Source organism: Hydractinia symbiolongicarpus, chromosome 2, assembly GCF_029227915.1.
Source record: "Hydractinia symbiolongicarpus strain clone_291-10 chromosome 2, HSymV2.1, whole genome shotgun sequence".
Lineage (NCBI taxonomy): Eukaryota > Metazoa > Cnidaria > Hydrozoa > Anthoathecata > Hydractiniidae > Hydractinia > Hydractinia symbiolongicarpus.
In genome coordinates, this window is record NC_079876.1 from 12,191,473 (window position 1) to 12,305,069 (window position 113,597).

General features: G+C 32.8%; 5 protein-coding genes, 1 long non-coding RNA gene and 1 other non-coding gene across 14 annotated transcripts; 6 read left to right on the top strand and 1 right to left on the bottom strand.

Moving 5' to 3' along the window:
* The first annotated feature begins 4,200 nt into the window (after positions 1-4,200).
* LOC130629452 (uncharacterized) lies at positions 4,201-24,181 on the top strand. The gene is made up of 6 exons (XM_057442655.1): positions 4,201-4,338; positions 5,714-5,956; positions 15,039-15,346; positions 15,418-15,587; positions 15,676-15,859; positions 23,949-24,181. The coding sequence occupies exons 1-6, from the start codon at positions 4,278-4,280 to the stop codon at positions 24,009-24,011; spliced, it is 1,029 nt and encodes a 342-aa protein (XP_057298638.1). The 5' UTR covers positions 4,201-4,277; the 3' UTR covers positions 24,012-24,181.
* LOC130629451 (uncharacterized) lies at positions 23,828-42,373 on the top strand. Its single transcript, XM_057442654.1, has 11 exons — positions 23,828-24,256; positions 24,328-24,497; positions 24,586-24,769; positions 27,231-27,420; positions 29,985-30,341; positions 31,213-31,291; positions 32,759-32,805; positions 36,048-36,299; positions 39,636-39,688; positions 40,822-40,852; positions 41,677-42,373. The coding sequence occupies exons 2-11, from the start codon at positions 24,376-24,378 to the stop codon at positions 41,790-41,792; spliced, it is 1,431 nt and encodes a 476-aa protein (XP_057298637.1). The 5' UTR covers positions 23,828-24,256; positions 24,328-24,375; the 3' UTR covers positions 41,793-42,373.
* Positions 42,374-47,113: 4,740 nt separating this feature from the next.
* Positions 47,114-65,729, top strand: LOC130629450 (centrosomal protein of 78 kDa-like). 2 transcript variants are annotated; one of them, XM_057442653.1, is made up of 14 exons: positions 47,114-47,366; positions 54,529-54,779; positions 55,558-55,636; positions 56,745-56,841; positions 60,666-60,738; positions 60,819-60,922; positions 61,800-61,971; positions 62,078-62,191; positions 62,628-62,692; positions 63,105-63,217; positions 63,542-64,193; positions 64,466-64,499; positions 64,580-64,679; positions 65,414-65,729. In XM_057442653.1, exons 1-14 carry the CDS (start codon positions 47,314-47,316, stop codon positions 65,475-65,477), a joined length of 1,971 nt encoding a protein of 656 aa, XP_057298636.1. In that variant the 5' UTR covers positions 47,114-47,313; the 3' UTR covers positions 65,478-65,729. The 2 variants fall into 2 exon arrangements, with proteins under 2 accessions (XP_057298636.1, XP_057298635.1); XM_057442652.1 differs by lacking the exon at positions 47,114-47,366 and adding an exon at positions 52,642-52,715.
* A 1,323-nt stretch (positions 65,730-67,052) lies between these two features.
* LOC130630748 (U5 spliceosomal RNA) lies at positions 67,053-67,172 on the top strand. The gene has a single exon (XR_008982118.1). It is a non-coding gene; the product is annotated as a U5 spliceosomal RNA (small nuclear RNA).
* A 3,912-nt stretch (positions 67,173-71,084) lies between these two features.
* LOC130629455 (uncharacterized) lies at positions 71,085-73,130 on the bottom strand. Its single transcript, XM_057442663.1, has 3 exons — positions 72,202-73,130; positions 71,943-71,999; positions 71,085-71,816 (listed from the first exon to the last, which is right to left on the bottom strand). The coding sequence occupies exons 1-3, from the start codon at positions 72,783-72,785 to the stop codon at positions 71,207-71,209; spliced, it is 1,251 nt and encodes a 416-aa protein (XP_057298646.1). The 5' UTR covers positions 72,786-73,130; the 3' UTR covers positions 71,085-71,206.
* Positions 73,131-74,510: 1,380 nt separating this feature from the next.
* LOC130629456 (uncharacterized) lies at positions 74,511-79,362 on the top strand. The gene is made up of 2 exons (XR_008981960.1): positions 74,511-75,552; positions 77,081-79,362. It is a non-coding gene; the product is annotated as an uncharacterized LOC130629456 (long non-coding RNA).
* Positions 79,363-82,576: 3,214 nt separating this feature from the next.
* On the top strand, positions 82,577-108,948 carry LOC130629453 (uncharacterized). Of its 7 annotated transcripts, none has more exons than XM_057442657.1 (13): positions 82,577-82,884; positions 86,733-86,865; positions 93,655-93,948; positions 94,363-94,635; positions 95,913-95,933; positions 96,699-96,720; positions 98,446-98,672; positions 99,268-101,737; positions 101,876-102,142; positions 102,660-102,691; positions 106,757-107,238; positions 108,022-108,089; positions 108,219-108,948. In XM_057442657.1, exons 2-12 carry the CDS (start codon positions 86,856-86,858, stop codon positions 108,034-108,036), a joined length of 4,113 nt encoding a protein of 1,370 aa, XP_057298640.1. In that variant the 5' UTR covers positions 82,577-82,884; positions 86,733-86,855; the 3' UTR covers positions 108,037-108,089; positions 108,219-108,948. The 7 variants fall into 7 exon arrangements, with proteins under 7 accessions (XP_057298640.1, XP_057298641.1, XP_057298639.1 ...); XM_057442658.1 differs by having other exon boundaries at positions 82,577-82,879; XM_057442656.1 differs by having other exon boundaries at positions 82,577-86,865.
* The last annotated feature ends 4,649 nt before the right edge of the window (positions 108,949-113,597 follow it).

Here is a 113,597-nt window from a genome sequence, read left to right on the forward strand (position 1 = left end):
GTACTTTACTTTTCTTTCATTCAAGAGACACTAACTTGGATGAAATAAATGTAACTTCAATTCAACCAAAAAAAGATAGCCATGTTAAACTAATACAAAGACACCGAAACTCAACCTTAATAGCCTATACCAATACATAATCTTACTCTCTTCTTTTGACGAGTTCAATAAAGTTATACTATTTGACATCGAGTGAAACCAGGCTACAAGGTAATAAACATCAACTCAACTACGTTTCAATAAAGGGCTATGAGTCAGTATTCGTGAACAGGAAAGGACAGCGAGGAGGTGGTGTCGGTTTCTATATTAGAGAAAATCTCAGCTTTAAAGCAAGATTTGATCTTAAAAGGAATTATTCACTTAAGACATTATGCGTTGTGTTCCGTGAACGAAATAAAAATACACCCTTTCTCATTTTAACTGTATAGCAGCCATGTTCCAGAGAAGATGAAAAGCTTAAATGACTTCTCGAATTCAAAGGACTCCTTGCAGAAATTATGACGAAGTGGACCGGTATCATATTTGCGACGGGTGATATGAACATTGATCTCCGTGCTGATAGAAAGAATTCTCTAGAGGATGTAAAGATATTCTTTCGTGATATAACTTATTTTAACTTATGAAATACCCAACAAGGAAGATAAAAAGGCTCATTGACCATATAATAACAAATATACAAAATAGAGTAATTCATATAGATGTTCAGCCAAAAAATTAGCAAACATGATACACCATATATATTGACCAATATTGAAAAAGAACAATTCGAACCAAGATTTGAGTTTACACATGACGAAAAAAAATGAATGACTTCAACTTGGATTTTTTACATTTTGGTCTTTGCGTTTCGTGAACCAGAAAATGAACTATACATCTTGTATAGATTTGTCTTGAGCACCACGCACCACTCAACCGTGTTAAACTTACCAGACGCATACCGCCGTGGATTAAAGATTCTGTTATCATTAAGGCTGTGAATAAACTGAACTGTCTTTGCAAATAATCCCTAGTTCAAATGATCAGTGTTGGTACAAACTATATCAAGATTATAAAAAAAAAATATAAGAACAAAATCAAAAAGACAAAAAGAACTCGCTCCTGAAGAAACTCTTTTTGACAAGTAACACAAAAACGAATACGACATCACTCTTCAGATATGAATGATTACTTTGTATATTAAGCAGTAAGGAACTTCAACTTAAAATCTTTGTTTCGATCGAAATAACTTTAAAATGATCGGAAAAAGAGAAGGTTAAACTTCTTGGATTTCTATTCGGTGACAATCTAAAATGGAATGGAGGAGTTAGCAATATCATCAAGTTCGCCTATGAAACCCTTTTGCGCACTACAAAAATGCGGGAGATTTACTCCCTTATCACGTGAGAAAGTCTTTGGCAGAAGCTTTAATTTTATCGAAATTGAACTATAAAAGTGTAGTATTTGCTTCAATGGCTACAAAAGAGTATAACTGCTGGGTACGTGGGTCATGTCACGTGACATAGATTTACATTCTCTCCCCCAGAGCCCTTTGAGGGTTTATATCAAAGAGCTTTGAGAACGAGAATGATATATTTATAATGCACATTATATAGGCGATTATTGTTTTTGTTTTTCTATGGAGATTTCTGCCTTACAACTGGAATTAGCAAATCCGTCTGTCCGTCTGTGACAAGTAACATAAATGCGCTGTTTTTTCGAAAAAAGAGCCTCGGTGACCAACCTTTTCAGCAGCTTTTCTACGCTTATAATATTTTGACAGGAGACGCCCCATCACTTCTGTTAGAACAACATAGGCGTAGAAGAGCCCTGAAAACGAGGTTGCCTCCTTAATTTAATCTTTTTCTTATATTCGTCTAATAAGAGGATTTAATTACAAGCCATGCGGCTAGTAATGCGCTAACCATATCAACCAGGTTTGGGTTGATAACTTGCGGTTAATTTGGAATATAGGTATACCCCAATCGGGGTAGTAGTTGAGATAATTCTGGTAATCGAAGCGTTTATTTTGTTACTATAAATTCCAGATATAATTCAACCTTTTGTTTTTCCCCAGGATTACCAGGAGTTTTTGTGTTTAAGTTAGACTAAGAATTTTATGATTTTTTGCTATGCCTTTTGGTTTTAGTCCAGGTGTGAGAAGTTTTACTAGGATACTCAAAGTTTTTTATTTCCTAAGATTTAAGGTATACCTCTATATGTTGTATATATAGACGTTCTTTTTTCGTTGAGCGAATAATACTCAACTTCCTAGGTGATTAGAAATGTTGCAGTTAACCTCTTGCTTAGCCTAGCGTTTATAGTCCATCAAACAAACTCAGTCTTAAACCAATCCAAGATCAAACCATCCTTTGTTTCGTGTTTTTGGTCGATATGATAATTGCATGAACACATAAACGCATATCTCCATTGAGGAACTCACGTGAGCTCCTATTGGTTGCATCCTCACCAACCGTCCGTTTCTGTACTAGAGTGATTAAGACTATCACTGCATCTTTTTCAGCTGTTACCTTGGGAGCCTTACATTACATACTTCTGGAACATGATAACATTTTTGGCTTAAGATCTGCTTATGACAATTTTGATGCCAAAAAGTAACTTTTCTTGCACTCAAAATTGGTTATTGAATGGTGGTTAGATGTACCTTCCAGGTCGGTATAGTGCAGTGCTTAGATGCGAGTCTTTGGGAACGGGGTGGGAAATATGGAGTAACCCAAATAAGAGGACGTTGAAATACGGAAGACATGCCACAACACATAAAAGGCTGCTATTTTAGTACTAAAATTATTTTGTAAGGATAAGCGACCATTCTGGCTGCCCATTAGTAGATTTGTTTGATACACGCGCAAATGCAAAGTGTGATGAATATTTTGTAAGCCTGACCAAAAAGCAATTGCAATGGATACCTTTTCTCAATGTGGAAAAAAAATTTATATGCTTTTCCACCATTAAATTAAACAACATTAAAGGCATTGGCAACTGAATTCTTGCTAATATCATCAAGGCTTTTTTGGAGGACTGGAACCCAAAACCAATACCCAACTCTAGTGCAACGATGGATCCAGTATTCTTCTCAATCCCTATTCAGTGTCTGTTGTCCAGGTATTACAATACCTGCATTCATACAGGGTTGTAATATTTACTACGGAAAGCATCTTGGCATGCACAATCACGACACCAGGCTTTAGCAGTCTCTAAGACCAACTTTTAAAAGTGGATCTAACACGAGTGTGATTAATTTCTCATCTAAAAAAGAGAAAGGGACATTAATAGCAATAATAACAGTTTACTTCCGAATTAATGTTTTCTCAAAGCAAGGTTTTCTGGCTAAAAAACATAGCGCTGTTTTTGTTTACCACTGCAGCATCCCGCATCACACCTTTAAAATCTCTTGCATATTGTGTGAACACAGAAAGAAAATAAAAATAAAAGATTAATCGAATTTTACCAAGCACGATGGTTAATCGAGATTGTATTTCCAAATCTTTTGCTTGTGCAATGTGTGTACCCGGTTATTTGCGAGGCAGTTTCTAACCCTTTTCTCAAGCAGCCTTGGCGGAGCTTGTTGACTCTTTTTTTGGCTGTGCAAGATACTCGGTGCAGGTCTGTGAAATAGGATTTCGTAGTCGCGAGCCTACCTATTCTAAAGTACTTTTACTCGTGAAAGCTATTGTTCGCGAAAGTTTTTTGCTCGCGAAAGTTTCTGCTGGCGAAAGTGTTTGCTACTAAAGTAAGTATATGCAAAAAGTCACTAAGTTTCATCAGTTAACCCTTTCTTATTCAAACGTTGGTTAGAAAGCACAGCAATAAAATGTTTCTTTTTTCAAAACTCGACTTTTGTCTTGCTAAGCATGATTAATCATCTTCAGTGGACTGCGTTCGGTTTGGGACTGTTGACGAGGTTGCTTGCTTTTTTTTATAAAACATTTAAGAACGTGGGTCAAGTATGCTGCTGTGACACTTAACATGCTATGGATTCCACTTCTCGTAAAAGTTGACTTTCGATACAAAAAAGAGAAAATCCTGGGATCGAAGTTGTCATGACTAGAAAGAGTCAATCAAAAATGAAGGTTATTATTAGTGATTTGATATTAATTTATTTTTAAATTATTTAACTATTTTATATTTTTGTATCATGGTCGGAAGAAAAAAACCCTATTCATTTTAGTTGTGGCCATTCAATTTAAGTGAAAAATTAAAAAAAAATTAAATATGCATACAGTTTATTTACTGTTTAACGGGCGATCTGGCTGGTGTGGAAAATTAATTTTAAAGAAAAAATGAGAATTTCTGCGCCGTTTTTTGTTCAACTACTTTTAAAAATCATTCATGAAGCGCGTGGTAAGTTTTTTGGTTTTTAAGTATAAAAAGAATCTCACTACATTTACACTGTATGTACACTATAAATGTTTCTAACCTTTTTTGTGTCATTCCCGTAAATATTACTTTTGAAATTTAGTTAGAATTCATTCAAAAGACTTTCTCATACATTTTCACTTTATAAATCTTCCTTTTTCTACCGAAACAGTTTTACAATTCCATTTAAGCTTTAAATTTATGTTTATTCTTATTCTGTGAAGTAACTCGATTTAAATTTTTTCTTAACTATCGTAAAATTGACTTTTAAAAAATGAAAGAAAATAAGCGAATTTGGTGACAACGTAGCTATAAATACAGCAAAAATTTTCACAAAATTCGCGATTTGACGTATATACATAAATTTATTTCCAGTTAATTACGTAAGTGCTTAATTCGCAAAAATAAATTTTCAGGCGCATTTTTGAACGTCTTATACGCGAAATTAAAAAAAATTAAGCAGTTTTTGTTACACTTCATCGTTTTAAAACCTAACTTCTATCTTCGCATTTTGCTTCGAATATTGAATAATTCGAATTTCACATTTGAGTTGCTTAATCCAACACATTTCATCCAACATAACGTATGCAAGTATTTCACAGTTCACAAATGGTTTTCAGCTGTTTCTTTCTCTTATCAGCTTTTTTTCTGGCGTTGTTTTCAAAATTTTCTCTTTGTTGATAAGAATCATCTTCTGAATCACTTAATCTGTTAGCTTGGTTCCTTTTTTTCACTGTTTTTAAATGCTGTTCCTTAGTGCAGATTTGTTTACAAAGTTTTCGTAAAAAACATTCCCTTGTTAAAATGACGTTCGAAAAAGTATTTGAAAAGTTGAAAGTTATGTAAAACACTGTGAAAATGACGAGAAATGTTGGATGAAATGTTGGATATATTTCCGCCTTTAGTGACGTGAAAAGATATATTCCAAAAAATAAATAAAAGCAGTCGATTCACAGAAATAAAATAATCGAAATTCACCTTTGTCCTCAGGGTTTTTTGTCATATGAAGAAGGCAAAAACTCTGGAGACAAAGGTGAATCGAAATCCTTTAAATTTAAACATGATTTGTTCCATAAAAGTTTCTGATCGCTATCTCTTTTTTTTGGCATTTTTGTGAACACTTGATTAAAATTAAAACAAATGTTACTTTCCGAATAGTATTCAAAAATAACTTGTCAACTTTTAGAAAAATTCAAGTTTAAACTTTTCATATGAATATCATTCTACCTCGATGTTATTTTTTGAATAAATTAACTATCGCTAAGCAGTTACAACGAAACAGTCTAAAATTATCGCTGTAATTAAATTCCTTAAAAACGCAAAGTAGCCTGGAAACAAAGTTTTACTTTCTACTGCCTAGGTGACGTCCAGCTTTATTTAAGTTATACCAATGGCAAGCAAAGTTACTCCGATACGGCTGGTCTTTCCACAAGTGGTTTCGCAGATCGCAGAGCTTGTGCAGTTCTTTGTTATAAAGAAAAAATTCTTAAACAATGGATGATAACCTCCGTTAGTTTTCAAACGGGAGGTTATTGCTACTGCAGCAAGGATAAAATAACAAGTTTTGTTGCTGATACATCTTACCAAGGTTCACACTACAACTGTAAGTAAATACCACTGTTGTTTTTTTGCTCAAATCGATCGACCTCGATTGGCAAAAGTAAAAATCACTCCTGCTATTGCATCAATCGATGTCAATCGATTTTTTATCGCCTAAAAGAAAAATTGCCTTAATTTCACGAGATTCGTGGTGGCGGTCAAAAAAGCACTGTTATTAAGCATTTCGTTGAACCAAAGTACTTTACAACTATCGACTTCTCCTTCCATAGCTGTTTGTACAAACTTTGTGCCCTTATATTCCGGTCTACTTTTATATTTGTTTTTTTAATTCATATTTTTAGTTTACAAACTTAAATACATTTTAATTTTTTAGTGGGCAAAAAAAATCCCTCCATTTTCAATATTTTCCCTACTTCTGTTATAAAAACAAAGGAATACTTTACGGGCTTTGTGGTAAACAGAGTTGGGATAGATCAAACATGGCATCAGGGGAGTCACAATTTGCAAGTTAAGGTTAAAATTGCTTTAGTGATCAGATACTTAAAATTATGATGAAGCTTTCAATATGTTAGAGAAACATTTAACATATTTTAATTATATTACGTGTATTAAAAATGTAATATGAGTTAAGTTTTTCTAAATGTTCTATATATACAAGTAATAAATAAAAGGTCAAGTTCAATAAAAACAGTAAGTGTTAAATATAATAGCTAAAAAACAGATACACATATAAATAGTTGAAGAATATCACAATAAGAAAACTGAGTAGATATATTGAACGAATAAGGCCATAAGAGACGCTATTGAGGCCGAAAAAGTCGAAATCACACAGAAATTTGCAAGAAATTGGAAAAGTTACTTCAATCGACACCACTAACAACGTTATCGAGACCTTGGTCCCCGATATTCTCATATTGTCTGATGGAACTCTTTTAGACAGAGTAGTAAGGCACGAGTTATTTCCATTGAAAGGCGAATTCTAAGCCACGTTATTACAGTTCCATAATTTTCATTGTTTTTTCCGACAATTTTTTCGCTAGCATAGATAGAAACTTGCTCCACTCGTTTCCAACACCTCCATGGGTACCAACTACCAATGGTGTAAAACTTCTGACATTGCTGTATAAATTATAACTGATAACCAAATGCATTTCCTACTACTTTTCAGAAATAGAGAAGAAGATTGAACTCGTCTCAGGGAGCAATAAAATGCTATTCAAATTGTTATTGTTCCAGCATCATTTAATATCCATGTGCGATTGGCATTACACTGGATTTTTATATGTAAAAACGTGATTTTTAGACAAAGTATGTCTACTTTGTAGATGGTGTGTTGCTTTTCTCTCTCAGGGGAAAAGTGATTTGTTATAACAGCTTTTAATTATGTTCGTTATTTAAAAAATAAGCTTTTTATAAACCAGTTTTCCAACCTTCTGTATAAAGCAGAATATGCTTAAAGATTTACTAAAATTTAAATTTAGTCAAAAATGGAAAAAACTTTAGGAGTTAAGAGTTTTTTTTTTTTTTTTTTCAAATAGTGTAATTTCATTGAATTTCCGCGCCCGAAGGCGTAGGAAATTCTTTAAAACCGTCGTTTTTTCTTTCGGAGCATTTTTTGAGAAAAAATCGACCCTGGGATTTCACGTTGGTCCGTCAAAGATGTAAACTTCGTACTCAAGCTCCTTAACTACTGAGAAGTCTAGTATTGATGCTTCAGGCCAAAATTGGTATTTGTTTTCGACAAAATTTGACACAGTTAACAAAAAAAGTATGCTGAACATAATGGTGACATAATAATTTTGATTTTTGTCACCTAAATGTCATTTTAGGCCAAAATTGGTCCAAAAATTAGAACTACTTTTTATTTTCAACAAAATTTGGCACAGTAAACAAATAAAGTATGCTGAACATGATGGTGACATCAAAATTTTGATTTCTTGTTACCTAAATGTTATTTTAGGCCAAAATTGGTCTTAAAATTAAAACTACTTTATTTTTGACAAATTTTGGCACAGTTAACAAAAAAAGTATGCTGAACATGATGGTGACATCAAAATTTTGATTTCTTCTTACCTAAATGTCATTTCAGGCCAAAATTGGTCCAAAAATTAAAACTACTTTATTTTTAACAAAATTTGGCACAGTAAACAAATAAAGTATGCTAAACATGATGGTGACATTAAAATTTTGATTTCTTGTTACCTAATTGTCATTTTAGGCCAAAATTGGTCCAAAAATTAAAACTACTTCATTTTCAACAAAAATTGGCAAAGTTAACAAAAAAAGTATGCTGAACATAATGGTGACATAATAATTTTGATTTTTGTCACCTAAATGTCATTTTAGGCCAAAATTGGTCCAAAAATTAGAACTACTTTTTATTTTCAACAAAATTTGGCACAGTAAACAAATAAAGTATGCTGAACATGATGGTGACATCAAAATTTTGATTTCTTGTTACCTAAATGTTATTTTAGGCCAAAATTGGTCTTAAAATTAAAACTACTTTATTTTTGACAAATTTTGGCACAATTAACAAAAAAAGTATGCTGAACATGATGGTGACATCAAAATTTTGATTTCTTCTTACCTAAATGTCATTTCAGGCCAAAATTGGTCCAAAAATTAAAACTACTTTATTTTTAACAAAATTTGGCACAGTAAACAAATAAAGTATGCTAAACATGATGGTGACATTAAAATTTTGATTTCTTGTTACCCAAATGTCATTTTAGGCCAAAATTGGTCCAAAAATTAAAACTACTTCATTTTCAACAAAAATTGGCAAAGTTAACAAAAAAAGTATGCTGAACATAATGGTGACATTAAAATTTTGATTTTTGTCACCTAAATGTCATTTTAGGCCAAAATTGGTCCAAAAATTAGAACTACTTTATTTTCAACAAAATTTGGCACAGTAAACAAATAAAGTATGCTGAACATGATGGTGACATCAAAATTTTGATTTCTTGTTACCTAAATGTTATTTTAGGCCAAAATTGGTCTTAAAATTAAAACTACTTTATTTTTGACAAATTTTGGCACAATTAACAAAAAAAGTATGCTGAACATGATGATGACATCAAAATTTTGATTTCTTCTTACCTAAATGTCATTTTAGGCCAAAATTGGTCCAAAAATTAAAACTACTTTATTTTTAACAAAATTTGGCACAGTATACAAATAAAGTATGCTAAACATGATGGTGACATCAAAACTTTGATTTCTTGTTACCTAAATGTCATTTTAGGGCAAAATTGGTCCAAAAATTAAAACTACTTTATTTTCAACAAAAATTGGCAAAGTTAACAAAAAAGTATGCTGAACATAATGGTGACATCAAAATTTTGATTTTTGTCACCTACATGCTATTTTAGGCTAAAATTGGTCCAAAAATTAAAACCACTTCATTTTCGGCTAAATCTGGCACAGTTAACAAATAAAGTATGCTGAAAATGATGATGGTACAAAAGTTTGGTTTTTGTCACCTAAATGTCATTTCAGGCTAAAATTTATCCTAAAATTAAAACTGCTTTATTTTCGACAAAAATTGACACAGTTAATAAAAAAAGTATGCTGAAAATGATGGTCACATCAAAATTTTGATTTTTTGTCAACTAATGCCGTTTAAGACCATAAACGTTTCAATCGCAAGACTTTCAACCATGAATGATAGGCTGTATTTTTTGTTAGCAATTTCTTTTAAAATGTGAGTTTATTATGACATGTTTCGTTTTGTTTGCGTTTGTTCTAAGATATAATGTCACTGATGGGCTTTATCTTCAGAGGTTCATGCACCAAACCCCTTTGAATGTTTGGCACAATAACACAACGAATTAGCAGGTTTTCATCAAATATTTTGGTAGCGCTCGGTAATTCTTAGAGCCCCCAGGGCTTCTTGTTAATAGATGCAAAAGATAATAGAATTTTCTTTGATCTCTATTTCTTTTACTTTGATTTTGCTGACACACAAAAGGCATATCACCCATTTTAAGATAAACTATTGTTTGACCCGCTAATCAATTACGTAATGTTATAACTTATTAACATTCGATTGTTTTCTTGACCAATGAAATTTACTGAAACTGACACGTGTAAGAATTTAAAAAGACAACATGAATAGTTCATCCAACGGGCCCGCACATTGTGCCATCTCCCCAATTTTTATCAAATGGCTTTGGTTATCCCGGAGCTATGGTAACATTCACTCACCCATATTGAATCGCCGACACTGGGAATCGAACCCCGGGCTCCTGCACAAAGTACGAGAGTTATAAACACTAAACTTCAGGGCTACGAATAGAAACAAAAGAGTTCAATATCTATCTTTTTTTCTATCTCCATGTTGAAAAGTAATAGGAAATGCATTTAAAACATTCAACAGCAAATCGAACGCGCATTGGTGGTGGCTTCATCTTCATTCACGATTCTTTACTTTTTTTATCTTCACTCACAAAGTTAATATCAATTTGTTCAATACGTTCAGTAGTTAGTATAAAATAATAAAACAAGAAGTCCAATGGCTTGAAGATTTCCGCCATCAGCAGAGATGATAGGTCTGGGATTAAAATATGTCATATAGTGTGAGATTATCCTCAGAGAACAAAAACGCGATGCATGTTATCTGCAACCAAAGTTTAACAAGTTTAAAAACAAAGAAAAAACAAAGTAAGCCCCAGCGTAAATATGTTAGTATATTAGAACATAACTCTCAAAGTTTAAGAACATGTTAAAATTATTGTAAGGCTGTGTGAACCTTGACTACAAATTTTTTTAATAAAAATATAAAAAAATCCAAGTGCTACACTCTGTAGCGATAATAACCAAATTATGGCAATACCATGAATTATAGAATAACCGCCCCCTGCTGAATAAGCACTACTACTTAATTAATCGCCCTGGTATACATGGCAAGACTTTCGTTTGGAAATGGTTATTCTAATATAAAAATACAAAAAAACAGAAAAAACTATCACATTTATATAAAAATCCTCTCTTTTTCATCTTCTTTTTTCTAAAATGACAGATAATAACTTATCTTTACTATATATTTTATATATATATATACAAATTCTTTTATGTAACAATTTTCAGTGCAGTTAGATAGTATGGTCAAACTCTTATAAAATTTAAAAACTTTAAGTTACAATAAATCCTGTTCTAATAATCTTTTGGTATTGTAAATTTTTTTATGTTATATCATTTTTGCTGATAAATCCAAATATGCCAAATTGATAATGTTAACCCGGACCGAGAATATGTGGTTTGGATTTTCAGCTTACGGAGAAACATAAATGTCCCAGTTATAATACAGATGTAAAAAACGATTAAAACATGGATATAAGTGAGTAATATACAAATCTTGGAAATAACATTCGAAATAAAATAGTCTATAGCTTATTGCTTGCATTTTTTAGCCTGTCAATTTGTGTTTGGTGTCTGGAAATATGAACACCATTGTGTCACGATGAAACATGTCTAGCTAGTTAGCTACTATATGATAGGGTTACCTGTAGCTAGGCACAAGTGATTTTACAAAATTTAAGTATAATTTTATCCAATGAAAGTCTAAAAAAATATTTTTTAAATGCGTCTGGACGCATCTGATTGGTTAGGGAATTTACCAAGCAAGTATAAATAAAATCAGATAGATAAAGATAACTTCGGCAACTTTAAGATAAATCTTAAAGTTACCGAAATAGTTAATTAAAACCCTTGTAAAACTAAAGAATAAGGGAGTACCTACGTCCAGTTGGCTGACTATTAACCCAACTAAAAATTTTGATTTTCTGGTAGCCAGCTAGCTTTAACTATTCTAAAGTTAGCTAGCTTGGTGACTACACAAAAGGCATGTGCAGATCAGCTAAAAGACACCAGCCAGCTAATCAAAATACAATAATTCTTACTTTATATCAAGTATACTATAATATAAATTACTCTGGAGTTTTCACCAGTAAGCGAACCTTAAAAGAAATTCCCCACAGGCACAGCCAAAGGACACGATTCGTACAACCAGAATTCAAACTACTTTTGGTAATAGTCCAAAGCTTTGGCCAAGGAATGTAGCATGCTAGAAGATCGCGAAAATCATATTATTTACAATCTGTATTCTTATTAGTTGTAAACGAAACGAAGTTTTCTTATTGGCTTCTCAGGTTAAAGCAATGACAGGGTCTGTGCAAATATTTTAGCCTGAAGCCTAAATATCAAAAACCCGTGCACCCAGCCTAGCTGTGCTGTCCCTCTCTGTATCCCTCAAGGCAATTTTAAAAATCCCCCCTTGCGTAGCGGTCGGTGGAAATCAAATATGCTCGTCACATGTTGTTCAACGTTTTTGCTATTTTGATCTTTAATTTTTGCCTGTTTCTAAATGTTGTGCGTATTGACCCGTGACCATCACAATAACGGGAAATATATGCCATTATTTTTTAATTTAACCACCCGTTGGAAAATGTGTAAAAATACTGAATTATAAATAACTCAGCAAAACTGGTATTTTTAACAGATTTATATTTTGCGTCTCTAGCCGTTCTGCAAAGTTTTCATTTTTATGTGAAAAACATCAAATTTTTATTATTCTACGAATATATTTAATATTAAAATATATATTCAAAATCTTTTTTTTTTATGGTGATGGCTGTAACATGTAAATTGATTTACTTTGAAGCAGACCAAGCCATTCGGTTTGGTCTTCAAAATCAACAATCATCATGAACTTATATTCAGCAACCGTGCCGTGCGCAGTTCCCCGCTTCTTTAATGTTGGTGTTAAGACGAATTAAACCTGACCATTTAGGCTAGTTTGAGCTATGCAACAATTTTTTGACAAAATAAAAGTGTGTCAACATTAAACTCGTCAATTGAGTGGGGTAGGAACATACCGTCTTGCAGCGCCCAATAAAAAGTGATTTACATAGGACAAAAATCGATGTTACGTTACATTTTCATATATTTGCTGCATAGGTAAGTTTATGGTTTCATCTGGAAGTGAAAATGAAATATTAAAATGTAAAATGACCATTTGCGCCAACACTAATAAGAATAGATCTATAACCATATACATCTGTCTGTCTTTAAAGCAAAATGATAGCAAGATGCACCCAATTGCGGTCAGTCAGGGAAATCCTCTTAATTAAGCTGTACAGCTTAATTTGGATGTCAGCTTAATTAGGATGTATCATACAGCTTAATTAGGTGACATACATCTAAATTAGGAGGTAGAAAAAGTTTTTCCCCGATTTCTCGAAAAATGTAAATTTTAGCAGAATCACCGCTGCAGCTCTTTCATCATCAGTTTGATCACTACGTTATAAAAAAGAATGGTATCTCCAGAACCCCGGGTTCAAAAGATATGGATAAAGAATGCTAGAAATCGCAAGCCCGGCGTCAAATAACGCGCCGGTCATGTAGTTTCATTTTAACTTGTTCGAATTCATAATGGCAGCAAACCAAGTCCAGTGTAAATTGAAACAACGGTTCATCGTAGCGATAGTCTATTTAAGGTACTGCATCCTAGTTAGGATGGACGTCACGTGATACGGCCTATTTAAGCGGACATTTTTAAAACTTCTAGAGCATCTCCGGGGTGCTACGAAAAAACTAATGTATTGGAGATGTTTGTATGCACGTAAATATTGGTTTTATTGAGTTAGATAGATGCTAAAATTCAGTTAAATGTGTGTTTTCGACGATCAAAGTTTTGTACATCTTAATTAAGTTGTAAAACGCCCAATTAGACTGTATGATACATTCTAATTAAGCTGACATCCAAATTAAGCTGTACAGCTTAATTAAGAGGATTTCCCTGACTGGCGGTATAAAAAGGGCGGGCACACCCGTGGATTTCAAATGTGGACAATATTCTTTTTCCTTTAAGATACCAAAAACAGAAGAAAAACAGCAATGAAAATTTTTTTTTTGCTTAAAGTGCATTTAAATGCAGAATCCAGGCTCTTTTTTGCAACCAACCGCAAAATTAACTGTATAGCCACGCTTATAGAAACAATTAGCATAGTTCCTCTTACCACTACACACTTCCGGAGATGTTAGCATTTTACGACTCTATGTATAGGAATATTAAGTATAAAAACAGGTAACTAAAGGCCGGGCTCTGTGGCGTGCCCTAAAATGTGAAATTGTCAGAGCTTACCTGTCCGTTTTCTAGATTTAAGACTTGCGTACAGCTGTACGATATTCCAAAGCACCCCTGTACAGGGGTGCTTTGGAATATCACACTTCATCAATCGCTTCAGAAGGCGTCAAATCCGAGAAAGAAAATTAAAATTGCGTTTTACTTTGTATAATGACGCGCACAAAATATCATCCAACCAGCCATGCTTTATATTCCTTTCTTATACTGAAGATAATTATGTTTTTATTGGTTTCTTTACCTTTACTTTTGTTGTATTATATTTTGTATAGAGCATTCTGCGGAACTGTATATTCGTACGCACTTTAATATGACATAAAATGCGTATTAATAGTAAGTAGCGCTATTCATACGTAGAAAAAAGGAAAAAGAATCCTAACCCTAACCCTAACCCTAAAGCACTTTACGTACGAATAGCGGATGAACATATACATACGCAAAAATGGGCAAAAGTGTGTACGAATATACACTACGGCATTCTGCAGAGGATGCTGTTTTATGCTCTATTTTTTATCCGTAAAATAACGCTTCAGAATACCTCACGCAACGTCTAAAAAACACTCGAAAACCGAGAAGCCTCTGCAACACGTTTGAAGTCTACCCATTTTTTTGGATTTTCTAAGCAGCGCGAACGTTTATGAAATTACATTATACCTAGAAGTTGTTACTTTTTTTAAGCGAAAGGTTTTTTTTGGTAAAATTGGACCTAAGGTCTAAGCGAAATTGAAAAGTAAAGAAAAAATTCCTGTAGCGATCGATTTTGAGTTGGTTACTATAACGTTGTCTACCGAAAAGCCTTTGCGTGCAATAATTTTAATTTTTCGAGGAAAGTAGAAAAGGTAAAATGCAAATGGTAAACAAATAAACGAACAAATAAGCAAACAAACAAACAAACAAACAAACAACAACAACAACAATAATAACAACAACAACCATAACAAACTAGCAAATGTATTATTCTTTTTTAATAATTTAGTCATTCCTGTTCAATTTGAATATAAAGATTTCACAGTTGGTGGATTTTATAACGCAAAAGTGAACTTCATTCTACACAAACGAGGCAATGATAAGACAATATTCTACGCTTTTGAAGATCTCAATCAGCCATTAAGTGCCTCAGGAGCAATCAACATATTTCATCTATATGAGTTTACAGACAACATCAAACCTTCGACTACACGACAATTGATTCTTCACCCCGTCACGAAATTGAATTATAAGCTTACAGAGTGGCTTGGAGAAGATGAAGAAATATTAAGTCCACAATTATCTATACACTTCGGTGTAAGTATAAACGCAATACACCGTTCAATGTAATCATTCTACAAAATAAACCTTTTCTTTCCTACTTTCAGCTAAGTGATTATGTTGACAACCAGAGTAGCAATTCGTTGTGGTTCACTATGATACAGGAGAACGACGCTATGGTCATTGTGGATATCTCCAAGAGAATGAACATAACGCGTCCATCATTATCTTGTACGTTGCATTGGAAGGATCACACCATATTTTTTCCAGACCTACAGTATGATAATTATATATAGATATAAATTTGTTTTTATCTTGTGTTCAAGGCCTTTGATTTTTTTAACTTTTTGTTTTTCTTTAACCAGGCATTTCGAAGTTTATTTTGAAATACGGACAATACATGCAGCTTGTAACAAGAACATTGAAAATTTAACTGTAGTGCTGTATCATGAATCCTATCTTGAGGCGTATTATGTTTCTGGAAGACCAAATCACGTATGTCTGGAAGAAACTGATATAACAATAGAAAGAAATAAGATTGTAATTAAGGTATGAAGTCATACCTTTATTACATACCTTTACTATTATTCATATTCATTAATATGTTCAAATTATTTCATCCAGGATGAACTTTTTGCTAATATTTTATAAGTAGAATCCCTTTTAAAAAATCATTTAAAATAATTCTAATTGGCACCCCACATTATGTCCTATCTTCGTTTCCTTCTAAAGGACAATTATCTGTCTAAAGGCGGTGATACACAATCCGATTAATCGAATTCGATTTATCAAAATTATATTGAGCATTAAAATAAAATCGAAACTTGACAGGTAACAAGGTGATGATACACGATCCAATTAATCGAATTCGACTCATCGAAATTATATTAAACATTCATATAAATTGAACAGATTTTTGATAACTTCATATCGATAAAATGTCTTTAGAGAGTGAAGACAGAGTTGAACTCGCTGCTTTTACAGTTATTATTAAAACAACTAAAAATTTAAGAAAACGTAAGAAACGGAGTGTGTTATTTGTTACTAAACAAGTTTCGGTCAGAGCGAGAAGATTATTTTAATTTTCTTTTTTGATAAAAATCTTGTTAAATTCTTTTTTACCTTTTTTGTTTTTAAACGTCCTCTAGTAATGTTTATTTTTGTCATGAAACCCACATTTTTCTGAACGCACATTTGATGTACAGATTTTAAGCCTTTTAATTGGCTAAAAACCTTTCGATTAATCGAAAAAGTTGAACCGGTCCGACTTTTTAAAAATAGAGTTCGACAAGTCTGAGCATGCCGAAACCATACGATTTTTACATGAAACACGATCCAATTAATCGAATCCGACTAATCGAATTCGATTAATCGGATCGTAAATCACCGCCTTAACGCGACCAGCAACCGCTATTTTTTATCACTAGACAAAATAATAACTGTTTAATGCGACCATATCTTTTTATGTTTGGCGTTCAACATTCCAAACATTCCCCAACTTTTCTATCGTAAAATGAATGTATGGCTAAGTATGATGGCCCCTATGGCTCACTTCTCTTCCAAATCAAACAAAAAAAGTATGCTGAACATGATGGTGACATCAAAATTTTGATTTCTTCTTACCTAAATGTCATTTCAGGCCAAAATTGGTCCAAAAATTAAAACTACTTTATTTTTAACAAAATTTGGCACAGTAAACAAATAAAGTATGCTAAACATGATGGTGACATTAAAATTTTGATTTCTTGTTACCTAATTGTCATTTTAGGCCAAAATTGGTCCAAAAATTAAAACTACTTCATTTTCAACAAAAATTGGCAAAGTTAACAAAAAAAGTATGCTGAACATAATGGTGACATAATAATTTTGATTTTTGTCACCTAAATGTCATTTTAGGCCAAAATTGGTCCAAAAATTAGAACTACTTTTTATTTTCAACAAAATTTGGCACAGTAAACAAATAAAGTATGCTGAACATGATGGTGACATCAAAATTTTGATTTCTTGTTACCTAAATGTTATTTTAGGCCAAAATTGGTCTTAAAATTAAAACTACTTTATTTTTGACAAATTTTGGCACAATTAACAAAAAAAGTATGCTGAACATGATGGTGACATCAAAATTTTGATTTCTTCTTACCTAAATGTCATTTCAGGCCAAAATTGGTCCAAAAATTAAAACTACTTTATTTTTAACAAAATTTGGCACAGTAAACAAATAAAGTATGCTAAACATGATGGTGACATTAAAATTTTGATTTCTTGTTACCCAAATGTCATTTTAGGCCAAAATTGGTCCAAAAATTAAAACTACTTCATTTTCAACAAAAATTGGCAAAGTTAACAAAAAAAGTATGCTGAACATAATGGTGACATTAAAATTTTGATTTTTGTCACCTAAATGTCATTTTAGGCCAAAATTGGTCCAAAAATTAGAACTACTTTATTTTCAACAAAATTTGGCACAGTAAACAAATAAAGTATGCTGAACATGATGGTGACATCAAAATTTTGATTTCTTGTTACCTAAATGTTATTTTAGGCCAAAATTGGTCTTAAAATTAAAACTACTTTATTTTTGACAAATTTTGGCACAATTAACAAAAAAAGTATGCTGAACATGATGATGACATCAAAATTTTGATTTCTTCTTACCTAAATGTCATTTTAGGCCAAAATTGGTCCAAAAATTAAAACTACTTTATTTTTAACAAAATTTGGCACAGTATACAAATAAAGTATGCTAAACATGATGGTGACATCAAAACTTTGATTTCTTCTTACCTAAATGTCATTTTAGGGCAAAATTGGTCCAAAAATTAAAACTACTTTATTTTCAACAAAAATTGGCAAAGTTAACAAAAAAGTATGCTGAACATAATGGTGACATCAAAATTTTGATTTTTGTCACCTACATGCTATTTTAGGCTAAAATTGGTCCAAAAATTAAAACCACTTCATTTTCGGCTAAATCTGGCACAGTTAACAAATAAAGTATGCTGAAAATGATGATGGTACAAAAGTTTGGTTTTTGTCACCTAAATGTCATTTCAGGCTAAAATTTATCCTAAAATTAAAACTGCTTTATTTTCGACAAAAATTGACACAGTTAATAAAAAAAGTATGCTGAAAATGATGGTCACATCAAAATTTTGATTTTTTGTCAACTAATGCCGTTTAAGACCATAAACGTTTCAATCACAAGACTTTCAACCATGAATGATAGGCTGTATTTTTTGTTAGCAATTTCTTTTAAAATGTGAGTTTATTATGACATGTTTCGTTTTGTTTGCGTTTGTTCTAAGATATAATGTCACTGATGGGCTTTATCTTCAGAGGTTCATGCACCAAACCCCTTTGAATGTTTGGCACAATAACACAACGAATTAGCAGGTTTTCATCAAATATTTTGGTAGCGCTCGGAAATTCTTAGAGCCCCCAGGGCTTCTTGTTAATAGATTCAAAAGATAATAGAATTTTCTTTGATCTCTATTTCTTTTACTTTGATTTTGCTGACACACAAAAGGCATATCACCCATTTTAAGATAAACTATTGTTTGACCCGCTAATCAATTACGTAATGTTATAACTTATTAACATTCGATTGTTTTCTTGACCAATGAAATTTACTGAAACTGACACGTGTAAGAATTTAAAAAGACAACATGAATAGTTCATCCAACGGGCCCGCACATTGTGCCATCTCCCCAATTTTTATCAAATGGCTTTGGTTATCCCGGAGCTATGGTAACATTCACTCACCCATATTGAATCGCCGACACTGGGAATCGAACCCCGGGCTCCTGCACAAAGTACGAGAGTTATAAACACTAAACTTCAGGGCTACGAATAGAAACAAAAGAGTTCAATATCTATCTTTTTTTCTATCTCCATGTTGAAAAGTAGTAGGAAATGCATTTGAAACATTCAACAGCAAATCGAACGCGCATTGGTGGTGGCTTCATCTTCATTCACGATTCTTTACTTTTTTTATCTTCACTCACAAAGTTAATATCAATTTGTTCAATACGTTCAGTAGTTAGTATAAAATAATAAAACAAGAAGCCCAATGGCTTGAAGATTTCCGCCATCAGTAGAGATAATAGGTCTGGGATTAAAATATGTCATATAGTGTGAGATTATACAAAGTAAGCCCCAGCGTAAATATGTTAGTATATTAGAACATAACTCTCAAAGTTTAAGAACATGTTAAAATTATTGTAAGGCTGTGTGAACCTTGACTACAAATTTTTTTAATAAAAATATAAAAAAATCCAAGTGCTACACTCTGTAGCGATAATAACCAAATTATGGCAATACCATGAATTATAGAATAACCGCCCCCTGCTGAATAAGCACTACTACTTAATTAATCGCCCTGGTATACATGGCAAGACTTTCGTTTGGAAATGGTTATTCTAATATAAAAATACAAAAAAACAGAAAAAACTATAACATTTATATAAAAATCCTCTCTTTTTCATCTTCTTTTTTCTAAAATGACAGATAATAACTTATCTTTACTATATATTTTATATATATATATACAAATTCTTTTATGTAACAATTTTCAGTGCAGTTAGATAGTATGGTCAAACTCTTATAAAATTTAAAAACTTTAAGTTACAATAAATCCTGTTCTAATAATCTTTTGGTATTGTAAATTTTTTTATGTTATATCATTTTTGCTGATAAATCCAAATATGCCAAATTGATAATGTTAACCCGGACCGAGTATATGTGGTTTGGATTTTCAACTTACGGAAAAACATAAATGTCCCAGTTATAATATAGATGTAAAAAACGATTAAAACATGGATATAAGTGAGTAATATACAAATCTTGGAAATAACATTCGAAATAAAATAGTCTGTAGCTTATTGCTTGCATTTTTTAGCCTGTCAATTTGTGTTTGGTGTCTGGAAATATGAACACCATTGTGTCACGATGAAACATGTCTAGCTAGTTAGCTACTATATGATAGGGTTACCTGTAGCTAGGCACAAGTGATTTTACAAAATTTAAGTATAATTTTATCCAATCAAAGTCTGAAAAAATATTTTTTAAATGCGTCTGGACGCATCTGATTGGTTAGGGAATTTACCAAGCAAGTATAAATAAAATCAGATAGATAAAGATAACTATAGATAGTTTTACAAGGGTTTTAATTAACTATTTCGGTAACTTTAAGATTTATCTTAAAGTTACCGAAATAGTTAAATAAAACCCTTGTAAAACTAAAGAATAAGGGAGTACCTACGTCCAGTTGGCTGACTATTAACCCAACTAAAAATTTTGATTTTCTGGTAGCCAGCTAGCTTTAACTATTCTAAAGTTAGCTAGCTTGGTGACTACACAAAAGGCATGTGCAGATCAGCTAAAAGACACCAGCCAGCTAATCAAAATACAATAATTCTTACTTTATATCAAGTATACTATAATATAAATTACTCTGGAGTTTTCACCAGTAAGCGAACCTTAAAAGAAATTCCCCACAGGCACAGCCAAAGGACACGATTCGTACAACCAGAATTCAAACTACTTTTGGTAATAGTCCAAAGCTTTGGCCAAGGAATGTAGCATGCTAGAAGATCGCGAAAATCATATTATTTACAATCTGTATTCTTATTAGTTGTAAACAAAACGAAGTTTTCTTATTGGCTTCTCAGGTTAAAGCAATGACAGGGTTTGTGCAAATATTTTAGCCTGAAGCCTAAATATCACAAACCCGTGCACCCAGCCTAGCTGTGCTGTCCCTCTCTGTATCCCTCAAGGCGATTTTAAAAATCCCCCCTTGCGTAGCGGTCGGTGGAAATCAAATATGCTCGTCACATGTTGTTCAACGTTTTTGCTATTTTGATCTTTAATTTTTGCCTGTTTCTAAATGTTGTGCGTATTGACCCGTGACCATCACAATAACGGGAAATATATGCCATTATTTTTTAATTTAACCACCCGTTGGAAAATGTGTAAAAATACTGAATTATAAATAACTCAGCAAAACTGGTATTTTTAACAGATTTATATTTTGCGTCTCTAGCCGTTCTGCAAAGTTTTCATTTTTATGTGAAAAACATCAAATTTTTATTATTCTACGAATATATTTAATATTAAAATATATATTCAAAATCTTTTTTTTTATGGGGATGGCTGTAACATGTAAATTGATTTACTTTGAAGCAGACCAAGCCATTCGGTTTGGTCTTCAAAATCAACAATCATCATGAACTTATATTCAGCAACCGTGCCGTGCGCAGTTCCCCGCTTCTTTAATGTTGGTGTTAAGACGAATTAAACCTGACCATTTAGGCTAGTTTGAGCTATGCAACAATTTTTTGACAAAATAAAAGTGTGTCAACATTAAACTCGTCAATTGAGTGGGGTAGGAACATACCGTCTTGCAGCGCCCAATAAAAAGTGATTTACATAGGACAAAAATCGATGTTACGTTACATTTTCATATATTTGCTGCATAGGTAAGTTTATGGTTTCATCTGGAAGTGAAAATGAAATATTAAAATGTAAAATGACCATTTGCGCCAACACTAATAAGAATAGATCTATAACCATATACATCTGTCTGTCTTTAAAGCAAAATGATAGCAAGATGCACCCAATTGCGGTCAGTCAGGGAAATCCTCTTAATTAAGCTGTACAGCTTAATTTGGATGTCAGCTTAATTAGGATGTATCATACAGCTTAATTAGGTGACATACATCTAAATTAGGAGGTAGAAAAAGTTTTTCCCCGATTTCTCGAAAAATGTAAATTTTAGCAGAATCACCGCTGCAGCTCTTTCATCATCAGTTTGATCACTACGTTATAAAAAAGAATGGTATCTCCAGAACCCCGGGTTCAAAAGATATGGATAAAGAATGCTAGAAATCGCAAGCCCGGCGTCAAATAACGCGCCGGTCATGTAGTTTCATTTTAACTTGTTCGAATTCATAATGGCAGCAAACCAAGTCCAGTGTAAATTGAAACAACGGTTCATCGTAGCGATAGTCTATTTAAGGTACTGCATCCTAGTTAGGATGGACGTCACGTGATACGGCCTATTTAAGCGGACATTTTTAAAACTTCTAGAGCATCTCCGGGGTGCTACGAAAAAACTAATGTATTGGAGATGTTTGTATGCACGTAAATATTGGTTTTATTGAGTTAGATAGATGCTAAAATTCAGTTAAATGTGTGTTTTCGACGATCAAAGTTTTGTACATCTTAATTAAGTTGTAAAACGCCCAATTAGACTGTATGATACATTCTAATTAAGCTGACATCCAAATTAAGCTGTACAGCTTAATTAAGAGGATTTCCCTGACTGGCGGTATAAAAAGGACGGGCACACCCGTGGATTTCAAATGTGGACAATATTCTTTTTCCTTTAAGATACCAAAAACAGAAGAAAAACAGCAATGAAAATTTTTTTTTTGCTTAAAGTGCATTTAAATGCAGAATCCAGGCTCTTTTTTGCAACCAACCGCAAAATTAACTGTATAGCCACGCTTATAGAAACAATTAGCATAGTTCCTCTTACCACTACACACTTCCGGAGATGTTAGCATTTTACGACTCTATGTATAGGAATATTAAGTATAAAAACAGGTAACTAAAGGCCGGGCTCTGTGGCGTGCCCTAAAATGTGAAATTGTCAGAGCTTACCTGTCCGTTTTCTAGATTTAAGACTTGCGTACAGCTGTACGATATTCCAAAGCACCCCTGTACAGGGGTGCTTTGGAATATCACACTTCATCAATCGCTTCAGAAGGCGTCAAATCCGAGAAAGAAAATTAAAATTGCGTTTTACTTTGTATAATGACGCGCACAAAATATCATCCAACCACCCATGCTTTATATTCCTTTCTTATACTGAAGATAATTATGTTTTTATTGGTTTCTTTACCTTTACTTTTGTTGTATTATATTTTGTATAGAGCATTCTGCGGAACTGTATATTCGTACGCACTTTAATATGACATAAAATGCGTATTAATAGTAAGTAGCGCTATTCATACGTAGAAAAAAGGAAAAAGAATCCTAACCCTAACCCTAACCCTAAAGCACTTTACGTACGAATAGCGGATGAACATATACATACGCAAAAATGGGCAAAAGTGTGTACGAATATACACTACGGCATTCTGCAGAGGATGCTGTTTTATGCTCTATTTTTTATCCGTAAAATAACGCTTCAGAATACCTCACGCAACGTCTAAAAAACACTCGAAAACCGAGAAGCCTCTGCAACACGTTTGAAGTCTACCCATTTTTTTGGATTTTCTAAGCAGCGCGAACGTTTATGAAATTACATTATACCTAGAAGTTGTTACTTTTTTTAAGCGAAAGGTTTTTTTTGGTAAAATTGGACCTAAGGTCTAAGCGAAATTGAAAAGTAAAGAAAAAATTCCTGTAGCGATCGATTTTGAGTTGGTTACTATAACGTTGTCTACCGAAAAGCCTTTGCGTGCAATAATTTTAATTTTTCGAGGAAAGTAGAAAAGGTAAAATGCAAATGGTAAACAAATAAACGAACAAATAAGCAAACAAACAAACAAACAAACAAACAACAACAACAACAATAATAACAACAACAACCATAACAAACTAGCAAATGTATTATTCTTTTTTAATAATTTAGTCATTCCTGTTCAATTTGAATATAAAGATTTCACAGTTGGTGGATTTTATAACGCAAAAGTGAACTTCATTCTACACAAACGAGGCAATGATAAGACAATATTCTACGCTTTTGAAGATCTCAATCAGCCATTAAGTGCCTCAGGAGCAATCAACATATTTCATCTATATGAGTTTACAGACAACATCAAACCTTCGACTACACGACAATTGATTCTTCACCCCGTCACGAAATTGAATTATAAGCTTACAGAGTGGCTTGGAGAAGATGAAGAAATATTAAGTCCACAATTATCTATACACTTCGGTGTAAGTATAAACGCAATACACCGTTCAATGTAATCATTCTACAAAATAAACCTTTTCTTTCCTACTTTCAGCTAAGTGATTATGTTGACAACCAGAGTAGCAATTCGTTGTGGTTCACTATGATACAGGAGAACGACGCTATGGTCATTGTGGATATCTCCAAGAGAATGAACATAACGCGTCCATCATTATCTTGTACGTTGCATTGGAAGGATCACACCATATTTTTTCCAGACCTACAGTATGATAATTATATATAGATATAAATTTGTTTTTATCTTGTGTTCAAGGCCTTTGTTTTTTTTAACTTTTTGTTTTTCTTTAACCAGGCATTTCGAAGTTTATTTTGAAATACGGACAATACATGCAGCTTGTAACAAGAACATTGAAAATTTAACTGTAGTGCTGTATCATGAATCCTATCTTGAGGCGTATTATGTTTCTGGAAGACCAAATCACGTATGTCTGGAAGAAACTGATATAACAATAGAAAGAAATAAGATTGTAATTAAGGTATGAAGTCATACCTTTATTACATACCTTTACTATTATTCATATTCATTAATATGTTCAAATTATTTCATCCAGGATGAACTTTTTGCTAATATTTTATAAGTAGAATCCCTTTTAAAAAATCATTTAAAATAATTCTAATTGGCACCCCACATTATGTCCTATCTTCGTTTCCTTCTAAAGGACAATTATCTGTCTAAAGGCGGTGATACACAATCCGATTAATCGAATTCGATTTATCAAAATTATATTGAGCATTAAAATAAAATCGAAACTTGACAGGTAACAAGGTGATGATACACGATCCAATTAATCGAATTCGACTCATCGAAATTATATTAAACATTCATATAAATTGAACAGATTTTTGATAACTTCATATCGATAAAATGTCTTTAGAGAGTGAAGACAGAGTTGAACTCGCTGCTTTTACAGTTATTATTAAAACAACTAAAAATTTAAGAAAACGTAAGAAACGGAGTGTGTTATTTGTTACTAAACAAGTTTCGGTCAGAGCGAGAAGATTATTTTAATTTTCTTTTTTGATAAAAATCTTGTTAAATTCTTTTTTACCTTTTTTGTTTTTAAACGTCCTCTAGTAATGTTTATTTTTGTCATGAAACCCACATTTTTCTGAACGCACATTTGATGTACAGATTTTAAGCCTTTTAATTGGCTAAAAACCTTTCGATTAATCGAAAAAGTTGAACCGGTCCGACTTTTTAAAAATAGAGTTCGACAAGTCTGAGCATGCCGAAACCATACGATTTTTACATGAAACACGATCCAATTAATCGAATCCGACTAATCGAATTCGATTAATCGGATCGTAAATCACCGCCTTAACGCGACCAGCAACCGCTATTTTTTATCACTAGACAAAATAATAACTGTTTAATGCGACCATATCTTTTTATGTTTGGCGTTCAACATTCCAAACATTCCCCAACTTTTCTATCGTAAAATGAATGTGTGGCTAAGTATGATGGCCCCTATGGCTCACTTCTCTTCCAAATCAAAAACACTTCTCTTTTATATAACGAAACACTTCTCTTCTGTATTTTGACACTTTTCTTCAGTATTTTGACACTTCCCTTCTGCACTTAACACTTTTCTGCATGTGGCTCTTTACAACTTGATTTCTAAAATTTGGCCCGCAATTTTACATCATTGGTCCGTAGTTTTAACCTTTTGTGAGGTTTATTACACGGGACCAGTCCCCTCGCCATGTGACATATTTTTTCAACAAGAATAAGGTCTGATGATTGTACTGAAAACTGTATTTAGGAAGCTGTTCAGTTTGCATTAAGATCTCAGCATAATGACGAATATGCTGGCACTGGCAGTTTTATTGTTGGTTCATCAACAGCTAAACAAAGAATCGAATCTTTTTGGTCACAACTTTCAAAAGACAGACCAAGTTGGTGGAGGTTATTTTTTAGAAAACTTGCAGATTTCGGATTTTTAAATGCTGGTGATGCACTCATTGCTGAATGTGTACGCTACTGCTTTATGGATTTGATCAGAAAGGACCTTAATGAATTTGCGATTAGTTGGAATCAACATCTGTTAGCACCAACGGACATCACAATCAATGTTTATTCCCGGATAAAGTAGGGTCAATTGTAAGCCGTAAAACGTTCTAGTTTCGCCGAATTGCGAAAAGTTCAAAGTTAGTGGAAACTAGATAAAAAAAGCAATCTCGTATTACGTTTCTGAGACCGTATAAGAATATAGCTTGAAATTTCGCAAAGTTTTTCCCGCGAAAAATCTAATTTTGTAGAAACGTTAATATGCCCCCGTAGGAATTTATGCAAACTTTTCTGGGTCCAAAATTTCCTATGCGCAGGGCCCGGGGTGTGCCATTTATTCATAAACAAGATCTGGATAAATACATATATTAAGGACCAGATTCAGTCTGGGAAATTTTCGAGCTTATGGAAGAGAAGTGTTTTGCACTTGGAAGAGAAGTGTTTCGAACGGAAGAGAACTTTGGGTATCAAAGTACAGATGTTTTTTATACAAAAGAGAAGTGTTGTTATACAGAAGAGAAGTGTTTTGACTAAGAAGAGAAGTGTGATCACCACGCTCGCATAATTTCAAATGGTTTCCTGTATTTTACAAGTTGTAGTGAAAACTAAAAGAAAAAAAAAACATTCATCGTCTCACATATTTTGTAAGACGATCACCTGCCTATCTCAAAATGGCTGCCTGCAGCTACAATCCAAGTTTCCCGATGCGGTGTTAATTATCGTCACTGCGTTTAGCTAGAGGGGGGGGGGGGGGGGGGCTCTAGCTAAACGGTGCTCTTTGGAAATTAGTAACACCTTATGGAAAAATTTTGCCAACAATAGGTGATGAAATTTAGTTAATGTGACAAGAGGTGCTTGTTACCTTTCTTGGAACTTTTTATGCTATGGTATATTAGCACTAATTACAATAAATTGATTTATTTATTTAGTATTCAACATTGTACATATTCAGTGTTGTTTGTATAAAGGTGAATTATCGGTATAGTGGTGTGAGATTCCAGGGTGGTTACAAGAAAGTTGCAGTCCAAGCTGACTTCTTTCGAACTGAATTTAAAAACAACGTTGCAGTTATTAAACACGACTCGAGAGTATATCATACCTACGTTTCGAATGTTCCGGGTGAGAGTATATTTTATTTTATTCCTTTCCTATAATAATAACAAACGTTGTTAGTCTGTTAACCAAAATTAAGTCATGATAAATCACTCACAAAATCTTCAAGCAACGATAAACTGTTCGATAAACTGTTTGACAAAAGATTGGTTAAAAATCGGTTGTTGTTCAAATGTAAACCTCGCTCAGACTTCGGTTTAAGTCAAGGAAAAAGTTAAAGGAAAGGCGAACCAAAAAAATATTTTATGCCAGCCAAAAAATGATTTTTAAGCGAGGAGCAAAAATTATAGATTTCTAAATCCTAAAATCTACTAAGATAACTATTATTATAACAAATAAATAACTATTTCACAACTATCTATATATATGCCTAACAAAAATTTTACAGAATTTCAATGGCTGTATGGGGTGAAAATATGTAAATTTTAGATTTACTTGCTATGGTGGTAACAATATTTTATAACCTTCGTTTAAATCTTTTTGAAGTTAAGTAATAGCTATCATGATGACCAACAACAATATTTTTTCATGTTTTGAGACTTTTTTCCACAACATACTACTAGCTTTGAACGATGAAGTTTGTTATGTGATGGCGCCAAATTAAATAAATATACAGACCGGAAACACTTGACAACAAATAGAACGCCTAATAGAGAGACTTCACTTTAATTTTAAAATCTTATTTTTTTAATTTTTTTTTTACTCAGTAGTGTATAATAAAACTATGTTCCTCACATGTTGTTTAACATTTTTGCTAGTTTGATCATCAACACGTTAAATTATTTTGTACGTACAGACCCATGACCATCACAATGAGGAGAAAATATATCCCATTGTTTTTTAATTTAGCCACTCAATTTGGCAAATGTGAATTTTAATTAATTCAGCACTCACAAGTAAACATAAAAAATATTTTATACAGTATTCTCTCCAATTAACGAAAACTCTAAAAGGCGGACAGCTCTGATTAGCGGACACTTTGTCCATGCACCGGACATTTTCTGGCCAAAGTCTCATAAAAAACTTTCTAATTAGCGGACACTCAATTAGCGGACACTCTGATTAGTGGACAAATTTTATTGCACCAAATGGCAACTATAGGCTTTTTTTTCTCTCCAATTAGCGGACAGTCCAAAAAGTAGTGAGCAGCATACAAAAATTATGAAAAATTAAATAATTTTAACATATTCATTTTGCACACTTTGAAACTATACAAGAAATGTCGGCTTTTACAGCCTCAATTTTCTTCGCAAGCCAGTCAATCAACTTTTCTTGTCCATAAAATTATATATTACTGGTATTTGCAGACCATATCCACCTCCACGATTAACCCTCTTTCCACAAAATTCAGCTGTAATCAAAGGGCTGAAGACTTTCAAGAACATGAAACAATTTTAGGTATGTTTTGTGGCATGTGTGCAACAATGCTTTTGTTTTGAATGAGTTGCATTTCACATCATTTCACATCTATTGCATTTCCGTCCACCTCGTTAGATGGTTCATGCAAGCATTGTGTTGAAACGTGCAGTTCACTGTCTGCAATCAACAATGATGAAGTAGATTGGAGAGTGAGTTCAGTAGAAAACTGTGTGATGCGTAAAGAATCTTGAGTTGGTATAGAAAAGGTTTCATCTAATGAGAGAGATAACGATTTTGAAAATGATGACGTTGAAGAGAAGATCACCATGCATGAAGCGCTGACCATGGTTGATAGATTATTAAACTTCAAAGATATCAAAATAGAAGGGAGAACTTCTTTATCCTCACTTAAAGATAGACTTGAAATTATTCGTCAGGAACTAAAAACAATAACCTATTAAAAAACTTTTCTCCATGTAAAGTTTTTTTAAAAAATCTTTTCGTTATTGATATTATGATGTTGATATTTGTTTGTCATTTTTTAAAAAATTATATGACGTTCAATTTAGTTGTTTTCTTCTTTTTTTGTGTCTAAGTCCAGCACGGTACCCGCTATTTTTTTAAGTTACACATTTCGTATACAAAATCGCATTTTTTTCAAATTTTGAGCTTACATTGCAAAACTTTCCAAAATGCGGACACCTGTAATTAGAGGACATTTTGTTTGTGCACCAACGGTGTCCACTAATTAGAGAGAATACTGTTTTTTGGGCCTAGTTTATTGTCGTTCTGTTATTATTCTAACTCTACGAATATTTACAATATCAAAACATTCTTGGTCTTTGTTTCAGATTTTTTTTGTTGCTATTATGGCTGTAACATATGAATTGATTTATTATGGAGCAAGACCTTTCCAAATTACGTGTGCAAAAACATATTAAACCACTTGTCACGTGAGCCGAAAACTGCAAAAAAATAAAATATGGAAGCAGCAGTTCACATTACTTTCGTCGGTAAAAATTTTCGTCATTATTTTTGCGGTAAAAATTTCTTCACTATAATTAGTCACTATAACTGACAGATTTTTCACCGACAAGAGAAGTTGTGCAGAAAGAGATTTCAAAAAGATGTTGAATTCTTTCCACAAAATGTTTTTGGCACAAAAAAAAGTTAATAAATATTACTCAATGTTACACTTAATTTCTTTTCAGGGTTTTACATTTATGATACTGATTCAAAATATTGCGTAAGGCAACTTCCGACGGCGCCAATGGAGATGCATATCGGATACTATTGTACCCTCTTTACAGACATTCCCCACAACCTATTGTCATTGTATGGCTTCTGCGCTAATAAAACATCGAGTACAGAAATTACAAATGACGTCTGTGGAAAAAAGAAAAGATTGACTAATAAACCATCTTCAGCGCGCTGGGAAGACGATAAAACGTATCTTCAGGTTCCTCTAGATGCAGCGAAGCCGGGCTCATCACAAGAGAATGTTAAATTTCAAAGAAAATACAAGAAGAGTTTTGGACTGAAAGCTACACCAAGTACACCGGCAGCTGGTACGAAATGCTTTTTCACTTTCCAATTCTTGTTTTTCTCTGATTACCTCTGATTCCATGAAATTAACGAGGCACAAAATTAACTAAATTGCTTCTGACGAAATATCCAGGACGTTAAAAAAATTGTTTGTTGATATAAAAGCTGCAAATAAAGTTTAAAACTATATATTTGTTTACCAATTTTAATACAAATCTTAACAACCATGTCTGCTTTGTGTTCTTTTGTTTAATTGGCGGCAAAATAATCAATATCGTCCTGTTATGGTCTACTCACCCAATGTGATACTGCAAGCTGCAGTATATCTGATACTGTATTGTATTGTTTTGTAAGTAAATCGGTTGAGCTAAATCAAGTTAATGAAATTTTTTTATAAGTTCGCGTTAATTTTTTCCTTCCTTGTTGCGTGTTATTTTACTATCCCCCACGTTATTTTTATAGCTCGTTAATTTCCTGGAAGAAGTTACTCATTAGTTTTGTACTGCTATTTGTCAAAGTTGTTTTAGTAAAGCAAGCTCCAAGCTCATTCAAACGAATACAATGCGTATAAGCGAAGTTTACGATTTATGTATCTCTTGAAATGTTTAAAGGGTATCGATATATACTCCCCTAGACCGGTTAACATAAAGAGAAAAAGATATCTTTATGAAAAATCTTATAAATTTCATACATTCTCATCTTAGAATAAACAAAGCCGGTAGTTGTATGATCTTTCTTAAGCCTCGTCAGTGTTAGTGTGATCTGGATAATATTTTTTGCTTAAATGTACTGTGATGTTCTTTGTACTATGGTCTTCAAACTTTATAAAAACAAAATATAAATTTTTTTTAATGGAACGCTATTGCGCATATTAACTGTTCATTTCTGCTTTAGATAGAAATATGAAAATTGATGAAGTCACTATATTGCTGTATGACGGTGCATTCACAGCATGTAATTACCACAACGATAGGTACCATTATTTTGTCGGAACACATTCTCAACCTCACAGCTCTTTTAGAGGTTTTAATCTCAAAAAACTCTGGGGACGAGAATGGGCAAAACATTTATTCAGCCGAATCGTAATTTTTGGGAAGGTTTTTAACAATGGCCAGTGTAAAATCGTCACATTTTAGTCTTTTACTGCTCGAAGGCTCGACTTAAGCACACCACTTTAACACTGTTCATACTTTTTTTTTGTATTGAATATCATGAGAGAATTGAGGATGTCGGTGGAGTTAACCACCTGAAGTTACTTTTGAATGTTGTGGAAACGGGGAAGTAATACAGCACAAATAGAATTGAATAGTGGAAATAAAGGTTTGTTGACGTCAGCAATTTTTATAGCCTCGGTACCCGGCGTCAAAAAAAAAAATTTGATTCCAGAAAAACAATAAAAATTGCTCATATAGCCTGGGGACCTGCCGTGAAACGCCGGGTTAAGCCACAAGTAAAACTGTTAGCCAGCGTTGAACACCCAGTGTAGCAATTAATAAGAACGGTAAACTGTGCCACTCATTCATGGAGCGCGATAGTACAGGTACGCAGTATGTCGTAAATCAAGTGAAGCGCATATAACATGGTGTTTCCCGTATAATATATTATTTACAAACAAAACTTTCCTGCAGATATAGCTGAAGAGAAAACACAGTTTAAAATCCGTTGTAATCCTGGCATAACAAAATAGTTAAAAAAAAAACAGTATTTTTCGAAAAATGTTCCGGTGGAAGTTCAGAAACGAATGTTATTCCGGACTGAGAGCTTAATGCAGGTAAACAGAGGCGCCCATCCATGTAGGTATAAAAAAATACCTTTTTTCAAAATAACTTTACTGCAACTTTCATTTAGAAATTTAGGAAACAGTCTGTCGTAACACTGGGCTAAGCGAATAGTACAGGTAGACTGTCTTGCACATCCGTATAGACATATTACCTTGTTCCAAAAAACTAAATCCTAACTTCAGGTTGAATGACCATAACACTTTTTATTAATGAATAACAATAAATAGCATACTAACATAAAACAAAATGAAATACTAGTTTTTCAAGGACTTAACAAGATCATAGAATTCGCCCCTACCATTTTGCCTGACAAAAAGACAGACGTATACGACACAGACTAGTCGGTTACCCTTTGAAAAATCCACGGAGCTGCCCGTCTTTTATATATGGCATGGCTATTATTAAAGAGACGGCTATTATTATAGAGAGAATAAAAATTGCAAGGATTTTTCCCTTTTGTAATAAAAAATGACTTGTAAACATATACCGAGTTGAAAAGTAGATGCCAAAGTAGAAGAAATTAGTGCCATAGTTTAAAAGATAGCCTAATGCTTACTTAGCTCAAGTCTATATCAAAGAGTTTGTTTGCATTCTGTTGTTGTTTATTTTTTATTTTTTTCCCAACTTCTATCCTGAAATCAAATATCAATTCATTTTAGGGAATACAGTTGTGTCATTTACAACAAGAAAGTCAAACGCCTCACACGTAAGTAAAGTATATAAGAGACAGTTAAAATTATATATGACTAGTTGGTCGCCTGTTGATAAGTAAAGTATAGGAGAGACAGTTAAAATTATGTGTGATTATGTTATATTTCCAGCGTGAACTTTACCAAATAAAACAAAATTTTATTTTTGATCGCTTTTTTAGAAAGAAGTTATGTAAACTATTAGTAGGTTAACCGGGGTTGTGGTCAAGACATAGATTTTTTTACTATTTCTAAAAGATGTCTATGGGTTGGAGATAATATGTGTTTATATATAGCGATGAAGGTCTTATTATGCTGATATCAGCTTAGAACACACAGAGCATGCGTTGCATTGTCAACGTAATATAACTTTGTGCATCTGAATATATTTGTGATAACTAAAAAAGCTTTAAATTTTGAAATATTTTTGACATATTTTTGTTAGGTCACAGCAACCAGCTTTTTACAAACTTTTAAAGGGGAAGTCCGGTCATTTTTCAAAATTTGTGTGTTGAATAAACACCATCGTTTGAATATTTTCTGCAATTTTTTTTTAAAAATTCGTATTAAAAATGATATAAATGTCTATCAAAGTTTAGGATTGTCACTGTTTTTTTTTAAAAGACGCCATTTTTTTGTTGTTATCATCAAGGTCTGGGCTCTAATATTTATCGTGACGTATTTTATGACAACAGCTTTCTGCACGCCGGAATACTTCAGTTGTCGATCTCACCACTTCAAACAAGTCATAAATATACCATTGATTTTACTGTTGTCATGGTTACTTGTCCGAATGCTTTTAACGCGATCTCAAGGTATTTCTTGCACTTCTTAAATTTTTCTTGACTTCTTTCACATTATTTCTTTTGTAAATAAGCTTGTTGCGAAACTTTATTCACCTTCAATAATTTCTGAACACCTGTCTTTGGATCTTTTTGTCCATGAATAACCAAGGGGTAAAAATACATTTTTAAATTTTAATATTTAGGCGGAGCTCTGTGGCTCTGTGAGAAAGTTTAAATTATTACCAAACGCTATTCCATCGGTATTTTCATTCTCGAAACCGCCACCTGCAAAGCGTTCTGCATCCATCGCAAAAAACGAAAGAAAAACAAATTGCCGGGTAACCCAGCAGGCCAATCATGGTTAAACATATTTGTATATTTCGTTCAAGATTTACCTAAAGGTAACCCCCTTGGTTTATAAATGATATATAGCATTACATCAAGAAACGCTTATTTTACAATTCCGGGGGACATTTGTTATATTTTAAAAACATATTGTAAAAATTTCATTCATCATCTTTACAATTATACATGTTCTTATATATTTTTATTGTCCTATTCCATTCCTGATTCTGTGTATGGCACGTATACGCCATCGGACTGCGGGTATTCATTACGGATTACCCACACAACACATGATGGTATAGACTTTCGATAACCTATGCCCAGTCTTCCATACACCCACCATATGTATTTTTTATAAGCAGCAAACCGCTATGATCTTTTGCAAAGTTCATGACGAATCCCTCTCATGTTGTAAATAGCACCTAGTGCTGTCCGTAACACAGGTTCCGGCAAACAAACCATTTTGAATTCATCCGAATTTGTAACACGTATGACCTAAGCGTAAAAAGAAAAAAATATCTTTAAAAAGGCGTACCCCCGTGTGTAAATAAACACCGTTTAGCTTTCTCTTCTTTCTTTCTTTCTCTTCACTTTGTTGTGACAGAACAGAAAGTGATTGATGTAGCAAACAAGGAGGCACGATAAGAAGATGTTTTAACAAAAACCTTGAAAATGACCGTCCGGAATATCATTATTATCACGACAACATAAACTTTCCGTTTCAGTGACCATAGTTTTACACTTTTTGCACTGGCACCACTAAACATTTCCAACATGATTTCCAGCTTCAACATTGCAGTTTTCTGCACCAACGTTGTTTTGAGAACCTTTTAAAGCTGCAGCCACTTCACTTTGACTCCGTTCCGGTTCGAACATGAAAGGAGATAAACCAAATTCTTCATCTTCATTAAATTCAACATCGCTTACATCAGAAGAGGAAGATGACATAACTACTTCAAGATAAGTTTACTACTGCAAGAAAGTAACGCGCCGAATGTTGTTGTCACGAATGACGTCAGAAGAATATTAGTGTCCAGACTACTCGTTACGGAAATATATCATGAAGTCAAAGTAGAAATGATATGAGGCAAAATTGCTTTTTTTATGACTTTTAGCTTAAAATTTTTTTTGGCTGTTATACAAACATGTAATATTATGATTTTAAAAATTTTGCAAATTTACCGGACTTCCCCTTAAGGTTTTTTTGCTGAAATTTTTAAAATACAAAAATAGAATTACCATGTCCGCAAGAGCGCTATAATGCATCAAATATACTAGTTTTTTATAAGGAATTGACTGGCAAAATTTCCTTGCTAGAAGTTGCTAATTGAACTCATTGCCTTAAAACCACTAGAAGAGAAAAATTTTAGTAAATCTGTTGAGGAAATTTGTAAAATATCACTTTTGTATTGTATTTTAGATGTTTGTCAATTCGTTATGAATTTATTATTCAGATAAACTGGCTTGCACAATCTACTTTATCGAGCACTTTTAAATTTCAGTTTATGATAAAAAATATCGTTTTAAAGTAATAATAACTCTTCATATAACAACGGCAAGAGCTCGTTGAAAAATCTTCTTATAGACGATGGAAATGGAAACAAAGGTTTGTTGTTAAATCTATAAAAAATTAATTCATTTAAATTAAATAGTTAATAACAAATTGAAACAAGAAAAAGAAAGAATAAAAAATCATCTGAATTTAGTATTGCTTCTGTTACAGCGGAAAAAGAGGTTTTAAAAAAATGAATTGGGCAACAAGTTGTTAAAAGTTTAAATGTACACGGTCGTTATAATTGGTTAATTAAGGGAATCAGTCGGCCCGATTCCATTCCGCTGCATTTTCCACCATAGTTCAAATGGTTAACGCATGCGCATTAAACCTCTAATTTTCTAGTTTTTACAATAGTTTGAACAACAAATTTTATTACATGTTCTGTTTTAAGCCAATCAAAAAAGTGAATGAAACAGTTTTACAAGGGGGATATTTATAGGCGTGTTTGAAAACAACTTGCAGAACATATAATCGGTATTATCTTTTACAGAATTCTCACACAAACAAACAAACAAAAACATACACATACACACAGACACAGCGTTTCAATAATGTGTATGGTTTGCTCCACCAGGATTGCCCCCGATGTTTGCCAATGTCCTTGGTTACAACATAGCAACTGACACAACAATTTGTAAAGACAACAAAGATCGCTACATGGGATACCGGCCGAAAGGAAAGCGCAGAGTTTTTTACATTTCAGAGAACATGTGGCTTAAATTAAAGCGCAAAGGCAGTACCATACTGTCTAAAGTGTACAATCGAACGATTTTAGCTGAAAACAATGCTGAAAATGAGTTTCAATTGGGAAGTGATTTCTTTACAGGTAAGTGGTTTCCCCCGATTCGTATTTAAACTGTAATCACAGTATACGCCTGTTAATTTAATAATTCACTTTGATTTTCTGTATTTTCCGCTTGTGTGTTCCTATTTTTTGTCTCATGTTGAAAATTAATTAAAAAAAAGAAATATTGTTTTCTTTTCTAAAATTCTCAAAATAATTGTGGATTAGGGGCCTGCTAATTATTATGACAACGTGGCATTTCGAATATCACAAAACCCTCGGTGGCCCGCGGTGCAGTATGGTCACAAAATCAGTTGCTTTATTAATTGCGCCCCACCGAAGGGGCGCACATTTAGTGGACCGCGGGTATATAGTGTTTGTGTTGTGTATGGCAAAAAATTTTTCCACTCTTTACTTCGCGGGGGACTTCTGCTCGGTCATCCAACCCGGATCTGATATAACACAACCAGTGTGTTTGGTACCACCAAGACAAAAAAAACACCCATCGAGCAAAACTTTTTTTGTCTTGGTGTCCTTGTTGTCTCTAAAGATTTGAATGCGATAAAAAATGTTAATCGAGATTCTTTTGTTATGTTAATATGAAGCTTTGTAATATGGAGCTTTGTTTGTCTCGTTTAATGTGCTTAAATGTCGCTGCAGCCCACGTGAATTTAGCTTCAAGAAAAGATTCGTTTTTGTGTGAGCTACGTTGTTTCCAAACCTGTTAACAGTAAGTAAGTAGAAGGATTATACTTATGTCTTATATGAAATTAAACTCAGAACGGATCCTGGCGTTGATCCAAAGGCCGCATTTTATGAATGCATCACAATTTAAAGTCAATCAAGAACAGAACATTCCGTGTATGGCCATGACTAAAACTGCTTGCATTTTGTTGGTCTTCCCTTCCCGATGGTCTGGCTTGTCGTAATAGCTTTAATGATGTAGCTAGGGAGCTAAATACTTATTTTTAAATTCTTGCATTTTATAAGTTAATAGTCGTAAAACTACTCTCACTTGTACTACAGCTATCAAGCTAGAACTGCACAAAATAGTGCTTTCATTAGAGTCCCTTTTTTCAGAAGCAACAAAAAACTTTTATCCTGCCCTGTGTAATTTTATCAACAAGGGTGCTGATAAGCCACATACACCGTAAAAAGTATAGGCGTTTTGGGTGAGTAAAATAACTTCTAAAGGAACCTTTGTGAGGCTGCTATCATGTATTCTTGCGGTCAGAATGTTCTCCTTCGTTGCTATCCGATGGAGAACAAAGTGGACTTTTCACGGTCAAACCTTCAAAGTAGCAACCTTACTTAAACAGAATTTACAAGTAAAACGTCGTTAAAATGTCGCAAAATGGCAAAAATTAAGCAGTATCTAAAACATATTAAAGATTTGACTAAAAAAAAAAGAATTCCTTGAAAAATCCAGTATTGTATTTATGAAGATTTCACCACAAAAACATTAATTACAGCATTTGTACCCCATTTCATAATGGCTGCCCGTGATTGGTTGACACGAATCCGACCGCAAGAATATATATAAAAAGATATTTGTTGAATCATGAAAAAATATTGTTGTTCATTGCACGGAACAGTCAAGTTGAACTGATAAATTAACCAATAACATAACATAGTTAGCCCTTGCAGTACAACTAGACGCTACCCACAGTATGTTACAGGTTTCTTTGTTTTCTTCCCTTTTTTATGTTTTTTCTTGAAATTATAAATGATGTTGTTGATTTATCAAATCTGACAAATTTATTAATGAGTGTCTACCCTTTTTTGTATCAACTTGTTCAATTCAATTCGAAAACAATGACCAATCAATTTCCTCGATAATAAACAATCAAATTTGTAAAATTCAATAAATCGATTTCAACAAAATAAGTCCTGTATTGTCCACAGGTTTGAAAATCTTGTATCGCCTGCTTAATATTATACTTGTTTAACAATGATATCAAAGCCAGCTTGACTAAATTTATATATATATATTTATTTATATAGTATACCTTTTGTGTATCACATGGCATTGATTTGTATCTTTTTAATAAATTCTAACTTTAAATCAGATAAGTAGACAATAATTAAACAACCTAGTATTAATTCAGTTCTGGTAAAATTGTATTCTTCTTTCTCAATTTTAAATATACTTTCTTTTTCAGATCATTTGTTATGAAACCATGCACCATCAGCAGTTTCGAAAAATCTTCAACGAGAGAAATTTTTAAGGATTTTATTGGTAACTTAACAGAGTAATAATTCATTGAAATTGAAATTGTTCAGAAGTTATTATATATATTCGAATCGTGAAGTTCATACATAGTAATCCTGCATCCTGGAATTTTCGAGATCAGTTATAAAAAAATCCAGTTAAAGTTTTAACCATTGTTTTAGAATATATACTATATATATGTAAAAAAAAAATTATTTTTTATTTATCAAGTTGTATTTTACGCAATAATAATTGAGAATTAGGATACTTATGATGTGTTTATATACCCCATTGTTCTCCGTTTTAAAGTCTACTTCAAATTTCAGAATCTTTTAGGCTAATGACGGAAATCTTCAAGTCGCAGGGCTTCTTATTTAAAAATTTTCCCCTGGGCAATAAGCTTATTCACAAGCCTCCATGCAATTCCGTACTGCATTTCTATCATATTCGTCATATTTGGCGGAAAATGTTTCAGCAGAATAGCTTTCAGACACAATTTGTTATTACAGCACAAGAATTTTTGGAGATTTGATAAGTCAAAAATGTATGCGTAAGTCTTTTGAACGAATTTTAACCAAAAATCAAAAGCAATGATTACGTGAAATTACACAACAAGAAGGCTAGAGGCGTTTAAAGTGTACATATATTTAATCAAGATCTAACTTTATAGATAGAGCCTTAGCCAAATGTGAAAATAACGAAAATAATAAGTTCTAACACTGCAGTTTTTATAGATTTCAAACGTCCACCATTTTCCATTTTAATTTTAAATCCCGTTCTAAATTTGAATGTTTAAAATCGTTATTAGTAATTCGGGGCGCATTAGTGGTAACTATGGCTAGTTATTAGTTGAAGTACAGTTGATTTCAGAGACTGGAGTCCATTACGTTTAAAAAATGTTTCAATGTGTTTAGGTCTTATGTAATTGATTTAATGCAATTTTCTTTAAAACAACTTGTGAGCTTAGAACAAGTCACGAAGTACTGTCACATCTACACAACATGCGATAAAAGTGTATACGATTGTGTAGAATTTATCGTGCCCAATATATTCAGCAGTAAGCACTCTTAATTTTATTACTTAAGTAGTGACAAGCTTTGTGAAGTATATGGTGTTCGTATGTTTAATACCAAAGATAATTAAATCTTTAATAAACTCTTTTACAGTGACACCACTTGGTTTGTACGACATGACTGGTGAAACACATATTATTTTATGGGTATGAATTTTGTAGATTTGTATGTCCTTTTTTCGTTAGGGAAAGGGAATGGAGGGAGGGAGGGAGAATTTTGAGGTTTTAATCTCTTAGCACAAACTCTGTTAGTAATAAGCATGATCAACAAAAGGTTTATTTGTGGTAGGGACGGGAGATGTTGGGGGATAGGGTGGCAGCTCTTTAGGCTACTAAGCCCTGAAGTGTGTAATATTTTGTTGCTGCTTTCCAGAGATGACTGTGCATATTTCCATTAATGTCATCTACATTTCTGAAATGATTAAAGCTCTGCTGTATTTCTTTAGTTTTTGTGATATCAAGTTGTTCGTGAATGCGATACTCCTACACTAGCAATAAAAATATAAGGAAAGTGTACCAAACAGAAAGACAATGCGATGCGCAAAACTAGCGATTTTATCTTTTTAAAAAATAGGAAGAAATTATTTTAATTAAGATCCATATTTGATTATTCGTAGGAAATCATGTTTATATGCAACAGTAGGAAAACGAAAAGACACATCACGTTTAGCTTTCGTATTATATGTAGAAAGACACTAACAATACGCATCTATAGAACTTTTCCTGAATTTCCGAATTATGTCAAACTGAACTAAAGAGGTTGATATATCAAAAATGATTCTTATTCCTAAGTTCCTTAGCAAAAGGTAGAATAAATTTACCTAATTTCGTAAATATTTCTGTTCAAGTGCCCTAATTGTGAACTGAAATTTACGGTCAAACCCTCTATGTAGCTGATCTTTTTAAGAATACCCTCGTTTTCAAAATTATTGTGTTTTTTTTTAATCTAAATAAAACCCAACCAAAACATTATATTGTCATGACAATTTCAAATTCTATTTGAATATCTTTATTTAAAGAGCATAGAACTATTATACAATTTTGGACACGTCATAATTATTATACTTTAAGAAATTCGGGAAAGGTGTTTTTACTTAAAACTAGAAAATTTTGAATGCTTGTATTTTGCTGAATATACATAATTCTTTTCTATGCGATTAATAATGTTGTTTTCTGTCTCTGAACGAAAAGTTACATAAAAATATTTTCCAAACCTCTGTTCCCTTTTTTAAGCTGTGCATCTAACTTGCATTTTTAATTGTATCTTGTTTTTATTTTAGTTCGTTGATCATGATAATTGCGCCACAGTAGGTAGGTGGTACGCTTTAACTTTTTTATGCTACTAAACTGATACAACTATGTTGAAATATATAACTAGTTGATAGGCTGAAAGGATTTGCCCGTCCTGTTTTTACAGCATTTGGTATGCTCCGGTTACCATTTTGCGTGACAGACAGACGTATACGTTATATTATATAAACATTATATATTATATAAACTAGTCGATGGCCCATGGAAAAATCCTTGGGTTTGTCCACCCTTTTCTACCGCATTGCATGCATATTTGTGATACTACTTTGCGTGACAAACAGACGTATACAAGTATTATGATGTAGATTAGTCAGTATCCCGTTGATAAATCCGCGGGTTCGCCGGTCCCTTATTTACCGCCTTTCGTGTTTCCGTATCACGACTTTTCTCGCGTACAAACGGAATAAGGCTATTATTAAAGAGACTAGTCGTTAACCCGTGGAAATATCCGCAGGGTGGACCGTCTTTAAATTACACGCTATTTTGTATGCCCACAGCACAATGTATTTCTTGTAGACAGTATTATAACGATGAACGTTATAACTCATGTTAATATTAAACTTGGAGACTTAGAGGCGCAGAAATATTTTTAATAGTTATATTGTTTTCTATAAAAAATGTTTCTCTGTTGTAAAGATTTTCTTTCCCAGCTGATTGAGTAACAATCAACCTCGTCCCCAGGACTCTTTTTCTCTTTCTGACAATCTCGGATGGCCTGAGATAGTCGGAAAAAGAAAAGCAGCCCTGGGGAGGAGGTTGGATAAATAGAAGAATGTCTCCCTGCATAAAAATGTTTATTAGTACTCTTACATATATATTTTTAGTTGGCTCATCAGAACGTTTGGCGTTTCCGAATTGTCAAGAAATTAAGAAGTACTGTAAGGCCGCTACGTCTGGAACATATTGGATCGGAACAACGGAAACAAATTGCGTTTTTTAGAGGCTATTTGATCGTATGAAACGATGATTGGTAATTGTTTGTTAACTGTTTAGTCGATCTAACAAGAAAGCTTAGACTGGAAATATAGATGGGAAGGTCATGACGTATATACCAAACGCAGTTGAAGTCTGCGAAGAACTTTTAAAAAAAGCATATTTATTTTGTTTCCTTGAATTAAAGTTTTCTGAGATATAAAAAAGGAGACGTACTTTTAGCACTCACATATTTCGATAGTAAACAATAAAAACTTTGTTTTTTTATTTTTTAACTTTGAATTTACAATTTTCGACTTTTAAATTTTGAAATTCATTTTTTCAGTCTAGTTTTTATTTTCTAGTCTGTTATATATATTTAATCTTAATTTGGACTTTGATATTTGAAAATAAATATAAATTGTAAATAGAATAAATCTACACGCACTTTAGATCGATTGTGTAAGTATCTCGGCAACCTAATCAAGCTTTGCACAGTTCAATTCAATGTGGGTCCTGCGTTCTGAATGTATACATTGAGTATAAACTGGCATTGCCTACCCAATTTCCCTCACATGGCATGGGTTGACGCATAGTTGTAGCAAAGGCACTTGCTAAACATGCCGCGCTGTGGATTGAACCGCGTACCTTGTGATTACGAAGCGTACTCCATAACCACAATGCCACACGCCACAAAATCTGTATGGATTCAGTTGAACTACACTCAAATGAATGCCACCTATAGTACATAAATATAATCCGACACTTTATCTTTGGTTTTTTCACTTCTTCTCTATTGTTAGTAACCAGACTTGCTCCTGATTATTTATGGTATATAAACTTGTGGTATAAAAATAGTCTATAGTCTATACGATTAATACATAAATATATATGATTATTTGCTTGGAAAACTTACTTAGGCAGAACAACTATAAAGAATACCATTTATAACGCCAGCAGAACTTATATGATAATCAAAATAATGTATAAGATCGTGTAATTTTACAGAGTAGTTAAATGTTGTTACTAAAAGGTGGTGCATTCTTAGCGGAACAACCAGATGCTACAATACTGTGCATTTCCCATCTGCAGAACCAACTTTTCGAAAATCTTTAAGGATAACACCGAACTGAATAAGGGTCCGTGTGTCAAGTAGAAACGGTGGACAGATAGACTTATTTTAGTCATTGTTCCAGTTCGCGGTTCTCCATCATCACCAGTACCACTTAGACGAACTAAAATGGCACCGGAATCTATTCCTTAATTGCAACATAAGTGGTGTGTCTACACGGGTAAGGGGGCAAGTAGAAAATCCACATAGAAGGAAATTAGAGAGCCCCTGTAAGCATGATTGGGTCTCTGTGTACGTGACGAGGCCGAACTTTAGGTGTTTTATGTGATGATAGTCTGCAGGAATTATAGCAGTAGTTAGCTAAAGGGTAGAATGTTTCCCGTTTTTACACATAGTCTAACTCAAACAGGATGTGGTCAAAATGGACAGGATCAGCTGAGGTGATACTGTCAACCGCAATGGAACCAGTTTCATCATGGCCAGTGTGTAGACGTCAGTAAGCACAACTGGATTTATGTTTAACCGTTCTCCTCCGTCCTTGTTCCAAAAAAATATCTACATTTCTATGTTTCAAACTTGCACAGTTCTTACTTTGACTTTTCTGTCGGTAGAAATAAATACCAGTTTTGGAAGAGTGTTTGCAAAGCACATAATTTTTAACTTTAATAAGACAGTCTCTTATCATTATACTTACATCAAGCTCTGACTATTGCTTTCCGTTCCATTTATCTTCTGCAATACCGGAAATAGGAACGTCCTTTGCAATGAAATTCGTCAAATTATCTGGGTTTCCACAGGTACCATGAAAAACTTAATCGAGCATCTACATGTAGAAGCAATTCGTTTTATTCTGGCAAAAAAGAGCACACATTTTCACCACCACATTGCTTGATTGAAAGTAAGTCCGAAGAACGAACACTGACTGCAACTGAATAAGAGCCAGTTTCCTTATGGAGGTAACCATCTTTACCTCAGACCGAGTTATGACGTTGGGATCGTTCTCAAGAGATTTATCATGACAATGAAAAAAATGCTGCGTGATTTCTGCAGAGTATAGCTGGCAGGAAAAACATTCCAGGTTTTCTCTGATGATCCACTTAAAGTTGCAAGTCTTTTTTTTAGGAGCTGAAAAGGGCAACGTTTCTACATCAACATTATTTTGAAATGTTTGGAGTGTAACCGCAACTGCTGGCTCGATGTCCCCAGTAGAAAATTTCATTCATCTAAAGGATGGTATCAATTGAAAGCATTTTGCCCAAATCAAATTTTAAAACAACATGAAAGTGTGTTTTTTTAACCTTTTTCTTATTAGTCAAGAATGTTGTTTTATCTATAAATATACAAAAGGAAAAACATTTAAAATTACAATAGTGCCACAATTGAGTATCAATCAGTATCACAATTGAGTATGATTTTCTACTTTTCATTGTATTTTCTAAAAAAAGATAAATTATCTTTCAGTATTCTCTTCTGGTAGTAAAGAAATATACATTCAACATCTTTCGCCAGTAAATTTGATTTAAAAGCAAATTGAGTAGTTATGTAAAATAAATCATGGATATCAAATATTTCTGTGATTTTTAATTACATTTCGGCGTCAATATGATATCCAAGATCATTTAAGATGTTATTTTCGTCCTCTTTTGGGCCTAAACACTTTCCCCGCCATAAGTTAGAATTTCGTGTAACTCACTAAAGTTAAAAATCAACAGCTCGTTTCGTAGCTCCTTTAACATTTTCTGTCCTTTTGAGTATAATCTGTTTTTCAAGGCGTATTCTCACGAAGCGCTGGCCAAAAAATATATCTGAGCATGCGCAAAATTACGCTTAAAAGGTGAGATATATTTGATATATTTGATATGTTGATTTTCTCTTATAGCATCTATTACATTTTAATCTCTTTTAAAAAAAACAAAGGCTTCGCATGGAAGAGTGCTGTTGTGCCAAAGCCATTATTTTTATCAGAAAACGATTTTTGGGTATTACATTTAAAGGTAAAAACTTGAGCTTAAAGATTGAAATAAATCAAAAATTTTGTGAAAAATAATAATTGGACTCATGCCTCCTTACTTTCAAGAAATACGAGGGCGTTTCTACAAGATTTATTTATTTTGAAAGAGAACTACTTTGTTCATTACTAACATACTGCCTGGCAGAGAGCGGGATTCGATCCGCGGTCCCCAGAACTGGGAGCCGCAGACGAACCCACTACACTACGTGCGGCATATGTTAGTGATGAACTCAGATAGTTTATCCGGATGGTGTGTATACATAGGTGAATATTTATCATAGCACATCCGTATTTCATTCATTCAACAAAGTAGTTCTCTTTCAATATGACTTACACGCATTATACTCGCCCGTCATGATCAGAGGTCTGATCGGTGTGAAGCATTCTCTGTTGAGAACTACAGCAAAAGTATCTTGAATATAATTGGGTACGTAAAAATCGCCAAATTAGTGTCTGGAATGTTTTTTGGCAACACGTCATGTTTGACAGAACCAATTCTAGCTCAGCATCAAAGGGACTTGGACTAGGTATATAATTTACACATCCAATTAAACGTCTTTACTTGTTTTTTCCAACGATGTGCAGTGGACATTATGGAACACAATAGAAGTCATCAACAACAGCCACAGTGTCACTTCTAAATTTTTAGGTAAATAAATTAAAAGCTTGAGATAAAAAATGAGTTGGATCTATCAAAAAAATGAAGTGCAACTCTTCATAATCTCTAAAAGTATTCGATCGATGAATCATACAATATTCTGGTAATTTTCGGACTAATTCTAACCTGTTTTAGACTGCAGTTTTGACTATCATTCAAGTTTCAGTTACTTTTCCAACTGACTGATACAACCTGGACAATAGAATCTATTAAATAAAAAAATTATTTACACATCGCTGTAGTTAAAATAAGGAAACACAAAAAAACACACAGAAAGTCACAATTCTGAAAATAATGGACAGGGTATATCCCTCATTTTTATAGATGAGTTGCGTCCAGCGTGACGAAAGGCGTGACGTTGTGTTTTGATTTTGCTTAGAGAACAACAGACAGCCACGATCAAAAACATTAAGTAAAAACAAGAACTAATGTTAAAATAAAAGAAGATTTAGTGTCATTCTCCAAAAGTTAGATAACCCAAGAAAATTACTTTTTTTTGAAGTTATAAAAGTGGAAAAACTGATGTTAGTTATGCTTGCTACAAATACTGTTAGCGAACGATGTTTTCCAGCTTTGAACCGCATAAAAACTTACCATCGAGCTACAACTAGATACACGGATAATCTGATGGTATTACATATTCACAACTCATAAACTGATAATATGAAGTAGCAAACAAATTTATTAAAAAGAAAGAAAGTTGTTCAGGAATATTCGGATCCTTCCCATAGATCACTATTATAAAAATCACTGAATGTTTTAAGGAGACTTGCAGCACATTTTAAAAAGTCCAAATGCAAGGTAAATTATCTGAAAAAAGTGGCAGCATCCTTAAAATTTCTAGTGTTCTTATCATTTTTTATATTATTGTAGATATGTATCTCTTTCTACCCTTTGGTTTCTGATGGAAATTTTTATCTAAATTTTGAAGCCAATTAAACAAAGCAGTTTTTCTAAATTACTAAAATATCGAAACATTCATCTTGATTTTTACCATTGAACCATGAGATCGTTGACGTCTGGAAGGGTATTTTCCGCCAATCTATAGATGTAAAATTTGAAATTTTACTTCTCGGGGGCTTCTTGGGTAGCCACTATACAACGCGAAATTCATATATGTAATTTTTCTATATAGCCCCCCTCCCTCCCCCTCCCCCCCCAATATTGAAATTGTGGTTACGGCACTGTACAGTGGAATCTCTCTAAAACGGACATCATTGGTGCAAAAAAAGTGCTCGTCTTATAGAGGTGTCCGCTTTATGGAAATTGTATCCAAAAATCACTTTCAGAGCAAAATTTTGCCGAAACCATGGCTTTTTTTGTTTAATTACGTTTTTCTTTGTTCTATTCCTTTTAAATCAAGGAAATGAGACTTTTAATTTGATGAATGTGAACTTATATTAATCATACGCTCCACTGTTATAAAAATAGAAACAAATACATTGTATTTTATAATCTACTCAAAGAAATCTCGGATTGAAGTTTGGTTTATATTTGATATTTGGAGCTCCTCCACTTATTTCTTAACTGATAACAGCATGTCACGACTTTCGTCGTCTTAGGACTGTGACAAGTTTTTTTTTTTTTCGTGCGCCCGCTTTGCACAGAGCTTTTTTAGGGGAAAATGTCATTTAGTGCGATAAAAGTGTCTGCTTTATAAAGTGTCCGCCTTATAACTATGTAGAGGTGTCCATTCCACTGTATATTTCGTCCTTCCGCCGTTGCAAAACGGGAAGATCCCAGGGAACGAAAGTGGGAACAGCGACGTCAAAATCGGATTTAATCCGAAATAAGTTTAAACAACAAACATGCCAACATGGCGGAAGAGAAGTGACAAGTTGCCAATGTGCTTAGTTTGCAAGTATGGCTTGTTATTATTTGCATGCAGAACAAATACTTTTCTGTTTATTTCAAATATATTTGTTAAGGTTTGAAGCGGGCTGCAATACCCATGTGGTATATGTTTCAAGTCTGTTAATTCCAATCACAAAGCTGTACAATGTTACTTACTTAACCGTGACAACTGCAAATTAAATTATTTCTCCTAAATAAGCTAGTAGCTAAATTAGGAGATTTTTAATAGCTTAACTTGGAGAGAATAGTCTATTTAGGAGATGGAAAATTTTAATCGACGATATCTTCGCAATCTTTGTTGGTTGCACTACTATTTTTCCTGTACTACTTGCTGACTGTGCTCTTTTAGGTCAAATTTTATAGAATTTGCATTGCGGATATAAAAGTTATACATGCAAACTTCCCCACCAACCAAACTCGTTTCCAATCGACTAGAACAAGGTCCTGGGCAAGATTGTCCAAATAGCTTATTTTGTCTATGATAGCCTAATTAGGACATCATAGTCTAACCATCCGCCATCTTTTTTTAAATCAACATATTGTTTTTAGGCAGTTTTTTAAAACATGCTGGAAAAAGCGTTGTGCGCATGTGGATTAGCGGCAAAACAAACTAAAAGCAAATTTTCAAATCATACCATGACATTTACGAAAATAATAACCTTAAATATCGGTGTGATCACATACCAGAAGGCTGTAATAAGCAAATTTAATGTTAATAGCCTAGTTAGGAGATAAATTTTGCCTAATCTGTCTATCATGGCCTATTTAGGCGGAATAGTCTAATTTGCAGTTGTCCCTAACTGTTAACTTATGTTAACTTTTGAAGTTGTAGCTTCACAAACGGGTCCATATATTCACTGTAGTGACCTCACTAATATTGATTATACCGTCCTATGAAATTCCAATGATGTTTGCACTGTAATGAATGTCGCAAAGAAATCTTCCCTCTGCTACAAAGTGATTCCCCTTCTTGTGAATGATAATGAGAGCTTCTCCCCTGTCTTAATGAATTTATTGAGATCCTTTTTGTTGCAATTAAATTCCTTTTCACCTGAAATTTGTAATCAGTCTATCTTAGTATAGTAGTATAGTATAGTGTATTCTGACAATAATTTCAGGTTACAACAACCTCTAGGGTCAGCTCAAAATAAATAGATAAAAAAAAAAAACCTGGACAAGAATGGAAGCTCGGTAAAGAACATGGATAAGATTTGAATAAACCTTATAGCAGCTACCTAAAAGCAATTGAACAAGGAGACTTCTCAGTCAATTTGAGTAAATACATTTATACTGCGATATCGAATACATCTGTGTACCAGGCATGAAATACTATGATTTTAAATTTTTAATACTTTTTAAAATGTAATTGGTAAAATATTTAACTTTGCTTTAGATTATAAATAAAATTTGAAAAAAAGGCAATTAAAAAAAAAATAATAATAATGATCGCAAAACAATCAAACAAACACAAACAAACAAGAAAAGAGTATGATAATAACGAAATTAGTGAGGTTAAGCTCAAAAAAAAAAAAAAACCCAATTCACAAAGACACTCCTCCCTATCTAATATATGAAATTAGTAATATCCAGATCATAATAATATAATTGGTCCTTATCAGACCATAATTTGTCTAGCTTCATTTTAAATTGATTCACTGTGTTACATGACACTGTGTCCTCCTCAGGTAAAGAATTCCATAAAGTCACTACACGATTCGTGAATGAGAACTTTCGCAAATCCAAGTTACAGCTTCCTTTAAAAAGTGCTTTATCGTGTCCTCTGGTGGTAGACAATTTTGGCAATAACAAGTTCTCAGTAACAGCTTCGTCATAAACATTATTAGTTATCTTGAATGTCTCAATCATATCTGCTCGATATCTTCTGTAGAATAATGAGGGAGTTTCAGTAACCTGAGCCTTTCATCATATGTTAAATCCTTCATACCTGGGAGCATTTTCGTAGCTCTACGTTGTATGTTTTCCACAATCAACATGTCCTTTTTCAAGAATGTACACCATACTGTGTTAGCATACTCAATATGTGGTCTGACAAGGGATGTGAACAACAAGACAAAGTTTTCATTATCCATATAGTCAAATGTCCTTCGATTCAAGCCCATAATCTGATTTGCTTTTTTAACCTTTGATGAAATGTGGTTTGAAAATGTTAGATGGTTATCTATTAATCCAAGATCTTCTTCACAACTTGTATTTCTAAGGGTGGAACCATTCATAACGTAATTGCATGGACTTGATAGTCTATTTTTTGTAGTTATTCTCATTGCAACACATTTATCTGGATGAAATTTCAACAGGGTATTATTAGACCACTGCACTATACTATTTAGATCTTCTTGTAGTTTGCGATAGTCCTCACTCGAAAATATTTCACGAAATAATTTATTATCATCAGCAAATAAGAATATATCCGAGTATTGAATTTCCTGTATTGTGGTATTGATGTAAATCACAAACAAAATTGGTCCTAACACAGATCCCTGTTGAACCCCGCTAATCACTTCAGCCCAGTCTGACTCTTCACCATTTATTACCACGCGTTGGAATCGGTTTGATAGAAAGTCCTTGACCCACGATATAATGGAACAATCGACTTGATAAAACTGAAGTATTGCTATCAACCTATTGTGTGGTACTTTATCAAAGGCTTTCATAAAATCACAATAAATTACATCTACTGCTCCCCCTTTATCAAGAATCTCAGTCCACTTATCCAAAACTTTGATTAGCTGTAGTACTGTGGATCTTCCAGATATAAACCCATATTGCTTATTAGACAACAAACCATTATCTACCAAAAATTTCACGAGTGCATCTTTAATAAATGATTCAAGTTTGTTGGTAAGTTCTTGTCTCCTTTTTTGAATATAGCACTAATATTAGCATACTTCCAATTCTCAGGTACAGTTGCAGATCTCAAGGAATTGTTAAAAATTTCAGTTATTGCTGGCGTTAATACATCTGCAAGCTCTTTCAATACACGTGGATGCATATTGTCGGGTCCAGGGGACTTAGAAATATTGAGGTTACATAACTTGTCATACACCATTTTTTCTGTCATCTTGAGGAAGTGAAGGTCCTAATAAGCCAACTTGGATTTGACTTCAGTGCCATTGGTAATGCTGAGACTAAGATCTCCACCTAAAATGTTTCTGAAAATCTCTTCCTAAATAAATATTTATTTGAACATACCCATTCTAATTCTAATAATGGCGACGTACTTTTATATATAAATCCATACAAAGTCTGTTTTGTATGATATTTTTTTTGGTGAAAAAGCCTTGTCAGGCCGTTTCTCATAGTATTTTTTAAAGTTTGTTTTATCTATATTATTGAATTTTTTTGATTTTTATATTTCATTATTTCTTGCAATGCACAGAAAATTCTTTGTCTTTGGAATAATAATGGAATTAGCCGTAACAACAGAATCACTATATAGGGATCGTCTCAAAATGTTTGTATTTTTTTTCCTATAATTATACGAACTCTACAAAGTACTTCATTTTGTGAAACGAATGTCATACGAAGTGTTTCGTTTCATCATCATTCATCATCATCATTCTCGGCTTAACGTCCGTTTTCCATGCTAGCATAGGTTGGACGGGGTATATTAATCACCCTCTTCCAATCTGATCTAGACTTTGTTAGATCTAAACTCAACTTCCTCTGTATCAAGTCTGTCCTTATAACCTCCTGCAAAGTCTTTCTTGGTCTGCCTCTGGGCTTTGCCCCAGGAACTATCAAGTCTCTACACTTTCTTACCCAATTAATCTCCTCCATTTTTTCCAAGTGCGTTTAAAATTAAAAATGTAAACAAAGTTTATACAAACTTATTTAACATATGATACGAAGTTAAACAAAGTTTTTTTTTATCATATAAAATGGAATGATACGAACTTTGAACGAAGTAAATTGCTATACGATCTTGTAAATTGCTTTAAGATCTGCATCAAACAGAACAAAAACCCCATTGAACATTATTGTAATTAGTTATACTGTCTAAACACGAACAGTAGGTTAACAATCTTTCCTACTTTTCTTCAACCTTGATGTACACTATTTACACATCACCAACTTGAGATTCATGGAGCCCACCACGCTGAAAGGTTCTCAATAGTCCATCAGCAGGTGCTCCTCTTTTCGTCAGACAATTTGCAATTTGTTTCTTGCTATCAATCCACTTTACATCTGTTATTTCACTTCTGTCAATCTTCTTTAAGTAGAGACAAATCTATCCGTAGTCGCTTATTCACACCAAAAAAAATTGTAAGATAATTGTAACAATTTACGTTATAATGTCTTGTAGTAACAAGACGAAATATCCGTTAAATTAAAATAAAAACAATGTCATCATCAATTAAACTTCACGTACTTATTTTTATTATCCACAGCAGATTTGATCAAATGAACTGCTTCAAATAGTTGTTGACTGTCTGTGTAACATATAATGGAATTTAAAACATTACGACCACATACTTCAGTCAGTAAATTTGATAACCAGAATGCTGCTTCTGCAGCTTCAACTTGAATCAGAGTTTCTGCAGCCATTGTACTCTTTACTACTCTTTGCAGGCGCTTTGACTGCCACACAATGGGTGATAGATTTCTACAGTCGTCTTTCAGAAATATTATATACAGATCCTCCGTTTCTAAGGTTTGCAAAAGATACGTCATTGTAGACTTCAAGAGTCAAATTTTTCATAGTACCTTTAAACTGTAAAATCACATTTTCGTTTTTGGCTTTTATCAGAACTTTGTTGCCTTTCAATAAATCATCTATTGTGGCTTCCGTTACTGATGCTCCTAATTAACAGACTTCAAACATGATATCGGGTCTGGCCTGTCCACTTAACCAGCACAGCCGTCCTATTAAGTCTCTGAATTCCCTGATCTCATTTTCATTCAGTGGATAATTCTTCTTCCCCTTTCTTTCTTTTTCTATTTTAATAGGTTTAATTTCCTAAACATATGCATTTTGGTTGATTTGAATGGTAAAATCACTGTGCTGGTTCAAGCTAAATCCAAGATAACGAAATACAGTTGAACATTCAGATGCAACAAGAAACACTCTCTGAAATGGTTCTATGACATTTTCGATGAAATCCTTATTCCTGCCCCAACAAAAATCATCAACATGTGTGGCCATTACTCCTGATAATTGTTGACCATGATGCCAGTAAAATTTTGCAGGATCACTCTTGCTCACCGAAACATTAAGATTCATGAGCTTTACTTTTACACGCAAATACCAACAGCGAGATGCATCCACCAAACCATAAATGCATTTCTTAAGCTTCCACAAAGAATTTCCATTATCAGCTTCTTCTGGAGGTTTCAGGTAAACAGTTCTTTCAATTTCCTTTCCTTATAAATTGCAGATTTGATATCAATAGAATTGCATCTCCAAAAATTGTAAGCAATGAGGGTGAGTATCAAACGCAAACTTTCCTTCGAGCAAGTTAGGAAGTCTTTTAAATGTCATTTTCTATCTCCTCGAAGCCCCGTGCAACTAATCTGGCTTTCATCATTTTCATAAACCTTGTTCTTTTTCCATTTTTCCAATTTGTCAATTTTAGCATTCAAGACGTCTGAATCTGCAAATTTTAGTTGCGAAAGAAGTACCTCTTTTGTGTTTGTTGGCTGCCAACTTTCAATTTCCTCCCAATCAACACATGACAATGAATTACTATCTACATCTTGTATATTCAAATAGGATTTTTATTTTCCAGTTGCTTTACCACCTCTTGATATAATTTCCACATCTTTAACTGTATCACAGTCCTTGAACTTACACTTTACAAATGACTTAGCTTTGGGTTTAACGGAACCATCAAACCACTTTTGGTCTTGTGTGTCACTGTTTGTTACATCTAAGGACAGTCGACTTATGCTACTGGTTAGATTATTTATATCATTAATTTCATCTGATGCAACTTGTCTCTCCTTTCTAATGGCATCCCTTCTTTCTGGTTCATCACTTTGAAAGTTCTGCAAATCAATATCAGAATTTTCCGTACTGTCATCACTATCTCCATCACCTACTACTTCTTCATTCACATGATTATCGGTGTTGGTTAAAGATGTTATTGGTTTATTTCTGCAACTTTCTATGGGAGTAGCATCAATCAGAGAAAAACCTGTGTCTCTTTGGATACGACAAGGTTGCACACAGACACACAAACTGCCATGTTTTATTAAAACCTGTTTGCCATCCTGTCCTATGACACTACATGGGCCTTTCCAAGCATTGCTTGTGTTTCTTTTATAAAATACCTTGTCCCCAGTTTCAAATTTATCATCACCTGACGTTCTTGTTTGAAGCCTTAATGCTCTTCTAACCTTTTCCACTGATTCACTTTGTATGAATGCCTTTCGTGCAGTGTTCATAGCATTTAGATTTGTTGCAACAATCTCACTGGAAGTCTTTCCTTCCAAAGCTGGTAACTTCACATTTTCGTAGTTCGGAAGATTTGGGTTGAATCCAAAAACAAGTTGGTTCGGATTGTAGCCATATTGACATTTTTCAGGGAATTTTTGGCGCTCACTGACCAGGCTACCAAATCGACTGTGACTTTATCCTCCATCATCTTGCTAACTGACTTGGGTTTAACACAACAATCATTAAACACAACAGCAACACAACAGCGACGCAACGTTGTACCAATGTAACAGATCTGCACCAAACAAAACAAAAACCTCATCCAACATTATTGTAATTAGTTATACTGTCTAAACACGAACAGTGGGTTAACATTCAAACCACACAAAAAATTCTGAATAGGGATTTGCAATTAAAAAAAAGTAATCAAAAAAGGATCTTATTAATGTTTCTGTAGACTTGTTATAGGTCCATGGATAATTTTACTTAGACAGAAAAACTACGAAAAAGGTTCTATCATTTGGATTTTGGTCATCACATGAATACGTATATTTGATATATACCATATTTGTTTACCTTTCGGTCAATGTAGTGAGGAACTTCTGGCTTGCTTTTTGACTATATAAGACATATATAGCAAAAGTTTGTAAAGTATACTGATTTACTTGTTTTCATATTTGATAATATTTGTTAAACCTAATAGTTTAAACTCACATTATGCACTTACATATTACCTGAAACTGTTTTCTATATATAAATAAAACATATTTAGACAAATAATGAATGGAACAGCAAGAACTCCAAAATCAAAACACCATTTTGAAACGGAATACAACCGTCTATGCTTGATACAGAATACTTGTCCATTATCTTACATCAAAGCAAATTTAAAAGATAATTTTTTGGACTTTAATGCTGATAGAGTTGATGTTACAGAATGGGATCCTATATTAGGTGGCGTCAAAAGCGATAATTCCTTACGTTACATTGCTGTGAGAAGTTTATGGCAACCATCTGATGTAGGTATGTAGTTTATTATAGCCATCTATATATTTCAAAGTGTGCTGTTATTTTACAGCTTTAAAGGGGAAATATGCAATGGGTATTTAAATATTTCTTTCAAAAAAATCATTTTATTGTCTCATTTTTCCGCTCGTTTTGCTGTTCTGGAAAGTCGTATTGGTGTTGATAAATTGGTGTTGACTTAAGGGAACCCAAGGTATTATAGAGCTTAAAAAGTCTTTTTAAATTTTTTGAAAGCTATTTTTGTTCTCACGATATTTACATTTAAAGCATTTCAGATTTAATTATGCTGCATAAATTATGATGTCATATTTAAGCAATAGCAAATTTTAACATTTTCTTTCATTAGTAATTTTAGACCTGTTAAGGGACGTGCATTCAAACTTTATCAATGCATAGATGTTATAAAGATGAGTTAAATCATTTTTCTGACCAAAATGACACTTGTTTACTTGTCGCAGGCCAGGAATTATTCCTTTTAATGCCACCTATAATATAAAATCTGTAACTTGGTTTGCAATAAAATATTGTGGGTGAGCTTGTATAAGTCCTATAGGTTTACTCACAAAATTTGATTGCAAACCGACATGCAGATGCAAAGTTACTTGGTCATCAGCAAAAAAATGTGGAGACCATTGTGTTTTTCAAGGTTGCTGAAAGAAAAGGTTTGAAAATATTATGTGTTTTGATATTGCTTGTGTACTATATGTTTTGTTCTTTTTGTTGTTGTTGTTGTTTTTGTTGTTGTTTAAAGAACTAAACATGACAACCTATTTAGATAAGGGCAAAAAAGAAACTTCTGGTAAAAAGAAGATTCCAGCTATTCGTTTCAAAGATATGACATTGAAACTTGCTAGGTTTGTTGAGCAACTTTGTTCGCAGAGAAAAGGCAGCATTTGTATCTTGAAAATTTTTTTAATTTAGTATCCAAACAGGAACAACTATTTTCATTTTATATTTTTTTCTCTTACTTTTTTTATTATTTTATTATTATTTTGCATCAGCATAGTATATATATCAAAAATGTTCTATTAAACAACTGTAACATTTAAGAAAAAATAAGAAAAAATTAAATTCGTTTAAAATTATATATTTAATGCTAAATATCACCATACTGTTGTTTTCATTATCAACAATAACATATTTTACACATCCATTTGAGTAATTACCACCTTAAATTGTTTTTTCTTAATAAAATATGAAAATACTTGAAAATTTCAGATATATAACAGTTTAAATTGACTTGAAAAATTTCAGACATTTTTTTCCAACAATATCTGAAATTTTGATTTTTTTTTAATATCCAAGGCTCTTTAATTGCCCAAAAAATATAAAATCTGCGTTTTTTTTCTTCTTTTTTTTCTTAATTAAAAAAAAACACAATTGGTAACATGTTTTTTATTTGAGGTTTGTTTTCATTATCATTATCAAGAAATCTTCTATTTCTTCTCCCTTCGTCTTCTTTAACATCAAACAGTTCAACTCTAGAAACTAAGCATCTTGTATTCAAGTAGAATTTTGTTAAATAGTGGTGTTTTATTTTAATTCCATCATTAAAGTAATATTTTTGAAGCTTTAAATTTGCCGGAAATTTGTCAGTGCGAAAATTAATGTCCAAAAATTTAAGTCTGAAATCTTTTGATCTAAACTTTTTCAAAGTTAATGTCTCCGCAAACAATATGTTGATTTCTGTCAACAGCAAGCAAAGAACTCGCAACTTTTTAAAAGTTGAAACTGAAGTTGTCCTGAAAATATGTCATCTTGACAAAGACTGAAAATTTTCATGAAAATTCCTCATATCTTCTCACTTTTTCACAAGGTGTATTTTAGGAATGGTATTAGACGTTAATACAGAAATAAAGCCACAGAGAAAATTTAAGGATGGTCTAAACAAATATATTTTTATCTTTGTTTTTTTATATTTTATATATATATTATATTTATATAACATTTCTCTTTTTATAGGTCTTTAAAGGACTGTTTATCAACTAGTACTTGCATAGAATGTCTCATCCTTCAGAACTTACCATTTCATGAACAAGATGTTGTTCATCTAGCAAAGGTTTGTGTATCTTCTACTGCAGCACTAAAGTAAACAATGTTAAAATATTGAACAGTAATTTAATTAAAAAGGCCCTGGAAATCTGGAAGTTGCTCTTTTTGAAATCAAGGAATTGCTTTTTATCTGTACCATAGTTGCCCAATTGTTAATTTGTCCCTTAACCTGACAGAAGCTAAGGTTTGTGAAGCATTTACAAATGGAATAAGCTTTTGCGAATTTAAAAAAATTAAATATTATTTAATATTATTATGGTAAAAAATTGTTTAAGCAGTTAGCGAAATATTGTGTGTGATTTTTCTGGTGAAGGGTTATTAGGCTCAATAATGATAATAATTCCCGTGAAAAAATCCACTGAATCTGTCATTAAACCGATGTAAGGGATACCAAACAAAAACATACAACACAGTAATTTGAATTTTTAAAACTCAATTCCAACCTCATCCCCGGGCTCTTTGTCTTTTTTATAACGGAATGGCAAAAAGAGTAAAAAGCTGTTGGTTCGAGGTTGCTTACAATCTGCAATTATTCTATATTTATAACCGCTGAAACAAAAAACGTGCAAAAAAAAATGAAAAAAAATGGAAAATGCCATTCCGAAAAGTACACCAGGGGAAAAAGTATACCAAACATTAAAAAAAAATCAAACATTTTTGTTAATTCATACAAAATCAGCTATTCAGTCTATTGTATACGGCAACCCTTCCAAAGTTATACTAAAAATATAGGAAATTAATAGTTGATAACAAATAAAAGAGAAATATAAGAACTTGAATGCTTTGGTATATTGTATATCTACCAAAATATTTCCATCCAAAATATTAAAAGAGCAGTTTGCCTTACAGACCCAAACCTTAACCAAGAAAATCACGCATATAGTCAAAGAAGATAACAATGCAGCGTTTTCCAATTTAAGAATGATTTTAGGTTTATTATAACGACAACAACACTGAATCACACAGTTTAAAACAGTTACAACGGAAAAATTACTTTTTACAGTTTATATAAATTCTTCTCTAGGATATACACGCTAAGAATAGTGTGTTTTCGTTTCACCCTTAATGTTCTTCACTTTTTTGACAAATGCTATCCTCATTATTCTTAATATGTTCTTAGCATGACTATGGCCTGAAAAGATATAATGCCTTCATAAAATAAAGCCTGCTATAACTCGCTATAGCTATTGGCAAATTCTTTTTATATTTACTTAGAACAAACAATCGAGGTTGGACATATACTTAGGATATTCTTAACTTCTGACCCATTTTTCAGATGACATTTTTAAAGAAAGTGCTTAAAGGAAATATGTTCAAGCTCAAGACACAACAAGAAACTTAATATTTAAGGGAATGCTTGGGTCTGAAAGTTAAAACGGCTAGAAAATTGTTAGCTAGCTAAACACCTGAATTCATTTTTGTACAACATGTCTAGCTAAACAACACACCTGCTTTTTTTGGATTTCTTAGTATAGGTGGCTAGCTAGCTAGGGTTCTCTGAATAAAAGTCCAATCAGTTTTTTACTTTGATTACTAAACTTCACTTCATCCCAAAGAGAACAAATTGAAAATGTATAGCTACAATTGTCTGAATTATTTCCAATCAATTCTTTTTGTAATGTTGTATCATCGTGCATTTTTCTTCGTTTTAAAAAATATTTCTGCCAACAACATTAACTTCGTTTGACAACAACAGTTTGTTTTTTACATTTTAGATTCGAATTACATTCATATTCGAATGTGATAGTTTTTTATAAAAGGAAGCAACCTTAGTCCCAAAACACAAAAATGGAAAATACAGAAAAACAAATAACCTTTTAAGCTAACCTCATGACGAGTAAACGTTAGCATGCTTTGTTTGAAATAACTTTTTTCAAAATTAATTTGAAAAAGAGACAACCTTCTTTGCCTCGGTTTTCTTTTTTCAGTTGATAAACAACTTGTTTTAGTGAGATATGGCATGCACATGGTAAACCCGGGGTAAAATTAAATTATTTCAACCATAACAACTGAGAACGGCGCTGTATAATAAATGACAAATGGACCCCTTGTTTTCTTGTTTGGCGGCTTACTTATTTTTTTAGTAAATTTTAGCGTAAGGCCGCGTCGTGGAGTGTCATGTTAGTTACTCATGCAAAGGAATTAACATATAAGATGATACAAAAATGTCGTTTTAAACATATATTAATTTAAAAATGGAAACTTAGTTATTTACATTATTCTTTTTTTGTTCTTTTATTATATTTTATTGATTTGTTTTAACTACTGGCAAAAGACTACAAATCCAATAAAACACTATGCTTTTTCTAAAACTGTGTGCCATTGTTGTTTATAAGCCCAAGATAAAAATATTATTTGTCGTTTTATCAAAAGTATATATAACATATATAAGTATATAAAACAAAATGTTTATAACTAAAACATGAATCTAAATCATTTCTCAAAATTGAGAAGCAACAGTCTTCTCGCTTTTATGTCAAATTGGTGCAACATACTTATGCTGCACATAACACATTTGAGTTGTACACTGTTGACCATGTATCCTTTTTAATGTAAGGCTATATTAGAGACAGGTGGTACATCTATATGACTGAAGGGATATACATGGCTTTACATGAGATGATTAAAAATGTTACGCAGGGTCAACCATTTTGTGGGATAAATTGATGACCAAAATATGTTTACAGGGTAGACATGAAGCAGTTTCCTCACCTTTTAACTACTATATAGTAGAAGAATATAGCTAGTATTGGTTAATAGGTGTTCCATGCATCCTTAAACTATTGCTAATTTTTTTAATTTGAAGTTAAAGCTGTTTCAAACAACAAATATTAGAAAAGATTAAAATCTTGATATATGTATTCGATATATTTCCTCAAAAAATTACTTTTTCTTTGAAAAGGAAAGGCAATTGTTTGGCTATTATCAATAAGTATGAACTGATTATCCGACCTTGTGGCAATGCTTGAAATAAACAGTAATAAAATCTAGCAGTTTAAGAAATTAAGTATTCTTATTTTTCTAGCAACCAAGTTCTCTCACCTATGCTTGCATAACAACAAAGTGAGAGTAGGTATATTGTGGCAGTGGCAGTGGGTAGTTAGGCAGTAACAAAGTTAAAAATCGTAATTCTTTTCTTCCATAAAATCCATTTCATTTTTTGTTTAACATGTGGATGTGGATGCCTTTGGGTATTAATTTTTACTATAGAAAATTAAAGTACAAGTACAAGATTTTATTAAAAAAATAACAGAATATTATTTCCTTGTCTATTTTTAAAAACCCTCGATTTTGGACTCAGTATTAAAAATATGCCAGCTGGTGGGTGCATGTTAGGAATATTCTAATTGGTTGCTTGAAATAGTGTGAGATATTATCAAGGAAAATCTAGGGTCAAAGTATTGACAAAACTGTGATCAAAAAAGACTTTCTCCTGATGATATATTTGCATGAGATTAGTTAGCATTGTCAGCATGTGTAAATGTATATACACAAGCAATTGTATATAATCGTAAAAAAAGTGTTGTAGCCCATCTGCTTCCTTGTAGCCCCATTCAATATTGTCCTAAATTTTTTAAATATCTAAAGGGCTAGAGATGAGAGAAGATTTTCAGGGCAATAGTAGGAACTCGCTAATTCAATGCCATATAGAGTTTATACAAGCTTACCCCAAAAATTTTGTTGTGAACCAAGTTGCAAGTCTCGAGTTATTGGGTCGTCAGCAAAAAATTTGGAATTTAATTAACATGGTATGTACTCTCGAATGGTATATTATCAGCTCTTATAGATAATTTTACAACTATACAAAATTTATTGTCACTGTTTAATTAGGGCATCAATGTTGCATTGAGTTTGAAGTATCTATCATTTGAACATTCAAGGCTCGGGGATAAATTTTTTAAAGGTAAGCTAATTTTTGGTGGAATAGTCATAGTCTTACAAGTATTTATGATTTTGTGAGAATGTGATACTTTTCTCCTCCAGTTTTATGTCCTGCTATGAGAAAGTCAACAACGTTGATTTCTGTAAATTTCACTGGATGTGGCTTAAGTTGGAAGTCGATGGAAGAGATTGCTGAGATAATAAAAGTACGTGTGTAAGTTAGTGTTGAATGTCTTGTCACTGGTATTTTAAAGTTACTTTTTCTGGTGTGATTTTTAATAAATTCAATGAATAAACAAAAATAATAGTCAAAAATTCCCCTTATGTGTCATGCTATGCCACTATTTCTGGATAAAGTGATGTGTTATGTCATTGATTAAAGTCATAGTAAAGTTACTTTTTGACACTGTTAACAAGATACCACTGTATTCTGCGTTATAAAAATTATTATATTGTACATTTTACTACTTTTTCCACATGTAACATCCAAACACCATTGATATTTTCAATATTGTCCATTCACACAAAGTTCTTGCATGTTTTTTACGAAAGAAATGTTTTGTCGTTAGCTTGATTATCCGTTGCTTACTCTATAATTTTTTTTACTTTATATTTTTGTCAAAATAATGCACTGGATTGATTGCAAAACAATCAAAATAATGTGAATGAGAAATTGTCTATTTACATAAAATGATTTTTTATAAGATCTAATTTTGTTTCCTCAGAAAATTATTTTTTATTTATTTATGCACAAAATGTGTGGACTTTTCTATAAACTCCCAGGTATGTTTGTTTTAAAAACATTGACAACACACTGATGCAAAATATGCAGATTATTTAAACACTTTTAAATATTTAAAAGCACCCATACACTATGTAGCATGAAATGTTATACATGGTGCCTAATGCCAATGAGCTATATGACGTATATGAGTGACAAGTAAATGTAATAATATAATAATAAAAAAATGTGCTTTTATTTCGGTAAATTTTGCCTCAAAAAATATGTGATTTCCATTTCACTTAGGGAGAAGCAACCCTTATTGTAAGTCACCCTAAAATTTTTCATTATTTTTCCGACAGTATCAAGCAACACGACGACATGGCGAGGCGTGGAAAGATAGTCTGCGTTATAGAAGACCAGACTTAGATCAAATGGAAGGACTTCGCCGCATAACATTATGTGAAAACAATATTGGAGACTATGGAGCACGAATTCTTGCTGATGCTTTAAAAGATGACCTCTGGTTAAAAGGTTAAATTCATTTCAGTTCATAGCTCTATGCGATGTGGCACAACCCAAAGCAGACCTAAAAACATTTCCTTTACATCATGATTTTTTATAATTTTTTTCTTCACAGCACTTGATCTGCAGCATTGTGGTATCTCCACGGATGGTGCTTCCATTTTGAAAGATTCGCTTACTTTTAACAAAGCTATGCTGGTTTTAGATGTTAGAAGAAACCCCCATATAGGTAAATTATTAGCATAGCATTGTAAACTTGGATACACGAATTTATATTTTAACAACTTGTTTATAAACAGCTGAACTGATATGAAGTCGTATTATATATACCAACATAAATACAAGAAGCACAGGAAATCTTGCTTGTTTGTTGTGAAAAAGAATCGCTTTAAAAACAAAAGAAAGAACACTGCAGTAACGTTTTTCTGCCACACTATTTTTAAAAACTTTCTTTTACTAAAAAATATGATCTTTTTCTGCTTTTGCCTTCTTTTATGCGAAAATTAGAATTTGAATAAAATTGAGCAACAGTAAGCAACATCAGCTCTAGATCTTGACTAAAATATAAGCAACTTTTCATATGACTAAAATTCCAAATTGTTTTTTTGTAAAATCGTGTTGGTGCTTATAATAAATAAATGTAATTCAAATAAATATGGATTTAGATTATGAACTCCTCCGGTCCATCATCGAGCAAGTCATGATCAACGCAGGAGGAGAACACCCTGAGGTATAATGTTTTGTACACAACCTTTGCTGCACATCAGATGAAAATTTTTTAGTGCAATACCCGTAGTGTAAGCATGCTTGGTTTCCTTTTCTTCTGTGATATTTTATTCTAAAACAACTACTATTCTGTGACACTACTAATAGTTATAATGCTGTCGTGTTTATAGATTTTATCATACAAAAGTTTGTTTTTCTGTCATTGTAACAACAAAATATTTGCAATAAGGACTCACGAAAAAAAATCCACAAAAATAATTTAACATATCACCTTAATGCGTTAGACTGCACCTTTGTCTCTTCCCCAGAAGTTGTTAATTCCATGATATTAGACACCGTTCATTTTAACAAAATATTTTCTTGTCGTTTTTACAAGATACGATTTCACATAAGAATCTCTGTCACAATTTTTTTAGTATCCTTGGCAGTCGGGTAAAGACAAAGAAGAGAAAAGTAGACCAACTCAGAGGAGACCACGTTTTAATGTTTGTAAAAAGACGCAGAGTAAAATTGGGAGATCAAGGCGAAGGTATGCTAAAGGGTATTTATTCATCCTAATATTTGAACACTTACATAATATACGCTCTCGATAACTTAAAATTGTGTTTATGTGTTAAAGATCTTTAAGATAAGTTTACACAGCGTCTGCTACTAACAAAAATAAAGCGCTTATTGCGTTAATATTCTTTAAAGTTTTAATTATGACTCTTCAAGCGCCTGTATTTTCGTAGCCGAACTTCTAAACGCTACTAAGAACCGGTAATTTAAAAAATCAAAGGTAACAGTGTTATTTAAAGATATAAAAGTTTGTTGGTAGTAAGAAATAATTAATTTTGTTCGGGACATTTGATAGAAGCAGTTTGGATACTGGTGCAGAGCACTATCCTTGGCGCACAGCCGAACGGATCAAATCAAATCGATATCGTCGTAAGAACCCGTTGAATGGAAGTGTTAGCGAACCATTTACAGCGATGCAAGCTTTACGAAAGAAAAAGACATCGCGAAACAATAATGACGTTCAAAACGGAGACGTGACGAGGTTTTGTAGTAGCCGACGAATGGATAAAGTAATGAAGCAAAGTGGTTTAGCCATTAAGGACTATGATAGCGATGATTTTACAACAAAGCGGGGTCGTAATCCACCAAACGCAAAATTTGTTAATACACAAGACGCTCCTGGATGCAGTGATAAAGCGAAGCATATATCACGAACGCGAAACGATAACGTTTTTGAACGAACGCGACACGATAATGTTTTTGAACGAACGCGACACGGTAATCTTTTTGAACGAACGCAACACGATAACGAGGGAAGTCTACACAACGATATGAAAAAAGATACCTATTTAAACCTTATAAACGAACTCCGAATGGAAGTCGATTTATATCGAGAGAAACTCGAAAAAGAAAAGTTGTTGCGTTTAATTGCCGAAGAAAAAGTGAATAAGTTAGAAACAGAGAAGGAAAAACTTCTGCGAGGAATGAACAATAGAAATACATCAAAGGTAATTATTTTTGTTGCTTCTCTTGAAGTGGGAATAACAAATTGACCATTTTTTAAGGAATTAAATTTAGGTTATGTCAGGGTTAACTGTGGGACCGGTAGTAAAATATAATTGTTGCTCTTGTTGTTGGTGTTGTTTTTGTTTTGTTGATTTTTGTCCAATAGAATGCGAGTTAGACAAATCAGAATATTATGGAAAGTCATCACCGTTTTTTTAAAATTGTAACACCATGCCGATATTAAATCACCTTGTGTTTTTTGTTTTCGTTACAGGCAGAAAGAGCAGTTGATAAAACGAGCATGCGTAGTGAGTGTTGATAAATTCAATTCTAATTAAGGTTATTTTTTCAAAAATCATTTTATTTTATTTCGTGTCGTTGTTTTCAGATGGTAGTAACAACGTACTTGAAGATGACAATATTTTAGACAGCATCGAATCTTCATTTGAACAGTTTCAACAGTTTCTTGATATGTTGAAAGATTTAGGGTAAGTAAATTTTGAGTTTATCGTACCCCGTATCCTATCGATGCGTTTTTCGGTAGTTAAAAAATTTAGTAGTATCTCTTAGCTCTTAAAAGTATCATAGAGTAGAAGTTATTCCCAATCCCCTTTGTATTACTTGGCTCATTTAAATATAGACTTTGAAGGAAGAAAGTTATTTAAGGAATTAATTTTGCAAATACCTAAAATTCAGTAATGTTGGTAAATCAATATTCTGCCTAACATGGCTTCCATAAAGTTTTTTTCAAACAACAAGACTCGGAGTCTTAGGTGATACAGGAAATTTAAGTATGAACAACTGAAATGTTTTACGGTAGGAATTGTTACGGGTATAAAAACTGGAAAATCTTTCCGCAAGAAATTTTCGCAGATAGTCTTTTTTAAAAAATTTTGCAGAATATTTTGCTAAACTGGATCAATTTTTTACAAACGAATTCAGCAAAAACAGTTTCACAAACATAATTTGCGCAAAAAAGAAAACGTTTTCTTACCAAAAGAGGCGAAAATTAACTTTCAGACGAGTGAGAAAAATGATAGATATTTAAATATGCTAGGGGAAGGAAAGTTATAAGTAAATTTTTTCGCAGCTAAATCCAAAGTTGCTAAAATATCAACTTACCCATCGTGACCAAAAAAAGTTCTAATACGCATGATCAGATACTAATTGATGGGAGTTTCGACCAAAAAATACCCTATTGGAAAGTGCTCTTATTTTCTAGATTGGGAGATCTTTATACTCAAATGCAACAGAAACAACTCGACCACAAAAAGCAAACACCATGATCGATAAATATTTGTGTGTTGTACATATATGTCCGGATTGAGGTTTTAGTCCGGATATATATCTAGATGGACGAGAAAGTTCGTTGTCAAACAAAAGCCGGTCAAATTATTTTGATCCGTATTTTTGTATTTACTCGTTGTAGATATTTTTCTATCCAGTGACTTGTGATATTGTTAAATTGGATACACTTAATTTATTTCTTTAATGTCGAAATATTATTTTAACGCTTAAATTTTTGAGTCGCTAAATTATTTGAACTCTTTGTTATTTACCATCCGTTGTTTATCGCCCCTGTTAAATGTGCTGATTTTTCGGTACTAACGAATGCGCGCTAGTGTTAAGTTGTGCTAAATGTGGACAGTTTTACAGAATTTCATGACTGGGGGTGACAGGGGTGGGGGAAGCAATTTCATATATACTGCTGCAAAAATAAAAAAATACATCAACTGAACATCAACAATATATGAAAATAAATATTACATTATTTAACATATAATCATCACAGGCTTTTGTAAATTCCACGATATCCAAATGATGCAAAGTCAGCATAAATTTGTGAACTATATGTTATTATATAACAAAAGCTAACAAATTTTGTGCAGAATCAAGAAATAATATTTTGTTGGATGTATAGTTACCATGTATTGCTACCATCGTCAAAAATATTCTATTTTACCAATGTACTATTTATATGTATGGACGGTAAAAAATCGGAAATTTTATGCACCCAGACAAATCACATTAGACTGACCTCCATCAGGTGCCGGATTTCATTGGTCTATCGAAAGTTTCACCTAAACTGTGTCAAGCTTCTTTCTGGCTAGTATAAATAAAACATTTCGTTGATGTTTTTTCATTGGATAAAAGTTTTCTAATTTCCATTTTTCAAAAAATGAAGTAGCGACTTTACACAATGTGGAAGGCAGCCGTCGTCTTAAGGCTGGTTTTCCACTAGGCGGATAAAAACAGACAAAGCGGAGCGGCTATTTATGTATAATTACGAATAAAGTTTCAAATAAGACCAGTGTTTAATGGTAACGGAAAAACCAGAAATCCAGAACATCAAAAATGCAAAATGCCCTTGGAATGAGGCTGGAAATAACAATTTTTAATATTGAGTTTTATATCAATTTTAAACAACTCGTGCAAAAACGAAAAATAATGTCAGTTTGCTCATCCATGCCACCAATAATGAAAAATAATTATACAAATATACGTAAATCATCCATTCTACTTACGGCGCTGTGGCTTAGCGGTTAAAGCGCCTGTCTAGTAAACAGGAGATCCCCGGTTCAAATCCGGGCAGTGCCTTATTGACTTTTTTTTCGACATTGTGTGTATAGTATTTGTTAAGATTTCCTCGCCAGCAAAAATAATAAAAATAAAAGCAATGAAGAATACAGTTTTATTAAATAAAAGAATAATGATTTTTGATACATGTTACACACAGGCCCAGGCTGGTAAAAATCAGAATTTTCTAAGTGACTTCACTGCCGCGAATGCTTATAAATTATTCAAGCCACAAGTAATCACAAAACGCAACTAGTTGGTCAAACGTTATTAACATGCCACAGCTACTCTGGGCTTTCTTCATACACGCACAAATCTTTCGCCTTTTACTAAAGATTTCCGTGGAGAAGGTCGTTGTGATGAGTATGTAGTCGATTTTTCAACAGTCCTGCTTTGGCGGGACGACATTTTAATAAACGAATGTGACACATTTAAAAAAACTCAAGGAGTTGAAACATCTGTTGACTGTAAAATTCGAGATTCTGCCTCAATGTTCTTCATGACGATATCCTGAGCACCTCTTGACACCAAGGGAAAGTGCAATGAAAAAAGTAATACTTGGACGAAAATTAGATTTTTTGGAATATCACGGAAAGAAAGTTACCAAGATTTGCTACACCACATGGTATCATAAGTTTTGCAGTATAATTAAACCCAAAAATCATTTTAATGCAAGGGCGGCGCCACTAAGGGGGGCTTCAGCCTCCCCCCTCGCCCCACTTTTTTGCTAAGTAATATTTTTTTATTTTCCATACGACTGCATTTTCCGCTCGAGCGTAATAAAGGCGGGGGCAAAACAATCCAACATTTCATCCAACATGCAATTTTTGTGATGTTGGATAAAATGTAGGACTGGTTTGAGTCATTTCAAAATTTTAAAAAATTTTAAAATTTTCAAAGGAGAAGAAAAAAATCGTGTTGGACGATGTTGGATGGTTTGATCGCCGTCAAACATTTCATCAACATTTTCGGCTCAAGATCAAAAGAATTCTTTATCTGAGTTGCATAAATTTTCATGTTGGATTGGTTTGGTGGTACTTTTCATCCAACATATAAATATCCCGCGAATTTCGAACGTTGAATTTTTTAATGGAATGATTTTAATTTGATGCGTTTTAATAAAAACATTACGAAGAGTAAGGGCGAGTCTTTCTTCTGCCAAGATCGGTCTGTGGCCACCACAGTTGCTCATCTGACCCGGTGATACCAGATAGGATATTTCATTAAGGAGGAAATATCGAAATACCCCACGTCCATCCGAAACATTTCCCTAAATCCGAATCTGTCTTCGATCTTCAATTTTTATTGATATTACTAAAATATTTATTTTGTTCCCTTCTCTTTATCCACTCTCCCTTTTTTTCCGCGGGTTGGTTCTTCATCGTCTGAATCGAAGAGTTCATTCAGCAAAATAAGCAGCACTGCAGAATTCCTTCCGTCCGCCATTTTGTTTTTCATAAATGAATGAACTCTTTATCGTTCGAGTGTTATTATTTATTGTTAGTTTACAAATTTAACTACCAACTCTCAAAATCTCCCACTATGCCTAAGCCCCCCCCCCCCAATTTGGAAATTGTGGCGCCGCCCCTGTAATGCAAATTATTTTAGAAGAAAAAGTAGAGATTCTTATATATTAAGGGAACTTGGTAAACAGCCTTAATAGCTCTATAACAAGCGTATAAGCGTCAGGGAGCACATATTTTCTTTTTAATATGAGAACTACTTTTTAGATCGATAAAATCATTGCGAAAAATTTCAACCTGAGATTAATAAATGGCTAAAAACCTGGTATCCTGATTTAAAATAAAAAATGAAAAGTGTGCCGCGACCCGGGATTGAACCAGGGACCTTCAGATCTTCAGTCTGACGCTCTCCCAACTGAGCTATCACGGCTAATAAATTATGCCGTTAAATTCTTTATATTGAATAGCCATATTTTTTATTTAAATACTTTTATTTCTACAAAGTCATTGAGGTCCTTCAACATAGAGTTGATGTGTCCGGATTCAACAATCTTCATTTGAACGTTCATGGAAATGTGGGAAACAGCCAATGTCCGCCGAATCAATACACTGGGAAAGCCATTGGCATGGAGTACCTGTTCCAACAAATGGATATTAACTTCACTGTTGATTACGTCGAACGTAATTTGGAAGACAGGATGGAGAAAAACGTGGAGGAGGGATGTGTACAAAACAGACCTTGAGTTGCGAAGATCTAGTTAAATTTAAGCAAATGATTAAAAAATGGAATGGCTCTCACTGTTCATGCACAGAGTGTCGGCAATTGATTCCATAACTTACCGTGGCCGATAAGTGCATAAAAAAAATCTTTGTTGCGTAAATTTTAAAAATGCGTAAAAATAATGTTATATGCATAAAAATAATGTTAAATGCATAAAAATAATGTTAAATGCGTAAAAATAATGTTAAATGCGTAAAAATAATGTTAAATGTGTAAAAATAATGTTATATGCATAAAAATAATGTTAAATGCGTAAAAATAATGCTTGGCAACCACTTCTCAAAATTGCGAGTGGCTACGTCTGAAGCGGCGGGACGTACTGCAACCTCGTCCCCAGGACTTGACTATTTTTTAATAATGAATCAAGACCCGCACAAAGACAAGAATTCAAAACTTTTCAAGCGAAAAGACGCTGATACACATGCTCCTTGTTTTAATTTTTTTTAAACGTGTACAGAAACATTGACGAAAGTTGATAGACCAATAAGAACTCGGTGCAGTGGTCTATGGCTTGGTTCCGAAACAAAGAAGACGTGCGTTTACAAACGTTCAATGGAGACAAATGAAGAGTGTACGACTAAGCGACAGGCAAATTACCAGCACATTTTTACCCTTAAATGCGGTTGCCGGCTGCTGACAAAAAGAAGCGCGAGGACGCGTGAATAGTGTCACTTTTTAAAAGGAATAAAAATACACATTTATTGATAAGACATATTATCTCTTCTATTTAAAAAACTTCCAACATGCGCAAGAAGTTAGTTTTCGCGATGTTGAAGTCGGTACACTTAAGTTCAATTTAGAAAAAAGGTAATAGAAGTATTCAAAATAAACGCTTCCCTGTTCATTTTTGTTTTCTACACCGTATTCTGTCAAGTAATCTTTGATTACGGCTACATCGTCTTCCGCAACTGTGATACCGTGATCGGTGAAATTCTCTTTCGGAAATAAATATAAATGATCAGGCCTCCCGTATACTTCACTAGACTCTGATTTCCGAATGTAATGGCAGTTCCATTGCTCCTTGCAGCTTTCTAGCTCGGCTTGAATAAGCGGTCCGAAACAGAATTGACAACACGCTTTCTGTAACTCATCATCGCAATTGTAAAGACCTGAATTGACTAAGTCTTTGAACATGTCAATCATGAAATTAGTCTTAAGCCGTCGCAATTGCGACCACCAAGCTTCGATTCTTTGATTGTGGTGAGATGATCCGTACATGTGCGGCACACTAGTATCATGATCACGTGAAAAGTAACATTGAGAGGCAGCTAATATACCATTCTCTGTTCCACAATATGTTCGTACACATTTAGGAAAAAAACCCAACTGTTCTATTTTTTCTAAATATACCGTAGCTATTGAAACTGGGTCGTTATTTGATTTAAGTACACGAAGCCATAAAATTTTCCGGCTGAAACCATCGATGCAGCCATGTATAGGAAATCCAAACGGCTTCAACTTATCATACCCATCAACGTGCCATAAATAATTGGGCCTATTTGATTTATAGTGCCTTCTTTTCAACCTCTTTGCTTTCCGCGCGGATGAGCCTTGCGGATCAAGATCTCTCATAGTTTTCATGACTAAATCACGCGGCGCATTGATTCCTTTTTCGTGGCTCAATTTATGCCACATAGTTCTGTAGCCAATAGAACCTGAATTTTCGTCGATTTCATGCCTAACGGCATCAACAACACCTGCGAGATGTTCCTCATCAAAAGATTTTCTTTTAAGGTCAAATGACTTGATTTTTTTCTTTAGAGTTCGTACACACATTTTCACGCCATGCTGTTGTCTTAAAAAGTCCAAAATTTCATTGTAGGTAAATCCTTTTCTGAAGTATTGTGTGACAACAGTCTCAAAAGTAGATGCAGGTACTTTCTTACCACACCTTGAACAGTACTTATTTGTTGTTTTTAAATTACAACTCAAACATTCCATTATTTTCTAAAAACATAACGCAGAACATGTATTCATGGAACAGGTTAGAATCTATTTCATAACCACACATCAGAAAATTTATTCATCGATTACCTTAGAGCAATAAGAAAGCTACGAAAGTTTCTCGCGAAAAAACTTCGACATAATTCGATCCATTTTTCAATATTCCAGTCAAATTTTCATCGATAAAAAAAACTTAGTCGTTTACAGCTTCGTAGTTGACAGTTTGATGAGAAAAAGTTAAAACAAAACTTTACAGTTTGAAGAGAAAGTTTAAAAAAACTTTTATTAACATAACTTTAATATATATAAAAAATATACATCTAAAAAAAAACTCTATATATGTATATGCGGTTCTACTCATATCATGTCTGATGGAAGGAACTTTTTCTGAGAAACCAATCATGTGGGAGTTGCTAAGTTCATTAAAAACTGTACACATTACATCCTTAGTGACTCCTTGCCCAATCCCTGACTCTTTTTGGCCTCTAGCATCAATAACAGTGAAATTTAGCTCTTGAAAGTCCATTATCGATGAATCACTAAATAATTTCATCAATTCCTCTCGCAAGTGCAATCGATGTACCTCCAAGTTCTTAACCAGAACAACTTCATCAGTGCTATCATTAAATCGTTCTAATCTTGCTCGGCGAATAGATGCTGGAGACAATTGAGGTTCATCATGGGAGAATGCATCATGGGCAACAGTATTGCTAGTAACAGTTGATGACCCTGTACTGCGAAGTGAAGATGAGTCGATGGCAAGTGAAGCCTGATATTCCTTGTTTTGGGAACAAATTAAACATTTTCCATTTAATTTTGATGTACAAAAGCACACTTGACAAATACGGGAATCAACATAACTAGAAGTAAGCAAAATGTGGACCAATTAAAAATAAAAAATAAAATGCACTACGACAAAAAGGTCAGCACATGGTTAAATAAAGAACATCTGGTATTCAGAGAGATACAAAATGTTTTTACCATACCTATGATCATACAGCACACTTGCACTGGAAATGACAGGATCAGAAGATATAGCAGAACTGAAATCATAAAACACAGCAGTTGTGATAATAGGTCTTAATAGGTCTCAATAAAAAACTACTTATGCAGTAAATTATAGAAACCTCAGATTTTCAGAAAGATACAAAATTATGTTATTAACGTGCCTGTTATCAAACAGCACTGAAAGTGACAGGATCAGTGGACACAGCCAAACTGAAAACATAAAATCGTATTACGTACCTTTCATTATAAATATCTAACATATTTGGCAAGTCATTATCATCACAGTCTTCTATATTATCCTCTGAGTCTGTTGAAACCATATATTCCATCAAATAGACAACAATAGAGTGGTAACCAACACCTAAGTCTTCTTTGTATTTTTTAACACTAAACTCAGTTTTAGTTCCTGGTATATATTTTATAACTTCGCCACTCTTGTATACCAGTTTGAAGTCACTAATCTTGTTATGATGGAAATTCCTGTGATAACGCTGAAACTTTTCAAAAACAGCTTGTTTCAATGGGTACGGTCCCCAATCAGTGTTTACCTTAATTGGTAGTCTACTGCCTTTTTCTTGTTTTAAATTATCGCCTTCGTCCCTACGTAGTATAGAAGCAAATATCGTGCTTTCTTTCACTTCACGTATGTCAATTTTTCGTTTTTGGGGAAGCGTTGTCGTTCTTGACTTACTTCGTTCTTTTAAAAAATCATTAAAAGTCTTAACCTTTCCAGAATCATCCTCTTTATTCACACTACTGTCCTTTCCACACTCTCCACAATACTTCCCAGTAATCTCTTTACCACAAAATCTGCAAAACATATTGACGTCAACAGAGAAGAGAGGGAAAGAACTTCATCAAAGTTTTCCCGCACATTATAAGCAAATATGGCGGGTCATTTTATTTATTTATTTTAATAACAAGGTCACGGCAGACGAAAACTGGATATAAGATTTTTTTTACGGAATATGAGATTATTTTTACGTATATAACATTTTTTTTACGCATGTAAGATTTTTTTTACGTATATAACATTTTTTTTACGCATGTAAGATTTTTTTTACGTATATAACATTTTTTTTACGCATGTAAGATTTTTTTTACGTATATAACATTTTTTTTACGCATATAATAACATTATTTTTACGCATTTTTAAAATTTACGCAACAAAGATTTTTTTTATGCACTTGTCGGCCACGGTAATAACTTGCGTAATCAATACGAAAATGGGAGAGGGGGAATGTTTATCTTTTATTTATTATTTATTTATTATTTATTTATTATAGTTTTCATCTTAATTGTAAATATATAAAAATATTTGGTCGGTTTTGATTAGTTTTTTGCAAAATATTATTTTTTTAAAGAACTATCTATATAAATAATACGCCAGTTCCGTGTGTCTGTAACAGGCAAAGTTGATATGCTTATTTTTCTTTGATGTCGCTGAAAAATGCATGTCTAATATGTTAAATTTTTTGACGTTACGGCGTGACGTCAATAACATTACTTTAACGTCAATATCCTATATTAAATTAATGAAGCCATTACAGTGCACCTAAAAATTTGAGGCCAAATAACTTGGAAACGAGGTAGTGACGTCAATGATTTTTTCACTGCGTGGGTAACTAGGGACCACCTAGGACCAATTTGGGTAAGTTTCCCAAACCTGGATCCCCAAATCCGTTTCGGAATGGACGGGTTGATGACGTCATCAAAAGACCTTCAAACCTTAATATCTCTGCAACCGTTTCTCAAAAGTATATAATCCTATACATTTTCTTGATCAGCGTTTCAAGATCTATACCATGAAGGCAGCAGATATACAAATTTCTAAAAAAAACATTTTTTGGTTTTGACGGCGCCATTGCTGACATCAGCAAATATTTTAAACCCTTATATCTTATTAACCGCTGATCAATAGCACATGATCATATATATTTTCTTGGTCAGCGCTTTAAGCTCTCCACAATAAAGGCGGCGTGAAAACAAAATCCTAAATTTTTTTTAGTGGATATGGGTTACTGACGTCATTAAAATTTCTGTCCTGCCTCAGTGGATTTTTCCACTGGCTTTATCGCTGTCTGTCTGTGTGTCCGCGAAAGCCGTGTCCCGTAACGGAAACACGAAATTTTTAAAATGCGCATCAATACCAAATGCGATATATTTCTGTCCACTTTGTTGCAACGGGTTAATTTAAAGGACGGGCGACCCCGTGGATTTTTCCACGGGCTAACGACTAGTCTATATAATAATACGCCAGTTCCGTGTCTCTGTGACAGGCAAAGTGGATGTGCTCATTTTCCTTTGATGTTGCCGAAAAATGCATATCTAATATGTTAAAATTTTTGACGTTACGGCGCGACGTCAATAACACTACTTTAACGTCAATATGCTATATTAAATTAATGAAGCCATTACAGTGCACCTAAAATTTGAGGCCAAATAACTTGGAAACGAGGTGGCGACGTCAATGATTTTTCACCGCGTAGGTAACTAGGGACCACCTAGAGGACCAATTTGGGTAATTTATCAAAACCTGGTCTATATAATAATACGCCAGTTCCGTGTGTCTGTCTGTCACTTTTGCAAAGTGGATTACATTCTTCAAAATTTTCTTTAACAAATTCTATAAAACATCGCCTATAAAATTGTTCTGTAATTTACCAAACTTTACCGATAAAATAGTATTGACGTCAAAGGAAAGTTAATTAAGATTAGTGAAGCCATTACAATGCACTTAAAACTTTGAGGCCAAATAACTTGGAAACGAGGTGGTGACGTCAATGTTTTTTCACCGCGTGGGTAACTAGGGACAACCTGGGACCAATTTGGGTAAGTTTTCCAAACCTGGGTCCCCGAATCCGTTTCGGAATGGACGGTTTGATGACGTCATCAAAAAACCTTTAAACCTTGATATCTCTGCAGCCGTTTGTCAAAGATACATGATCATATACATTTTCTTGATCAGCATTTCAAGATCTATACGATGAAGGCAACAGATATACAAATTTCTAAAAAATCATATTTATTTTGTATTTGCACTGCTGACGTCAGCAAAAAACTAAAACAACCTATTTTTCCATTGTCCTTCTGCCTAAGTGGATTACTCCACGGGATTTATCGACTAGTCTCTATAATAATACGCTAATTCCGTGTGTTTGTCTGTCACTTTTGCAAAGTGGATTACATTCTTCAAAATTTTCTTTAACAAATTCTATACAACATCGCCTATAAAATTGTTTTGTAATTTACCAAACTTTACCGATAAAATAGTATTGACGTCAAAGGAAAGTTAATTAAGATTAGTGAAGCCATTACAATGCACTTAAAACTTTGAGGCCAAATAACTTGGAAACGAGGTGGTGACGTCAATGTTTTTTCACCGCGTGGGTAACTAGGGACAACCTGGGACCAATTTGTGTGAGTTTTCAAAACCTGGGTCCCCGAATCCGTTTCGGAATGGACGGTTGAATGACTTCATCAAAAAACCTTTAAACCTTGATATCTCTGCAACCGTTTGTCAAAGATACATGATCATATACATTTTCTTGATCAGCATTTCAAGATCTATACGATGAAGGCAACAGGTATACTTATTTCTAAAAAATTTTTTTTGGGTTTTCACAGGTCTCTGCTGATGTCTGCAAAATTTAAATGATGGTTGTTTTTCTCTGTTATCCTGCCTAAGTGGATTTTTCCACGGGCCTTATCGACTAGTCTATATAATAATACGCCAGTTCTGTCTGTGACTTTTGCAAAGTGGATAAAATTTCTTTGAAAAAGTCTATAAAACATCGCCTATAAATTTGTTCTGTAAATTAGCAAACTTTGATGTTAGAGCAATATTGACGTCAAAGAAAAGTATATTAAGATTAGCGAAGCCATTGCATTGCACTTTTAAATTTAAGGCTAAATAACTTGGAAACAGGTAGAAATAACTGACGTCATCTCCTGCGTGGGTAACTAGGAACTACCTGGGACCAATTTGGGTAAGTTTTCCAAACCTGGGTCACCGAATCCGTTTCGGAATGGACGGGTTAATGACGTCATAAAAAAACCTTTAAACCGTAATATCTCTGCATCAGTTTGTCACAAGTACACGATCCTATACATTGAAAACAGTACATTTCCTTTGACGGTGGAAGTACAAACTACAAAACAATCATCTGTGGAGTTCCACAAGGTTCCATATTAGGACCACTCTTATTCCTTATATATGTAAATGATTTAAACAAAGCTTCGAATATTTTACATTCAATTTTATTTGCAGATGATACAAATCTGTTTTATGCACATAAAGATGTAAAAACATTATTTCGCACAGTCAATTATGAACTCTCTAAGCTGGCAGAATGGTTTAAGGCAAACAGACTGTCCCTAAATATTTCTAAAACAAAGTACACACTTTTTCACAGGCACAATAAAAAAGATGATATGCCATTGAAGCTTCCTGATTTATCTATTAATAATATAAGTATAAAAAGAGCACAATCCATGAAATTTTTAGGAGTTATTCTTGATGAAAATGTTACTTGGAGAGAACATATAAATATTTTAGAAGAAAAGGTCGCAAAGAATATTGGCATCCTATTTAAAGCAAAATTTGTTCTAGATCAGAATTGTTTAAAAAACATATATTCTTCTTTCATTCACTGCTATCTAAATTATGCAAATATTGCGTGGTGCAGCACCAACGCTACAAAATTGACAAAATTACAAAATAAACAAAAACATGCAATCAGAATTATTTTAAATGTTGACAGGTACACTCACTCCAGAGAGTTATTCAAAAAGATCAGTGTACTGAATTTATACCAACTAAATATTTATCAAACTCTTATTTTTATGTTTAAGCTTTAGAACAATATGTTACCAAGAGTATTTAATGATATGTTTCAGAAGATACAACATAAATATCCATCCAGATTTTCAATTAACAGTTTTTTTCAACCTAGAACTAATTATACAATCACAAAGTTCTCTATAACTAGCAGAGGACCTAAATTGTGGAATACATTTCTTGATAACGACATGAAAACTATTACATCACTTAACGAATTTAAACATAAACTAAAACATAAACTATTGACTACTGACAATCTATGTTTATTTTAGAACACACGACAGTTACAACGTACGACACATATAACACAACTCCTCATCATCTTCAATGCTAACCTTTTATATAGGTTGGGGGCTTGGTGATAAGGCTATTATAGCCTTCTTCTCGCTCCTGCCATTTTTTACCTCTCTAGCTGATATTTTTAGCATATGCAATCCTATCTTTAGATTACACGATATAATAGCTTAAGATTTGTATTTTATTCTTACGGAAAACTGTAAATTCTTCAACGGCAAAATAAATTAAAAAAAAAAAAAAAAAAAAAAAAAAAATTCTTGATCAGCGTTTCAAGATCTATACAATGACGGCAACAGGCATACAAATTTCTGAAAAAAAATTTTGTGTTCTGACAGCTGTCTGCTGACGCCAGCAAAATTTAAATGACGGTTGTTTTTCTCTGGCATCCTGCCTAAGTGGATTTTTCCACGGGCCTTATCGACTAGTTGTATATAATAACCCACGGTAAATAAATTAAATCAATCAATCAATCAGACCTAAATCTAGTTGAAGGTGCAATGCTTTCGAAGAACAATTGATTTTAGGTCTAACTATGTGTAGCATTGAACATTTCAAGGAAGATATAAATCATGTAAAAAAGGATCAGTTGACCTTTCCGTAGATTTTTTAAAATTTTTTTTCGTTACTTGTATCAAACTTTGTTGTTTACCGAAAACCTCTCCGGGGGAGAAATTATAGTTAAATATAGTTATTTATTTAAAGAATGTTGACGTAAATCTCTGTGGTCTTGTGGTGAGAATTTTTATAGATGACGCATGTAAAGGATTTTGTGATCAAAATGAATGGCTCTACGAAAGTGATAGTGCCAATGACACTCAAGAAAATAAAACAAAACAACGCAAAAAGAATTAGTGATATTACTAGAACACGGGTTCGTCACAAACTCCACGGCATATCGGAAAAGTGGGATGCAGCATGCAAAAAATCCACCGAAAAAAATACTGACCATGCCGTTACCGAACATCGCGTAGACATTAAAATAAACTACGCCTGAATACAACAGTTAGAAATGCATGACTTGATTTTTTTTTCGCTTGGTGAACTTAATGAGATACTGTTGACATTAAACTTTTAATTTCTTTAGCGAGATTGAGATAACAAGCAACAAATGTAAATGCCTACGATCTGAAAAATTAGTGTTTTGGAGCTATACACTCTGAAAAGAGATTGGAATAGTTGATATTGCAGACACCAGTCTATGTGTGAGTGTTTATTTCATTGAGTAGGAAAAAAGAAAATTTTCGTGAATATGAATTGCCCTTTTTCTTTTTATTAAAAATGTCCTGGAAGAATTTTTAATAATTGTGAATCCAAACACATTTCCTAAATTTACCGTGGCCGATAGGTGACATGCTTAGAATATATTTTATTTCTCCTAAAAGTGATATCAATGCATATGTCGCCGCATATTATAACTGACAACTCGACACTTATAACTGTCGCCGCATGTTATAACTGTGGAGTCGTCCCAAACTCTTTTTTAATCCAATGAGAGAGAAGTTCAAAGTCACGTGTCTTCAATGTTTACCTACGGTTTTTACTGAATGGTGTGGAAATCCTGAATGCTGGTATTGTGTGAAGTATAACGTGTGAGTGATGTTATTCTTGTTCCCAGAGCTCTTTGAGATAAAAACTCCGAAGTACTTTTGAGATTTATCTCATAAAGCTTTTGGAACAAGAACAGATACTTTAGGAGTACTAATTTTCGCGGGTACATTTTTCGCGAATTTTGCGTTTTTTGACCATTTTCGGGAAATTAAATTCCCGCGAAATATTTCGCGATGGTAAATTCGCGAAAATTAATAACCGCGAATTTCTTTTTCAATTGAAATTTGCGAAAATTAATACCCGTGAAAAAAGCTAAATTTATCAGGTAAAGATGATAAACAAGACAACCTTAAAAATATAAATTACCGGATTTTATACAGCTCGTTGAATTATATAATCATATGTCCGCCGATGATGGGGGGAAAGAAATTGTTGCCAATGATTGGAAAAAAGCAGGCAACTGCGACGCTATCAAAATGTTGTTAAAACAAAGGGCGGATGAGCAAAGCCATTTGACTATTATTGCAAACAATAGCTCGCCCTGTCCCATAAACAATCTGACAGTCTGACTAAAACTAGCTGGGTAGCTAGCAAGGTAAAACCGCAATGTTATTGATGATAATCAACACTTTGACGGTTTATACAAAATTTTTTTTACAGAAAAACTCGATAATTACACGCTTTTTTATAAGAATAGTGTTATTTCATTTCAGCCTCAGTATTTTTAAGTTTTTGACAAATCTCAGCCTCAAATATTCTTAAATATATTCTTAACATAGCTACAGTTTAAAAGCATGTAATTATCCTTAATATACCTAAAGATGATACTGTTGAGGTCATTTTGCTTATTGACGAACGAACTACTAATTTAAAACATCAAAATAAATAAGAAATAAGGAAATAAATTACAACTCATTTCACACAAACTTTTCATATCTAAAACAAAAGGTCGAGTCTGGGTATATTCTTAGGATATTCCTAATTTTTAATTTCTCGGCCTCGATTTTCTTATACAGTATATTCTTATAAAAAAAATATCAACTTGCTGAAGAGAAATATAGACAAGTATAGAATAGTATGTATTGACACTTTTCTGAATATTTCCAACTACTTTTGCCTCACGAAAACACATTTTCAATATATTTTACAGGGAACATCGGGATCTTCAAAATACGCCAAAAATCTGTCCCCACAAGCTCTTCACTAGTATCCAGACAGCGCTTTATGAAATCTGGTAATGTAATGTCACATCTTCATACTCAAGTGGTGGATTAATTTGTAGCCATACGCAATCAGTTCATAATTACACAAATCAAAAGTCTATTTCAATCTTCAAGTTTCTTATGACAAGTGGAGTGTCATTAAATTGGCAGGCCAGCTTTTTAATATAAGTTGTTTTTGTTAATATATTAGGGACCTTACGCAATTTGCAACATCATCCAATTAGGTGTTCGTTAAGGGCACGTAACCACTACGTTACTGCTTAAACTCGGGAGGGAGTATAAGAAGACCTCATCCTAGCCCCAAGGGTTTGTTGCTCCAGGGCCGCTTACTTGACGGCCGCCCGCCACGATGTCAAAAAGGCAAAAAACTCTAGGGACGAAGTTGAGAAGACCTGTGAAGTTAAATAATAAATTTTCAGCTTAACCCCGGAAATAAAATACCGCAAAAAAAAAAATTCAGGGTCACCGCGAAATTTAAATGCACTGAATAATCGGTTTATTACGAATCACAAAAATACTTAAAACTTTTTAATATTCCCTTTTTTAATGAATTCGTCACATTAACCTAGCTAATCCAATATGAGTGCTGGCGTCTGTCGCGCAAGCCACATACCAAAAGGCTTAAGCCGATTCTTTTATAGTTTTGACATAGGCATAAAATTCGATCTAATCCTCAGTATCTATGGTGTAGACAAGAAAATAATAGGGAAATACATCAACTGGAGTGTGCTTGTAGTAATATGACTATTTTCTGTAACGCATGACGAAGGAGTCAAGCAATCGCCGGGGAGAGGAAAGTCTGTAAAGACTGCAAACTTGTATTCCTTTTAGTGTTTTTATAAATTTTTGTTAAAAATATAATGTCATATACTTTCATTTCCGAATTCTACTGAAAATTTTTCTCAATCTAGATAAATAAGGAAAACTTCTGAAATGGCTATGAGGATTCTCGTCCCCAAACCTCGAAAGAAAAATACATTAACACATTGAGACTAGTCGATAAGGCCCGTGGAAAAATCCACTTAGGCAGAAGGACAATGGAAAAATAGGTTGTTTTAGATTTTTTGCTGACGTCAGCAGTGCAATTACAAAAATGTTTGGCGAAATTTAGTTTATTCGTTGCCTGTACTGTGCCGAGGTTTAAACGCTGACCAAGAAAATGTATATGATCATGTCTTTTTGATAAGCGGTTAATGAGATATAAAGGTTTTAAATTTTTGCTGACGTCAGCAATGGCCAGTCAAACCCACAAAAAATTTTTTTAGAAATTTGTATACCTGCTACCTTCATTGTATAGGTCTTGAAACGCTGATCAAGAAAATGTATAGGATTCCGTATTTTTGACAAACGGTTGCAGAGATATTAGGGTTTAAAGGTTTTTTGATGACGTCATCAACCCGTCCATTCAGAAACGGATTCGGTGACCCAGGTTTGAAAAAGTTACCCAAATTGGTCCTAGGTAGTCCCTAGCTACAAACGCAGGAGATGACGTCAGTTATTTCCGCCCGTTTCCAAGTTATTTAGCCTTAAATTTATAAGTGCACTGCAATGGCTTCACTAATCTTAATATACTTACTTTCCTTTGACGTCAATATTGCTCTAACGTCAAAGTTTGCTAATTTACAGAACAAATTTGTAGGCGATGTTTTATAGACTTTACCAAAGAAATTTTATCCACTTTGCAAAAGTCACAGACAGAAGCTCTGTATTATTATATAGACTAGTCGATAAAGCCCGTGGAAAAATCCACTTAGGCAGGATAATAGAGAAAAACAACCGTCATTTAAATTTTGCTGACGTCAGCAGAGACATGTCAGAACACAAAACTTTTTTTTTCAGAAATGTGTATGCCTGTTGCCTTCATCGTATAGATCTTGAAACGCTGATCAAGAAAATGTATAGGATCGTGTATTTTTGACAAACGGTTGCAGAGCGGGTTTGAAAGTTTTTTGATGACGTCATCAACCCGTCCATTTCCGAAACGGATTCAGGGACCCAGGTTTGGAAAACTTACCCAAATTGGTCAAAGGTGGTCCCTAGTTACCTACGCAGGAGATGACGTCAGGTATTTCCACCCGTTTCCAAGTTATTTAGCCTTAAATTTAAAAGTGCAATGCAATGGCTTCACTAATCTTAATATACTTTCCTTTGACGTCAATATTGCTTTAACGTCAAAGTTTGGTAATTTACAGAACAAATTTATAGACGATGTTTTATAGACTTTATCAAAGAAATTTTATCCACTTTGCAAAAGTCACAGACAGACAGAACTGGCGTATTATTATATAGACGAGAGTAGAGCTTTCCCTTTATTTTCTCACAGTTATTTCGAAATGTGTGGTTGAAAATACACACAATTACTCTTTGTAGTGTAATCAACTCCTCATACAAAGTTTTTTTTATTTTATTTTTTTTATCTTGGATAATTTACAATACTCTAAGAATACGTCTGTTTGAACGCCATTTAAATTCATAATAAATTCTTTATACTTTAAGTCTTAAGCCAATACAAAATTCACGTAAATTTACCAGGTGAAACTTCCGCAAGAAATTCATCTTTAGCTTCTCGCAGCTACCATTTATGTTGTGTAGACAAATAATGATAGAAGCAATTTTGTGACGTTAGTAACGACTTGCCAAGACGGATTTTTTTTAACTTTTCTATTCTTCTATCAATTTTTTAACTGTTGTTGTATGGCGGGAATAAAATAGGGCGTTACTGTAATTGACGCTTACATGTTTTTTTTTTTAAGTTAAATTGAACTTACTGATTTTATTTTAGTCTAAAGGTTTAAGATATAATCTAATTTCTCTCACGGAACTTTTGTGCCAACATAATATAAACAAAGAGAACTTATTGCGCATGCGCACAAGCACATGAACTGTCGCAATGCTACCGCGCATGCCTACTTAACTACAACGCCTATTTTAAAGCCTATGGCGCATGCGCAGTTTTGACAAAACCTAGATGAAAAACTCATGCAAAACACGGCCTCCTGAAAGGTAATGTAAGTAAACAAAATATTTTTGTTACTCTCTACTGTACCACTCTATAAAAGAAACGAAAAAAGGTTTGATGTTAAGAAAATAGAACTTTTCCCCTTTCAAAGAAATACGCGACGTTTTGTTATTACACGCTTTTTTCTTGTGTAAGAACTATACTTTATATCTCAAATGTAAATATTCTAAATAATTTTAAGTGTGCTTCAGTTCAATGTTGAAATACTTTTAGTTTAGTACATTAGTTGACTGAAAAACCATGTTTATTGTAATGTTCACAACTTGTGCAAACCACATACAATGATGCATTGTCATAAAATAGACAGGCTGCAGCATATACCATTTAAAAAAAAGTTTACAAAAAGTTTTGTTTTTGTGAAATGTCTTACCGCCTTGTGTTTTTCAGGCCTTTTTACTTTGTCTTTTCTTTCTTCAACCAAGACGACTTTGATCATGGTTATATAGGATGAAATAAAAACAGCACAAAAGGAGATAAAACATAAAGAACAAGACCACAAGTTTTGAAATAAACTTTTTCTTTGATTTGCTTAGCAACTGAATTGCAATTTTTTTTTGAATAGCATATGATTTTAACCTTTAACATTGAAATAAATATTACACATTTAGTGCGTGTTTCACATACATAGTTTTAGACCTGCTGGACATCTAAATATTTCAGAACTTTGTTTTGCTAATTTCTTTTAATTTAATTTTAAATGCCATGGTGATTCAATTATCCAGCTTATTTTGACCTCACTGTAATTTTTTCTTCAGGAGTCATGTTTGATTCAGTTCTTATAAAACTCATTGATTAGCCTTCAAATTTTATACGAACAAGGAGGCTGAAAATGGCTAAAACAACAACGAAAAAGGAACAATATCAAATTTAAACTGTTTTTATTCCTTTTTTCTGGTAAAAAAATCCAACGTGGTGATTCCTGCTTTTGTAATGTATTTTTTTGATTTTTTCAAGGACGAAGTAGTTATGAATAATATGTTGTTGCGGCATGAAATGTTTAGAAAATGGATGTGAATTGTATATTCTTTAAGTCAGAATGTCATCAAATTGAGGGAAAACATTAACCTAAACATATTGTGACTTTTACTTAAAGATGTTATTGCATTGTTTGACCACAGGGCTAGTTTTCTCCTCGCAATGCACTAACCATTGGCTAAAACCCAAATCAAATGACTGTCTGACCTAGAATATGTTAGAAAAGCAAACTATATATGAAAGTGCAAAGTCCAGAACTCCTGTCATATTTGTCTTATGATGTGCTTAACATTAAGTAAAACCAATCAGTGGAGCTTACGGGTACCACTTGATTATTTCATTGTGCATTTCTATTGTTCGTCATTGTATTTATCCGCCCTAATCAAGTCTTTGTAAAACATAAAACAGGATACCGGTCTCTTTTTTCTGCTCTCACGCTTTGATGTCTGTCCTGCTTATCAAAAATGGAAAAATGATGAGTTTAGACTAGGTGAAACAAGAAATAAGAGGTAAGTCAATAAAGGTAGAACTTACTGCACCTTAACGTTTCACCCCTTGTGATAGCTGTTCATCACATAGTCTATGAGAATATGCTAAATATATTACCACGTTTTCTAGCCATGTATAAACTTAACAAACCAATTTTAATATTTTACCTAGGAAGGTAGATTTCTTATTCAATAATTTTTTTGATGCTAGTTATTTGCTTTGGGTTCCAGAATAACAACACAAATTGATAGAAACAATGTATTTCCTTTTGCTGGAATGAGTATGTACAACACATTCAGTATATGTAGACTAGTATTTATGGAAATTTTTTGGGGAATGGGCGCTTCGTCAAATGCACAAATATATAATGCATAATCTGAGTGTCAGGATAATAATGATTACACTAGAGATGCCCTGAGCGTCTGGTGCATCAACATGTCCTGAGAAATGTGACTAATAACCCTGGCAATCTTTAAGATTAGCTCTATAGGTAGAAACCATCCCCAATGTGCCAGGCTTTACATGACATGTTCAATGACTAAGGTAAACCTAATGTATATTACCCACAATGCTAAAGAGCTGTACTTCTGTCACCACAATTAACATGAGCAAAACTTGCAGTTTAGCTCCATCTAAGTGTAGTGAGGTAACTACATATTTTATTACTGTCTTGTAAACATTATTCCGCAAAGTATATTTTGTTAGCTAGACAGAGTAACCATGGGCTGTTTCCTGTTTTTTTATTTAAACTGTTGTGATATAATCTAAATTAAATTAATCATGTGTGACACGGTTTACCTGTTTTAAACGTTCAACCTGGTGTTAACAACGGGTTGTTTTGTGTGTTTTTTTTTAAGTTATGAAAAAAAATTTTAGGAAAAGGCTATTACGCCTATGTATGACACAGTTTACCTGTAGTAAATGCTCATTCCATTTTCACAATTAAGTTATTACCGTTTACCTGAAACTTATTCTGCAAAATTAAAAAATATAGACTACTGTAAAGAAAGAAACTTTCGCTGGTAGAAAGTTTGTGGTTTGGAGGAACAGCGAAAATTTTGCATTTTGCGGGAAAAAACTTTCGCGGATGAGCATTGTGGAAATTTTTTACAGGCAAAAAACTTTTGAGGACCGAAAATAAAGTATTAAAAACAATAGAAAACAAAGGATATGAATGTAATTATTTTATCACAAAAAAACAAGAAATCTTCCGAAAAATTTCATCAGCTTTTTGAATGAAAATTTTTTTTCGTTGACAAAAATTACAAAAATTATAGTTTTGCTTCCTTATCACCTAAACAATACTTGTTTTTTGCTTTTACTGAGTAGTTAAATACAAATAACATAAAAAGCCTGCACTGGGAACTAAATTTACAATTTATTTTAAATTTATTTTAAACCCTTCTATGAGGTTAGCTCTTAATCTGCTCGATTCTGCAGACACTACATTGCTAAAGTCTTCCTTGGTATGGTAGATGATCATACTAGCAGTACCAAATATAGCTTGTTATGTAGCTATAAATAATGCTCTAAAAAATGGCACCACATCACAGTTAGTAAATTGATATCCTGATGGTGTGAGGAACACACGGAAACGTTCCTTTAACAAAGAACCCAATACCTATGACCATACTTCACTTCCGTACTTTATTTTTTTCTCTCAATAACAATTTCATCACTCTTTCTAAAACACGATTCTTTTGTGTTGAATGTTATTTTAATCTATTTATATCTTTACAATCACATTGAGCATATTGAAATTATTTGGTATCATTTTTAAGTGTTGTTAACATGTATTTCACAATCTAGTGCCCAGGACTAAATTGATCAATGCTGTTAAAAGACAGTAAAGAAATTAACAATTAAGTTTCAATGATATTCATTCATTCTTTCTTTTCTTTTTTATATTCACTACTTTTAAACAACGGGTGACCACAGGAAATGTGGAAACAAAATTAAAAATACAATTAATAAGACAACTAAACTTTGTCCTCTCCATTAATGCCGCTTATTTTATTATGCACACTATGATTGGTAAGATTAAAATGGATAGTATGAGAAAAAATCTTCTGTACTTCGTTGTTACAGATGATCTGTAATAATTCATTATTTTGTTTCTTTTTATGCATTTTAACTACGCAGTTTTCTATGTATATGAAAAAGATTTAAGTTAACGATAAGGGTTGTAAAGCCTTCTTAAATCAAATTTGCATGGGTGATTAATTGCACGCCTAAACAGCTCTATGCGATAGCACACTCACAAAATGGTCTGACTGGAGAGAATGTTTTGTGTGTTTTTTGTCAGACCCAGCATTCTTACCCCTTTTTCACAAAATATACCTTTACATCAGGCTTTTAAATGTTTCTTTATAGGAATATACAGCAATTAAATCCTTTCTACAAAAACAAGGGACTAAACACATTCCTGGACAAGCTTGTTTTACTGTATCAAAGCTCATCAGCTGGGCTAGTGTTGGGTCCTAACCACGATATATAATGGATTATGGTAAGTAGTATAACTTTGTTTTCTAACCATACAGCTTTGTTTTCTAGCCATATTTTGAGGTAATGAATTTGATTTATGTATGCATTTAATTACTTATAGTTTTAATAGCTATAAGAGCATATCTCTTATAATAATACGGAGCTTCCCTGTCTGTGTCTGTCTTTCACTTTTGCAAAGTTGATTATATTCTTCAAAATTTTCTTCAATAAAGCCTATAAAACATCACCTATAAAATTGTTATGTAATTTACCAAATCTTGACGTTAAAACAATATTGACGTCAAAGGAAAGTATATTAACAATAGTGAAGCGATTACAATGCACTTAAAAGTTTGAGGTTAAATATCCTTGATTTAGACTGTTTATACTACGAGGTGCTTTATAAAGGCATTTTTGACTGTAGAGCCTTTTTGTTCATTTTTATTTTGCTGCAACATCTGTATTTTTTGAACTTTGCAAGTTAAAAGTCAACATAAAAAAATTTAATAGACTGCAGCCTTTCATCAGAAATAGAAAAATTTTTTTTGATTAAAAGGATTAAAAAAAATCTATTTACAGTATATACAAAATTATGCTATTATAGAAATTAATTTTGAAATTGAAAGCTTCAATGAAAATTTTTTTTTGTGAGTTTAGAATTCTTCTCTAGAAAACTTCCTAAAGTACAGTCAAGACTGTCAAGACAGTCTTGTAGGGCAGAGGAAAAAAATGGCTGTCTTCGATTAAAACAAATATTTTTTGCATACCGTAAAGTTTAGAGTTGCACCTTTATTTTTTATTGGTACTTAATAATACGGTAACCAGGACTATTAATAAAAAATTGATCAGCGTGATAAATGGCATGCTCTTATCTTAGGTTATTTGGTTTGTGCTAGTGGTCCCTAAATATAAAAAATATGAAAAATGTAGAAAATATAAAATAACAAAATGTAGACTGCACAGGGGTTGAGGTTGTGGCATGGGTAAGAAGTGTAATACAAGTTCTAGAAATATTAACAGCAGGGAATTTCAACCGAGATATAAAAAAGTTGTAAGTCAGGTCATTAATTAAATACTTGCGAAACAAACAGTATTTATATGACTACTTGTGTAACAAACAATATTATATGTATATTTAATTTTTGATTTTATTTTTTCACTTTTTCCGAAAGACGACCATACCAGTGCTTTAAATAACATTTTCAAGCCTGACGTTTGTCAGATTGTTACTTAATCCTGAGAATTTTACTTTCCTAAGAAACGCAATGTTTACGCACCTCGCATCCTTTATTTGTGTGGAGGTGAACACTGATAAGACACGGATGAAATAAGTCTCCATAATTGCAGTTACAAGAGAAACAGACAATATATTGTTTGCATCATTGAATTTCCGCGCCCGAATTCTCTAATTCTCTAAAACCGTTGTTTTTTTCTTTTGCAGCATTTTTTGAGGAAAATCGACCCTGGGATTTCACGTTCCTCTGAGAGGAGGATAATATTGGTTTCCAACTGCTAACTAACTAACTAACCCTGCCCCAAATGGTCAATTGCAACGTCACAAATTTAAACTTCGTACCCAAACTCCCTAAGTACTTAAAAGTCATCTAAATTACGTTTCAGGCCAAAATTGGTATTTGTTTTCGACCAAATTCGGCACAGTTAACAAAGAAAGTATGCTGAACATAATGATGACATTATAATTTTGATTTTGTCACCTAAATGTCATTTTAGGCCAAAAATGGTCCAAAAATTAAAACTACTTTATTTTCGACAAAATTTGGCACAGTTAACAAAAAAGGGCATGCTGAACAAGATGGTGACATCAAAATTTTAAATTTCTGCCACCTTAAATGTCATTTTAGGCCAAAATTGGTCCAAAATTTAAAACCACTTCATTTTCGGCCAAATTTGGCACAGTTAACAAATTAAGTATGCTGAACATAATAGTGGCATTAAAATTTTGATATTTTTCCGCCTTAAATGTCATTTAAGACCATAAACGTTTCAATCGCAAACATGAATGATATGCTGTATTTTTTGTTAGCAATTTCTTTTAAAATGTGAGTTTATTATGACACGTTTCGTTTCGTTTTGTTTGCGTTTGTTGTACGATATAATGTCACTGGTGTGCTTTATCTTCAAAGCTTCATGCACCAAACTGCTTCGAATGTTTGGCACGATAACACAACGAATTAGCAGGTTCTCATCAAATATTTTGGTAGCGAGCGGAAATTCTTAGAGCCGCCAGGACTTCTTGTTTCATTTACAACTATTTTTTATTTCGAAACTAAAATATGTTCCATGGTAATCTAAATGAAAAAAAAAATTATTAGAAAAACAAATTCAAAGTACCAAGTTCAAGCTAGCCAAACGTGTTGTGGCATTAAAGGAGCAGTTAATGGCCCAGCTATTTCTCCATTTATTTGAATTGGGCTTGTTTTAGCCTGGGTAACCCCTTTTGACACACATTCAGTTATCTGAAATTTTTTCAAATCACAAGAAAATTATGTTTTCGAAAATATATGTGTTCTAAAATTAACAATTTAGTTTTTGTTTGCTTATTCATAAATTATTGTACTTTGGAGCCTAAAAAGAAGAGGTTATATCAAGCAAAAATTATTTTTAGGATATCAAGATTTTGAAATTCAATTTGGCTAAAAAAAGAAAAAAATTGGTTGTTATTTTATGTTTTTCCTTTTTTTTATTTTTTTTACTGTTATTTTTTTTTTGTGTTTTTCAATGAAAAATCCACAAAATTAACAATTTGGATTTGTTTTGAAAATATAAATATTTGTTTATGATTTAAAATATATAATCTTGAATATTAATTCCCTTGCGTGAATAACTAATGTGAGTCCACAACACGCAAATCACGGGTCACATTTTTATGACCTGACCGTACGCTAAAATTACTAAAAAATAAGTAAGCTACCAAATGAGAAAACAGGGGGTCCATTTGTCATTCTTGTCGTTCGTCGTTACGGTTAAGATAATTTAATTTTACCCCAGGCTTACCATGTGCGCGCCGTATCTCACAGAAACAAGTTGGTTATCAACTGAAAAAAGAGAACCCTGTCTTGTCTTGAGCCAAAAAATATTTTCTTTAAGCACTTTTTTTGTAAGAATATACTCTGAAAAATGGGTCAGAAGTTCAGAATATCCTAAGAATATGTCTAAGCTTGATGGTTTGTTTTAAATACATTGTATGACGCACAAAATTGATTAGAAGTTTACTATTTTATTGTATATCAAACGAACTGAACTTTTTTGTGTCCAATCAATGGGCCGTGTATTTTCAGGCCATAGTCATGCGAAGAACATATTCAGAATAACGAGGATAGCATTTGTCAAAGAGGCTGAAACTGAAACACAATATTCTTATAAAAAGTGTATATCCCAGAGAAAAATTTACATAAACTGTAAAAAGTAATTTTTCCGTTGTAACTGTATTTAACACTACAGATTGTGTGTGTGATAAACCTAAAACCTAAACTTAAATCAATATTTACATCTGTTACGTTACGATTGTTTGAAATATATTATAAATTCGAAAACGCTGCATTGTTATCTTTTTTGATTTTATGCATGATTTTCTTGATTAAAAGCTTGGGTCTATAAGGCAAACTGTTCTTTTAATATTTTAGAGTGAAATGTTTTGGTAGATATACAATATACCAAATGATTTAATTTTTATATTTCTCTTTTATCTGTTTTCAACTATTAATTTCTTATATTTTGAGTATAACTTTGGAAGGTTTGTTGTATACATTAGACTGAATAGCTGATTTTGTATGAATTAACAAAAATGTTTGATTTTTTTTTAATGCTTTGTATCCTTTTTTTCCCTGGTGTACTTCTGGAATGGCAACGCAAGTATGTAGTTTTAGTGTATTTCGCTTTTTACGTAACGGTTGTTAGACACCTTTGATTTTTTTGGACATTTTTCGTTTTTATTTTATAATAATTTTTTTGTTGTTGTTGTTGCACATGCTTATAAATTTCAGACGTTTTGTTTCAGCAGTTATAAACATAGATTAATGCAGATTGTGAGCAACCTCGATCTCAGGGCTTTTTTCTCTTTTTGACATCCCATTATAAAAGAGACAAAGAGCCCGACGTCGGTGTTGTATGTTTTTGTTTGGTATCCCTTACATCGGTTTAATGAAATATTCAATGGATTCTTCCACGGGAATTCAGCTAGTATATAATTCAGGGTCGGATCCAGGATTTTTATGTAACTAAGCAAAAAAAATTTGTGGGAGATTACCGCCCAGAATGGGCGTTAAAACACGCCAAATGGGCGGACCCAATAGTAACAAAATTTATCACCTTGTTCAGGCTTTTTCCAGCGTTAAAAGTACAATAAGTAACAGTATACATAAAAAAATATACAGCTAAAATATATAAAACAAAACTATATGTATAAATCAATCAGCAAGTATATGTATTTCAAAAAGCCTTTATTATGTTTTATTATGTTCAGCAAACTCATCTATCACTTCATCAGAGATCACAGTGATTGACCTGTTAAACATGATAACTGCTAGGCTGCTTAACCTTTCTCCGACATCATGTTTCGCATCTGAGTCTTTAAACGCCTTAGTCCAGAGATACTTTTCTCACAAGTGCATGAGGTTACAGGAATTGTAGCCAAAATTCTAAAGATTCATGGATTGATGGAAATATGTACCTATTTGTGGTTTTAAGTAAAGAGGTGATATCTGTTGGTAGAGCACCTTGATAGTTTTTCCAAAATATCCCCCACAAATATGTTACTAAGGGCCGGAATATCACTCGCAAACAATTGCAGAAATTCTTTAAACTTAACCTTCTAGTTAAATCAAAATATCTTCACAGAAACACCAGCAACACCTCTCCTGGGCTCTCCCTAGGATGCTACAAAATTAAAAAATATATAGTGACACAAATTTTAAAGGTACTGCCTGCATCACATATAGTTTACTCCTGTCAGGAATCGAACCTGTGTTCGGAATGGTATGATATTTATGTATCATAAATATCATACCATTTGATCACAGGAGTTTAGACATTTAGTAAAAAATTATTATACCTCAACAACAGTAAAAATTGACAAAACGCACATAAATGATGACCAAATGAAGGATTTTGAAACACATCTTGCTTACTCAATTATGACCAGTTCTCTTGACTTGGTCTTTGTATACACATCACAACCATCCGATAAACATTGCACAAAAATATTGTCAAGCGGTTGATCAAAATTCTCAAAAGCCAGGGTTTCGTCACGAATAAGCAACACAGAAATAGATCTGTAAAGAGAGTTACCATCTCCTCTGACGCTGCATAACAAAAAAATACATCAGATAAAAAGGCAGTTATGAAATAAAAATATTAGTAAGATTGGTAAGATTTTTTCTATCCATATTGTTATAGCTATATAACATATGTCAAAGAGGTCTTGGCAGAGAGCACCACTACAATGACTTGGCTTGAAAATTGATGGATATGTTTTCCATCCTTAATACAGCTCTGTTTCCACTCATCATACTGGCTCAATTTTCTCTTAAAAAATCTTGCTAGGTATAAAATAACAAATGAAGCACCACATGAACACTTCAGAATTATTTTGAGTGTATTTTTCTTTTAATTTATTTATTTGTGTGGTGGGGAGGTTTGAGTATAACACATAAGACAAAGCAGTAGCTACAAACTCATTTTGTTGAAAAAATATAGCACCAGAAGTTTTATACAGAACAGGATCAGTGAAAGAACTTAGTGTACACACATTCTCATTCACTATAGTGAATAATAAAGAAGTATCTCACTCACTATACCTATATATATATATAGATATTTTTGCAGAGAGAAACCTTTTAAAATAATCTTCTCAAGGCAAAAAAAAATCTGATATTTTAGCTTAGGGAATAAACTATACATACTACTACACACTGGGTACTTGAGATTTATAAGAAATAGTAAAAAAGACATCCAGAAACCTAAAAGTATCACACTAGTGTCCATCTTTGGTTGATTGGTTATAAACACGAAGAACGTGGCCTGTTTGCAATCATTTTGTTACGGTTGAGAAATTCTGTCTACCTTGCCTTTTTTTTGCTTATTTGCTTATACGCGATAGCAAAGTAGTTTTTCATCTCTGCATTCTCTCCATGCAAAAAAGCAAATATATCAACTTTGACACGCTTACTTGCTTATTCATAAATAAGCGAGAAAGCAAAGTTGCTTTTCGTTTCGCTTGCTCAGAGGAGTTTCTATCTACTTTGTTTGGGAAAGTAAATAAGCGCAATAAGCAAAAACACAACTTCCTTACCAGACTTCCTAAAAAATACAAGGAAAATTACACACACGAAACGAGTGCAGGCTTTTTCTCTACGTTTTTAAAAGTAAGCGCGCGCTTATCTTGCTTATACCTCCATCCGACCCTGTAATTAGTTTCCTTAACTTTAACTAATGTAAATTATTCATGGAGAAAAAAACAAAAAATTATTTTCGCTGTAATATGTAAAATTAATAACTCTACAAAATTCTCCTGAACAGCTTCTTGCCTTAAATTACTTCAGAACATGTGATTAGAAAATTTAAAGCATATATATTTTAATTCAATAATTGAAAACACAGCCCCTTAATTAATTCAGGTATTAAGCTGCAAACACACTGTAGGATAATAATACTAATAAGATATAAGATATAATATGTAATATATAATAATATAACAATAATAATACGACTGATTAATATTAGTAAAAAAGATTAAATAATTAATATTTTGAATACATTCAGACATCAATGTTCATGAATTAATTCTTTTTAGAACGATTGCTACTTGCATACAAGCTCTCTGTGGAATTTAAAGAAAAGAGAGAAGATGGGGAATTATTTTGTCAGTGGGTGCTTAATGATGATAATAAACCTCTTGAAATATTTGCTAAAACCTCAAGAACTGAAGATCCAGTAATAGAATGTGTATGTGAATGGTTTTTAAAAAAAAAGAAAAATATTTCTATTGCCGAAATTATTAAAGAAGTCAACAAATGTCTGAAAAAATGTGGTAGAGGCCTGGAGATAACCGAAGATGACTTGAAACACAGTTTTCAAGATACTGAAGGTATAATATACCTAAAATATAAAATAACTTTTACTTTATTACATAATATTGTTATGCGGTTTAGTACACATTACCCACAGATTATGTCTGCTACCACTAACTATGGGAACTGTTTTTGGATATGGTAACCTCCTGAGATACATAATAAGTATATTTGAAATATCTCCTTTGCGGTTGATAGTAGCGCCATCAAATATAACATACGTCCTCTGTGTATTATGTAGTTGTTGAAAATTATATTAAAAACTTGTGAGATAATTGTAACAATTTACGTTGATAATGTCTTGTAGTAACAAGACGAAATATCCGTTAAAAATTAAAATGCTGGATGATTTTTGAAATTACAGATCCCGTTTTATCATAAGGTGCTTTGACTAGATCGCCCTCTTGACTGATATTGTATATATGTTTTAGTTAGACATGATCATCCTTCAATTTCATTTGAGATGGAAGACAAAATTTATCGATACCTATTAGAAAAAATCTCACCATGGGACATTCGTTACTTTGCGCATTTTCTAATCCCTTACAATGAAGTAAGCAAAATATTTGCAGACAACGTCGGAAATATTGAAAGGGTGATAACGTTAGTACTTGAAAGATGCAAAAAAAAATCTACTTCATGGCATCAACTAAAATCTGTTTTAAATTTTTTAAAAATGGACGATCTCGTAAATGACATCCAAGGTAAGAAAATTACACTTTCAAAATGTTTGCTTTGTTTTCACACAATTTTGATATTATCACACTTAGTTCCATATTTATTTCGTTGTAAATAAAATAAAATCATGCATTATTTAACACTTTTAAAAGTGCTTGACACAAAAAAAATATATTATGGATAATTTAGTGGTAAAGAATTTATTGTCTGTTGATTTAAAAATGTTAAATACTAAGGCTAAATATGAACTTTAGAAAAATGTGTCTTTTTAGCCTAATAGGGTTAAAAGCCAAAACAACTTTGTTAATTGTAAACAATAATTTTAACAAAATGACCAATGATTGTTTCTGTTTCTTTTACCAATTATTACTCAACTTTTGACTATGCTAAGAGCATAAATTTTGGTGAATTGGTGGAAATAATCACAGTAAACAAAACATTTTAATCTAGTTGTATTTAATTCTGCACATAGCAAAAAAATCAATTTTGTCAGGAAATTAATTTCCTGAGTGATGAAAGTAGTCTTATTTGTTGTATTTTTTTTATAAATATGCCAATCCGGTCAAATTTTCTTTCCCTTATTTTCAATAAAACTGAACCATCACAAAGTATTTGAGAATGAAGGCGGTGATACACGATTCAATTAATCGAACTCGATTTGTCGAATGCGACAAATTGGATTGTGTATCATGTAAAAATCGTATGCTTTTGGCATGTTCAGACTTGTCAAATTCGATTTTTAAACAGTCAGAGCGGTTTATTCTTTTCGATTAATCGAAGGGTTTTTAACCAATCAGAATGCTTAAAATTTGTCATCAAATGTCATTCACAAAAATGTGAGTTTCTATATTATAAAAAGCGCTCTAGAGCGTATTAGCAGAAGACATCCAAAGAAAATTAAAATAATCTTCTTGCTCTAACCAAAATTCGTTTAGAAACATATCGCATACTCCTAAACAAGATCTTTTCTGCAGCCATTCTTTCGTCCACATACAAGGTTTCTGACATTTTCTTAAATAAATAAATAATAAAAGCAGTGAGTTCAACTTTATCTTCGCTCTCTGAAGACATTTTAATCAAAAGAAAAATATCAAAAGTTTGTTCTCGTGTATCACCTGTCAAGTTTTGATTTTATTTTAATGCCCAATATAATTTTAACAAACCAAATTCGATTAATTTCACCGTGTATCACCGCCTTAAATTAAGTAAAACGCGAATTACTTCAATTAATTCAATTCATGCTAAAGATTCAATTTTACGGATCTCTGAATGTATGTTTCAAAATTGATCTTTTTTTTTCTAGGTGGCATTCAAGATGAATTTGGTAAGTCCAATGCATTAAAGAGTGTTTAAGTGGCATTGTTAAGTAAACTATTCATGCCTTTATCATCTGCCAAAACTTTTCTTTGCCTAAATCACATCAAACATGCTTTCATCACAAAACTTTAGGAAAATTCACAAGGTCATAATAACAATTGAAAAGTTTATTAAATTTATTGAAAGTTTAAATTCATATCAGAAAACCGTTTTTACAGATTGTAAGGGTTTTAAAGAAATTTTGCTGTTTAGTCATCTTTTTAATAACTCGATTTAGCATGTTCTTATTCTTAACACTTGTGCGTATTCCCACAATATACTCTTTTCATAAGGATAGCTTTTCCTGAATATGTTGAAATTAGTGTTATGGCCGTCTTTCAAATTTTAATAGATGAAATGCATTTTGCAATCTCCTGTAGGTCTTTTTTTGTCTTTACACAACCACAAATGTTGAAAGAAGTAGTGTTAAAAAAAATGAGACTTTTCTTTTATCAAATTAATACATACACATTGTATGTATTGTACTTTGAAGAACTTTTTCTTTTTTAATAATTGCTTTGTAATAAAAAGTTCAGATTTTTTATTTCAAATAAATACTAACTTGACTGTTTAGCTTTCCAACGGTGTAAAAAACAAAGTTTAGCATATATCCTTAAGCAAAAGGGAATCACTCAATTTCTTACACAAAAACTTGGTTTGTAATATTTTGCACTGATATGTCAACCATTTCACCACTACTTTTCCCTATTATATATCATTAATTTGTTTTTAGCCAACAACACAACTTCTCCAAGGTATGTGATTTCTTATTTACTTTTATTTTTTATGTTTTTTTGTTTGTTTTTTTTGCTTTGTTGAACTTGTGGTTCGGGTTTTATTTCCGGATATTTTTTATAACAATGTTTTAAATATTAGTAACTTGAAAAAATAAAACTACCAATTTGTTCTATAGCACTCGAAGCTGCAACTACCATTTTTTAAGAGCTTTTGATTGTTCTGAATAGTCAATAACTGTGCTTTTCCCCAAAAGCATTCTTTCCACATACACATCTGTCCTATGAGAAGCAATAGAACATAGCTTGCATTAGTCAAAAGCAAAACTTGAAATTATAGGCCTTTAAAAACTCCTAAAAAATTAAACACAAAACTGAGAATGTATATTCCTTATTTATTAAGTCAGAAGTTACGTACGTAACAATCAGGAAAAAGTCGAATAAGCTGATATGATTGTTTATCATTTCTGATTTTGCTAAGAATTTGAAAAAACTGTCAGAGAAAGAATCAGAGCAATGTTTGTGTCTTTTTAGAAAATTATCATAATAATCTTACTGCAAAAATTAAAGTTAACTCCAAGAAATCAAAATAGTTAGAGTAAACCCGAGGTGTAAAATGATATTGGACTTATATTATAGAGCCTAAAATGTTGGTTATCAAGGCTCTTTTCGTTTTCAAGATATTCACAAGAATTTCATATTTAATTATGTTGCTTAAATTATGATGTCATATTTAAGCAATAGCAAATTTTGACATTTTCTGTCGTCTGTATTTTTAGACCTGTTAAGGAATGTGCATTCAAACTAAATCAATGTATAGAATTGAATACCATAAATTTTTTTGCCAAAATTACACTTGTTTGCTCGTCCCAGGCCCAAGCTCACACAGAAAATTTTATTGCAAACCAAGGTGTCTATCCCGTGTCATTGGTAAAAATTACGCTAGGTCTCAAATGACTTCTCTGTGGTCAGAATACTGACGGTGCTTTCTGATTGGTTAATTCTATATTCACATCAATATCATGAAATCTCTTGTTTTAAGTGTAAATGGCCTCATTGACCCAAACAAATAAGAATAATTCTTCTTTCATTTAGAGGGTAAGATGTGACCATGCCAACTTTTTCCTTAATAGTTGATTGACCATGCCAACTTTGCTTAATAGTTGATTGTAATTCGGGATTTGCTATGAGGTGGATTTGAATTTATTGATTTGCTATGACATTTAAGCTTTCTTTTGGGAGATACTGAATTTGATATCCTCAAAGAATACTCTGTTAACTAGGCTAATACCTTCCCTGATAAATCAAACTGCCGAAGAATAAAGATCAATTCGAATTTCAAAAACGATTTTTTCAAGAACTGGTCAACAGTTACCGGGGTCTTTCGAACATACTATTCATAGGATTGCTCAAATTGAATGAAACTTGGCACACTTATAGTACGTCATAAAAGGAACAAAATGGCGGCAATAAATTTTTGCTTCCGTCAGCACATTTCTGTGACGTCATCAGAAGCTTGAACATTGTTAAAAATGCCACTATCTGCTTAAAATATAATTACTTTTGTTCTAAAGCGAATTTTTACATTCTGTTTGAAGTTTCTGAAAGCTAAATAAAATTTTTTTAACATATCTTCCGGTTTTACATGGATCGGATAAAAAATTGCCCGAAAATCCGGTTTTTTCTATTCCGTCCGGAATCCGTTACTGGAGTTACTGTATGTTTTTATGTTACCTCATATTTTAGTTATATGTTGATCAAGAATTGCAATGGAAACCTTGTTGTGCAAATTGAAGACAACTCATTCTGGTCTATTCAAAGTGTGAAAAGTGTGAATGTTGAAATTGACTACATTGTTGAAAGGAAAGAAGGAAAACTTATGCTGCTCATTCATAGCCAAACTCCAGACTCTACCAACTTATCAATCACGTTGGTTGACAATGAAAGAAAAATTCAATTGATTACAATTCAAGGTCTGTTGTGTTAATGATATATTATTTAAATATATTCAATATATCAATTAAAAGTACAAATTTATGTTGTAGTGTCGAATTATGTTCTTAAGATTTGGAAAGGAATCACTATAGCATAATTCACCATTTAATATAGAAATAAAAAAATAACATTTTTGTTTAACAATTATGTAAAATGTATGTCTCTGTCTAATGAAACACGAAAACAGTTACTTTCATTTTGTTTATTGTGCTTCCAGCGTGTAATCCAAAAATTAAAAATACGGGCTGGTAAATCCTAAATAAGAATTCATCATGGTAGTTTGAGGGATTTAAGGAAAACGTATCCCTTTACAACTTGGATGAAATGGGTTTATAAGTCCCATACTCTCTGGGACATAATTGTAGAGTATATGAATTAAATATTCTAGCCGTCTTGATAACTTTTTTCAATAATAACAGTAAAGAAAGCTTTTCCTTCTTATTGGATCATAACGTGCTACTTTTTAAACATTGCATGCTAATTTAAATTTATCCTTCGAATTCTTAGCAATTCTGCAAAAGATACGTAAAGAATACTATATTAAGTTTGTGACAATTTCTTTTTTTTTGATAGGTAACAATCTGGCACACCAATGTACAACAACTAACCATTTGATTATTATTACTCACAACAGTTGTAAAATATGCAATGATATTGAGTCTATTGTAAACACGCCAACAGAAGAAACAGTTGTTGAATTTTTTTGTGGGGGGAATCTACAAAGAATGACAGAAGCAGACTATGAAAAAATTGAAAAAGGCTATATTTATGAATATTTTACACGTGATGAGAAATCTATGGAAGAAGCACTCCAATTTCCACCTCCAATGCTAGATCTAAAGTGCTCTGTGTTTGCCCAAAGAATTAAAGCTGTTATGGTTAAGTCAAAGCATCGGTTATTTACTGTATTAACACATTACGATGCCAAGAAGCACATGGAATTTTTAAAACTTCACAAAGTATTTCCTGTGAAGTCATTTTCTGATGAAAACAGAATCTTATTTGTGTTCCTTAACACCATTATAAACATGAGGTACACAGAAACAACCAATGCAATGATTATACAGAAGGAAATTTTAGCAGGCGAGGAGAACTTAAGAGAGCTCTGTATTGTCTATAAAAAATATTTAAAAAACAGTAACTTGAGAATAATTAATGTTGTGGCTGCACCTAATTTCGAAGACAAGCAGGACACTGCAATTTGTGTTGATTGCAAAATAATCTTTAGGAACACTTGGTCTGAAGATAAAGCTATTATGAAGTTCTTTTTAAACATATTACAGGGAGAAAGCAATATATGTAACAAGAAAGAGCAATATATCAACATAGTCAGCAAAATCTTTTGCTTTATGGCTACTCGAACAGCACTCTATTCAGTCCCTTCACTCAGTGATAACACCCACGAAAAGATAACTTCACTGCTACTAACTTGTCAACAACAGCGTATTTTGTATGACAAGTCGAAAAAAAAAATTATAACTGGTTCCTTGGGTAGTGGTAAAACTGTATTAGCCTTGTCACATTTAGAACGTGCTTATCAAATATCTGAAACGAATTCTGTTATATACTACGTTATATGGGATGATAAAACGCTACTGAAACAAGATGTTGCCAGTCATGCTAATAAATTCAACAACAAAGCCAATGTTACAGTTCTCGTTAGAGAAGTTGTGGAACTAGCTAAGGACTTAAAGATGACAAACGTACCAGCACCATCGCTGTTGTTGATATCGTTGGTTGAAAAACATACTAACGAAAACTTACATGTGATAATTGACGAATTAAATGGTGAAGTATTGGATAAGGAAGAATCGTCATCGCTGAAACACTGCCTGGAGACTGAAAGTAGGTTGCAAGATTCTCTTGTAATTATCTTTCCTCAATCTGTTGAGAAACATAGAACGTTTATTTCAGACGAATCTATCACTAATCATTACAAATATAATTATAAGGACACAGGAATGAAATTATTTAAACTAACCAGAGGAATGAGAGCATCAAGAGCCATTTTTAACTTTTTAAAAGCCTTCGAGCAAAAAGCAGCCAAGGAAAGGACGGTCATTAAACTTCCTGTTAGACAATCTCATCTAAAAAATGATGCAGTAATATCACCAGGTAATATTGATATCAGGAATAATTCAAGAGAACAAGAACAGCCTATAGTTGAAGAACAATTACCGCAAGTTGTTCCCCATACTACAGCCTCTGCAGAAGAGAAAGAAGAAGAAAGTTTTAAAATACCTGTTGATATTGATGTCATTGCAGCCTCTATGAATGATACAGAGCTTTCAGAACATTGTAGAACGGAAATCGAGCTAACATTTAACTCAGCAGATAATATAGGTCATAATATAAAAGGTACAAAGCCATTACTAATACATCCAGTAATGCAACAAATGACGGAAGAAACAGTCATTCTATTGTTAGCTTTTGCTTTAAAAGATATTGGTTTATTTGATAAAAACAGGAGCCTGTTAATTTACAACACCTTGCATCAAATGACAATACTTTACAGATTGCTAAAACTGTTAGAAATAGATTTCTTTCATTACGATGACTCCACTAAATGGAAAATCCGGAAAATTCAGACAGGTGAAATAGTTCAAGATCTTTCCAACTATACCAACTATGCCATGCTTACTACAACACAAGGTGCTCGTGGTATTGAAGCAGCTGAATGTATTTGCATAATCGACAAAGACGACTGTAAGTTAAAACATTTAACTATAGAAGGAATGTCAAGAGCAACACAAAGCCTTATCCTTTTGTCGATGTCAAACATTAACAAATCAAACATGCTGAAGTCATCAACTGGTAAGATTGTCAGTGAACTTATGTCTGAATATCTAATAGAATGTTGCTTAGAACACTCAGATGATAACGAGACAGAAATACCGTTCACAAAGACTTTATATGACAATAAAAGAACTTACAGCATTCACACTCAATCATGGGAATATGAAGAAATGATGGAAAAACTTAATCATGTTGAATGTCCACGCACGTCCGAAATTAAAAATGCAAACGAACTAATAGTTAAAAAGTAAGAGGATTAGGTTTATGAGTAGAGCGTAAAATAATTCTGTTTCAATAGGGAAATAGCAAAGCATGTTTTCTTGTTATAATCAGTTACCCTATCGCTATTAAACAATGTATAGTTCTTTTATAATTTTTATTTCAGCCTTCATCCCCCTGAAATATCCGATAACACAATTTGCTCGTATGTGTCAGACACAACATGTGAATTAAGTTGGGAAAATAAAGGCTACAGATACACAATTAAGAAGCAGGACAACGAAAATCTAGATTGGAAAATTGTAGCTAGTAACATTACTTCTAACAAATTCGTACTGAATGATATGGTGATTGGTGAACTGTACAAGTTTTGTGTCGTTGCTAGTAATCAAGTTGGTAAATCTGATGACAATATCGTGCCTTATCTTCACAAGTAAGACAAAATAATAATTTTTCTTTCATGTTAGTAGAATCTAAATCATAAATTTTAAATCTAACGTTACTTTCGCAAGCTGCTTAACCCTTTTAAGGGGGATTTTCACGAAGCGAATTGAGCGGCGAATTTGACAGCGAATTGTATCTGAGCATGCGCAGTTTTGTTTATTTTGATTTTGCATCCCCTTTAGTCCTAGACAGCTGTGCATTTTTGGAAGAAAAAGCATTACACAAGTTTTGCTGCGTCTAGTCACTAGATTTGGAGATATAGCCTTTCCTAAATTGGTAACCAAGACCAACCACCCTGTGAGTGGCTGCGAATGAAATATTAATTATATGACCGAAGATAATTTATAACTTGAAACAGTTCAGTTTCCAACCCAAATAGGTTATCGTGTAGTCAAATTTTAGCGAATATGAAATTTTAAAACATTTTAAAATTTAATGCAAAACCTCATCTGAACCCTCGAAAAGCATTTGATTTAAATATTACAGCTGTTGTACTTTTTATTTAGATTGTCAAGCACGTCGGATATTATGGTTGAAGGTATGTTTATTTTATTAAACTGTTAAGCACGTAGCTTCAATGATAAATACTTAGCATGTATAGAGAATAAACATATGGAATGACTGTATTTACAAATTATTTTTTTCGGGGTTTGCTAGAGCTAGTACGCGCTACGCAATATACCCTGATTGGGGCATATAATACAATTCTTTCAGAATTGTATTATATGCCCGACGGTGTTAGGTACGAACAAAGTGATGTTCGTTCTGATATTTCTTCTGGCGAAAAATATAAAGTGTACAAAATAATACACAAAAAAGAATATACATCATCGAAAAAGAATTATTCGATTTTTATTTCTTTTTTTTCTTTGCACTTTTTTTCGTAGATACTAAAAGTAGGAACCAGCAGTAACCAACAGTAACCAGCAGTATTTCGAAGTAACCACTGGAGAACCACCAGTATTATGAAATAACCACAAGAGAACCAGCTGGTTTTTTAAGTAACCACAAGAGAACCAGCAGTTATTAATAATTTACTCCAGATAAGGCAGCAACAGCGGCGCAAAGGTGTTGTGATTTTTATGCACAACACTTCATGACCTTAAAACTACCAAATATGATAAATAAAAGGACACGTAGTTCCCAGGCCTTTTTTCTAATACTTTATGCTCCTGCTAACCAGCTACTTTTATGTTGTTTACACAAGGTCCAATAAATGGATTCCGCGAAGATTAATTTACGAAAACATGAATAAAACTCGCGGAATTCGCGATAATTAACCAACTAAAGTTATTTATTTATTTATTTCGCCTAAAGGCAGTAATCCATTACAAGAATTACAGAACGAAAATGGTGTTTTCAGGATTAAGGTTCATTCTTTGAGATAAAATGTAACATGTTTCAAGAAAAAAACGTTCATTTCGAAGGCATAATTTTTTTTTTACTTGAACAGAAACCATGTGAGAAAAACAAACTTATATTTTCTACCGGATGCCACGATATTTCTCCACAACATTTATTAATTCATTCAAACTTTATGAAAAAATGTCTCGTTTTGGACCATCCTCCGTATAGTGTTGTTTTTCGTTATCTTTGGTTTACAATTCAGATATTAGTTCGTTATTTAAAATATTAATTTTGTTTTTGTTAATTCTCGCGTGTGGTTTTAAAAGCCTTCTGGTGTCTCAACTGTTGCATAAAGCCCAAGTCACACCAGACATAAAAATTTCAGAAAAATGGGTCATGAATTGTTGTGTACATTATAAAATGTTTCACATCGAAGCTGTAGTTGCGTTTATTTCGTTTTATCTATTTAACTGGTCTTTCTCTTGTTGTCACTTAAAAAAATGCTGGTTCTCCGTTAGTTACTTCAAAATACAGATGGTTCTCTGGTGGTTACTTCAAAGTACTGCTGGTTACTGCTGGTTCCTACTTTTAGTAAAAGCGACTTTTTTTATACTCGTTTATAGTAGCCTAGTTAACTAAGCTTTTTTCTTCGAGTTGATAAAATGAGTTTCTCTCAAACTAAAGCTTAGACGCGAACGAATTACTCAGTGGAAACTCCGAGTTTAAGTCGAACAATGTGACTAATCGCTTTAGAGGACATTTTAATTTATCTGTGAGTTATTTACCAAGTTTGGCCATATCTTACTTTGGTAAAAACTTTGTAGAACACTAATGTTTATTAGGGTGAGTGAAACCACTCGCTGAAATTTTCGGGATGAAAAGGGCTTTCCCCGATAATAATCACGTGAGCAGAGAACAATAGAATTAGCCAATCAAAAAGCGCGGCCAGATTTTGGCCGCAGAAAAATCGTTTGAGACCCAGCGTAATTTTTCCCACCTTAACTACTCCGATTTCCCGGTGGTAAGAAAAATTACGCTGGGTCTCCTGGCTAGTTTATAGGGACACCAGTTGATAAGCGCACGCTCAGATAAGCGCATCAAAATCTTGCTATGCGCTTGATTTCGGCATTTTACTGTAAATTGAATACAAAATTGTTCCGTCTATTCGGGCCTTTAAAGTTTAAAAATAATCACTTCCAGCCTTAACCGAAATTCTTATAAAAAGGATCTCAAACGATTTTTCTGCGGCCAAAATCTGGCCGCGCTTTTTGATTGGCTAATTCTATTGTTCTTTGTTCACGTGTTCCAGGTTGGGGAAAGCCCTTTTCATCCGAATATTCCAGCGATGGCCAATTGGCTTTTTAATTTTCACGACAAAATGAATTAGGCGCCAAATTCGCAAACTAGCAGCGAAACCTTTAGCCGCGAAAAAGTAGGAACTGTTTCTACTTTTCAGCGAAGCGAATATTTCTATGCAAAATCAAAAAAACAAACTGCGCATTCTCAGATACAATAAGAAGTTACATTTGGGTCTCAAAGATTTGTAAGAATAATTTTAGTTCAAACATGACAAAAAGGAACACCCAAATTTCCAACTACTTGTGAATAGTTTATAGAGAAAAACAAACCAAAACCAAAACTAATTTATTTTTAAAAAATTTAAGCTTGTAAAAAAAGTAAACGTTTTTTAACCGATCGCGTGTCAGAGAAACATCTTTGAAATGTTGGTGCAGACGAAATCGAATATATTGAGTACAATTTGTTCTATTTTTATCACTATATCATACTCAACTAAAACGAATATGTTTCATTCAGCAAATAATGTTGATAAAATGTGTGAGGTGAGAGAAAATTTAATTTTGATAAAAGCAGCAGCTAGTTTTTATTATGCATTTTTTTTTTTCATGAGAAACCCGTTTACAATTAACAGAGTATTTACTAAGAGCTGTGTACCTAAGTCTCGTGTTCTTTAGAACTTGTTCTTATAAAAAACCGATCGCGTGTCAGAGAAACATGAAATGTTCGTGCAGACGAAATCGAATATATTGAGTACAATTTGTTCTATTTTTATCACTATATCATACTCAACGAAAACGAATATGTTTCATTCAAGAAATAATGTTGATAGGTCGTGTGAGGTGAGAGAAAATTTAATTTTGATAAAAGCAGTAGCTAGTTTTTATTATACATTATTTTTATTCATGAGAAGTCTGTTCAATTTATTTTTACAATTTTTACTGAAAAAACGAAGAAACTCTTTTTGCGTGCTTTAGATTATTTTCTACCTTTATCCTGCACTTTTCTCCATACAATCTGAAGAAAGCTTTTTTTGTTCATTTGTTAGGTAAACGCAAGTTGAGTGCAAAATAAAAAGTAGAAGTTCAGTATTTATATTTAGTGAAGTTTTTTCTTTGTTCGTAAGAAACTAAATAAAGTCATGGAATAAGCATACTAGCCAGCCTCGGTTTTAGGGATTTATCGCCGTCTTCCCACATGCCATATAGATAAAAAATCCCTGGAACCGAGAGTGCTAGACTAGGCAATATTGATATTTGGTAAAGTTTCTCTTTGTTCGTAAGAAGCCAAATAGAGTCATGAAATAAGCATACTAGCCACCCTCGTTATCAGAGATTTTTGCCTTTTTGCTATAAAACATCCCTGGGGACGAGAGTGCTAGACTAGGCAGTATTAATATTTGGTAAATTTTTCCCCTTGTTTTGAAAACGGCTAAATAAGTCATGAAATAAATAGCTAGCCATCCTATTCTCCAGGGATCTTTACCTGTTCGTTCTTTTCCCGCATAAGAAATGGATAAAAAAAACCCTGGGGACGAAAGTGTTAGACTAGGTTGGTTTATAAAAACGCATTATGTTATCGTAATAATTGTAGGAATAGCTATATTTACTTCCGAGATTTTTATTAAAAATGTCATGTGAAATTATTTTAACAAGCGAAAAATTTTAGAGTCTCGACTTTAACTGAAACATTTCCGTGGTTCATACAAGTAGAATAATTTTCTCCTGATGCAAATTATCCTTTACATGATGACGTCAACATATTAATATTAACTTGAATAAAAATAAATTATTACTATATTTTTTGTTTCTGTGTTTTCACAATTACTTTTTTATGTTTAATACATTATAAAATGTTTTACAATAAAAAAAAGTATTTAATGATGTTATAAGTTTTTCGTTATCATGTTTCATTAATTTATAAATTTATAATTTTTATTCATTTATTATTTTATATTTAGATATCGAGGAAATTATTGAATCTAACGATATCGAGAAACTGAAAAAATTACTATCCATTCATCCAAACATCGTTCACATGAGAGATGAACGTGAAAACACACCATTGATGTGGACAGTACTTCACACCGACAATACATCAATGGTGGAAATACTCATCTCATATGGGAGTGATGTTTGGGCGGAAGATAGCTGGAAACAAAACAGTTATCATTTTGCTGCATCAGAAGATCGTCACACAATATTAGATATGTTATGTCGACATGATGTAACAAACATCAACCGTGGAGATGTTGACAACTACACACCATTACATGATGCTGCATTGCGTGGTCACATCTCATGTGTTGATGTTTTGTTACGTTATGAAAATATTGATGTGACGATCAAAGATATATTTGGAAACACAGCTTATGATTGGGCTGGAGGATGGAAGAATGAACAAAACCGGAAAATAATAAGACGAAAAATAAAAGAATACGAAGTAAGTTATTAAGTTGATTTAATAAATTAGAAAGAAGAATAAATGTGTAATTAGTTTTAATTTGAAAATAAAAAGGAATATTTATTTTTAAAAAAGGTTTTAGGTTAAGAATGTTATTTTTTATATTCCGTGCGGAGTTGTTATATTAAAATTTTGAATAATAATAAACAAAAATATATAAAGACAATAATATAATGAATAAATAAATTTAATAAATGTTATATACGGGGTATTATAATTTTAAAGTAATTTAAGAGTTGTATTTTTGAAGCAAGTGAAAAATTAAAATATTACGAAGAAAGTTTTAAAAGTTTTATAAAAATTAATTACGAAAAAAATATTTAGTTTGGGTTGATGATAATAAACGAAATGATATAAGACCAAATATGTTTAGAATATATTTTAATTCGTATGTAAAGTGATTGTTGAAAAATAAAGTAATTCAATATTAATGTATTTTTTTGCCAGCGATAAATGAAATTTGTAAAGTTTTTTTTTTTTTCAGAGTATTAGTTAATAATTCTTTTTTCTTCATATTATTATAAGAAATATAATAAACAATTTATAATTAGTTGCTAATAATTGTTTTATTGTTAGGTTTGAAAAGAGGATAAAAAATACAATTTCGTTTCCAGACCGTTTTATACTTTTGTGTAAAAACTAGAATTAATTGTAAAAATGAAATAATACAAATTTCGAGTGCGTTGCATGATGGGAATTAAAAAAACATTTTTAGCGTAAATTTTTCGATCTTGCGACTAATAAAAATAATTATTTTTTTAGGCTAGAAAGAAGTAAATATCTAACGAAAGAATTTGTTTCGATTGGAAAAACGACAATCCATTTCTCAGGTAAGGTACTTCGTAATTTGTATATTTATGAGAGTGGAATTTTTCTGCATTTTTTCTTGTCTTCGGTGTTCTTAAACAAAAATATTTTTATTCAGAGTTTGTTTGAGTAATGTGATCTTTTCTTTTTAGACCAGAAAAGAATTCGTTATCACATTTTATTATTTTTTATAATATATTTTATAATTTCTTATTTATAATGTACAAAATTTTATATATATGAAAATATTTGTATCAAAAAGTATTGTAAATTTAATATATAGAAAAACAATTTTTGTTCGAATTATTTTCGTCATGTTCGATTGTGTCGTGTTTCGTTTCATTTTCATTCACAAAAAGATGCATGGTCAAAGTCACGTGGTTTTACTGTGTTCACTCTGTCTAGTTTTTAAGAATATTTTAGGCGCAATTGTAACAAGTATACCGTAAAATGACGTAATGAAGCGCACCCGGTTGTAAGCGCACCAAATCCTTACCAAAATTTTATTCGCGTTTATAAGCGCACCCTTAGATAAGCGCGTTTAGAAAAAGATATCGAAAGCAATAAAATTAAAAAAATAAAAAACATGATTTATATGAACTTCATAGGGCAATACAAATCATTGAAAATATTCAGTAATTCTTTCGTTTTTTCTTGCACTTTTTTATACTCGTATATAAGTGTACCCCTGGATAAGCGCACGAAAGTGATTACAACATTTTTCAGTATTTCCGTCGTAATGTATCGTTAGTGTTTATTATTTAAAAAATAGATGTATTATTTAAAAAAATAGATGTATTTATTATTTAAAGAAATAGATGTATTTATAATTGAAAAAGTGGAAGGATGATTTGAATTTTTACGAAATATTACGAATAATAACTTTTGTCATTCTTACTGGTTTGTTGGTTATTCCCTTATTAAATTGTGTATACATCTGGTGAAGCCATACCATTGCAGTTATAACTTTTAGGCCAAATATCTTAGAAACGAGCTGGTGACGTCAGTCATTTTTCACCGCGTAGGTAACTAGGGACAACCTGGGACCAAATTGCGTAAGTTTCCCAAACCTGGGTGTCCGAATCTGTTTCGGAATGGACGGGTTGATGCTTCAATCTTTCTTCAAATATTACATGATCTTAGATATTTTCCTTATCAGCGTTTCAAGACCTATACAATAAAGGCAACGACAAAATTTTAAAACCCTTATATCTCCTTATGCCTTCGTTGCAAGCATATGATCCCTATACACAACCTCGTCCCCAGGGCATCTAGCATCTTTTCTAACATCGGATAGCGTCCCAAGATAAAAAGAGACATCGGGCGCTGGGAACGAGGTTGCCCTGTACATTATTTTCATCGGCGTTTCAAGCTCCACACATTCAGGTACCGTCTAAAAAAATTGTGAAAACAATCTTTGCGCATCAACGCGTCATTGCTGACACCATCTTTTTTGCAAGTGGATTTTTCCACGGGCCGTTTCGACTAGTGAAATAACGTCGCGGCGGTGGTGGTCTTTAGGAAAGTTTTATCACCCTGGATTCTAGTCATTGATATTGCTCATTCACTGGATAAAAAAATTCTCCACTATTTGCTCGCGTAAACGGAAAGCTGATGTTCTTCTTTCCTGATATAAAGAAACAAAACCTTAATCTTAAGCTGTTGATGCAGCGAAATTTTTCTTTCTTCTTTTTAGCGAAACAAACAAGCAAACAAACAAACTAATTTTCATTATGTGTATTTCGCCATGTATTAAAGAATCGTAGCTAAGAATTTGTGTGTCGTATAATTTATTGTGTCTTATCTGGACAATGCTGTATTAACATATAAAGTTTCAACTTTTTGAGAAATATACAGTTTATTTTATTTATTTTTTTCACACGCGCTCTCACAAAAGCAAAACTCATATTCGGTTTTGCTTTCTTTCTGCATATTCTTTGAAATAAGTTCTTGCGCGAAAAGGATAAAGCTTGCATACAAAAACCATTTGGCAATTTTAAAAATCTTAATCTTAACACGTCTAAGGCTGGGATTATTCTTGGCTTGTTTTCTTTTCCTCTTTTTACACACCGTGTTATTAATATCTGGGTCGGTATTATATCGACATTTTCTTGGCAGGTACGCGTAGACTGAAATTTTTCGTTATGTGTGATTTCAAACCACCACGGTTTCTTGTTAACATTATGCCAATACACACCTAGCCAGTGTGGTCACACTTTACCCTTCTAAATAGTAAGAGAATTAATTATGTTTGTTCAGGTGGAGAGTACGACCATTCGCGCAAACATAAAAAAAAGGATTTCCAGATAAAATATAAGTCTTACTGAATCAGATGATTATGACACAGTAAAGCAATGCTGTGATGAACTGACCCTCGTCCCCAGGGTTTTTTGACTTTTTGATATGAGCTCTCATATTAAAAAGACAAAAAACCCTGGGACGAGGGTGGTGATGAACTGACTGAAATTCAAGTTGTATTCTGATCTTGTGTGTCGACAAAAGTAGCAGCTCCGAGGGCCTTTGTCACTATTTTGCTGGAGATTAAATCTCGCGATGCGATACCTATTAAGTATAGTGATGTTGAGAAAACAAACAAAATAGATATGTTGCTTGACAGAATGGATTGCAAATATTTTTAAAATAAACATGAGATACTACCTGCGCGACCATCCTAAATATAAGAAAAGCCAAAAGGGATCCTGGGGCAGGGTTGGTCAAGACCTTAGACTGTTATTATGAACATAACATGCAGAAATAAATGTAAACAAAGTATTGTGAAATACCAAGATAGTATTAAAAGACGAAGTTAGTACAGTAGAATTCCTCTAACCGTCCGACTTATTTAATGTCCGAGAGATCCGAAGTCTCGATAACTCGGACTTTCTTAACAAGGACGTCTTATCAGAATTTTTAATTTTAATATAATAGGGTTATTACAATAGAGTAGCTGATTTTAATCCTTATTGCGAAGAATTCGTTAGAATAAGAACACATAATTCTTTGGTTTATTTAAAGTTGGTGTAAAAAGTGCCAATAATTTCTCAATATAAACAAGCCATTAGGCCATAAGAAGACATTGCAACACAAGTTTTAAACAAAAAACTCCCGAAATTAAAAAATTCAGTTTATATAACAGAAAGTAATAATGGCTGAATATGTCTTAGAAGACGAGTTACCTGTACTCTTATTCAAAGAGCATGAATTGGCATTATAAAAGCATATGCAATAGGGGAAAGCTTTGAACCTCGACGCAAACCTGAAAACAAATGCGACAAGTTTGTCATAAAAGGATCCGAGGCGTGATAACGAGGCGCGAGGCGTAGTAGAAGGACCTGTATGTCCTAGGAGAACGCAAGGTGTAATAGGGCGTTTATTAGCAAGGCGTAAAATAGGAGGATGCGTGACAGAAAAAAAACTACGTTTCTATCTTCCCTTTTTTTTTGTCATAATACTTTTAAAAAAATGAAGAAAGACATAATATAACATAGTCCCAAGAGCGTTTGCGTCGAAAAGGAGAAGACGCCCTGGGGACGAGATTGGTACAACATTTGTCAAGAAAACTTCCACCATAATCTCTTGTGCCTATTAGAGGGAAATTGTAGAGCAGAATATTAATAAACCTTCATAAATGACGAATCTAATAAAGGGAAACTGGTGGTGGGAATCTCAAAAGATGGAGAAGAGCACCTACGATAATGAAGAACGGGTGAGAACTACTGTCGTGACTATTTTTTCGCGTGGATAGTATTAGATACATTATAAATGTCAAGTTAAGTAATTATTCAACCAAACGTTTCGTTGGTCATCAATTCGTTATTCATAACAATGGACTTTCTACGTTCATGTGTTTCTCTCTCTGCATTGTTCCCTTTCACTGCTACTACACATGCTTTCAAATATATATATATATATATATATAGGAGAGAAAAATCAGAGAGAATTATTACGCCTCCTCCCATTACGCGTTACGCCTCACGTCTCTCTATTACGCCTCGCGATCTTTTATATCGACGCGATCTGTAATACAACACGACACTTAGCCTGAGTTTTGTTCAGTACATGACTCCATAAATTTTCTGCAGCTGTAACAAGTTCAGAAAAAGTAGTGAGACATCTATCAAAAGGCAAATCTAGTCAGTTTTTCATTCTTTTTGCGTGCTGACACATCCTGTTGTCATATCAAAGTTACATGGAAAATAAACATAGTTGATGAGTAATAACTTCAAATACCTTGAACGTTGATTTTTACTGAACAAGCAAATGACATTGAAAAGTTAGCAGACATGATATCTGTATAAAAAAATCGTTTAATGAAATCGACTGCTCGAGAATAAAATTCAACCTCGATATTTTGATGGAGTTTGATAAAATTTTGATACATTGCGTCCGCCATTTATCCCATAAAATGGTTGAAGTGTATTGAAGAATTTCGAGTGCATTTCAGTGTTTCGAAGTGTATTTCAGTGTCTCGAAGTGTATTTGAGTGTCTCGAAGTATATTGAAATGTTTCGAAGCGTATTTCAGTGTTTCGAAGTGTATTTCAGTGTCTCGAAGTATATTGAAATGTTTCGAAATCAATAGAAGTATTATCAGGGGAATTTAAGTGTCTACTACAAGTGTATACAACAGTTTGGAATTGTATTAAAAAATGTTTTGATGGAAAAGCAGCCTAAAAGTGTATGAAAAAATTTGAGGTGTAAGCTTAATCCGATTTAGTTTAGCAAAAAGTTTTGAAGTGTATTGAATAGTTTTTTAACAGTTCTGTGTGTTGGGTAGTTTTAAGGAAATATTCAAGAATTTTTAAATTATTTTTAGAGTAGAAGAATTTTAAGAGTAGGGGTTACAAGATTTTTCTGTATCTCAAGTGCAAATCAAAGTAACGTAGCAAAGAAAGCTATTACATAAAATCAAATTCTTCACGACTGAGTATTAACAAAAAGTTAAAAGGGGGAAAGGATAAATATGCAGTTATAAGGAAAAAAAACTAATTAAACCTCAATGAACAAATCAGATATAGAATTACAAAAGAAACATAAATACATTTTCGCGTAGACGGGCTAAATTTTTTTTGCTCGTATTAATTTTTGCGCATTCGAAAATTTTTAAAACTTAAATTGACTTTTGGAGTTGTTAGCTAGTGAAAACTATGTAAGCTGTAATATTGTCCTTGCATTAAAAATAAGCAGAAGATTCAACCTCATACAGCTCTTCTGTTCTTTTACTTTTTATGCTCGAAATTATAATTATTAATAATTATATTTTTAAACGTATCGACGTAACTACTAATCACAAATATCAAAATCATTACGACCATCAACTCTTTTCCACTCAGAGTCATCCGAATCAGTGTCCCATGCTTTCTTCTCTGTCGTAAGATCATACTCACTATCTTCGGCTACTGGAGCAGCATCAATCGGTACTGTATGATCTTAAACCATGGGTTTAATATCTGCAAAGGGATCAATCAATGGAAGGTTTTTCGAACCAAACTTGAGAGCGTCCTAGATTGCCGATTTTTTCCATCCTTCAAT

Bases quoted from the DNA above. Each gene is read 5' to 3' on its own strand.
- LOC130629453 (XM_057442656.1), top strand. The intron at 94,636-95,912 runs GTAAGAAAATTA...TTTTTTTTCTAG, and splicing joins TCTCGTAAATGACATCCAAG to GTGGCATTCAAGATGAATTT. The intron at 102,143-102,659 runs GTAAGACAAAAT...CTTTTTATTTAG, and splicing joins ATCGTGCCTTATCTTCACAA to ATTGTCAAGCACGTCGGATA.
- LOC130629452 (XM_057442655.1), top strand. From the start codon at position 4,278: ATGAGAATTTCTGCGCCGTTTTTTGTTCAACTACTTTTAAAAATCATT. The intron at 5,957-15,038 runs GTAAGTAAATAC...TTAATAATTTAG, and splicing joins CCAAGGTTCACACTACAACT to TCATTCCTGTTCAATTTGAA. The intron at 15,860-23,948 runs GTATGAAGTCAT...TTAATAATTTAG, and splicing joins GAAATAAGATTGTAATTAAG to TCATTCCTGTTCAATTTGAA.
- LOC130629450 (XM_057442652.1), top strand. From the start codon at position 52,657: ATGCATTTCTTAAGCTTCCACAAAGAATTTCCATTATCAGCTTCTTCT. The intron at 62,192-62,627 runs GTAAATTATTAG...ATATGGATTTAG, and splicing joins TAGAAGAAACCCCCATATAG to ATTATGAACTCCTCCGGTCC. The intron at 64,194-64,465 runs GTAATTATTTTT...TTTTCGTTACAG, and splicing joins ACAATAGAAATACATCAAAG to GCAGAAAGAGCAGTTGATAA.
- LOC130629451 (XM_057442654.1), top strand. From the start codon at position 24,376: ATGATACAGGAGAACGACGCTATGGTCATTGTGGATATCTCCAAGAGA. The intron at 27,421-29,984 runs GTGAGAGTATAT...ATTTCTTTTCAG, and splicing joins CTACGTTTCGAATGTTCCGG to GGTTTTACATTTATGATACT. The intron at 40,853-41,676 runs GTAGGTGGTACG...ATATATTTTTAG, and splicing joins TGATAATTGCGCCACAGTAG to TTGGCTCATCAGAACGTTTG.
- LOC130629455 (XM_057442663.1), bottom strand. From the start codon at position 72,785: ATGTTTTGCAGATTTTGTGGTAAAGAGATTACTGGGAAGTATTGTGGA. The intron at 72,000-72,201 runs GTACGTAATACG...TTATGATTTCAG, and splicing joins TTAGATATTTATAATGAAAG to TTCTGCTATATCTTCTGATC. The intron at 71,817-71,942 runs GTATGGTAAAAA...GCTTACTTCTAG, and splicing joins AGTGTGCTGTATGATCATAG to TTATGTTGATTCCCGTATTT.